This window comes from Rhinatrema bivittatum, chromosome 3 (assembly GCF_901001135.1).
Source record: "Rhinatrema bivittatum chromosome 3, aRhiBiv1.1, whole genome shotgun sequence".
NCBI classification, from domain to species: domain Eukaryota; kingdom Metazoa; phylum Chordata; class Amphibia; order Gymnophiona; family Rhinatrematidae; genus Rhinatrema; species Rhinatrema bivittatum.
The window spans coordinates 441,330,106-441,443,072 of NC_042617.1; the positions used below are offsets into that span (position 1 = coordinate 441,330,106).

The 112,967-nt window shown below is 43.6% G+C and overlaps 1 protein-coding gene across 1 annotated transcript; it reads right to left on the minus strand.

The window, feature by feature from the left end:
* Positions 1–49,842: 49,842 nt before the first annotated feature.
* On the minus strand, positions 49,843–98,377 carry CMPK2 (cytidine/uridine monophosphate kinase 2). The gene is made up of 5 exons (XM_029595817.1): positions 97,562–98,377; positions 95,762–95,876; positions 82,860–83,061; positions 72,117–72,350; positions 49,843–51,066 (listed from the first exon to the last, which is right to left on the minus strand). The coding sequence occupies exons 1-5, from the start codon at positions 98,198–98,200 to the stop codon at positions 50,946–50,948; spliced, it is 1,311 nt and encodes a 436-aa protein (XP_029451677.1). The 5' UTR covers positions 98,201–98,377; the 3' UTR covers positions 49,843–50,945.
* Between the last annotated feature and the right edge of the window lie 14,590 nt (positions 98,378–112,967).

The window sequence follows — 112,967 nt, forward strand, 5'->3', positions numbered from 1 at the left end:
GCAGGGCAGGAGGTGGCCGAGGAGGAGCCTAGACACAGCGGCATGACTGCCACAAAGGACGAAGCGCCCATGGCCTGACTGGCCGCGGCAGGTAAGGGGCCTGCCCGCGCTCATCGCGAGTAGGTTCACAACAAAAGGTCATCAAATCTTCGCAAGAGTGCACTGTTCTGTTCGTGCGTCGCACTCTGAATGTCAAAGTGGCCCCTAACTCCTACACTAATACCTAAACCTCATTTCGAGTAGTTAGATGGGCCTCATATAGAGGTATAAATTCCTACCTAGTATGAGGGCCTTATAGTTAGTCTCTCTATCTCTATCTCTCTCTCCCTCCCCTGGGGTTGTAGGTAGTAATTACAACAATTCTGGCACTTACTGCAAAGTGTGAAAAAGTTATTGCAGTTTGCGGTAATACCTATGCAAAGCGCTAAGAACACTTTGTGATAAACAGCCTATTATCATAAAACACACCCCTTTTCCTATCGCATGCAATATTTAGTGCATTTTGATAAATCCAGGCCTAAGTTAGCCAAATAAGTAGCTCCATCTCGGAACTCCCTCATCCTGCCTCTCACCTCTCCATTTGTTTAGTGGAATAAACAGTTGGCAAAGCAGTGGCTGCTCAGTGCAGTTAAATATTCATACAGTGCTGCTTAGCCAGTTAAGGCCTGGATTTTCTAAGGTCGCAGACCTTAGAAAATCTGGCGGTAATGGGGAGTGGGGGGGTGAAGCAGGGGGCGGGCCTGCGAAAGCCAGCAGCCATCGCACCACTGCGGTGCGCTGGCTGCCGGCTTTCGCGCCGAATAACTGCACCATAAAAGGTGTAGTTATTCGGTTTGAAACTGGCGGCGATAAGGGGCCTTACTTTTCGCCGCCAGCGATGTCTCCGCAAAGTTGGCCCCGGTGCTGCCCCAACTCCTCCTCTTCCATGGCCGACTCTGCCCCGACTCCACTCCCATTTAGTGATTGCATGCAAAAATAGACTTTTTGTGTGCGATCGCTTTTGAAAATGACCCCCTAAGTCATAAAACGGGCTAAGTGGTATTGAATATCAATCTCATGGCCTCCTACATTTGGCTGAAAATATATGCTTAAATTAGGCACCTAGCTTAAGTGCCAAAATTTAGGGGATCAGTTTTTTTAATATAGGCCTTTCTATAGCTTCACGTCTTTATGCCACTGTTAATACTGCCATGCAATGGGACCCAGCTTCTGGGCCAGGTCTGGGTCCAGGCATCGGGGCCTGGCCTCCATATTAGGTCCCAGCATTGAGTCTGGGTACAGGTTGAGGCCTTGCAATCAGGACCTGGTCTCTGGTCCGAGCTCCCAGTGTGCCTTGCTTGAGTCCCAGGCATCAGGACCCAGCTTCAAGGTCAGGCCCCAGCATCGGGCCCTTGGTCTAGGTCAAGACTCAGTCATTAGAGCCCGGTCTCCAGACCAGGCCCTGATATTGGACCTAGGCCTCGAAGCTTGGGCCTTATGTAGGGCCTAGGCCGATGTCACGGCAGCCTACCTTGACTAAGGCATACGAAAGGCTTTAGCTTCAGCCTGGGCTTTGGCCTCAGCATCCATTCCCCCCAGACTAGGTAACTTGGGGCCAGGGAGGATCCTGGCTCCTGCCTTTTTCAGGTGGGAGGAATGAATATCGGGGATGGAAGGCCTCGACTGTGCCCATTTCTTTATTTTTTCCATTTTGGGGGAGGGGAGGTTATGTTTATTTAATATTTTTTTTAACTAAATAAACAAAATAAATATTTAACAAAATGAAGTTCATGGGAAAATGCCCCCCAAAATGAAAGAAAAACAAAACAAAAGTTTTACTTCTTCCCACCCATACCATTTATGCTACTGATGGTTCTGCTTTGTTCCTTTTTTAATGCCTTCCGTTGTTCATGCCATTGTTGTTGGTGCCCTTTATGTCTTTATTGGTGCCCTGGTGATCTTGTCACTGTTGGTGTCTCTTTGTTCCTCTTACGGTACCTTGGTCTGTTTTTGACACTGTTCATTTTTCTTTGCCCCTGTGATGGTACCTTAGGCTATTGATGTCCCTCTTGGTTCCACTTTACCTCACTCTTGGTGATTTGCAGTGCTGTTCCCATGTTGCTGATTCCTACCAACAAATGTCATTAAATTTGGAAAGAAAAACCCAATGTTAAAGCCCAAAATAGGATGAATTGCTTCCCTCAATAACTTTAATGTGAAATGAATGAAGACATGAACAAATAAATGAAAACAAAATTCTTTTGAAATGAGCAAAATGAATCATGGAGTTCAACAAAATGAAATGATAAACCAAACTGAACATTTTTCCTTGGCCATCCTTACAAAGCAGTTTACAACAAAAAACAAAAAACTAAATTATTTTGTATTATATGATCATATATTTATTTATTTATTGTATATAATTATTTATTTGTGCTGTTATTGTATATTGTCATTTTTTTATTTGTTCGAAACCACCCTGAGTTATCCATTTGTAAACTAAAAGGATGAGGTATAAGTTGAAAACTAAACTAAACAATATTATAAATACATTAAGAAATAAACACTCCTTAATATATTGAAACTATAATATAGTACATTCATATTTTAAATATACATTTTTATTGTTAAAAATAGTTTTTTTTCCTAGGAACAAACATCCTTTTTATCATACATTAGAAATATTTTGCATTCATGGGTAAAGCACAAAATTAAGGGCCGTATTCACTAAGGAGGCAATTTTCAATTAGCCTGTGCACTCATTAACTTTAAACTATATGGCATCTGAAACTTGCATATTTTATGCTAATTTTCAAAGTAAAATATGTGCATACATTTAAGGTATGAATGCTAAAGACCTTATACCTGCACCTGCTATTTAGTGTGAAGGCATGAGAGGGAGGGGGGGGGAGGCTAAGGGATTGGTTTTAAAGGGTCGGGGTGAGTTTAGGGGTTGTTTTGGTGTGCCGGTTTTCCCGCCCTCCCCCCAAATAATTCCCGTGTCCGATTTAACGATTTTTGACGATAAATCGGGGGAATTTGCATTGTATCGCACACTCTAATGATTTTTGACGATTTAAAAAATATCGACGATTTTTTTAAATCATCAAAAAACGATTCACATCCCTACACAGAAGTGGCAAGTTGGGGTACATACAAAAACCCACTTCTGGATAACTCTTCCGTAGAAGAACTGGAAGAGAGATGGTGGCAGCACCAGCAATTCAAACAGGCTGGTGGCTAGAGATATCCTCTTCGGAACTATAAATGCTGTAATCCTTCAGACATGACTTCTGAGTGAAATAAGCAAGCAGATATCTCTAAGTACAGTCCATGAAGACAGTAAGGATGTAGAGCACCATCTAGCTATGGCGAACATAGCAACCACTATGAATATCAGTCCATGAAGACGGTAAAGATGTAGAGCACCATCTAGCTGTGGCGAACGTAGCAACAGCTATGTATAACAGCAGCCAAAAGTAGAATGGCTGTGGACGTCATTAAGATTCTCAAGAGAAGTGGCGATGTAAAAGAACGTCCAAAGCCCACTTCAAGTTGTGATGCAATAATGAATCTTCCAATTTGACGAAGGGACTCCTCAGGTCTTCCACAAGACGTTTGGGAATAAGGTTGTCTCCTGCCCCTGAGTCCAACAGGGCAGGGGTCCGAACCATAGCTGGCTCTGAGGTCACCGAGACTGAACGAGAGAACGGAGGAGATAACGCCGAATGGCCCAAGAACAGTCCTCCCGCGGGACTTAGGCCCATCCGTTTCCTGGACGAATGGGGCATGCAGAGACATCATGGCCGGGCTGACCACAGTACATGCACAGGCCGCGTTTCTTCCGAATTCTTCTCTCCTTTGAGGTCAAGTGACCACGACTAAGTTGCATCGGTTCAGCTCCTCGAGGGCCTAACCATTTCCAGCTACTGAGCTTCTTAAGACCTTATGTGAGTTTTGTCATCCAGTTCTGGCTATGTACACAGCATACCCTGTCTACTCACTATCTATAGTTTTCTCTACAGCTCAGCAACCCTGGGAACACTGTTCCAGTTCCTGAAGGACTTCAGCCCTGCCGGGCATACCATCTCACTACTGCCACTTCTGGTGGTTCTACTACCTGTCTAATAAAAGTATTGTCTGTGTCTGTCTCCATACCCAAGCCTAGCTGGTGGTCCCTCTCAGGATATCCTCCTGGGGGCGCTGTCATCTGCCATCGGCCCAGGGATCCATTTATCTACATTTCTATACAGTCGAGTGCCCTCTCTAAGTACTCCACTGGTACAGATTCCTAACTCCTCCTACCACGGGAGCCGAAGCATTACAGATTGCTAACTCCTCCCTCTACAGGAGCTAGTTCATAACAAGATTGCTAACTCCTCACGGAGTCTCTAACAAGATTGCTAATTACTCCTTCCACAGGAGCAGAACTACTATAAGATTGCTAACTCCTAATGAGGAGGAGGAATAGCCTAGTGGTTAGAGCAGTGGAATATGAACCAGGAGACCAGGGTTTGAGTCCTGCTGTTGCTCCTTGTGACCTTGGACAAGTCACTTTACTCTTCATTGCCTCAGGTACAAAAACTTAGATTGTAAGAAATACCTCCAGTACCTGAATGTAAACCAGTGTGTTATCTCAATTGAGAAGCTAAGGCAGAGAAACAAAGTTAGGGCCTCATTTTCCAATATCGCATGCAATACCAAAAAGGGGTGTTACCTTTTGCTAATAAGCATGTGTATTGCAAATTGCGATAACAGCTATGCAACACACTCTTAGCGCAAATCACACTATTAACCCAATTTGAGCTACATTGCCAGTATATATCACGGTTCACGATGTTTCCAGACAGCCTGTTTCAGTATGCTGCAGGCTAGGGGGGGGGAGGGAGGGAGGGAGAGAGAGAGAGCACCTTACTATAGTGTCTCCTCCCTAGACAGGTATTTGTATCCCTATGGGAGGCCCACCTAGTAACTCGAGGTGAGGATTAGGTATTAGTGTAGGGGGTTGGGGGCCACTTTCACATTCAACATGAGACGTACGAACAGAACAGTGGTCTCTTGTGAAGATTTGATGGCCTTCGGAGTGAGGAAACTCACTCCAAGATGAGATTTGGACAATGTTCTCTCCACCTAGCTTGTTGTTGCCCAGGTAGAGTGTCCATCAAACTAGGTGGAGAGAACATTGCCCAAATCTCATCTTGGAGTGAGTTTCCTCACTCCGAAGGCCATCAAATCTTCACAAGAGACCACTGTTCTGTTCGTACGTCTCATGTTGAATGTGAAAGTGGCCCCCAACCCCCTACACTAATACCTAATCCCCACCTCGAGTTACTAGGTGGGCCTCCCATAGGGATACAAATACCTGTCTAGGGAGGAGACACTATAGCAAGTCTCTCTCTCTCTCTCTCTCTCTCTCTCTCTCTCTCTCTCTCTCTCTCTCTCTCTCTCTCTCTCTCTCTCTCTCTCTCTCTCTCTCTCTCTCTCTAATGACCCCCTTAGTTAGTTACTACTGATTTTCAGCACTAGTTACCTATAAGTCCCTTAGGATAAGGGGGTCATTTTGCAAAGTGATCACACTCAAAAAGGGTAAGAACCTATTTCATGCCCAATAGCACCACCTTTTATGATGGCGCTGCTGGCTTTCGCAGGCTCACCCCCTGCTTTGCCCCCGCCCCCCTGTACATGCGATTCACGATGCCGCAGTGTCTTAGAAAATCTAGGCCTAAGTATATTTATGTGAATTTTCAGCTGAAAACTTAACCTCCTAAGTTAGGTTGAAAATATGCACTACTACTTCTTCTACTTATCATTTCTATAGTGCTACTCAATCTATGAAGGGCTGTACACAAAAACATATAAGAGACAGTCCTTGATCAGTAGAATTTACAATCCAATCAAGACAAACATACAAGGCAAATGATATTTGTAGAATTTCATTAGAAGATCAATAAGTCTGTAAGTGGGGTAAGAGGTAAGGCAGCAAGAGCAGTGACATCAAAATCCAAAGGCATAGAGTGAGGGATAAGGCAGAAAACAGAGTTCATAAAAACCACAAGGTAAAGAGTAAGGGTAAAGCAGCAAGCATAATGGCCTCAAAACCCCAAGCCATAGCATAATGGGTAAAGCAGCAAGCACAGAGGCATGGATATCCTGTGGTGCTATATTCCTCCTTCTCCCCCTAGCATCAGGTACAGCAAGTGTGCAAAGAAAAGATCCATGCATAGACCCTTCTTCCACTGCTCTTTATATGTTAGCACCACTGTTTGTAAAAAGAAAATCAGGAACAATAATCCTGTCTCTCTAGTCTAGCTGCCAGCCAGTCATCATCTTCTTTGTTACTCCTAAAACAGTGACAAAGGTTTGGCTGATATCTATCACCTGACTGTTCAGCTCAGCTTACCTGTAACTTCTTTCCTTGCCTCTGCTAGTGATGCTATCTACCCCTGCCTTGACCAGCAGCCACTACTCTTCCATCAAGAGAGGTATGTGTGTCACTGGGGAAATGGATGCTACCCCTCTCCACCTTGTCTAGCTGCACCTCCATGGGAGCATGGCACTGAAGGTACAGGATGGGGACACCCTGACTACTGAATGTTGTTCAGGAGAGCACTTTGAAAATGGGGGTTAAGAGGTGCAGCAGCCACTTAAATCACATGTTTCTCCACAATTTGCAGGGGCTGGTCATCCAGGGTAATCATTTCCCTGAGTATCATGTCACTACCTTTGATGCTGCCTGCTTCCTACTACAAGGCAGTGATGTAGTAAAACATCTGCTCCATGATGCTTGCTGCTGTAGACAGGTAATGGCTGCTTACTATTGTCTGTCACCTCACTAGAGAATGAGGCTGAGGAGTCAGCTTGGGAGGTTGATTGCTCCCTTTTTTCTGGCTTTCCTGTTGTCCCAGACTAGTACCTATGGCATCACTGAAACCAATGCTAATGAGTGTTCTTTTTGTAAATTATTTTGCATGCCACTATTTGTAAGATACCAAGAAACTCATACCTTCCTATGTCCCAACAATTATTTTTCTTATTTTCTATTTTTTTTTAATTGATTATAATCTTAAGTTTTCTTATGAACCTTTTTTTGGAAAGCTTTTTGTGTGAAATATGATTTTTTTATTATTATATAAAAAACTGTTTAAGCAGAGGGTTGTTGGTTTCATATATAGTCAATTACCACCCGGTAATGAACTTCATAATATCTTTATAATCATTAACCACCAACCTCCTTCCAATTGAACTGATGTTACCAATTATTAAAAAGTGATTTATTTTATTGAAAATAATTTTGTGAAGCACTTAAAAACTGTGCATATACCATTCACTATTAAAAAATCATTTTACTGCCCTCAGTAAGCTTTTTTGTTATATTTTTCCTGGTGTGTCGTGTTTTGCAGTAACAACTGTTGAAAAATATGGACTGTCTTGTTTTTTAGAAAATATGGACTGTCATGATTTTTTAGAAAATATGGACTGTCTTGTTGACATTGTTAGGATATTAAGGATATGGAAAAGATTTTTTAATAGTGAACGTTATATGCACAGTTTTTACATGCTTCACAAAATTAATTTCAATAAAATAAATCACTTTTGAATAATAGGTAACAGTTCAATTGGAATTAGGTTGGTGGTTAATAATTATAAAGATATTATAATGTTCATTACCAGGTGGTAATTGAGTATATATGAAACCAACAACCCTCTCCATAAACGGTTTTTTATATAATAATAAAAAAAAATGTGTCACACAAAAAGCTTTCCAAAAAAAGGGTTCATAAGAAAACTTAAGATTATAATCAATAATAACAAAAATAGAAAATAAGAAAAAAATTGTTGGGAGATAGGAAGATGCAAGTTTCTTTGGTATTACCAATAGGTATCATTTTCATGTAGCAAAGTTGTGTTTAACTGTTTGTAAGATATCCTCCCTCCAATGATGGCCTTACAGCAATGAATGCATTTCTCAAAATGGATCTCCATAAATATGAAGTGCCTTTGATGTCCTGTGTGTTCTCTTCCTCTATGGTTACTTGGTTGCTGCTGCTGAGGATGAGGATGAGGGCATACTGGGAGGGAAAAGGTGAGGGGCATCTTTCACACTCTCTATCATCTCCTCTTCCTGGGGGGTACTCTTAGCCCTAGCATCTTCACATTCTGCCTCCTAGGGCTGCTCACTAAAGGATAGTAGGCTAGTCATCAGACTCCCCAAACCAGGACTGAACTCCTTGATGACAGCGGCACGGGAATGTAGAACCGAGGTCATTTAGTAATGTCAAATTATGTGTTTTTACAGAAGTTCTTGGGGATGGGAAGATCTGATTATGATAATCAAAATCTTGAGGGGAGGGAAAAGGAGGGCTTATGGGCCCATGCCACATATCTTATAGGCATCTAGCAATACCTCTGAGTAGAGGGTAGCCAATATAACACCCATTTTTAAAAGAGTTCCAGGGATAATCCAGAAATCTGCAGATGACTGAGAGTAGTGAGCTTGGTGTCGAACCAGGCAAAATAGTAGAAGCTATTCTGAAGAAAAAAATTACTAGCTATCTGGATAGACATTAATGAAGCTCCATGAAGTTAGCATGGGGCACATTTAAAACTAATCATAGAAAGTTCTTTTTTACTCAACGCATAATTAAACTCTGGAATTTGTTGCCAGAGGATGTGGTTAGTGCAGTTAGTATAGCGGTGTTTAAAAAAGGATTGGATAAGTTCTTTGAGGAGAAGTCCATTACTTGCTATTAAGTTCACTTAGGGGTAGATTTTCAGACCGCGCGAATAGGCGTATTTTTGCTGGCGCATCAGGCGCAAGCAAAAGTACGCGGGATTTTAGTAGATACGCGCGTAGCCGCGCGTATCCGCTAAAATCCTGGATCGGCGCGCGCAAGGCTATCAATTCCGTATAGCCGGCGCGCGCCGAGCCGCGCAGCCTACCCCCGTTCCCTCCGAGGCCGCTCCGAAATCGGAGCGGCCTCGGAGGGAACTTTCTTTTGCCCTCCTCTCACCTTCCCCTCCCTTCCCCTACCTAACCCACCCGCCCAGCCCTGTCTAAACCCCCCCCTTACCTTTGTCGGGGGATTTACGCCTCCCGGAGGGAGACGTATATCCCCGCGCGCCAGCGGGCCACTAGCGCGCCGGGACGTGACCTGGGGGCGGGTCCGGAGGGCGCGGCCACGCCCACGGACCGCCCTGGACCGTAGCCACGCCCCCCGGGCCCGCCCCCGGAACGCTCCCGACACGCCCCAAAACGCTGCGCGCTTCGGGCCCGCCCCCAACACGCCCCCCGCAGAAAACCCCGGGACTTACACGAGTCCCGGGGCTCTGCGCGCGCCGGTAGGCCTATGTAAAATAGGCTCACCGGCGCGCAGGGCCCTGCTCGCCTAAATCCACCCAGATTTGGGCGGATTTAGGCGAGCAGGGCTCTTAAAATCCGCCCCTTAGAGAATAGCCACTGCCATTAGCAATGGTAACATGGAATAGACTTAGTTTTTGGGTACTTGCCAGGTTCTTATGGCCTGGATTGGCCACTGTTGTAAACAGGATGCTGGGCTTGATGGACCCTTGGTCTGACCCAGTATGGCATTTTCTTATGTTCTTATGTTCTTAAGCAGAGCCAAAATGGATTTTACAAAAGGAAGTATTGTTTTACAAATCTGTTAGATTATTTGAAGGAGATAATAAACATGTGGACAAGGATGAGTGAGTTAGTATAGTGTGTTTGGATTTTCAAAAAGCATTTGACTAAGTCAGGAAATTAAAAAGTCATGGGAAAGAAGGCAATGTCCTATTGTGGATTGGTAACTTGCTAAAAGATAGGAAACAGAGAGTAGGACTAAATTGTAATTTCTCTAAATGGAAAAAGGTAAATAATGTAGTGTCCAGGGACCTGTACTGGGACTGTGGCTTTTTAATATATTTATAAATGAAAAGGGACTGATAAGTAAGATGATCAAATTTTCAGATTTTGAAGTTGTTAAACTACAAGCCAATTGAGGAACTGCAAAAGGACCTTGTCAGCTGGGGAATTTGGTATCTAAATGGCATATGAAATTTAATGTGGACAAGGGCAAAGAGATGCTTTTAGGGAAGAATAGTCCAACTGTTGTGCTGGAGGTGGAACTTTGGTCTGGTGCAGGATTGGTACGGCCCTCTGTTCGGACCCAGAGAGCGCCTGCCACCAAGAGGCAGAGCACACAAGGAGACAGAGGCTAACTGGAGCTTCACCAATAACAGTCTGGGGTTTCCGCAGGTTGAGCCCTTGGGTACCCAGACAGCCTGGATTTAGGTGGGCCTCTGGTGGTCTCCCGGAGAGGTAGCAGAGGGTTATGTCCACCACGAGCAAGGGTGCGCGACTGATGCAGAGTGGATGGACCAGACCCAAACTGGAAGCTCCGGAGACCTCAGGGAGGCAACAGTTCAGGAAGGTCCTCCGGGCAAGACAGGCAGCGCCTGCGGGTCTAGTCAAGTGGAAGCCACAGTTAAGTTCCAAGCAGATGGTCTGATGGTCACAGTAGGCCAGAAGAGAGTGTCCGAGTGACGCACAAGGGTCAGAGCCAGAGTATCAGTCCAGGAAAAGTCAGCCAAAGCAGGGGTCAATATCAGAGTCAGTACGAGCGTAGTCAAGGCAAGCGAGGGTCGGTTACAGGCAGCAGACAAGAGAATGGTCAGGCAGGCACTGATCAGTTCCAGCTGGCAGGCAAGAGAATGGTCAGGCAGGCAGTGGTCAGTTCCAAGCAGCAGGCAAGAGAATGGTCAAGCAGGTAGTGGTCAGTTCCAGGTGGCAGGCAACAGAATGGTCAGGCAGGCAGAGGTCAGTACCAGAGGTCAGTCCGAACATGTACTACCTGAGAAGGGTACAGGAACACACGGAGCCACTGGGAACCGGGAGACACTGGAACAAGGAGAATCTGGAACAACGAGACGCTGGAACAGGAGTCACTGGAACAGGAAACACTGGAACAGGATGAGGCAAACTAGCACACCAACGGTGTCAACCCGATTGCCTAGGCAGGGATCAGGAGACTGAGCCCTGCCTTATATACAGGGCTCTGATGATGTCATCTGAACGCGCCTCGCTCGGGTTTCCCGTACTTGTCTCTTTAAAAGAATGGACGTCGGCCACGCGCATGCCTAGGGGCGGGGTCGAGATGGCCGAAGACGCGGAGCCCCGTTGGGAGCTCCGCTGCAAGGCCTGCAGGGATGAGGACGAAGAGGAAGGCTGTGGTGAGTGATTGGGATGTGGGGGTTAGCAGCAGCAGCCAGCCCAGCGCTTGTGGAGGGCAGTGCGAGGTGAGCAGGCCCTGTTGAGGCACCCATGCGGCCGGGACGCACAACACCAACTACAGTTACATGATGCTGGGTTCTGTATTAGGCATCACCAGCTAGGAAAAGAATCTTGGAGTTACTGGACACAATACTTTGAAATCCTCGGCAGTGTGCAGCAGCATTCACAAAGGCAAATAGAAAGTTAGATATTATAAGGAAAGAAATGGAAAATAAAATGGAAGATATTATAATGCTTTTGTATCTGTCCATGGTGCCAGTGCTCACTGAGTATTGTGTTCAGTTCTTTTTGCCCCCATCTCAGAAAAGATATTGTGGAACTAGAAAAGGTATAGACAAGAGTAACCAAAATAACAAAGGATATGGAACAGCTCCCCTATGAGGAAAGAGTAAACAAGTTAGGGCTGGTCAGCACGGAGAAGAGATAATTAAGAGGAGATATGATAGAAGACTAAAAATCTTGAGTATGGAGAAACAGGTGCATAAGAAATGGTTATTTAACCTTTCCAATAGTTCTAGACTAGGCACGCTCCAGGATGCTAACAAATCAGGGAAAATAATTTTTCACTGAGTGTCCAATATAACTGTGGAATTTTTGGCCAAAGGGTGTGGTGAAAACAGTTAGCAGTTAGGTTTTAAAAGGGTCATAAGAACATAAGAACATAAGAAATTGCCATGCTGGGACAGACCAAGGGTCCATCAAGCCCAGCATCCTGTTTCCAACAGAGGCCAAAAACCAGGCCATAAGAACCTGGCAATTACACAAACACTAAGAAGAACCCATGCTACTGATGCAATTAATAGCAGTGGCTATTCCCTAAGTATAATTGATTAATAGCCATTAATGGACCTCCTCCAAGAACTTATCCAAACCTTTTTTGAACCCAGCTACACTAACTGCACTAACTACCTTCTCTGGCAACAAATTCCAGAGCTTTATTGTGCGTTGAGTGAAAAAGAATTTTCTCCGATTAGTCTTAAATGTGTTACTTGCTAACTTCATGGAATGCCCCCTAGTCCTTCTATTATTCGAAAGTGTAAATAACCGAGTCACATCTACTCGTTCAAGACCTCTCATGATCTTAAAGACCTCTATCATATCCCCCCTCAGCCGTCTCTTCTCCAAGCTGAACAGCCCTAACCTCTTCAGCCTATCCTCATAGGGGAGCTGTTCCATCCCCTTTATCATTTTGGTTGCCCTTCTCTGTACCTTCTCCATCGCAACTATATCTTTTTTGAGATGCGGCGACCAGAATTGTACACAGTATTCAAGGTGCGGTCTCACCATGGAGCGATACAGAGGCATTATGACATTTTCCATTCTATTAACCATTCCCTTCCTAATAATTCCTAACATTCTATTTGCTTTTTTGACTGCTGCAGCACACTGAGTCCATAAAAGATTATTTCCAATGCAAAAGACACTGCTTATCCTTGGTTATGAGCAAGAAGGCCTGGGCCTATTCTTTGGGATCCTACTTGTGACCTGGATTGACCATTGTTGGAGACAGGATGCTGGGCTTGATGGACCTTTGGCCCGACCCAATATGTCATTTCTTATGTTCTTATCTACTTAATAGATAATTGCAATTCGGGAATATCTTATGCTGTTTGCCAAAAGGATTAATCAACTCTCAGGTGGAATTGTAGTGTAATAAGTGAAAGATAATCCTAATTGTAAAGATGATTTTACTTTGAAAAATGTTACCAAATTCCCTCTACCCTTCTTCTCATACCAAGCCCACCTCAGTTCTGTACCTGTTTAGCACTATGCAAATGTTGATCCAACTTAATGCCAATATTTTCTCTGCTTAACTTTAAGCTGGTTGAGACAGGCTTACAATGTTGTTTTCTGTTTTTTCTTTCTGAACACTTGATGACTGTCTATTCCATACTGGGTACATCAATTTGCTACGTCTCATATTATTTTGGACACATTCAACATGTTCAGGAGGCGTCATTAGGAAACGGAGTCACCTCCTCTGACGATGTGTTGCTTGTCGGTTCTATGTAAAAGCTAAGTTTAATGTTCTTAATATTTATTGTTGGTTGATTATAACTACTGGAATAACAATAACCTGCCAGTTAATCACTGCAAGATCGTTCTCCTGTTGTGCAGGACATCCAGGTGCAACTGGAATGTCTATCATCTCTTCTTGGCAAACAGATGACACGAAGGCTCGTGAGAGCACCTCTAGCAAGCTGCATTGAAAATAATTCTCTCATCCATAGGCTGCATTGATGTACATTGTGATAGGGATACTGAGGTTGAATTTTTAACCACTTTAATCAGTGCATTATGCCACACTGATATAATACATATTGAAAACTGTAAGAACAGAATTGTTTGACTCTTACCATAATACGATTAGAGGTGACATTTCTTTAAATGGAAATAGTTTTATATGTTGCAGACTCTGCAGTATCATGTCCTCCTGGAATATCCTCAGTCAAGGTGGGCAAACTTGCTCCACAGCTGATAAAATGATTGCACTGTGTAAATGCTTTAATTGGCCCCTTAGTGAGCTAACTTCAAGAAATAAGCATAGATATGCAATAGCTAGCCTCCAATGGGCAACACAATAAATCATTAAATTCAAGTTAATATAGCGCATGTATAAGAGTGTTATCAAGCACATACTTTGTATCTGTAGTAACATTTTTATTTGTGAGCTGTCTTCTCTTATATTGTGCTGTCTTCTATTCAGATTCTAATCTGGAACTCCTCTTAGTGGGTAAATAAGTGAAAGAACCTTATAAGCTTAACATAAGAACATAAGATTTGCCATACTGGGTCAGACCAAAAGTCCATCCAGCCCAATATCCTGTTTCCCACAACAGTGGTCAATTCAGATCACATGTACCTGGCAGGATCCCATAAGGTCAGTAGATTCCATGCTGCTTATCCCAGGTATAAGCAGTAGATTTCCCCAAGCCCACCTTTATAATTGTTTATGGACTTTTCGTCCAGGAACTTGTCCAAACTATTTGTAAATCCATACACTAATGGCTTTTACCATAACCTCCGGCAATGAATTCCAGAGTTTAATTAATAATTATGCATTGAGTAAAAACATATTTTTTCCTATTTCTATTAAAAATATTACCTAGTAACTTCATTGTGTGCCCCCTAGTTTTTGTACTTTTGTACTCTCTATATATATATATGTAGCAGCACCTCATTCCTTGTGACCAGTTTCATTTCCCAAACCATTCCCAACAGGCAAGCAATACCATTATTTACTCTGCTGTATAAATTATCTGGACAAAGGAGCAAATGAAGTGATCAGATTTGGAGATGACACAAAAATATTCAAGGCAGATAAACACAGACTGTGAGGAACTGCAGAAAGACCTTACAAAACTAGAGAACTGGGCATGCAAATGGCAGATGAAATTTAATGTGGGCAAGTGGAAAGTGATGCATATGGGGAAAATAGCCCCAATTTTACATACCTATTGCTGGCTTCCATATTAGGAACAACCAGCCAGGACAAGGATCATGGAGTCATTCTGTACAGAACATTGAAATCCTCGGGTCAGTATGTGGCAGTAGTCAAAAAAGCAAACAATGCTAGGAATTATTCGGCAAGGAATAGCGAGTAAAACTGAAAACAATTTAATGCCTCTGTATATGTTACAGTCGTGGACCCTTGGGCCGGCTGAGGCGGTGGATGGTATGCTGTGGAGGACCACAGTGAGCGTCACAGCCAGGAGGTGGCACAGAAGAGACTCGGATGAGGCTTCACCACTGGAAGTCCGAGGTCCCTCCAGGAGGAGCCCGTAGGGACCCGGACTTAGGTGGGATCTTATGCGACCAAGGATCCGGGCTGCGGTTGGTGAGATGGATGAGGACGGCTGGGCCCAGGTGGCTAAGAGTCTTCACCCTCAGAAGCCCGCGGCTCCCCCGGGAGGAGCCCGTGAGAGCCCAAGCCGCTGGGACTTAGGAGAATCCTCTGGGCCAGCAAGTACCGGATACCTGAAGTGATGAAGAAGCCGAAGTCGGAGTCCAAGGGCGAAGCCAGGTCAGAAGCCAGGAGTCAGAGATCCAAACCAAAGCCAGGGATGAAAGCAGAAGACGGAGTCGTGGGACGGAGCTGGATCGGAAGCCAGAGGTCAGAAGACAATAACAAGCCAGGAACAGAAGCTGGAGACAAAGTCGTGGGACGGAGCCGGGTCAGAAGCCAGAAGTCAGACGTCAATACCAAAACCAAGGGGCAGAAGCTGAAGACAAGTCAGAAAGCAAAGCCGGGTCAGAATCCAGAAGACAGAGGCAATCCAGTGATACAGCAGCAACTTGAGACTCAGACAACTGAGGAACCTCGTTGCAAGGCCCTGTCCTGTTCAAGCTGCAGGGTTTAAATATCCTGCAGTGTCTGACATCATCTGGGGTGTCCCATTTGAATTTCCCGCGCTGTTCCCTTTAAAGCCTCAGCCCCCAGGTGCGCACATCTAGGGGGCGGGGGCAAGAGCGTCGAGTCAGCAGCATCTCCCTCGAGCAGGGAGAGCTGTGGTAGGCCGGGGATCGGGCCTCCGCAGCTGAGGAGAGCTCCATGTGGGCCGGGCTGGCCCCGAGATAGGAGGAGGACCGGGGCACGGCCCGGTCCTGTAACAGTATAGGCCTATGGTGCAAGCACATCTTAAGTATTGTATGAAGTTCTGCTCACCCCATCTCAAAAAAGATATTACAGAATTAGAAAATGTAGAGAAGAGCAACAAAAATGGTGACATGGATGGAATGGTTCCCTTTTGAGGAAAGGCTATCAGGCTAGAGCTCTTCAGCTTGGACAAGAGATAATTGAGAGGAAATATGATAGTATATAAAATCATGAGTATGGAATAAAAGATAAATAGGGAACAGTTATTTACTAGAGATGTGCATCGGGTGCCCGATCGTTTCCGCTTTTGGGTTCGTGTGGCCGCGGGAAAATCTCGTATTCCTGCAGATCGGCATTTTTTTTTTCGTGAAAAATTGTTTTTCGGCTTAGTGCGTGCTAACTATTTTGTCCAGTTTGGTATGATGAAGACTACTGCATAGCCTAATTAGTTGTTCAGTTGCTTAGCTTTCACTAAGCCAACCACAAACCAAGATAACAACAGCTTACTCCTCCACTTGTCTCTCAGTAAGCTGGAGTTGTCCCAGCCACACCCATACTCCCAAGCTATAGTAGCAGCATCAGCAGCACCAATCTCATCTGGAACTTGCCATCTGGAACTGCTGCTCAAATCATCTGGTGGCACTCCAAAGCTGCACAGGCTTGTCCCGCCCTGCCTCTACTGACATCATCAAGAGGTGTTGGTTTAAGGGGCTGAACGCAACGCTGAGGAACTCTTTCACTTTGTTCCTACCTACTCCCTTACCTGCCAGCTCCCAAGCTTTCATTGTGGGAGCACAGCCTGCTAACTTGCCATCTGGAACTGCTGCTTGTACCATCTGACAGCACGACATAGCCATACAGGCTTGTCCCGCCCCGCCTCTACTGACATCATCAAAAGGCATCGGCTTAAGGGGTTGAACATGATGCCAGAGGCACCATGTGCCAATGTGTCATGTGCTGGAGTGCAACAAACAGGCACTCCCTTTTGTGCGCCCCTTCATGCAACTCTTTGTGCAATCCTTTTTATCTGTTACACTTCTTCTGCTAAGCGTTCATATGGACTTCTCTTATTCACCCTATCCTCCAGGTTACATTTGTATACTTCTTTACTTATTTGTTCTCTTGCATCTACATTTTTCTTTTCCCAAACTGTTACCAACTATTAACATGGAAATTACTACTGTTACTGGAAATGGTCACTATGGTAATCATAGCCTATGTCATAGTAAATCTCCTCCTCGCCTTTCCTCCTTAATCACTATCATACCCTCTGTTAAAATTCACATCCATTTCAATTTTACTGTTCAATGCCCAATCAATTACAAAGAAAATTCCTATCATTCATGACCTTATATCCACTCACTCACCCGACATTGTCTTAATTTGAGAAACCTGGTTATATGATCATGATACCATAATTCTAAATAATCTTTACCCTGAAGGATACACCTACTTCTCCCAACCCCGCACTAATCGTTGTGGAGAAGGTTTACTTACAATTGCTAAGACTTCCCTACAACCTAATAGGAAAGTCTTATCTCTCTTTGACAACTTTGAAATGATGCTTATCACTACCACTATCATAAATTTTTGCATTGTTTACTGCCCCCCTGGTTCTCTTAACCATGATTTATCCCCTTTTCCTGAGTGTTTATCTACTTTGCCTATTGACTTCTCTAATACAACTATGGCTGGTAATTGTATCCTTCATTTCAAATTCTAATCCCCTTCCTCCTATAGCCTCTCATTTATCTGAGACTTTAGCAGGTCTAGGATGGTCCCAATTAATTTCTGAGCCCACATATAGACTCGACCAAACCCTAGATTTGGTATTTTATAATCTTATGATTAGAAACCTAACAGCTATCACCCAACCTGTACCTTGGGTCTGATCATTTTGTCATCCAAATATCTGGAAAACTCAAACCCTAGTCAGTTTAGGATTACATTTTGAGATTTATGCTGATGATATTCCGTTCGCCATTCCTTATACTTCATCTTGGCCAAACACACTATTTTTAATAAACCCTATATTTAAAAACCACAAATACATGGCTTTCTTATAACCATCTGAAACTAAACACTGGAAAAACCGAAATAATTTACCTATCCATTATTCCCCACTCTACTTGTCGTCCCCCAGCTGAATTTGTCTTTGAAAATTGTACAATTCCCATAGTTAACTGTACTCATAATTTAGGAGTCATTCTCAATTTATCAATGTCCACAAATATTTCTGCAGTAATGAAAAAATAATTCTACAAAATGTATCTGTTAAAAAGATTACAACCCTTACTTTATCCCTCTGATTTCCACATGGCCCTAAAAGCTCTCATCTTGACCAGCCTCGACTATTGTAATTCCCTTTATCTCAGCCTCCCAGATATTGCTCTGTGTCCACTTCAATTAATCCAAAATACTTCTGCTAGTCTTATCTCTCTCATCCTGTAGAGACCACATTACCCAGTATTTAAAACTCTCCATTGGCTCCCAATTTGCCAACATATTCAATACAAAGTCCTGACAATAATTCACAACCTAATTTACAATCCGCCCACAGTGAGGCTTTGTTCCTCATTAAGACTATGGATCTACACTATACAGGCCAGCAAATATTTATCCCAGCTCACTAATTTATATCAAAGCAATAAATCACTTTCTTAAGTGAAAAAGATTTCTTTATTAAATTACAATCCCATATATAAATGTTGTCCTATGAAACTTCCAAATGGAAATATATTATTTTTCTTTTTCAACCAACCAATCAATAGCATATCCCAATTCATCATTCACACCAATCTACCCCATACAACTCTCTCATACATACCTTTACCCCATTCATACATCCCATTAAAAACATGTACCACCACTACCCCAACTCCCTTATAAACATCAACATTAAACAATATGTTAATTTTTCATCCTTAAAAACATGTATCACCGCTACCCCAACTCCCAAGCTCTTCTGTACACATCAAAGTTGAACAATATGTTAATTTTACACCAGAGGTAAATTAACATATTGTTCAACTTTGATGTGGACTTTGATGTGGACTACAAATACCTGTCTAGGGAGGAGGCACTATAGCAAGGCTCTCTTTCTCTTTCTCTCTCTCTCTCTCTCATACTCTGTCTGGAAACATCGTGAACCGCGATAAACCTTTACCGGCTGTAGCGCACAACGTAACGCAAATGAAAGAGGTGTAGTTATTGGCCGTGTTAGGAGCTGCGCTAACGGTGCGGCTGTTTCGCGGCACATGATAAATCCTCCCTACTTTACATTTACTCCGCCCCAACTCCGCCCCTGAATACAAAATTAAAAATTTGCATTCGCAAATCGCGTTAACTGCTGTTAGCGCGATTTGCGGAATTATCACATGTGGTAACTCCTTGGAAAATGAGGCCCTTAGCCAGACAAATAGCAGGATTTAAAAATCCTGTTTTGCTGACTGCCTTTGATTTATCTAGGTAAATGTTTAGATGGATAAAATTTACTCATATAAATAAGAGGTGTTTCAAGGGCATTTTATCTAGGTAACTTACAGGTTCATTCTTTAATCTGTGCAGTGCCGTTATTGCGTACGGCATGTGAGAAGGCCCTAACGCACACGATACTGGCCCCATCAAGGCAGTTCAATTGAAACCAGGGGAAGGGGAGGAGTATGGGTGGGGTTTGGGAGGGGTTATGGCCCAGCCGCGCTGCAGGCAATAATGTTTTCCACATTATCACCTCGGGAAATAACAACACCTTTTCCCGTGACGCTATGGGGTTAAAAGTGTGTGGCCCGGTCGCAACCGTGGCAGGCAGAAATGCACCGCCACGATGTGGCTGGCTGCATACTTTTGCCTCCCGCCCCTTTTTTCCCTGTGGGCCATCAATCTGCTATATTTATAGTGGAATGATGAATCCCGGGGTTAGGCTAATAACACCAATTTTCAGTAGTATCCAGTCAAGTTATCTGGATAACTATAGCCATGCCAAAATGCTGTCCTAAAGCGAGCCATCTAACCTTAGCCAGCTAACTTTGGATTTAACCAGGTATATTCAGCAGTGGGTTTAGCAGCTGAATGTCAGGTTTAAGTTACCAGGTAAGTTTGTCCAGTTAACTTACTGGTTGGCCCTAAATTATATTTTGCTGAAGATTTTTAACAACTCGGTGTACGTTTATGCTAGCATGTGGATCTTCCGCATGTCAGTTATTTTTCAGTTGTAATGGCAATGAACCCTCTCAGACCTACAAGGATTCCTACAGTCCCTACAATATTTTATATTTTCACATGTCTTGTAATACGCTGTACTGCAAGGAAGCATTCCCTTCCAGATCACAGCAGAAAAGTAGAATTGCCAATCCAGTGGTCATGCGAAGATTCGTCCACAATGGGATGGAGGGGGCGTTGCCTCAGCTAATACAGCAATTGGATAGACTAAACATTCCCCCCCCTCCCCCACCAAGCATAAAAGTAATACGTTTTACACTGAAGCACAGACATATACAACTGATCACAAAAATCAATCATGGTATTTGTTTTTTGTTATGTTTTTATTAGCAGATCTTGACTACAGCCCCTAGGGTATGTCTGTTTCCTTTATTAAAAAATATTTTCTGGAATGCAAAAACTGTATAGAATGTACTTTACTGCTTCACAAGGACTGACTGAATTGCATTTACCTTTGTAAGCTATTTAAAATAATTATATTTCTCAATAAATATATTTTTTTCATTCATTAATAAAGCAAGCACAGAAAGATAGCATGTGCAAGAAAACTGTGTTTAGCTCGAGGTCCAATACATATATATATATCATCCATACTATTATTAAAGTTCTCTTGTTTAGTGGGAGATCAAACTAGTCCAAATTAATCATAAAATAACTCCACATCTTAAAAATATGAGCTTGACTTAAGATCTTATAATCATGCAATGTCTGAATTTTTATTACACAACTTATGAAAATGCAGGAAACTGCAGCTAATTGTCTTGGCAAAAGTGATCTCCAACAGCTAGAAATGTGTTATTTTTAGCACTTTTACTCCCTCTAGTGACATTACTGTTTATTGATTTGACTATCCATCAGCATTTCCCCCACCTAAGCTCTGTTTTTATGCCCACAGATGAGATCAGATTGTAGTTTGCTGCAGATATTTTGCAGAGAACACAGTCAGTTGTATATTTGATTAAGATAAATGATCTTTAGGGCCTGCATGGTACGAGTGCATGCACATTGGCCAAGACATAAGTCCAAAAGTGATGCAACCAGAATCAGGTACTGAATTTTGATCCTCATAATGTAAAGCTAAAGTCTGAACAACCTAACAAGAAGCATATCATGAGGTAAGGACTTCTAACACAGTTAATCTCCCCACTCTGGAACCGCAACTGAAAAATGAAGCTAATTTATGACAAAACATGCAACTAGACAGCAATAACATTATTATGAATGTGATTAATTTAACTAGTTTCAGGCCGATACAGTACAGTGCGCTCCGGCGGAGCGTACTGTTAACCCGCATTTGGACACGCGTTTTCGATGCGCTAGCTTTACCTCTTATTCAGTAAGGGGTAAAGCCACACATTTTACTTTCAGAAATTAGCGCCTACCCAAAGGTAGGCATTAATTTCTGCCGGCACTGAGAAAGTGCACAGAAAAGCAGTAAAATCTGCTTTTCTGTACACCCTCCGACTTAATATCATGGCGATATTAAGTCGGAGGTCCCAAAGTAAAAAATAATTAAAAATAAAAAAAATAAAAATTTAAAATGGGCCCGCAGCTCACGGGTTGAAAACCAGATGCTCAATTTTGCCGGCGTCCGGTTTCCAAACCCATGGCTGTCAGCGGGTTTGAGAACCGACACCAGCAAAATTGAGCGTCGGCTGTCAAACTCACTGATAACCGCCGCTCCTGTCAAAAAAGAGGCACTAGGGACACGCTAGTGTCCCTAGCGCCTCTTTTTACCGCGGGCCCTAATTTGAATATTTTGTTTTAGTGAATTGCGCATCCAGGAGAGTGGCCTGTGTGCGCGCCGGGAGAGCGGGCGCTCTCCCGCTCTCCTGCGAACTTTACTGTATCGGCTTGTTTGTTTGTTAAATTCTGCTTAAATTAAAATAAAGGAATTAAATGTGTTGCTCTATGAGAAAAAATGTAACCCTCTGGCAAATGTATTTGTGTGTGTGTTTTGCCTTTAGATTGCCTTTTGCCAAACTCTTTGCCCTGTGTTTCTTATTCTCCTGCCCAAGCTCATGCTCCCCCATGTATTTCTTTCTCTATCTATTTTCAATCCCTCTCTTGTTTTTTTCCCCTCTTCCCCATCTGCTTCGCATACTCTGTAATTCCTCTCAAATTCCCTACCACCCTTTTCCTCGCCCCATTAAGACCCTCTCTTTCTTCACTGTCCATCTGTCTCTCTTCCTGCTGTTGCCACAGCAGTAGCTCTTTCACTTTTGTTCAGAGTATAGGCAGAGGAAAAAGGGACATAGTTAGTAGAGCTGAGAAGGGCATTTATTTATTTGTTTATTACTTGGATTTATTACCCATCTTTTTGAATATGAGATTCACCCTAAGCAGGTTATAGAATATTAGAAATAGAAGTGTACGGAGGTTGTTTGCAGCTTCAAATATTTTATTTATTTATTTTTATTTAACAGTTTTCTATACCGACATTAAAATACACATCATATCGGTTTACATTATAACAGCAGGTAGAAAGTACATCGAACGGGGAGATGGGGAACCAGCAGGAACAAGAGTTAGAGGGGCTCTAACAGGGAGCCCGAGGCAATAGTTAAAATAGAAAAGGGGGAGGGGGGAGGAAAATGGGAGCTATTTACATAGGGAGGGTTGGAAGGGTGAAAAATTAGGGGGCTTAAATACAAGGATGGGGTGGAAAGGAGGGAGGGCAGATATTTACAGGGACTCAAAAGGAGTAATTCAAGACTTGAATATAAGGTCAACCTTTAGAACTAACTAAACTCTACCAGCAATGCAGCAGACGTACTAATGACATGCAACAATAATTAACAGTATAGTAACATAGATGTCTATACTCAGCCGCTATGCAGCTGTGCTAGTTAGCCGGTTATACATAACCGGCTAACTAGCAGGGTATATTCAGTGACATGGTCACATCACTGAATATAACCAGCTATCTTAATGTTACCCAACTAGAATTTAGCCAGATAAGAGCTGAACATAGCTGAGTAAACCCTTTAGACAGATATCTATTACTTTATCCATCTACATGGCTTTTGAATATTGACATTCTAGTAAATGACAGCAGAAAAAAGACCCAATGGTCTATTCAGTCTGTCCTGCAAGCTTTTTTTTCCCTTCTTTTTCTTTCAGGGTAGTAACTGCAACTCTATACAGGTTACCTGAGTTATCATAGCAAATCATTTTTTGTATCAGTATGTGTAAGGCATTTCAGGTGATGCTAGCAGTTTCCCATAGTCAATTTTGCAACTTTTGAGTTTTGGGTTTGATATTAAAGGTTTGTCAGAAGAGCCAGTCTGTATTTGCTTCTTGAAACTTCAGTAGTCATATATCTGAAAGAGTTCTTTTGGGAAGGGGAGTTCCAGAGGACAGGTGCTGTTTCTGTGAATGATCTTTTACAGGTGACTGTTCTTTTGATTTCTTTTGATGACAAAATTGACACTGATGATCTGATTGAGGATCTTATTGGTTTGGAGAGTATCTAAAAGGATAGCTCAGGGGTAGGCAATGTCAGTCCTGGAGTACCATAACCATATATACAATGGAAGCAGTGCATGCAAATATACCTCATGCATATTCATTATGGAATTCCTGAAAACTAGACCTATTTGTGGCACTCCGGGACAAGAGTTGCCTATTCCTGGGATAGCCTTTTGCTCAAGAGCCTAGAGCTCTAGAGCCTTGAACATCAGAGTTAAAATTCTGAATTTTGTTCTCTATATTGGTAACTAGTTTATAGTGTAATTTTCCAATGTGCAATAGCCCATTATCGTGTGCATTATGGCATTATAGCATGCGATAATGCCCTAATGCACACAATAATGAGCTTATCGCGGAAGTAAAATTAAAATTAGGGGAAGGGGTGGAGTTAGGGAGAAGTTTGAGAGGAGTTTAGGAAATGAGGTGGTGGCACTGCTGCCGGCGATAATGTTTTGGACATTATCACTGGCAGTAGCACCAACTTTTAGCGTGGCGCTATGGGGGCAATAGTGTGCGGCATGACTGCACAGCGGCAGGTGAAACTGCACCACTGTGATGCAGCCAGCTGCACACTAGTGCCCCTGCTCCTTTTTTCACCCCTCATCCCCTTTACCATGGCAGCTTATCGTTCTGCAGGAATGATGAATCTAGCCCTTAGTTTCCTTAGGATGGGTATGAAATTGTCACATGTTCTCCATCCTTCTATCAGCCATGCAACAGAGTTTTGTATTATCTGGAGTTTGTGGAGGGCCTTGTATGGTCCATTGCAGTAATCCACCCATGAGGTTACTGTGGCATGGACAACTATGAGCAAATTTGTCTTCTCAATGACTGGGCACAGTGTTCATAAATTTAGTAAATGAAAAAGGCAGCTCTTTCCAGTTGCCTGGATTTATTTATTTATTTATTTAACAGTTTTTTTATACCGCAGTTCAGGTAACAAAGTTACTAATCACTTCGGTTCACATTTCAACAATTACAATGACAATATAGAGAATAATGTCTTACATAGAATAGGGTGAGTGAAACTTGGATAATAACTTACAATGAACAGGGAGAATACAATTTATATACAAAGAACTTGGAGGAACAGTTTGTGAAGTCACTGGGACTGTCTTGGCGAGGCCTAAAGTCAACTGTCATGACGTTCAAAGGGAGAGAGCTAATACAAATGGGTCTTCCGTAGGGATCTGTAATAGGATAATTGAGTTAGGAGAATGCTTGGTTGAACAACCAGGTCTTAAGTCTCTTTTTGAAGGTGGGTGTCGATTGTTCGAGCCTGAGGTCTGGTGGGAGTGAATTCCAATGTATAGGGCCAGCGGTGGAAAGAGCTCTTCTACTTAGTGTTGTTTTGACGGGATGGGCCTGTAGAGTGCCTCTCTGGCCTAGTCTCATCGGTCGGGAGGTAGTGTGAGGCTGCAATGGGATCGTGAGCTCAATTGGGGTGGTGTTGTGGATGACTTTGTGGATGATTGAGAGGGTCTTGTAAAGGATTCTATATTTGATTTGGAGCCAGTGAAGGTTCTTTAGGATGGGTGTTATGATGCAGGATTATGGTTAATTCAGAATCCAGTAGAACTCCAAGGCTCTTAACCTGTGTGTTTAGCAGGAGTTCATAGATTGCAAATGGGATTTTCAGGTCAGGAAATTATCTATGCATATTTTGTACCCAGAGAATCTCCATTTTGTTGGGGTTCAGATGTAGTTGGTTGTTTTTTCTTCATTTTTAGATGGCTGTAATACAAATACTTAGCTTATTTATAGATGTTGATGGGTCCAAGTCCATTGGCAGCACATTGGAGATCATCCACATATATGTATGCCTTAATATCAAAGATTCAAATCAGCTGCGCCAATAGTTTGAGCTACTATATACATTAAAGAGTACTAGAGACAGTATGGACATTAGGGTAACCTACAATTTAAGATCCATAGATCTTAGCGGAGATCCAAGATGGCATTTGCAGTTGGCAGTGTGATCTCCGTCTCTTACCTGTGATTTATTTCTTTTCCAATGCCACTTACTGGGAGGAAATGGAGGGTTAAAGAGAGGTTTTGCCATGCAGCATTAGTTGACGCCTCTGTTAAGGGCCTGATGGATGACAAAATTGTTTGTGGGGATTGGTCAGATGTGCGGCCCTTGGAAGGAGGTCAGACAGGAAGAGCATGTCTCACCTCGCTGGCAGTAGTATCTCGCTTTCCCCAATCATAAGAACACTGCCAGCGAATCCTGCTGCCGCCAGAGACCTAGATGCCTAATGAGGGGGATGTGAGTCGATGACACTAGAGCCCTGTGACCCCCATCTATGGTCAGTGCCTCTTGGGGAAGTCAGTGCAGATGCTGGTGAAGACTCCGCAATAGATTCTATTGGCTCATCAACGGAAGGCATATTTCAACTTTATACAAAGAAGATCTGCTCACCATTTGCAGAGTCACAACAATCAATACCTCAATTTCCATTGGTAATTTAACTTTGGAAACTATATTGGAGGCAGTTGAATCCTTGAGGGCCTCAGTTACTCTACAATTAAAACCCCTGGTTGAGAAAGTTAACGAAACTGAAAGCAGAATAACATCTTTGGAAGCTTCCAATTTGACTTATACAAATTATCAATGCTATAAAATTAGAAATCCAAGGTTTGAAAGATACCCAAGAACTTTTGATGAAATAAAATCAGAGTTTGCAGAATAAACTGGAAAATCTGGAAAATGTCTTCTATGGGAAAAATCTATGATTTTATTAACTTTCCTAAATTACAATTTTCAGCCAAGGATATGTTTAAAAAATATCTAGCTGATATACTTGCGGTCAAGAACAAGCAGCCCCTCCTATATCAAAATCTTATCACCTACTTCCTATTAAAAAGGGTACAGAAATTCGGGAGACCAAGATGGCCGCTGAGAGGTGAGGTCGTGAGGGTAGCGCTCCCGGCTGAAAGTTTTCAAATGAGCGATTTCTATATCATTTTTCTTTCTTGAAAGCATAATGCCTCACTCTAAAAGGAAAGCTCGCATTCGTGAGATTACCTCCACACCCGATTACTTCTTTCAACCGAGGATAGATGAAGCCTTTATGAGGACGCCAACATCAAACCCGGAAGTGCAGGTCGCTGGGGCAGACAGAGAGCAGCTGCCGAGCCCCTTGACCTTAGAGATCTCGCTTAGCCCGGGGCTTCCAACGTTGCCGGAGCCACCAGGGAAACGACCCGTGAGTGCCGAGGCATTCGGGCAGTTCTCAGAGATGGCGAGTGGTAACCAGAGAGGGGTGGAAGGAACCCCCTCGGAGGACCTGAACTTGACAGGTTCCAGGGACCACTCGGAGCAGGCACAACAACGCCCGGAACATCAGAAAATTGGCGAAGGACTCCTGGAGGTAGGAAACAAGATGGACATTCTAACCCCACTAACCACCTCAGCTTTGGTCCCCTCGTTGGAGGAAATTAAAAATATTTTAATTACTGTGCAGAAATCAATAATTGCTTTAACATCAACTGTGCAAGAAGCAATGCTTAAGACACAGAAAGTGGAGGATTCGCTGGCTTCAGCTGAAGAGAAAATAAATACTTTAGAAGGGAAAGTTAAGAAAATTGATGAGGTCCAACTAAATCTCATAAAATCTGAAAAGATGGTGGAAAACAAAATAGAATTTTTTGAAAATCAAGTTAAAAGAGCGAACTTAAGGTTCCTTAACTTTCCAAAAACGAAACTACAGTCTCCTGTAGACTTATTGAAAAGTTATTTCACAAACATTTTAAAGTATCCTACAGAAAAGATTCCAGCTATATTATCCACTTATTATTTAACTCAGAGAAAATCTACTGGGAACAGTAACAACTATAAAGGGAAAGGAAAGAAGAATCGTTAGATTTGACGGATTTTCTGGAAAAATTTTTCGAAATGGAGATAAACCTGAGGGAAACGTTGTTGGTGCAGTTTGCCTCAAAAATGGATAGAGATGAAGTATTAAAACATTACTTCAGGTTTCAAAAACTAAAATTCTTTGAACAGTGTTAACAGATCTTCCCGGACATTGCTAGATTGTCCCAGTTGAAGCGTAAAAAATTTCTGGAAATGAGGGGGGAGGTGGTGGGAAGGGGGGCACGTTTTATGTTGCGGTTCCCTTGTCGTTGCTTTATATATTATGGTAATGTAAAATATATTTTCACAGAGCCAACACAGCTACGTAGCTATTTAGATAGACCATCAAGTACCTAAGTGAATCTACGAGTAGTTGGATAAGAGAATTATGGGTATTGGCTAACCTCTAATCTCAGTACTTTATCTTCATTATTTAGATTACTTATGATCTGCTTAAAATAATTTTGGTCTTCCCCGATTTCCAAAATATATTGCAATGTGTGCCAGACCAGGATTTAATATTTCCTTTGTTGTAAGATGGAGTATATCTATATTTGTATTGTTTTGTTTTTTTTCTTCTTTCTGGAATATGGATAACGCATTGAAATATTTTCTTGTAACTGAAATTAAAAAATTAATAAAGTATAAATTAAAAAAAAAAAAAAAGGGTACAGAAATTCCAGTAGGTTCTCAAAAAATGGATCCTTTGATTCCATTGAACATAGATATTTTGCAATTGCTGGAAATATCAGATTCTGCACTAACCGAAGCTACAATGCTGCTAGTTTCATTTGTCTTGGAGCCTGATCGAGACTGGGTGTTACATTTATATTTCACACATCAGAATATTTTTCCATCTCAATGTCAGGGTATTTCTGGATGTCTTCAGACAAACCCAGAAGAAAAGAAAGCTGTTCCTACTGATGAGACCCAGAGTTCTACTGATAGGTCTCTCTTTTTTCTAAAATTTCTGTATAATTGTCTTATTAAATTCAAAGGCCTCTCATATGTTTTTATTTTCCCTTCTCAATTTCTTAGTGATAAAGTGACTTGACAATCTATGGTGGTGGGTCCTTCTCTTTCTGATTCTCCTTAGTTGTGTGAGCGTCCTTATTAGAATATTCTCCATTTATTTTCACTACTTTTGTCTTTGGTAAAATTTGTCTTTGAATTGTGTTAAGGGATGCTCTTTGAGGACTAATGGAATTGTAAGAATCAAGGTTATTTCCTATTGTATACAATTTGTAATTTTAATTTATTATACTTCTTTCCATTTACTATACAAGATTTTTCTTGTATTATAATGAAATATGCATAAAGAAAAAGGTAAAAAGAAAAAAGATCCACAGAGCTGACATGGTATCAGCAAAATGTGCAGATTGTTGCCTCTCTGACAGAAAGGAACTGAACCAGGTTAGGACCTTATCCTTTAGGCTAGCTTCTCCTAGTTGTGATAACATGATATTGTGATATATGATGTCAAAGGCAGCAAAAAATCCAATAGCACTAGAACTGCTGCCTGGCTTCTACCTTTTTATCACAGGAGACCATCCAACAGGACTAGGATACTTTCAATTCCATGGCCTTTTCTGAATCCTGATTGATCTGGGTTCTTCCAGTTTCTTCCTACTAGCCAGTCATTCATTTGAGCTCTTACAAATTGTTCAATTAGTTTCCATAGGAAGGGGATATTTGACAGGTTTGTCTGGATCTAGGTTTATTTGTTTTTTATTAGTGACCACACTACAGCTTTGTTTTAGTTCTATAGGAGCAGGCCTTCAGAGAGTGAGAAATTAATAATTGTGGATGGCATGGATCAAAGGTGCAAGCTGTTGGATACAGAGCAGCCAGAGTCTTTCAGAGACCTTCTTCCATGATTGCGGGAAATGATTCCAATACCTCTGGTGTATTTGGTGGGGTCAAGCTTATCTTTGTCCCTGTGTGTGAGATATCTTGATGGTGTTGACAGAGATTTTGTTCACAAAGAAGAAACATTTGTCTGCTGTTAGTTTAGAATTAAAGATAAGATTTTGTTATGGTGGTGGTTTTGGCAGGCCATTTACTATTTCAAGTTGTTTCTTGTTTGGATTTTGGGTTTGTACAATACAATGGAAGAAATATGCTTTTTTGGCCATTGTTATGGCCTTATCAAGGGTTGTCATTTATAATTTGCATTGCAATCTATCCTGTTTCAAGGAGTGATTTACACCGATTTCTAGTTCTTCCACTTGACATTTTATGGCTCAAAGTTCTTGAGAGTACAAAAGTGAGCATAACACTTTATTGTGTCTAAGGATTTTGCTAGATTTTCATTCCAAACCTTTATTTGGGGGGAATTCTAGGACATTTAGCAGGTTTTGTGGCATCTGAGATTTCTTGTTTTGGGTCACATTCCAGTTGTGTCTGCCTGTTTAAAGTCACTGCAAAGGAACAACTTGATTACTGAGGGATCAGTCCATGATAGGAGTGTTATCTTATTGCCATCAGCATAATGTTCTGGATTTTCCATTACAATGTGAAAAATCAGGTCTAGTATGTATAGGAGATTTAACTGCCTGAGAGAGACCTAGAACCAAAATGGTGGCAAGAAATTTGGCTGTGTGGGATTACAGGTTTCCTATGTGATTAAAATATTGGTGATCAGTACTAACAGTTCTTGAATGGATATGATGTTGTCTTGAGGAGGTCAGTAGACTACTAGGAGCCCTATTGTATTCTCACTGCTTAGCTGGGCTAGTAGGCATTCTGATTCTGAAACCTATAGGAGTGGGATTTTGCACAAGGAGGGGCAGTGGAGAAACAAAAATTTCAAGGATTATAGAAATTGGGGAAGCTAGTGTTGTGGAGTGCTAGGAGAGCGATCCCACTTCCTGAGAGAGGTGTGTCCTTGGGCCGCAGCTCGACCCCAGAGGATTCCGAAGAGGGCCGCGGGAGGCGTGGCATGCCCGAGCATGGGTAGGACGGAAGCAAGGCTGGAGTGATGACCAGGCGACAGGCCCTCCTCCGGACCTGCATGCTTCGGAAGACCCAACAACGCAATGTTGGTCTTGTGAACAGTCCTCCGACCGTTCCCAGCCCTTTCGGACCTGCCGCAGGGTACGGCACGAAGCGGCAGGCCGGACAGAGGCCAGGACAGCGAAGACTGGAACATAGATTCAGACGAGACTCAGGAACAGGGTACTGGAAGTGCAGACGTAGACTCAGAAGCAGTGTACAGGGAGTGCAGACGTAGACTCAGAAGCAAGGTACTGGGCGTGCTGACGTAGACTCAGAAGCAAGATACTGGAAGTGCAGACGAAGACTCAGAGACAAGATACTGGGCGTGCTGACGTAGACTCAGAAGCAAGGTACTGAAGGTGCAGAGGTCGATTCAAAGGCGAGGTACTGAAGATGCAGGGGTAGATTCAGAAGTGAGGTACTGAAGGTGCAGATGTAGACTCAGGAACAAGGATTGAAGGAAGACGGGAGCACAGTCCCTCAGGGCACCCTGCTCAGACCACTCCTGGGACTGAGTCAAGGGCCACCCTGTCCCACGCGCCCCCAACACTGCCTTGGAGGGCAGGTCACGGACCACGCTGAGAACAGGAGAATGCAGGAGAGAACCAGGCGAAGCGAACTCCAATGCTGGGATACTGACATCCGAAGCCCCGTCGGCTGGCAGGAAGGGAAGCTCCAAAGCGCAGGGACGAATCCCACCTGTTGGCCACTCCTGGGCCCAACAGGCCAGAAGGCTCAGGGGCCAGACAAGGACGAAGGGCAGAACATATAGGACTGGATCAGGAACTGGATCTGGCACTGACATCAAGGTAACAGGGAAGAAGCTGGTTGCTGCACACCGGCAGCCAAGGCAGGTAACAGGATCAGGAACAAGGACTTCTCAGAGACTTAGAAACGAGGTACATGGCTTGCATCACAGATGGCCCTAATCAGCCCGCCCCGAGGGCTGGTCACGGACCACGGCGTGACTTGCCGCGAGGTACCAGGACATTGGAAGACACAGGATCAAGGTGCTAGCTTTCAGGAGATTCAAGGCAAGGTACTTAGCTTTCAGGCGAGTTTCAGGATCAAGGTACAAGGCTTGTAACATCTGGACTGGATCATGGATACCGGATAAGAATCAGACCTCAAGGCAGGAACAGGAACAAGCGAACATCAGGACTGGAACAACTGAAGACATCAGGACTGGAACAACTGAAGACATCAGGACTGGAACAACTGGACAAGAAGCTTCAATGGAAAACATGGAACATTGGACCTTGCAGAAGGCTGGAACACAAGGCAGCTCCTGGAACGAGGATCTCAGGAGTGACCAACTCCTTGCGAAGGCAAAGACAGACTGAACGTTGAATCCCTTTGTAGAGCTGAGGTGGACAACGCCCAGGGAGGAGCCAGCAGGGGCCACACCTGGCTGGCCCTTGAAGAACAGACGAGAGGCGCGTGCTCGCGCCCTAGGAAACTGGAGAGATGAGCTGGAAGCTGGTGGCGTCCTCAGCCACGTGGAAAACCCAGGGAAGCAGCGGAGCAGCCCTGGGCTAGAGCTGGGTGAAGGCAGGTTGCTGGAGCGGCTCCCAGCCGCCAGGACTGAAGCAGAGACAGAGAAGTGCTGGCTGCAGGAAGCAGGAAGCTGTAGCAGGCTGCAGGAGGAGAGGTAAGGCTGGCTGCAGGGAGCTGTGGGAAACTACAGGCACCAGCAGGGACGGCTACCTGCCGGTCGAGGACTCGGGCAGAAGCAGGCACCAGCAGGGACGGCTTCCCTGCTGGCTGAAAAGCCCCGGGATCGGCAGAGACGCGTCGGGGAGACACAGGGGCTGACACAGCTGACTCAGCCACATGGGAAGGCTCCCGGTGGGCAGACCCTGCAGTGCAGGGCTGGAGGCAGCCGGGGAGGAGCCCGGACACTGCAGCAGAGCTGCCACGGAGGCAGCAGCGTCAGCGGCCCGACTGGCCTGCTGGAGGTGAGGGCCTGCCCGCGCTCCTCGTGGGCAGGATCGTAACAGCTAGTGAAAGAAGAGCGGCTGAAATGCTGAAGAATGCACCTTCAATAAAGCTAGGAGAGGAGGAGGAAGGAAGGTAAGGTAAAATTGGGTGATTTGGGTAATAATATTATAGGGATTTGTTTTGCTGGACAAAATAATTAAGAGAAAGAAGATATGACAGAAACCAACTTTAAAAGGACATGTATTTAGGTTTATGTGTTGTGGATGACAGATGTTTCATAATTGCTGGTCTGTCCAGCATCATACAATTATTTACTGTATATAGTTGGATCACTGTACACATCATGTTACAAAATCGTTCACACCGTCAAAATGTCCTTGTAGCAAGAAACAGTTAATCTAAGGTGTCTATTTACAAAAGCTCACTAGTGTTGTTAATGAAAGGGGTAATGCATGTCAATGCCTTTTAGTTAAGGCAAACTAATGCAGACACCAAATGCAAGTCAAAGTAGTGTTAATGTACTTGCATTACTTTTAACATACATTAAGAGACACAAATTATTCAATCATTTCATTATCTATTAATATAGAGAAACCAGAAGCAAGTTAAACATCTCAAAATTTAATGCAGATGTGTTAACACAAAAGCCTTAACTACATCTCCAGGGGTATAGTTTACTTTTCGTGTTAATGCTGAAAGACACAAACAGCAATAGACAACCACACCTCCCCTGGGGTCTCTCTATAAAAATAACCAAAGCCATGTATTATGGATGTCATACAGAATGTTTGGTTAGCAGCCTTACATACTGCTCCCACATCATAGGCACCAGAAAAGGGTAACACTTGAGTTCCCAAAAAAACATTCTGGAGGTAATGTTGGGAATATGAAAAGAGGGTGTCTGGGCTTCTTGAAATATAAGGAGCATAGTACCCATAGCTGCCAACTCTGTAGGTATAGGGCACCCCTAATATTCAGAGAGATCCTCAGTTCTCTCCCTTCCTCCCAGCCTCTCTTTCACTTTTCTCTCTCCAGTACTCTGTCGCCCCTTCTTCCTCCAACTGGAGCCAACAAGGAACAATAGGAGAGAAAGAGGAAATAGGCAGGAGTGGACTGAGAGAAGAGATGGAGGGGGAAGGCTGGGATGGGTGGGAGAATGAGAGAGTCAATAGGCATTGGGGTTGATGAGAAATAATGTCCTCAGCACCAGGGATTTATCTGAATGCATGACAGAAGGCATATAAAATTGGCTAGGATGGAGGAGAGGTGAAACTTGTTTGATGGGGGGTATGATAGGAGGTTACAGTTAGGCAACCCTAATCTTTCAAAAAATATGGTCCTTGAGGTGGTAGTGGCTGTGCAACAGTACTGCATCTTGCAGTTGTCTAAGGGCCCTGCTATCTGGCCTGCTGACAAACATCCATAATTGCCAGTATGTAGGAAAGTGGATGCATGTGTGATATATAAGGTTTATTTCCAACAACCCATACTAGGAAGTCAGCAGGGATCAGTGCCGGCGCCATTTCTATTAACGCACCCGTGGCCCGAGAGTGGAAGATCACACCGGGGATCCCCCACTGGACCCCAGGTAATTTAAGACATTTGGGGGGGGGGGGGGTTCTGGAGGATGGGGGATTTATTTTAAAGGGTCGGATGGGTTTTAGGGTTGTTTTAGTGTGCCGGTTTTCCCGCCCTCCCCCGATTTACGATTTACACGATTTAAAAAAAAAAAAAAAACAAAACCGCGACGATCCGATTCCCTCCCCCACCAGCCAAAATCGATCCGATTCCCTCCCCCACCAGCCAAAATCGATCGTTAAGACGATCGATCTCACGATTCACATCTCTAGTAGATAGTCTCTCTCTCTCTCACCCACCCACCCATTTTTCCCTGCATGTCTGATAGTCAGACAGTTATAAAGTTTGAGTTATTAGCAGAATGCCTTTTGTTTTAATTCCACCGTAATGTTCTATGTAAAATTGAATGAGTTTGGTGTCTTTCATTAAAGAAGATAGCAAAATATAATTATATGCTTTGGGAGGAAGGAAGCTTGCATCTTCACATATTCAGGTGGATTTCAAAAAGGCTGCCCATGTAAAATCAGCCTTTATGCGCGTGGCCGGGCCTAGTGCACGCCAAGCCTATTTTCAAAAAGGCCAAGCCACATGCATAAAGGCCGATACGCACATAAGTGCAGGCCTTCCTGAAAGGGGCAGACCGAGGGGTGTTTTCTGGGCGGGGATGGGCGGGCCAGCCCAGCGCCATTGTTCTCTGTCCCGAAGACCCGGCTCCTGGCAAGCGCAACTTACTTCAGCAAGGTAAAAACAAACAAAAAGCTAGCATTTGGGGGTGGGAAGAAGAGGGAAAGGGTAGGGAAGGTGAGGTAGGGGGGAAGGGAAGTTCCTTCCCAATCCACTCCACATGGATTAGCAATTTTATATCATGCGCGGGCAAGGGGGGGGGGGGCACAGTTTATCAAAATTCGCTCAGCGACACATCGTCAGCCTTCCCCAGTTCCCTCCCAATCCGCTACCAGTTGCTAATCCATGTGTATGTGCCGGGTACCGCGCGCACATGGACGCACGAGTGTATTTTTTAAAAATCTCCCCCATTGAGTGCAACAGAGATAAGTTCATTTTTGGGACGTGCTCAAAATGCAATAGAGATAAGTACTCTTTTGGAATATTCTCAAAGACACTGTTAATATTGTATTATTTTAATTGTATCAAAAAAGAAACGAAAAATAAATTTATTGGTATAAGACCTATGATCAGATATAAGGCTGAGATCACATTAATGTGAATAACATTTATTGATGATGGCCTATTGTGATGGTATCTTAATTTATTTCTATGTGTGGACCTTAAGAGGTAAGGAAGATCAGCATCGGCATAGGATCTATGTCCATGTTATTAATGGGATCTGTTATAGATAGCATGTCATAGAGATTTCTGCAGGGATCTACTTTGCTGGTATAGTTTCTCTTGTTATATGCTTTAGCTATGGCCTGTGTCAGAAGAGACAGTTCAATTCAGGACCCCGCTGGACCACCAGGGACTTTTGGCAAGTCTTGGGGGAGTCAGGTGGGTGGGGGTTTATTCGTTAGTGATACGTTGTATTCGTGGGGGTTCGCCATATGTTTCGAGACCCCCATGAATACAACGAATATGGCATATACGTTGCGGATTGCCAATACGTTGCAAACAAATACACTCCCCTGTCAGACGCAAATCCACATCTATCTCTGTTTCCAGAGACAAAACATGAAGGGATGTCTACTGCACCATTAAACTCTGCAGCATCAGATTGCTGGAATTCCATCAGGTGCCAGCATCTTGAATCAGATGCATATAAGGCATCCCAAATTTGTCCTGCTTCTTTTGGAGAAAACTCTCACCCTTCGTACTTCAATAAAATTCCCACACTAATTTCCTGCATCTCTCTATCAGGTGTTTCAGGACTGGAATCCTGTGTTTCTTGGGCCCTGGCTACAGGGCATCCTTTATTGCCGTGTGTAGGATGTTTGCAAAGCAGTAGATCCCTTGCAAGCCCCTATCTTCCATTGCTCTTATCATATTTCCATCACTGTCTGTCACAAAGAAACCTGCATGACGACTCCTACCTATCCAGTCTAGCTGCCAATTCTCCAGCATCTTTCTTATGGATGATGGGAAAATTGTACAAGATATGAGGACTATCTATTACATGGGTGTACAGCACAGTCCACCTGCACTCTGATGCTTGATCCCTTCAAGAGCTGCTGTCTGTCCCTGTCTTGGTCAGCTCCCACCAGTGTGCCATCAGGGAGAGGCAAGCATGTGTAGGCTTTACGCTGATCCGGATATCACTAGTAAAATGCATGCTACTCACCTTTGCCTTAGCCCTTTTGCAACTATGGCACAGGCTGTGTAGGGTAGGGATAACCTGCCTACTAAACATAGTCCTGAATGGAACTTTCTATGAGGGCTAACAGGTGCTGCAGACATTTAAAGCCTGGGTTCTCCACTATCTGCATAGGCTGTTCATCTAGGGCAATGCTTTCTCTGATTCACCTCCTTACTATTTAATATGCTGCTTGCCTTTTGCCCCAGGACAGTAATACAGAACACCATCCCATTTCCTTTATGATGGGTTGCTACTGCAGACACATGGCAGGGGGCTGCTGGCCTGCCACCTGATTGTTGGAGGGCCCTTTACTATAGCTTTTGCTTTGAGTGATAGAGGGGACCCCAGTTAGTACTGCCACACTCCCCTGGTACCAATATTAGTGGGTGCTGCTTCTGCAGGCGATACTGCATATTAGGATTTGTCAGATGCCCCAATATATTCCCTCAATTAATGGCCTTACTGCAGTGAATACACTGAGCAAAACATAGGTCCTCCCTCACTTTAAGGTGACTCCAGACCAAGGATGTCTTGCATGATCTCTTCTTTAGCATCCTTGTGGGCTGATGCTGGCACTGGATTTGAGGTTGAAGATAGACTGTGAGGAAGCAGCCAGGGGCTTTACTTATGTAATCTATCTGCACTACCTGCTCTTCCTGGAGGCTGCTTTTAACATTGTCAGTACCATCTATCACCTCAGTGGAAGCTAAGACATTACTGACTAGGGCTTCCAAATTGTATTCAGCTACTAGCTCTTCAATATCTTCTAATTCAAGGAAACCCAGGCAAGATTCTTCCTCAGAATTAATCTCCATTACCTCAGAATCAGTAATCATGGAATAGTGCACTGCTGGCTTTGGGTATTGCACTTCATCTGTTCTTATTCTGATGTCAGTCTTGGATGGCTATCCTATCTCATGCCCTTGCTCCAAAACAAGAGGGAGAGGACAGGTGGTGGTGGTGGTACATGCTCTCCTCATTTCATATTCTTATGGCTTCAGCTGGCTTCTACTACTGACTTTCAGCAGCTAAAAAAGTCTCATTCAAGTTTAGTGGTAGGACTCCTTTTTTTCTCACTGCTACTAGTACAACTTATTTATTTATTTATTTAGCGTATTTATATACCGTTTTACCAATATAACATTGACCAAAGCAGTTTACAGCAACATACTTATAATCAAACCAACATATAATGTATAAGCCATTACAATAATCTATGCCCGAAAAAATTAACGCCTGCAACACTGATCGGTAATCATGGGAGAACAATAAAGGACAAAGTTGTTTCAATACATGCTTCTTTTGAAGAACAAGCTTTTTACTATTTTAGAGATATGCTGGGATAAAGATAAATTAGAATCAATCCAGACTCCTAAATTACGTGCTAATTTGGTTATTTGTATAACCTTATTACCTAAGATTATGTTCGCAGGGGGGGCATTGCTGGCATTAGATAGAAAACTAACTTATATTTATACTTCTCATAGGCATGGCTAGGTCTACAACAAATCCTCCGCTCCTGCCATTTTGCCCTTTCCTTGCAGTGGCATGATGGAATTTGAAGTGCCTCCTAGGGTTTTGATATCACAATAGAATTTATTGATACTTTTCCAGCACTCACATTACACTCTAGAATCAAATGAATGTGTCTGTCACACACTCAATCAAGTTCAAAGATTAGGTTCATGTCTGTGCTTAGCAGGCACAGAGCCAACTTGCCAAGCAGAGTTAGCAAAAGCTTTCTAGTGGTGACATAAGCCCATTTTCTGTCTTTCTAGAGCTATCCCTGTTATACACATACACACACATACACACACACACGTATATAGTTGAACTGTATGGACTGTTAACTGATTCCTTTTACAAAAACAAAAAATCTGTTAGAAACAGAACCAAGAAGGCTGGCAAGACTGTGCTTCTCTTGACTTCAGTCTGTGTGTAGATAACCTCACTGCATTGCATATTGTGTTGTATCAGACAGAGAGACAAAAATAACTGGCACTGCTTTAATCTCTACTCATACCCTGCCCACAGAGAACACAGAAAGCAGTGTTATTGCCTCTCTGTCACAATGAGGTGAATTGCTGCAACAGAAAAGATCAGAAAAATCATTTTGCCAATGCAAGTGTCTACTTTATTAAAGCTTTTCTTTAGACTCAGAGAGCTTCTGAAAAGAGAACCTTCTCTGAAAAATCCAACAGAGCAAATGGAATTTCTTTGCCCATATTCAGATCTTTCGGTCAGAGGCCTTCAGCATCACTTTATCCATATGGCAGCTATAGGCTAGTTAAATAAATGTTTTATCATGATTTGTACTCCAACCGATCTCGTTGCCAATTCTCCCACCTCAGCTATGTCACACGGATGAGAGTTGGTTGCTAAAGTTACCAGTTAGTTCCTTTCTGCATCAGTACAACCATAGATTTTAATGTGCCATAGACTTGAATAGAAAACATAAACATGTGAAATTAAAATTTTCTTTTAAAATGATGAGTAGCCTCCTTTCATTTTGGGGGTCCACAAATGAAACAAAAAAATGGTCTCATTCACTGCATTTTACCCTTTAAATTCAAACAAACGCACATCCCTTGCGTGGGTGCACTGCTGGAAGGTTAGATAAATAGATGAAGGTCTGGATCAACTAATGAAGGTCTCAGTGAACTGGTGCTTGTAATTCCACAATCAAGTATTTTCAGAAGTGAGATGCATACATACAACAGTCAACTTTACGTGACCAACCCTACTGTTGGTCACTAGTTGGCCTTAGGTCCCTTACAGCTGGACTAGTAACAGCGTAGGATTTTCCATTCTCTTTCAGTCTCTTCTCTGAGCTTACTGGATTGGCTATCTCAAGTGCATAAGGCAGAGTTAGAGGAGTACAGAGTGTGGTCATTTTGAGTTAGAGGTTGAGGAGTAAGAAGTTGCTTTTGTTTTCTCCCTGCTGAGCTGGGCTGACTAACCCAGCTTGGTGTTTTCTTGAATTTAGAGGCGATCCCTTCTCAGTACACTCCATGTCTGAGAGGGTCTGCCTCCCTTTTGTAGAGTTAAGGTGTTTTGTACATTTTGGTCCAGTTTTGATAAGTTTTTTCTCATTCTGGGGAACACTCTGTGCCTTAGGAAAGGAGCAACCCCCTCTAATCCTGAGAGCAGAGGCTGGAGACCTGTGAGCAACCCCCTCTACTCCCTAGAGGAAGCAAGACCAATAACAACACTACCTAGCATGTGAGTTTTAGATGGAGACTTTTGGATTTTTTCCCCCTTTTTGTTCATGTGAAGGTTTTTATCCCATCCCTCTGCACAACCTGATAAAGGAGATAGAGAGCTATAAGCTGAACTGAAACACTTGGCCTCTCTCCCTGAGGGATCCTTCAAGGTTATACCATCAAGCCTTGGGAGACTCCCAATCAGATCTCCACCCCAAAGGGATTGGGACACAGGCTGTGGACATCAGACTGAACTTTGAACTCAGTGAGGATCTTTTTGTGGCATAGGGCTTCTCCATAGGATTCTCCCTCTACCGAGCTGTTGCGTGGATGAGTAGGCAGTGGCAAGCTCCCTCCTAGGATCTGGAAAGATGGACACCAGCACCCCAGCAGAGATACCAGGTAAATAGTTCAACTGTATAGTTTCAGTTGTTGAATGTTTGTGGGACAATTATTGACCTTTTGGAAATGATCAGTAAATATGATTTGAACACCCAGTGTGAGTCCAGCCTGTCTATCCTTGAGCAGAACACCACACCAGAAAGAAACACACACTATAGAAGAGACTCTCTATTATCTGGGCTACAGAGATTCTCTTCTCCCCCCCCTCCCCCACAGAAAGAGTTCACACCCTGGGAAGGAGGGGAATGATGGTAAGAGCAGTCCTGACTTATAAATACTTTTATGTCCCAAGGGGAACCACCAACACCTCAACAAAGGTTTACATATAATGGTACACAGGTGAAGTTGTGCAACAGTGTGTCCCTGATATGGAAAGGGAAGATATGCGACCATATTGTGAAAAAAATGATGTATCAGAAAAAAACATGAAACTCACCAAAATGGCAATTGTTCCATACTTGGAGGTTGACGGGAAGAGGAACATGACAAGAGAGAAACTGAATGTGTCGTATGCATCTAATATCACTTGCAGCATATACAGTATGCAACCAACAGAACAGTACAAAAGTGACGGCCCACTCATTACGGGGCGGGGGAAGGGTCAGGCTCACGGCACAGCGGACATATTTGTGCTTTTCCATGGATTGCACGCCAGCAGTTGGCCAGCGCATGCAACTTGCGCCTGCCCAGAGGCAGGTGCAAAAGATAAAATAACTGTCAGAGGGGGGTAGAGTAGGGCTGGAGGGGAAGGTTAGGGGAAAAAGTGGGAAGGTCAGGCTAGGGAGAAGGGAAGTTCCCTCTTGGCCTGGGAAGGAAGGCAGTGTGACTCGGCGCATACAAGGTGCACAATTGGGCACCCCCTTGCATGCACTGACCCCGGATTCTATAACATGCACGCGCCTGGGCGCACATGTTATAAAATTGGGCGTACATGTGTATGCGCCAGGTAGAGGGCGCACATGTAGGCCGCGCACACTTCTTTTAAAATCTAACCCTATGTTTAGAGGACCTAAAACGTTCCAAGAGCTCTACTGGATGGCAATGGAATTACCTACAGTAGCATCTAGCTCTGGCATTTCTTCTGGCGCGGGATCTACACCTCTGAATGGATCTCCCTGCAAAGCAAGATGAGGAAAACCATTAGGGGTGTGCATTCGTTTTGAACTTAAATGTAAAACGCTACTTATTTTTTTTTTTAACTTAAAAAAGTGATGAGGCGAAAACGATCGGATTTCCAACTTATTCAACATAGCTATGTTGAATATGTTGGAAATCGCGATTGTTGATCCAAAATAAAAATTTAAACCCCTCACCTTCCTTAATCCCCCCCCAAAGACTTACCACAACTCCCTGGTGGTCCAGCGAGGAGTCAGGACGCCATTTCTGCCATTTCTGAACTCCTTTGCGAGGAGCACGTGACGTCGGCGCCAACACCCCCAAGCTGGCCAAAAGTTCCTTTTGGGTCGAACGAGGGTCCCGGAGCGAACCCGCGGGGAATCACGTGACGCCGCGTCACTCCGACGTGGCGCCGACGTCACGTGCTCCTTGCAAAGGAGGTCAGAAATGGCATCCTGACCCCGCTGGACCACCAGGGAGTTTTGGTAAGTCTTGGGGGGGGGGGATTAAGGAGGGTGAGGGGTTTAAATTTTTATTTGCACATATGGACATAGACTCAACTTATGGAATTCTCCATATGTCCATATTGACCGCAAATGGGACCCCCTTTCGACTTATGGACTTATGAACATAAACGTTTGCTCTGCACATCCCCAAAAACCATGCTCCATGTCCAATGAAAAATCAAGGGACACTGAGTTCACCAGAGAAGACCTGCTTGACCAGCCTTTACCTAAGGGAGTGAGAGATTAATCCTGGGTGGTTCCCAGCCAGTTGAGTGATTTAACTCCCTACACTGAGTTTCTCATGAACAGAGAATTGTATACAAGAAAGTGCAGGGGATATTTGGATTACAATATCCATATGTGCCTGTGCATATAATTAATTTTATGGAGGAAAACAGAGATGCCTGATTAGCTGAACATGTTGATCGAACCATAATTAAAGATTCTACCAACCCACAAGGAGTAAGGGAGCACCCTTCTTTACAGACGAGCTATTGACCAAAAAGTGGCAGAAATGAGACTGGTGGAACATTTATTAAAATGCTGTGGTCTACCAGTTGAGATCAAGAGACTGCCAAACCCATGCTATCAACTGCTTGTTATCCAACAGAAGAACAATAAAAAAAGCCCAGCCCTGACCAATATGATCCAGCCAAAAAGATCAAGACCAAGGAAGAGGAAATTGAAGAGTTAATCTCCCTGTGAGGTGGTGTGAAGAAAAATATTCTTGATACCTCAGAAGGGACTTAAAAATGTCTCTGTATGTTGTTCATTTGTACTTTGTTGTAGCTTGTTCTGTTTGGCCTGTGGAGGCTCCAGTTACAAAAGAACTGTAAGCTTTACCCTCTGTTTCCTAGTGAGAATTCTTCCATCAACCAGATGACCTGGCCTGGACCAGAGGCCAAGAAAATCAGAAGAACCTACTAGTTAAAAATTGGACATTCATTTTTCCCTGAAAGGAAGGGACTGATTTATTTAATTTTTTTGAGTAAAGAAGAAATTATATTTAATAGGTGTGAATAATAAAATTTGTATTTACAGTTGGTCAAAAGAAAATTCAGAAAATCATAAAAATATATAAAATGTTCAAAAAATGCATAAAAAAGTGGTGGCAGGAAATTCGAATCAAACAATTACCAATAAGGGCCCTGAACTTGGTGGTCAGTGAAACAGATAAGTATAGGAAAATAAGTGTGGGAGCTTGCTGGGCAGACTAGATGGGCCGTTTGGTCTTTTTTTGCCATCATTTCTATGTATGTATTTTTTACCAGGATTAAGTGTATAACATTTCCCACTATATTTTGTATTTCACCTTCTAATCTATTTTCTTTGTAGGTTAACATCTTTGGCATGATCCTTTGTCCTGGTTCCTTTACATCTAATGATTTTTCCTTTCACAGGCCATGTGTAAGGAGCAGATAAGAGGCAGTTGCAAAGATCTTCCCCCTGGAGATCAGAAGAAGGTGTATTGTGATTAAGTAGTACCTCCACAGGGTACATGGTAGAGGTTAAGCTAAAGTTTAAGGAGTGTGGGTGATGACTCACTGGGTATAGTTCCTCCCTCTAGGGAGCAGGTAATTACATCTAGTAAAGGGTTCTCCCCTCAGGAGAACTGGAGAAGGCGATGGAGCAGAGGATTCTCCCTCCAGGAGAATGAAGAGGAAGTTGTAAATGCAATGTGTTGCATTTGTAATGTGTGTCTAAGTAAGGTTCTGAGCCTTTTGCCTATGCTGGATGTAGGTTTCACTTGGATTGTGAGGCCAGGTATTGCAACATCTACCATGTCTTGTTACTTATTTCAATTTTTATGTTCAGTGCCATGGAAAAATTGTATTCGAGCAAGTGTCCCTGTCTCTCACAGAATTTTTATGATGGGGAGGGAGGAGTGTGACCAACCCTTCGGTTCGTCACTAGATGGCCCTAGGTCCCTTACCATCTGGACTAGTAATAGTCGGGGGCGGAGTCGGGGCGGCAAGAAAGTGGACGCAGTGGTATCTTCGGTGGCGGCGATAAGGTAAGTTACATTATCGTCACCAGTAGCGCACCCAAAAGCACCACCTTTGACAGTGGTTCTATTGGGTGCGAAAGCCGGCAGCGATAACACCGCGGTGGTGCGATCGCTGCCGGCTTTCACAGGCCCGCTCTCCCCTTCGCCCCCCCCCCCCGCCCCCCATTACCGCAGAATTCACCATTCTCTGCGAGAATGGAAAATCCAGGCCTAAGTTGGCTTTTGAAAATTATTACAATATTTGCCATTGAATTATGAATAGGTTTTACCCATTTTAAGTGCACTTAACGTGGATAAATGACTTTTGAAAATTGCTATATGTATGCTATAGTATACATGCGTAACTCCATTGAAAATTCACCTGTAAATGTGTACATTTGGGGCAGTGATACATGATATTTTATAAGCCATGCAGCTCCCATTGCACAGTTAATAACATACAAGCATAACCTTAGGCACACCTATTTACGCATGTATGTGCTAAGTTATGCCCACTATTGAAAATTACTGACTTACAGGTGACTTTTCAAAGAATCATGTGGGCTTTGTGCACATAAAAATAGTATGCTGCTAGTGCATATACATGCACTAGCAGCATACATGTGCATATATGATATTTTATAAACTTTGCGAGTACACACATATTTGCAGTACTGTTCATTCATTTTAATGGGGGAAAAAGAAGTGATCTAATGGCATTCCAGGGCAGAGTTCAGAAGTAAGCACACAAATTGCTATTTTGCAAGAGGTATATGCACATACATTAGGAAACTTATCTAAACACTTTTATGTCTACTAATTTACTCATGCAACTGAAATTGGATTAGTTTGATGTCTGCAGGTTTTGGGTAAGAGGACTGTGTGAACTGCTGAGTGTTCAGGATTAAGGGCTAACAGTAAACTGGTGAAGGTCTGGATTAACTAGTGAAAGTAATATCAAACAGATAAGTCTGAGTACACAAACAAAACTATTTACAGAGCGGTGTTGTGCATACTTTAAAATACCTCTGCCTTAGCATTTAGTTTGGGGTATTACACATAAATTTTGCAATTCTTTTTACATGTATAATATAGATTATATTTTTCAAATGGGAGAGAAAGTATAGGTGCTCCTGCATTAAAACTTAAGAACATGAGACTTGCCACACTGGTTCGGAGCAAGGGTCCATCAAGCCCAGTATCCTGTTTCCAACAGTGGCCAATCTAAGTCACAAGTACCTGGCAAGTATCTAAACATTAAATAAATCTCAAGCTAATATTGCTTATTAATTAATAGCAGTTTATGGATTTTTCCTCTAGGAACTTATCCAAACCTTTTTTAAACCCAGTTACACTGTAACCACATTCTCTGGTTACAGTGGATGTGGTTACATCCACTGTAACCCGTCCTTCTATTATCTGAGAGAGTAAATGTTATGGTTTGTGGGTAGGTGGACCCTTGGCCCAAGATTAGAGTTGTTACCACCTTTGGGGAGGAGCCCCACATGTCCACACCGTCAGGAGGCGAGGTCAGGCACAGCTGGGAGCTCTGGGTGAGGTTGTGGAGAGATCCCAAGGAGCCCTGAAGAATCCCCCAGTAGGTAGAACAGCTGGAGATAATACCTGGGCAGAGATTCCTGAGGGGGAAGGTGCTAGGCAGGCCGTAGAGAGGGAGGCCGAGACTGGCCATGCAGGAGGAATTCCAGAGAGGCAACCCCGAGGGGCGGATCTGCACAGCGAAGGAGATGCTGATGTAATGACGTAGGACAACCCCCAGAGCAGGGAAGCCCGAGTCAGGTCTCCAAAGACGACGTATGCTCAACCCCGAAGAGCAGGAAGCACAGACAGTCTTTGTATAGCACAGAAGCACTGGCCCGAGGAGATGAGGCAAGACTTCCCTTGGGTAAATCCATGCTGGCTGTGTCCCATTAAATCATGTTTATCTAAATCTTTTGTGATTTTATTCTTTATTAGTTTCCAGAATTTTTCCCAGCACTGAAGTCAGGCTCACCGGTCTATAGCTTCCTGGAGCCCTTTTTAAATATTGGGGTTACATTGCCCACCTTCCAATCTTGTACTTGCAGAAAGAGAAATTGCTTACCTGAAACAGGTGCTCTCCAAGGACACTGAAATGTAACAGCTGCTTAACTTTTGAGTTCAACTGTTTCAAGACTCACCCTGTCCAAATTCATTTATCTACAGCAGCAGCTGAAAGTGTTTAAAAACAAGTGATTTTCTTATACAGTAACTAGGCAAACATGAGCTGCCAGCAGACAAATATGTAAAATAAAGCCTCTCGAATTTCTAAAGCTTGAAATGTTCACAGTGCTATCAAACCTTTTTTTTTCTAAGTTGGTACACACAGTAAAATAAAAATGATATGTCAGCCTCTGTTTGAGGTTTAGGCACAAACTATCACAGATGTAAAAGCTTGATGCGCCTCATTTGCTAAAAAGATAGTGCCGGTGGCTGAATGATCAATCAGCAGAGCTGCTCCTCTTTGACATTTTCAATCATACAACTTCTTCCCCTTGACTGACTATATTCTTCAGCAAGGTCTGAACATGGAAAAATGGTTGTCCAGATGGCTGCCTACACTAGTGAGGTGTGTTTTACATTTTGTTCATGGTACAGTCAAGATAAATGTGCATGATCTATATCTCCTTAGTAAAATTAAGGCAGAAGGTGACCTTACTTTTAAAAGAAACATTCATTTTATTTTATTTTATGTCATTCAAAGTAAAATTTAAAGCAGGGATTTTCAACTAAGGGTCTACAAAAGGCTTTCTAGGGGTCCAACAAGTCTAACAAAAACTCATGAAAAACTACAATAACACCGAAATATACATATTTAATTGATTAGTTAAAATACTTGTGTCATGGTATTCGGGGGGGGGGGGGGGGGGGTTTAGAAACCAAAAGGTTGAGAACCTCCAGTTTAAAAGATCAAAATAGATGTGAATCCCTCTAACTCAAGCTTACAATGTCCTGCTTCCCTAAAAATCAGGATACTACAGCTCACAAGAGAGGGAGCTTAGACTTCAGAGCACTGATAAAAACAAATGACTTCTGCTCATCTCTCTTTCTTCCCCTATACCATAACTACATTTCTTAGGCTCTCATTATGAGGTTATTATATGCAATGTCCAACTTCATAATTGGAAAAATGACAAATATCTATAGATGCTGGGGTACATTTTAAATGAGAGCGCACGCGCGTTCTTTTGTTCGCCCATCAGGTGCGAACAAAAGTACGCTGGATTTTATAAGATACGCGCTTGGCCGCGCGTATCTTATAATATCCGAGGTCGGCGCACGCAAGGGGGTGCACATTTGTGCAACGCGCGCGCGCCGAGCCCAGCGTGCGCTGCCCGTTCCCTCCGAGGCCGCTCCAAAATCGGAGGGCCTCGGAGGGAACTTTCCTTCCACCCCCCCGCACCTTCCCCTCCCTTCCCCTACCTAACCCACCCTCCTGGCCCAAGCTAGACCCCCCCCCCCCGCACCTTTATCAGAAAACTTAGGGGCGGATTTTCAGAGCCCTGCTCGCCTAAATCCGCCCAAATCCGGGCGGATTTAGGCGAGCAGGGCCCTGCGCGCCGGTGAGCCTATTTTACATAGGCCTACCGGCGTGCGCAGAGCCCCGGGACTCGCGTAAGTCCCGGGGTTTTCGGAGGGGGCGTGTCGGGGGGCGGGCCCGAACCGTGCGGCGTTTTCGGGGCGTGTCGGGAGCGTTCCGGGGGCAGGCCCGGGGGCGTGGCTTCAGCCCGGGGTGGCCCGGGGGCGTGGCCGCGCCCTCCGGACCCGCCCCCAGATCGCGTCTCGGCGCGCTAGTGGCCCGCTGGCGCGCGGGGATTTACTTCTCCCTCCGGGAGGCGTAAATCCCCCAACAAAGGTAAGGGGGGGGTTTAGACAGGGCTGGGCGGGTGGGTTAGGTAGGGGAAGGGAGGAGAAGGTGAGGGGAGGGCAAAAGAAAGTTCCCTCCGAGGCTGCTCCGATTTCGGAGCTGCCTCGGAGGGAACGGGGGTAGGCTGCGCGGCTCGGTGCACGCCGGCTATACGAAATCGATAGCCTTGCGCGCGCCGATCCCGGATTTCAGCGGATACGTGCGGCTACGCGCGTATCTACTGAAATCCAGCGTACTTTTGTTGGCGCCTGGAGCGCCAACAAAAGTACGCCTATTCGCGGTTTTTGAAAATCTACCCCTTACTACTGCCTCCGGGCAGTAGTAACTTACGTGAGCCGGTACAGCAGGCCCTGACACAGGCCGCTGTGTCAGGGCACTCGGCCATGCCCCTGGACCGCCCACACGCCCCCCGAACACACCCCCGATCCAAAACCGCGCCCCTGGCCACGCCCCCAACCGCCCCTTTTTGCAAGCCCCGGGACTTACGTGCATCCCGGGGCTTGCGTGCGCTGCCGAGCCTATGCAAAATAGGCTCGGCGCGCACAGGGTTTTTTTAAAAGGATTACGCGTGTACCTTATGCGCGTAACCCTTTTAAATACGGCCCTTAGTGTTCAAATATGAAAAACAAATGCATTTTTATATTTCAGGTGAAGTTTTATTATAATTAAGATCTCCAATTTGCCACAATTCCAAGACTACAACACCTGCCACAGATTTTGCCTTTTGCTGTGGAAGCATGGCACTATTTCCAACACACTCCCCAATGCTGCTACAGATGCTCCCAGTCATCAGCACCATTCATGCACCCCATCCACTGCCACTTGCTCCTCCTGTGGCTATTGCTGCCCTTATGCAACTCTTCCCTCATTGTTCCCCTGCAACCCCAATTTTCTGTCAACTGCCACATTCTACTTATTTGGATAAATAGTGGAATAGTAGCACTGTATTCTTGTATCTTAGTATGAGGGCAATTACTGACTCCACTGCATGATTCAAAATAGGATATACAAATCTGTTTACAAATAGTTCTCTAAACAATGTGATTAACCCACACAAACCCCCATACATAGGTTGTCAAATTGGTTTACACACATTTTTCAAGGAGGTAGGCCAGTTCATAACTGTGAAATTGGTCCACAAACTTATACGGTCATTCATCAAAATGCACTATGGCATTAACACATGCAATAATGCCATAAGGCATGCGATAAGAACAGTAAAGCACAGCGTGAATGCAAATTTTTGGGAGGGGCGAGATCAGGGAGGAGTTTAGTGGAATTTAGGAAAATGAGGGGCAATATTGCACTGTGCAATAGCATAATGCATGCTATCACACAGTTTTAATGCTGGAAATAACTACACTATTTTCGTGGTGTTAGATTGTGCAATATGCCTGACATGGCCATAATGCAATTTGTAATACATTTTTAGAATTGCATTTTGGTCATGCAGGGGAGGGAGAGAGAATCTCTAGAGAAGGCCTCACAGTGTGCAACTATTTATATCTCAATAGGAGGACCATCTAATAGCTCAAGGTGAGGTGTTGGTGGTGCTTCAGGGTTTAGGGGCCAGTTTCTCTTGTAGAGTGAGATGTACAAACAGCACAGTACACCTCGGTGAAGATTTGACATCATTTGGAGTGAGGAAAGTCTCACAAAGATGCCATTTCTACTATGTTCTCTCACCCTAGCTTGTTGGACTCTATGGGTACCATCAAGCTCTCTCTCTCTCTCTCTCTCTCTCTCTCTCTCTCTCTCTCTCTCTCTCTCTCTCTCTCTCTCAAAAATAGGAATTATTGCAGGATGCAATAAGTTTACTGCACTATGCAAAGAGGTAAGTCACCACATGGTGTGGTAATTCTAAACACATCCCTTTTTCTTAACACGGGCATTATCAATCTGTTAATGCATGTTGATGAATCTAGGGGGTTATACTGAAATAGCTAGGTCACTTGTTGCAAAATCTGCTGTGGATACTCAGAAATCCTGCTTGAAGTCAAACAAATCTACTTTTGATTTAAGCAGCTCAGTGGATCTTATTCCAATTCTGTTGACATCTGCAGGAAAAATCTAACAGAATTTTCCCATGGATCTCAGAGAAATACACAAATTTTGTTAAACCCAAACCAGGCTGTAATTTACTAGTCAAGGTCGATTCAAACTAGTTTGTGCATCCCTGGTAAAATAGAGTCAGAACAGGTTCATTCATAAAGGGGTGGGGGCTAGGAAGAGAGCAATGAATAAAACACTGAGGGGAAAGGAGTTGGGGGACAAGAAATTGGAAGGAAGGAAGGAAGGAAGGAGAGGGAAAAGACAAACAATGGAGACAGAAATGGGAGAGGGCACAGAAAGGGCAAGACAAGTAAACAGAAAAGAGAAAGGCAAAATTAATTAATTTAAAAAAGCAAAACATTTAGACACAACAAAAAAATTTAGAAGACTATTTATTTGTCAAAGGAACATATGGAAAACTTCCAAAATGTTGTTACATTTCTAGTATGACTGTATTAGTTCTGCTTATGATACATACATAATAATCTGCATTGTGACACAAAATTTGTATTCTGCAAAACTTTCTGTTTTCTTTCTTATCGATGAACTAATTCATCAATTGAGATATATATATATATATATATATATATATATATATATATATAAAACCAAGAGAGCTACCGTGAATCTTACATAAACATTAGTAGTTACCAAACTATTTTTATTATATATTTTATACAATGTATAATTTTATTTTTTATACAGTTGCATAAATTACATATATATGTAATTTGTGTATCTAAAAATACAGTTTATGTCAAACATATTTAATGTACATGGGAAGCTTTCACCTGAAATCCCATTTTCGATTTGAAAGTGTTCATAATGCCATGACATTTCTGTAGAAGCACATTTGCAGCTCAAAAGTCAGCAGCTTTGCAAAATCACACCTGGACAACAATGAATTATGTTGCAGATAGTACTGCTGCAGCTTTTTAACTCTTCACACCAGTTAGGTTCATGAATATTTTAATGAGCTGACTGCTGTTTTCTTAGGGTAGCAGGAAAGACCTGTATGGAGACCTTAAGAATGTCAGGGCTCTGCTGAGAGACTTTGAATTGCAAAATACAATTCCTACAACCAATAAACCCCTTTTCTTTTTTTTTTAATACTTTTTTGGCATTTGTGTGCTGACTCTCACACCTTCAAGTGCCAAAGATATTATTATTCAAATATTTTGGGTGAAAAAGTGATATTGTGGCACTAGTATGCCCATCTGCTCACACACGTAAGTCAACTCAGCAGACTAGGTGGTTATTTTGGTCTTATTTGCCATAATTTGTTTTGTTACTATTTTATTATGTAACGCATTAACTTCCTGCAACTTCTGGAAAGATCAGGAAAAAAATCTGACAGTAAGCTTTTGCACAAATGTTCTTTTCTGTCAAATTCATTCCAAGTGTGTTTATTATTTTTTATTTGTAACCCACCTTTCAAGGGCATGACAAGTTCTAACTGCTTTGGTGGCCCTGCTCAGAAATGTGCTGTTATTCCATGCAGTTTTTACACACAAATCTGATTACATACGAAAAGCCACTAGATTAAGCAATGATTTTTAATTAAGTGTAAAACATTCCTGATAACTTCTTCTCTTGAAGGGCTGGCATCAACTGCTATGCATCCAGGATTCTCCATTCTTTTGTATAACTCTTCAACTCTTTAAAATAAAAAATAAATAAAAATATATATATATATATAATTGTCAATAATGCAGTGTAACTAGAAACTATGTACTACTATATATATTAATGTAGCCAATAACGGGAATGACATAGAAAAACTAAATGTAACTCCTGGGTGAAACGGATCCTTTTACTTGGCACCCATGGGCACATAGAAAGAAAATGTAGAGACGGACCTTTTCTGCAACTCCTCTCAGTCTCTATTCAACTGAGGCCACGAGTTCCAAATATATGGGGATGAACAATAGCTCTTATACCCAGATCCTTTTTGCAATTATGCCCTGTTTCCATTCTTAGTGCACAGCATCAATAATTATTTTATTTATCTATTTATTTAAAATATTTCTATTACATCACTCCACAAATTTTGGTGGTTTACAATTAGACATACATAAGCAAATTAGACCAAACTTATGACAAACAAATATGCAATAATAAAACAAAAGCAAAGTAAACAATAACAAAATTATACAGTCTCAGCATCCAAATAACACACAGCAGAGGATAGGTGGTTTCCAGCTTCTTCTCTGATAATTTGTTCAAATTAGTTAATAATATTTACACTTCTCTCATTCGCTTGACAGCAACAATAAATAATAAACTGTAGACAGACAAAATAAACTTCTGACTCTACTTCTTGATAAAGTCTATTCTAGTGGAAGCTCTGTATTTACATAGAATTCCTCCTTGTATCCAATTCTTTAAACTCCTCCAATCACACAGATTAAAGCTGGCTTTAATCTTCTGTTATTTCCCAATTTACTTCTATTTGACTCTCCCCAATGGAGGTGGTTAGAATATATACACAGTCCCAATATTGAATTAGAACTCAGTCCTAGATTTAATACTTTTTCCAGAAATCCTTTTTAAATACTTTACTTCTTATGCAGCATCTGAAGGATACTGTACCCTTTTTTTTATTGATTCTTTAACTCCATTGTCAGTGACTGCTAGGCACCTCTCACCCTTTTATATTGTGTCATGCATTTCTCCACTCCTTAGGCTGAACTGGGTGGACTCTATTCATACCTTTAAATGACTTTCCTAATAGCAACAAAGTTCTTGATACCTTTATTTTGTATCTTCTTTGTTTCTCTAACAGTGTACTTTACTGGGATCTCTTTCTTTAGATGGCATTTGCAACTCTTTGAATCTTTCTGGATGAAAGACTTCCCTCTTCCAAAGATTGGTATGCTGACTCCCAAGTACCTTGGATTATCAGCTCCAGGAAGATAAACATATTAGTTGAAACCCAAAAGGAGAAAAATTTAGCAAGAAGCAGGAAGGGTGGAAAAACTTCCATGTTCCCAATAGAGGAGATGAAGTTAATGCAAACATATTCTTCCTCTGCAGCACGTCACTGTCACTGTGTATGCTCGTTAGGAGACATATCAAAAGCAGGTCTTCCTTACCCCACATCCATCCTTAAATATAGGGATGCCCTAATCCACTGCAACAAGGGAGATGGGCTCTCCCCGGGAATCCTCATAATTTGGGTTAAAAGAGGCCAAAATAGGTTTAAAACCAGGTAGATGAGTCAACTAGTGGCTGACCCCTAAATGGGAATTTCCTTGCTCTTTTCCTATAACTTAGGAGAAAAATGAGAAGACACAAAGCAGAGAGCTCCTGCTTTCTAGAATGCTGAACTAAACATCCATGAGAATAGCAGGTGCTTTGGGCAAATAAACAACAAGCACACCATTTGCATGTTCCCACATGGGGGAGCAAATTCCAAACCTCTCATACTTATTTAGGCACAGAACCTCCCCAGAAATTTAGTATGCTCCTTTTAGTTAGAGAAACCAAGGGTTCCCTACATAAATATTAGACATGAAAAGGGGATTCATTCTTAGAAACCATTAGGGAGATTTACTAAGCCATGATATGGCAATATTGCACATTAAATGCTGTTTATCACAGACATATCAAATGGTATTTTCAATAAATTTCTCCCTCTATAGAAAAAACCTGCTTTGCATGCATTTGCATGCATAAAAATGCCTAATGCATGCAAAGCAACGTATGCATAGGCATTTTGATATTAATAAAATAACATGACTGACTTAGAAAAAAAGTCAGCCTCGTTATTTTTCACATTAAAAAGGACTGCTAGTGTAGGTCCCCAATGTTCCCATAGAAAATTTAAAGGTCAAGTGCCTGAAACACCCCCAAACCTCTCAAATCACACCCAAGGTTCTGTAGAGACACACACCGCCTGTAGAGGTAGTTGTGATTCCCAGCAGAAAAATAAGATTTGTTTAAATCATTCAGTAATGGCCCACCCCCTTACCTAACCCCTCTCCTGATATCACTAAAGTACCCCCCAATGATGTCAACTCTCCCTGTAAAAGACCCCTCCCAGAAGCCTCTGTCCCCTCCTCCAGATCTGAATAGTCAAACATCCCTGGGGTCTAGTGACCACCCAAGCCCCTCCCTCACCCATACAAAAAGCACCTGTGATCTAGGGGCACTCCAACCCCCAACTCACAACATCCCCCTATCTTTCTAAAAGATCAGTGGTAGCTAGTTGACCCCCTTGTTCTGGGCCAGGCTTACACATGCAGGGTTCTCCACAGAATCCCAGATATGAATTGAAGTGTTTTGGGGGGAGTCTTCTTAGGCCCTTGGACCTTTTATTGTAATTGTGGCCATGGCCGATGTAGGCTGTCATCACGTGAAAAGGCCCTATTTCAGTACATTATTATTTTGTAATGCATTCATCTCATGATAATAAATCACGCCCCATGAATGCCACTTTATTTTTGGGGGAGGGACAAACTATCATGGAACCGTTTTGCCATGATAATTTGTGCCTATGCGATAACATATTGCAGCTTAATAAATCTCCCTACATGGGTGATACAAGTAAAGTTCTTTCAACAAAATTTAACCAGGCAAAGGGAAGCATTCCCGAGGCATGTTAAACTTTTGTCCAGCCATGATGCAATCAAATTTGACTGTCACTGGAGGGAAGACATTAAGTAAAACTACTACAGTAGCATATAATTTTTAAAAGGGAAACAATGATAAAATAAGGAAATTAGTTAGCTAACAACTAAAAGGAGTGGTTCCAAGGGTTAAAAGTTTACAAAAAGTGTGGATATTGATTAAAATTAACATTTTGGAAGCCCAGATAAAATGTATTCCAGACATTAAAAATGGTCGAAGGAAGACCAAACAACTGCCAGCATAGTATAATGGCAAGGTAAAGGAGGCAGTTAATGCTTAAAGGGCATTGTTCAAAAAAAAAAATGGAAAGCCAACCCAAATGAAGAAAATAAGCAAGAGCATAAAAACTGACAAGTTAGATGTAAAACAGTAGTTTAGACTGGCCAAGAGATACTTTGAGAAAAAGCTTGCCAATGAGACAAAAACTAATAATAACAACTTTTCAAGAACATTCAAAGCAAAAAGCCTGAGAGGGAGTCAACTGGGCTGCTAGATGACTGAGAGACAAAAGAGGTGCTGAGGCATGAAAAGGAAAAGCAGAAACACTGAATAAATGCTTTGCCTCAATCTTTATGGAAGAGGATGTTGGGAACATACCCACACCTGAAACATTTTTTAATGATGGAGATGCTGAGCAACTAAATCAAATATCTGAGACAATGGAGGAACTAATGGATCAGATTGACAAACTAAAGAGACCTTCTGATACCTTTTACCTTTTAAAACAAATGAGAAAGACCTGTCTATGTCCCTGTCTTTTTCTCAATTTTCTTTCAAGTAAAATTAGCTAGCCTGTGGAATCCCACTTCCACATTCAGAATCCCTTGTGGTACTGTATGCTTGCTTGCTTACCTGAAGCTTGGAAGAATGATGTGTCTTATCGTATTCTTTCAGACTACAAAGTATATTTATACATTTATCAGGTATGTAGTTTTGTTTTAATCCCTTTGCAGTCTCTTCTTGATGAGGGTGTAAAAGTAAACAAGATCAACCAGAAATTATTACCACAAAGATCAAATATGATGCTATCAATCAAGCTCACATGAAATTTACTTAATTTATTCTATTTGCAGAAGAAACAAAATGACTTATATCACTTGCTATCTGTCCTCTTCCGAGTAGAAGGTAGCACTTTTCTCTAACTGATAATTAGTAATTTATTCCAATCTATGATCTAAATCTGTTTACCTATAATAGCTAATAGACCTACTAGTTCTTACAATTTTGAATAGAATTAATTTCATATTTATTTATTTTAAGGACACCAATAGGTACAGTTATACAACATTTCCCCCAAATCCCTTTTTAGTTTATTAAATGTGTTATTATATCTATTAAGCATGTATCCTATAAAGAATTCTGTTGTGTTTGCTACCTCTCTAGGAGTCCCTCCGAGGCCCAACTAAGCCCAGGTGGTCCGGGAATCCAAGGGCTCAACCCAAGGAGCCCCCGGACTGTTAAGGAGCGGACTGGGTGGGAACTTCCCTACCCCCTACCTAACCTTCCTTCCCCTTCTAATCTCCTTCCCACCCCCCAAACCCTACTTTTTTTTTTCTTTGTTTCACAACTTATTTCAGTTCCAGAGCTGAAGTAAGTTGCATGCGCCAGCAGCCGGGTCTTCTGAACAGTGATCAATGGTGCTGTCCCTGCCCATCCCCTGCCCTACCCCTACCCCTCCCCACACAGAACATGCCCCCCGGCCAACCCCTTTGAAGAAACCTTGTTGCGCCGGAGGTGGACCCTTGGGCCAGGGTGGGGTGGGCTAAAGGATGGAGGCCGGATGGCACTTCAACAATACCAGCCCTCATTCCCCGCGGGTTGAGCCTTTGGGTACCGGGGCTGGCTGGACTTAGGTGGGCCTCCATATGTTGATGTCAGTGGAAGGATGGAGAGGTCAGCCCAGCGGCGGCAACAGTAGAATGGAGAAGTCTGTACCGGACGAGGCAAAGTCCCGGAGACCCGGGCACCAATAGAACCAAAGTCAGACAGGGGGTGCCCGAGCAAGAACAGCCGAAGCCTGATTAGGCCAAGTCCAGGACATAGACTGAAGAAGTATCGTAGGGCAAGCTGAAGTCAGGACCAGCAGCAATCAGGAAGCAGTGGCAAGGTAAATCTGAGGTCTGGACGAAGAGAGAGACAATGGCATACTCAGGCAATGCAGAAGTCCGGGCTTGGAGAGAGTCAATAGCATAGTCAAGCAATGCAGAGGTCCGGGCTTGGAGAGAATCAATAGAGTAGTCAAGCAATGCAGAGGTCCAGGCTTGGAGAGAGTCAATAGCATAGTCAGGCAATGCAGAGGTTGTGTCCGAGAAGGCAATCCAAGTGTAGGTTAGGAATCAGGAACACAGGAACGAGGAAACCAGGAACAGGAGTCAGCAAAGATCAGGAACCAGGAACGAAGGAGAATCACCAGGAGACAACGAGTACACGACCAGCGTGGAGACCTGTTGCAAAGGCAATCCTTAGGAGCGGAGCCCGGTTTTAAGTACCAGGATTCCACTGACATCAACATCCAGGGCCGCGGCCAAGTTCCGCCGCGGGTCCTCCATAAGACTCAATGGCGCACGCGCCTAGGGAAGGGCGTAGCGCTGGATGGCGCCATCTCTCCACAAGCCAAGCAGAGAGGCCTGTTGCTGAGCACAGGGATCTGCAACTGAGACAGAGGCACCGGGGACGGCCCGAGGACAGAGCCAGTGGCTCACCGCCACCAGGGATGAGGAACCAGGCACTAGATTCATCTGAGAGAGGTGAGGGGGCAGGGCTGCGGGTCTGCCGCAGCTGGAATGCATAACAGTACTCCCCCTTATGTCCCCCCCTTGGATGTATGGGTTTGTCCAGATGGGCACGATGAAATGGATGTTACAAGCTGGTTCCCACGAATTCTCCTCGGGGCTGTAACCCTCCCAGGAGAAGAGGTATTCCCACCAGCGACCCCTACGGCGAACATCAAGGACTTTGTGAACCTTGTAGGTAGTGTCGGTCTCTGCAACCAACAGAGATAGTTCAGGAGCTTTTCGTGAAGGCTAGGATAGGACTACTGGCTTCAGAAGTTATGGATTCCCAATGTGGGTGGCAACCGAACCTGGTATGTAACTGGTCCAACACGACAAATGATTGGAAAAGGTCCAATGTACCTTGGTGAAAACCTTTGGGAAGGTATCTTAAGCCGAATATACCGAGTGCTCAACCAGACTTTCTGGCCAGGGAAGAACTCAGGGGCTGAGCGTCGATGGCTGACCGCAGACTTCTTGGCCCAGGATGCGGCTTAGCATAAGCAAAGATTTGTCTGATTCCAGAGTGCCTTGAGGACATCAGCAGTAGCTTGCAGAGCAGGAGAGGGCACTGATAACGGGATGGGTAGTGGTGGTCGAGGTTGCTTCCTATAAACGTTAGAAAAAGGCGACGTACCTGTAGCAGCGGCAATATGGGAGTTGTGGGAAAACTCCGCCCAAGGAAGGAGTTCAGACCAGTTGTCTTGACGGTCATTTATATAGGTGTGGAGGAATGATTTTAAGAAGTGGTTCATACGCTCAGCTTGTCCATTGGCTTGTGGATGTTACGATGTTGTTAAACTGATGTTGATGCCAAATTTATTACAGAGGGCACGCCAGTATCGGGCAATGAATTATGGGCCCCTGTCAGAGACAATGTTTTTGAGCAAGCCATGTAGTCGAAATATATGGATAAAAAACAGGCGTGCCAGTTCGGGAGCAGATGGTAGGTCCGGTAGCAGAACAAAATGGGCCATTTTAGAAAATCTATCTATGGTAACCCATATGACCGTGTGAGCCTTGGATCGTGGTAAGTCCACGATGAAATCCATGGAGAGATATGTCCACGGTTCTTCGGTAGCTGGAAGTGGCTGGAGCAAACCCCATGGTCGACCGACCGAGGGTTTCTGTTGAGTGCAAATATTGTAGGAATCAACGTACGCTTTAGCATCAGAGACCATAGTGGGCCACCAGAAGAACCGCTGGAGTACAGCTAGAGTTCGCGCTCGCCCTGGGTGACCGGCGAACTTAGAGTCATGTGCCCACCGGAGGACTCTTTCACAGAGTCGACGGGGCACAACAGTCTTCCCAGTTGGAACTGGGTGAGTCGTAGACAAACAAATACAAGATGGGTCAATAATGTGACCGGGTTCCTCAGGAGTATCTTCTGGTTCAAAGGAACATGAAAGGGCGCCTGCCCGAAGATTTTTTGCAGCTGGACGATAGCAAAGTTCGAAGTTGAACCTAGAAAAAAAACAGGGCCCATCAAGCTTGACGGGCATTGAGACACTGGGCATGGCTCAAGTGTTCCAGATTCTTGTGAACTGTGAATACAGTGAATTTATGTTGGACGAACTCTAGCCACAGGTGCCATTCTTGTAGAGCCAATTTAATGGCGAGTAATTCGCGATCTCCAATGCTGTAGTTTTGTTCTGCTGAAGAAAACTTACGAGAGTAGAATGAACACGGGACTAGGGATCCGGAAGCAGAACGTTGGCTCAAGACCGCCCCAGCCCCGATAGCAGAGGCATTCACCTCGACCTGGAAGGGACGGTTTGGGTCTGGGTGGTGAAGGCAAAATCTAGCTAGGAAGGCCTCTTTGAGGTGGCAAAAGGCTGTGATGGCTTCCAGGGTCCATTTCCGGGTATCTTGGCCCTTACAGGTCAATGCGGTAAGAGGAGCCGCCAGTGTTGAGTAATGGGGAATGAAATGGCGGTAATTTTATTTATTTTTTATTTATTTAATGGTTTCTTATATACCGAGGCACGTTTGCAAAACATCACCTCGGTTCACAATGTAACATAACTTAGCAACAAGCTTTACAATAATAATAATAATAATAATAATAATAATAACTTAGGAACAAGCTTTACAATAATAACATTAACAGGTAGCGGTTAATAGGGCAGGGGTAATAATTTGTGAATCCTAGAAATCGTTGTAGGGCTTTAAGCCCCACGGTCTGCAGCCAATCTTGGATTCCTTTGAGTTTTTCAGGGTCCATAGAGGATCCTCATTGTGAAATTATATTCTGGATGTGATTTGGCCAAACCTTTTGGACCTTTTTGGCTGAATATAATCCTGCCATTGGAAATTTTGTTTTCCTACAGATCGGGCAGATTTTATTTCGTCTGCCCCTAAAACCTACCTCAAACCTTCAGATTTAATGAATTCCAATGGGGGGGTTGTAAAAAAAAAAACCTCAAACCCACCCCAACTCTTCAAATTTAATTAATTGCAACCCCCCACCCTCCCAATCTCCCCCCCCCCAAGACTTGCCTGACCCCCCCCCCCCAAGACTTAACGAAAGTCCCTGGTGGTCCAGTGGGGTCCCGGGAGCGAACTCCCCCTCTCGAGTCATTGGCTGCAACTAATCAAAATGGCACCGATGACCCTTTGCCCTTACCGTGTGACAGGGGCTATTGGTGCCATTAGCCGGCCTCTGTCATATGGTAGGAGCAATGGTCAGCCAGCGCCATCTTAAAACTTTTGTGGGTTTTCTTATGGTTTTGTCACCCCCCGAAACGCAACAAAATAGGAAATATTGTCTCTATTTCCTATTTTGTTGCAAATGAATGCACATCCCTAAATTATATACCCGAGAAAGGGCAGACTGGACTTTTCAAACTGGCACTTTTCCAATTTCACGAATAGATGGTTTTCACGGAGACGTTGAAGAACTGTGCGGACATCGGTGCGGTGAGTAGTCAGATCCTTGGAGAAGACGAGGATTTCATCAAGATATGCCACCACCTTAGCATATGATAGATCTCTGAAGATTTCATTAATCATTTGTTGAAATACTGTGGGAGCGTTACAGAGGCCATAGAGCATCACCAGATATTTGTAATGCCCGTCTCTGGTGTTGAAAGCTGCTTTTCAGATGTCATTGGGGAGGATATGCACCAAGTTGTGAGCTCCATGTAGATCCAGTTTGATGAATATAGAGGCTCCATGTAGTCAATCAAATAACTCAGAGATCAAGGGCAATGGGTATTTATCTTTGCGGGTGATGGCATTAAAGCCATGGTAATCGATACACGGCCTTAGAGATCCGTCTTTCTTCGTAACAAAGAAGAATTCTGCACTAATAGGGGATATTGAGGGATGAATGAACCCTTTCACAAGGTTCTCTTGGATGTACTCCATCATAGCCTTGGTCTCAGGAAGGAACAGAGGATAGGTGTGTCCTCGGGAAGACGTGGTCCCAGGCAGAAGTTTGATAGGGCAGTCAAACCTCCAAAGAGGTGGTAGAAGGTCTGCCTTTTGCTTTGAAAAAAAATCCTCAAAGCCTGCATATGGAGCTGGTATGCCTGAGGAGATGGTCACCAAAGAAATCACAGAGGGTGGCACCACTCTTTGTAGACAAGTCTGATGGCAGGTAGAATCCCATTCCACCAGCTGGAGCAACCCCCAATAAAATTGGGGGGAGTGATATTGGAGCCAGGGTAAGTCCTAAGACTACTGGGTGGATAGATTTCTCTAAAACCAATAGTTTGATTTCTTCACTATGAAGGGCGCCAGTAAGGAGTTGAACTGGTTCGGTGGTCAGGGAAATTCGACCAGGTAATGGTTCCCTCCGTGGGCCCTTCATAAGACTCAATGGTGCGCGCGCACACATGCCAAGGAAGGGGTACAACCCTGGACGGCGGCGTCTCTCCGCGGGCCACGCAGAGAGGCCTGATGCGGAGCACAGGGATCTGCAACTGAAACTGAGGAACCGGGGGCTGCCCGAGGACGGAGCTGGCTGCCCACCACCGCCAGGGATGAGGAACCAGGCAATGGATTTGTCTGAGAAAGGTGAGGGGGCTGGGACGCGGGTCTGTCGTGGCTGGCACGCATAACAAGCCTGGTACTTGTGTGCATTCCAGGCTTTATGCACGTGGCCGGGCCCCTTCGAAAATTCGCTCAGTATACGCAAGGCCTGGCCACATGCATAAAGCCCAGATTTTACGCATGTAGGGCTTTTAAAATCCGGGCACTAGGTCACAGAACCTAATTAATTGTTAATTTCCTTCTGGTTAGGGAACTCCTTGGCAACATGGAATCTATACCAGGGATCTGTGGTGGCGGGGTAGCCAGTTCCGACAGCTGTAAATCTATTGTTAAGCCAATTACAGGTTTTGGCTGCCTCGGATGTGACATTCTACATTGACTGATAATACACCCAGAACAGATTTGCTACATCTGAAACACTGTTTACCACTTCAATGGCAGCAACTCATAGTTGTTAGTGGATCCCAGTGGCAGATAGTCTTTTATGGAACTGTATCTATTAATGACCTTGTGCAAACTAAGTGCAAATTAAAACCTAATCAAAATTAAAAGAAATACTAGGTGCATTAGAGATATTAATTAAATAGATTAGACTCATAGATTAGGGTACATTACTAGTCAACCATTTGGAAGGGCAAGGCTTACAGAGCCCTTCAATTGTGACATTTACGCTCCACAAGGAGCAAGGGGGTCAAGGTGGATTGGTCCACAAAAGACCACCAGGTATTTGGTAATAGTGGAGGAATGGGAGGAGACAAGTCACTTTGCCAGTAGAAGCAATTCAGGCCACAAATCTGACCATATGTTAAAGCGGCCTACTTTCTGAACCAAACAAAGATAGAAGAGGAGCAAATAATTCTTGATATTCTACTCTATGTTTAAATACTGAGAAATAATAGTATTGCAAAAGCTGCCTAAGTTATATACCTTCTTTTGGTAATATTATCAGACAGTCTACCTTTGGCCTTTTCTAAAACAAAGAGCTCGGACACTGTACACTGCTAACTTTTCAACACTCCCAATATATGCAAACACCTCTACGTAAAGCTGAATTCTTCATTTTTATAAAAGAGTCTTCCAATCAAAGGGTCCCTGGCACTCATCCATATACATTAATTTTGCTAATCTACTAGATAAGCAAGGGTAGACAAAGGAGCCAACAGCCTGCCACCACCAATGGCTGTTGAAAACCTGAGGGCTAGCATTGACAGTGCTGAGATTTCTGCACAGAGACTGCTTTCTCTCTGTCCAATCTCCTGCAACCAGGCTACAGACGCTGACCTGACATCCCAGTGGTAAGACAAGATTTTTCTGTGTTCCTGAACAGACTACTTGTGCACATCGTTTCAATGCTGATTATCAGCATGGTGAGAGGAAAAAGTCATTAACCACTAATTATATTAAAGTCAGAGAGCTGATCCTAAGAAATCAGGGGTTAGTTAGCCTATACATTAATATCTGTGAATTAAAAAATGTATGTTAACTTTTAATCAATGATCTGTTGTGCCAATTTAAAACAGTGAAAAGTGTCAGTCTTGAATCACTAAGACAATATATAAAATAGCCTCTTTCACCTTCCCAGTAAGAGAAGAGAAGAGAAGTTGCAACCCAGCTGAACCATTCCAAAAGCCAACAACACCAGAAACTGCTGCTATGGCCAGTGGGATAAACTTTAGTAGTTCCTGAATAGAAAGATACTTCCAGCTGGAGGAGAGTCTTGCAGGCATGCTAGCACCAGCATGCAGCAGAGTGATGGCGTAATGATGCCACACTCAATGCTCCTCCTCTTTCCTTATGTACTTCCTGGTTCTGAAAGGAAGCTTATAGGTGAAGATGGGTGGTCACAAACCCATAAGCACACACTCATTACATCTCCATGCTACTGTCCTGTTGCAGATTGAACTGAGAAAGGGAGAGGGACAGAAAGATGGAAGAGCAGTGGGGAGCACTGCGAGAGAGTGGTATGGAGGATGAAACAGGAGGGGGTACAGAACAACAAGGCAGAGGGAAAGAGGAAGAGAGGAATGTGGAGGAAAATTTAGGGGAGAAAATGAGGAAACAATGTGATGCAGAGAAAGACATGGAGATAGGAAAGGTAGGTACAATGAGAAACACGGAGTAGGGAGACAGGTATTGGAAGGAAAAAGGAAGCAGGAAAGGAAAAGGATGAGAGGGGGCTGGTGCAGTCAAAAGGCAGCCATCCTAAATTCCACTAATTCACTAAATTACACTTTTTAGGAGTATGCTCTTGCCTATAATCATGTGACTCTGAAAGCCAAGCAGCAGTCTTATATTCTCTTATGCTGCCAGCAGAGGTCAGCAGTAGAATGAAAGAGTGGCAGTCTGGCAGTCTCCAAGTAGGGAAGTGTTTCAAAGGCTTGTAGGAATTGTATTGTACTGTATTCAGGAACTAACGAGAGAGGGAGCAATTATAGATCTAATTCTCAGTGAAGCGCAAGATTTGGTGAGTGAGGTAATGGTGGTGGGGTCGCTTGGCAATTTGATCATAATATGATCAAATTTGAATCAATGACTGGATGAAGGATAGTAAGTAAATTAACGACTCTAGAACCAAATGTTCAAAAGGGAAACTTAGATAAAATGAGAAAAATCATTTTAAAAAAACCTGAAAGGTGCAACTACAAAGGTAAAAAGTGTGCAACAAGCATGGACATTGTTAAAAAAAAATGCCATCCTAGAAGCACAGTCCAGATGTATTCCACACATTAAGAAAAGTGGAAGATCAAACAATTGCCAGCATAGCTAAAAAGTGAGGTGAAAGACACTATTTTAGCCAAAAGATCATCATTCAAAAACTGAAAGAAGGATTCATCAGAAGAAAATAGGAGAAAGCATAAGTATTGGCAAGTTAAATGTAAGACATTGATAAGACAAGCTAAGAGAAAATCTGAAAAAATGTTGGCCATAGAGGCAAAAACTCACAATAAAAACTTTTTAAATATATCCAAAGCAGAAAGCCTGCAAGGAAGTCGGTTGGACCATTAGATGTTCGAGAGATATTAGGGGCACTTATGGAGGATAAGGCCATCGTGGAAAGATTAAACAATTTCTTTGCTTCGGTGTTTTCTAAAGGGGATGTTGGGAAGATACCCATTCTGGAGATGGTTTTCAAGGGTGATGATTCAGATGAACTGAACCTGGAAGATGTGGTAGGCCAGAATTACAAACTGAAGAGTAGTAAATCACCTGGACCGGATGGTATACACCCAAGGGTTCTGAAAGACCTAAAAAATGAAATTTAAGACCTATTTCAATTAATTTGTAAATATCATTAAAATAATCCATTGTTCCTGAAGATTGGAAGATGGCCAATGTAACCCTGATATTTAAAAAGGGCTCCAGGGGTGATCCAGGAAACTATAGACTGGTGAGCCTCACTTCAGTGCTGGGAAAAATTGTGGAAACTGTTATAAAGAATAAAATCACAAAACATTTAGATACACATGGTTTAATGGGACACAGCCAGAATGGATTTACCCAAGGAAAGTCTTGCCTCACAAATCTCCTATATTTTTTTGAAAGCATGAATAAACATGTGGACAAAGGTGAACCGATAGATGTGGTGTATTTGGATTTTGAGAAGGTGTTTGACAAAGTCCCAATTGAGAGGCTTCTAAGAAAACTAAAAAGTCATTGAATAGGAGGCAATGTCATTTTGTGGATAGAAAGCTAGATAAAAGACAGGAAACAGAGAGTAGGATTAAATGGTCTGTTTTCACAGAGGAAAAAGATAAAACAGTGGAGTGCCTCAGGGATCTGTACTTGGACTGTTGCTTTTTATTATATTTATAAATGATCTGGAAAGGTGTATGATGAGTAAGGTGATCAAATTTGCGAATAACACAAAATTATGCAGAGTAGTTAAATCTCAAACAGTTTGTGATAAATTGCAGGAGGACCTTGTGAGACTAGAAGATTAGGCTTCTAAATGGCAGATTAAATTTAATGTAGACAAGTGCAAAGTGATACATATATGGAAAAATAACCCTTGCTGTAGTCACACAATGTTAGGTTCTATCTTAGGGGTTACCACCCAGGAAAAAGATCTAAGTGTCATAGTGGATATTACATTGAAATTGTCAGCTCAGTGTGCTGTGGCAATCAAAAAAGCAAACAAACAGAATGTTTGGAATTATTAGGAAGAGAATGGCAAATAAAACAATGGATGTCATAATGCCTCTCTATTGCCCCATGGTGAGATCACAACTTGAATATTGTGTGCAATTCTGATCACTGCATCTCAAAAAAGATATAGTTGTACTGGAGAAACTGGAGAGAAGGGCGACCAAAATGATAAGGGACATGGAAAGGCTGCCCTATAAGGAAAGTCTAAGGAAGCCATGGCTGTTCAGTTTGGAGAAGAGACGTTGAGGGGGAATATGATAGAGGTCTACAAAATCCTGAAAGGACTTGAACAACTTAATATAAATTGGTTATTTACTCTCTCAGATAATAGAAGGACTAGGGCGCACTCCATGAAGTTAGCAAGTAGCTCATTTAAAACAAATTGAAGAAATTTCTTTTTCGCTCAGCACATAGTTAAGCTTTGAAATTCATTGCCAGAGGATGAGGTTACAGTAGTTAGTGTAACTGGGTTTAAAAAAAGGTTTGGAAACATTCCTAGAAGACAAATCCATAAACTGCTATTAATTAATAAGCAATAGTAGCTTGAGATTTATTTAATGTTTGGGTACTTGCCAGGTACTTGTGACTTGGACTGGCTACTGTTGGAAACAGCAGACTGGGCTTGATGGACCCTTGGTCTGATCCAGTATGGCATATCTTATGTTCTTATATTAAACTTAGGGAGGAAATGGACAGGCTGAGAGAGGAGCAGATTCAATAGAGAATGTGACACCATATTGAGGTACAAAAGCAGGAGAGACCAGTATAGTGTCTTAGCAGATAAAGAAAATAGTGTGAAAGGGAGCTTTGGAAAGAGTCTGGGGGTAATTGTGGGATTAAGACAGTAAAATAGGTTACTGGGCATGGGTATTGGGACAGGCTGGCAGAGCAATATTGGAGGACTTAGAAATGTTCTGGAAACGCAGAATCATGAGATGCAGTCTTACAATCTCTGCATTCCCTTCTTTCACAGACAAAGTCTCCTCACCATGTTTTTCTACACTGGCTTTTTTCTCCTCTTTTTTGCCTGTTTCTCTCTTTTTTTTTAAATTTATTTTTATTGAATTTAAAAAATATAAAACAAGAATATCTTGCTACAGAAAAAGAATTTCATGATGAATCAAGTAAATAGGGGGAAAAAAATAACAAAAGAGCAAAACCAAATATAAAATGAATCCTTTAGGGAACCAAAATCTTCCGAGTTCAAACAAAATAAAGAAATAAGGTAAAAGGAAATCAAGTAAAAGGGAGGAAGCAGCATTACCTTACAGAAATAGGAAGAATAATGTTGATTAGGGTTCCCGATGAGCCTTGAAGTGTTAGAAAAATCACAATTGAGAAGGCTCAAAGAAAATATATTTAATATTGTTCAACTGTAAAATATATTTACAAAGAAATCGAATTATGAAGGAAGTGCCAAGGGCCAAAAGCTCTGAACGCATAGGGGTAGATTTTAAAAGGAGCGCGCGCGGCGTACATATAAGCGCACTACCCGGTGTGCACACATGTAAGCACGATTTTATAACTTGCACACACAAGCGCGCGCAAGTTATAAAATCAGGGGTCGGCGCGCAAGGGGGTGGACAATTGGGCACCTTGTGTGCGCCGAGCCCGGCTGCCTTCCTCCGTTCCCTCCCCCCTAACCTAACCTTCCCACTCCTTCCCCTAACCTTTCACCCCCTAGCCATACTCTAACCCCCCCAAATGTTTATCTTACCTTTTGTGCCTGACACAGCGGCAAATGGCTGCTGTGTCAGGGGCCTCTGGACCCGCCCATGCCCCACCCCTGGGCAGCCCCTTTAGTAAAGCCCCAGGACTTACATGCGTCCCGGGGCTTTACGCGCATCGCTGGACCTTTTTAAAATAGGCTCGGTGCGTGTAAATCCAGAGGATTTACGTGCATAACCTTTTGAAAATCTGGCCAATAGCAAGAAAATTTTTCCTACCAGTCTAAGTCGCTCTGGAAAGATCGGGAAAAAGACAAATTTTCTTACCATAAAATAAAGCTGTTCTGTTCCTAAAGAAAAGCTTCATTATTGAATCTCTGCCTTGGGAGAAGTCAAAAGTAATAATAAAGGTTCCTCTATATAACACTTCTGCATCAGTAGAACTTTCCAAAACATCTGTAAGATTCAGAGTCGATGCTTGACCATCTTCATCTTTAGGGGTAATACCTCAAAAACGTTTCAGCTCGTTTTCATTTTCGGTCCAGGAGTGGGCCATTTTGAGTTCACATTGGGATCATTGTTTTTTTCTTTCATTGGTAATTTTGATTTAAAAAAAAAAAAACAAAACCCTGCTCCAACCCTTCCCATTTACTAAAATATGGAACCCCCCCCACCAGCAGAGCCCCTTCCCAACCTCCTCAGGACTCACCAAAAATCCCAGGTAGTCTAAGGGGGGGCCTGGAAGCTCTGGCCAGCAGCAGCCATCAGTCAAAATGGCGCTGGCAGCCCTTTACTCCTACCATTTGACAGGGGCTGCTCAATGGCACCGGTAGCCTCTGTCACATGGTAGGGGCAAAGGGCAGCCATCACAAGTCTGACTAATGGTAGTCGGCAGTCCAAGAATGGGAGGCTGCTCCATGGGCCCTCCGCTAGACTACTAGGGATTTTTGGCAAGTCCTGGAGGGGGGGTCAGCGGGGTCAGGAGAGAGCTCTGCTGGTGCGAGCTCCTTATTATCAGAAATGGGAAGGATTGGAGTGAGTTTGGGGTTTTGGGAGGTTTTTTAAGGTACATTTTTTAAAGCCCCCCCCCCTCCAAAGGAAAAAAAACTAGGACAAACCACACATAATTTTGTGATTTTTCCTATCTTTTTTTTTAAATTTCCAAAATGGAATGAAATAGGAAATGTCAACTTTATTTTCTATTTTGTTGCAGAAGAATTCCTACACCTTTTCTTCATGCCCTTCTTCCACAAAAGATGGTAAAAAAAAAAAAAAAGGCTTTGGAAATAGGAAGATGTGAATCTGAGGGTAACTGGAAAATCTTCACTAGGGATACTCAGGGGTAACTTCAGAAAATTCAAAGATCTTATACTAAATATTGTGAGAAATTTGCTGAATTCTCAGTCCTCCTTAAGGCCAAATAATATGATTGCGAAATCTCAGTTTGTTTAGTAGCAACCCAATCCGTGCACTTCTCCAAACGCCCAACTCTCTACAACTGTGTGCTCAAAGAAAGTTCATTGGAGTGAAATTTCTTATATATTTCAACAGTCAAAATGGCCATAGAAGAAACTGCTCCACAGGGACTCCATGTTGCTAGTGGCAGGCATCTCGGGCAAAAGTCTATTCAAAAAGCCAATGAGCACAGATAAAAAACATCCCCAGACGGGGAACTCATGCCAACAGCACCATCAGCTACACCCAGAGCTATTCCTGCACCTTCAAACCTCTTCCCCCACAGAAGCTATCAACACGGTGAGACCCTGGAGTGGATTCCTTCAGCGGTCGCTCCACTCTGTGCATCTTGGCACGTCACTGCCAACGACAATGTTTCTCCTCCAAAATCATCAGGAAACAGACGAGCAGGGGCCGCTGCAGAGCCCGGACTCAGTGTGGTTTCAAGATCTGACTGGAGGGTAAGCTCATTCTATATCATTCAAGGACTCCATACCGGGTATGACTGAAGCTGCTCGCACCAGGAATCCTCCTATGGTCTACCATACAGGAATTATCCAAGGGGGAGACTGAAGGACTAGCCCAGAAATTCCCTCTCCTCTTCACCATTTCTCAGAATGAGGAAGAAAATTACAACAAGAAAAGAATAAGGCAGAAAAGAGCTCCTGATGCGTCCTCCCTTCATTCCACAATCTTGGTTCCTTCTACTTTCTCTCAGTTTTTTCAAGATATTCTTCTTCTGTCTTCTTCTTTCTGAGATCCCTGCTATCATTCTGAATGCTAATTTTTTTAACCATATCTTTTCAATTACTTCTTTTGAAAACCAGATTAGTCTGTTTTTCTTACTGTTTGCATTTATATTCTTAACATAAATATTTGTTGCCCCTCTAATGGTTGCTTTCAGTTTATCCCACTGTTCTTCCTCTTCACAAGACTCCTCCAACTCTGCCAGTGACTCCTAAGATATTACCTATCTTTATAAAGCTTGCATTTTTAAAAGTCCAAGGCCCTGATCTGTGTGTGATACATCTCTGCTTTTGAAAGAGACAAATTAGGAAAAAGGATAGAATAAAAAAAACAATTATCTTGGAGCCAGAGACAATGGTTAGAGAAGAAATTTTCAGAAAAAGAATATATCATCACTGTTTACATCTAAACATGATATAGGATACGAGTGCTAAACAGTCTTTGAAAAGATATCTATGAAAAGTCAGCATTGCAAATAGTGCAGCTGACCCTGGAACAATAATACATCTCCTGTGGGGAAGTGTAAATTGGAAAATATAGCAAACTGGACGGCTTCTGATCCCTACAAAGAACCTAAACCCCAGAATACCTCACCTTGATTACACAAGTGAAACTCAGGTAGATCTTCACCAAATGCAGATTGAAAAGTCAGTGTGTTAATGCTTTCGCAACTATCAACATGTTTCCTTCTTCCCCATTTGTATTACCATGCAAAGAGTTTGTGCTTTGTTTAATTGAAATGCATAATAAACATAAAATTTAAAAAGCAATAACTCCCATAATCTAATTAATGCACATTCTCAGTAATTTAATGTACATAAATTAGCTTGCTAAAAATGATAATGCAAAAATGTGATAATGGGGTAATGAGATGGAAATCTATACAAAACAGTTCATTACCCATCAGTGCAGTGAAAAAGTAGGCAAGCTAATTCCTTTGCAGATGCATTAATGCAAAAAGCATAACTACACTTAAGGGAGATGAAATAAGTTTTTGCAATAACATCCATAGGTAAAGTGTGTGTGTAGTTTAATGTTTGTCTCATTTGCACGTTATTAGTATTAATCATTAGTACAAAAATTAATGACAGATGTTACAATTGTTAGTACACTAGCACCTAACAAGTAAATTTTTAAAAAAGGAGCACACGTACCGGCACGGAAACAGAGATAGGTTTAATTTTAAATCATGTGTACATATCATTTAAAATATCCCTGCTGCATGTATGTAGTCTTTATGTGCATATTTTAATAACATGTTCACACAATTGACCAAGTGGAGAGAGAGAGAGAGAGCGAGCAAGTGAACCTCTGTTAGAGAGACAATATGACACTCTATATATCTCCCACTATAACCACTGTAAGAGGGGCACTTTCAATTCAGGGTGGGTTTGGAGGGGGGCAGTGTTATGTTGGTCTGCCGAGGGTGCAAAGTTCTGTAGACTCTTGTAACACTGACTCCAAAAATCCACCCTGAATTAAAGTGCCCCTCTTACAGTGTGAGATATATAGAGTGTCATATGGTCTCTCTAACAGAGGCTCACTCTCCTCCCCCCCCCCCCCCACCCATGTTCAGGACCTCTCTGGTTCCTTGATCCATAAGCCCACACATAAATCCAAACCTTGTTCCTCATCTAGACCAGCAGTACACAGGTAACATGCCAACATGCACCTTTGCCAACATGCAGCCTTTGCAAAATTCAAGTTTACACACATAAGTCTTGGCACCACCCCTTTTCCTCCTTCTTATTCTTGATACACCACAGGTATGTACATGCGTATTTCACGGCTTCTTAAAATTTACGTTGCTTGCATGCGGCCCACATACGTATGTATGGGGCTGCTTTTGTGCGAGCAATGCTTTTATAATCTACCTTTAAGTGAGCAGAAATTAGAAACGGAAATATGCCGACAAAAAAATGAAATGGAAACCCCCATGAGGTCAGACTCTGCATGTGATGCCATAGTGGAAAAACAGAACTAGATTAGCTGAAGAAAGGTAGTTTTACCAAAAAATATGTACAAGAAACAGCCAAAAAACAAATGCCTTCCCACTATTGTATTTAACATGCTGTATTGACATTAATTCTAGATTACATTACACTACGTACAATCTAGAATTAATGTCAATATAGGTTTGGCCACTAAGATTAAATTCAAAGAAGTGCAGAGGCATTCATTTAAGGAACAAAAATCAAAAGGAACATTACATGATGGGTGCGAGAGACTGATGTATACAGGCCAGTAGAGAAACCTCAGGATAACATGATACAAAAGTTTAAATACATGAAAGGTATTAATAATGGAGAAGAACAAATCTTTTCAGTGGAGAGGAAGCTGGACAACTATCAGTAAAAGATATGATGCTCCAAGGGGTAGACCCAGGAACATCAGGAAATATGTTTTTACAGAAAGGGTGGTGGAAGCTTGGAATGCCCTCCCATAAGAGATGGTGAAGAATGGCAATGGAATCCAGAAGGGCATGGGATAAACATGAAGGATTCCTAGTGGCTAGATCATGGAAACGAAGAACCAAGATAACAGGAGGTAACTTTCGGTGTAACATATGCTGGGCAGACTGGACAGACTATTTTGGTCTTTATCTGTGGTCTTTATCTGCCTTCATTTACTATGTTACTATGTACTGCCCTTTTCTCAAGAAGGGACCCAGAGCAATTTACATCATAAAATACCAAAATGGTTTATATAACAAAGCAATAAGATTCATCAAATACAATGTCCTTGTATATGCTTTTCTTTCCCATCAGTGATATATATTAGAGATGTGCTTCGGGTAAAAATTTTGTGTCGGGCCCCCCCACCGTGGGAATTTCGTTTTTCCTGCGGTGCAGGGTTTTCTTTTTCGGGGGCCCCGATTTTCGGGCAGTGTGCACTAACCTGGCAGAGTTAGTGTGCACTATCGGGAGTTAGTGCGCACTAACGGGAGTTAGCACGCACTAACTCCCGTTAGCGCGCACTAACTCAAAAATGAATTTTTCCCGAAATTTCGGAAAAAATTCAATCGTTTTTTGGTTCTCCCAAACCATTTCGAATTAGGCAATTTCATTGACATTTTACATGTAAAACTACTATAAACCACTCCCCTTCTTCAATGGATCAATCTACTGATGCTAAGTAATTCAAAGTATACCAAATTGTTAATTTGTAAAACTATTTACACAATATGGCTCAGCATGTTTGCATAACTATAGCTGTGTCCCTTAAATATCAATAGCTGCCAACTTGAGAAGCATTAATTACTATATATTAAGCATGCAGATTTTTTAGACATACTTTTTGCGAAACAGAATATTACTTTCCAGCTCGACTTCCTCTTTAGTTTTTTCTGTCCCTCGTCCCTGCAGTCGATGAGCCCTCTCTTCAGGGCTGAGGGTCAGTAATACTACAAGATCAGGCTTGAGCAGATCTTCAGGCCACTGATACACTTCATGGTGATGCCCAGGCAGGTTATGCAGCCCTCCACTAACTTCCGTGGCAAGTGCATAGGCAGCAGTACTGTGCCAGTACCTACCAGACAAACAGTAAATTAGCACAGAAAAAGATACATGAACAGACAACTTATAAGCAAACTGTGCAGTCCAAGTAATCTTATGTGTTCAGAATGAGTTTCCACCATTTCTTAAAGCTTCCGAAGGTACACATGTGTAGTGCACTACTTCAAACGATGACCACACCGAGGCAACTGAAGGGGCAAATGTCAAAACAGACAGCAAGGTTGCTAAGCCCACAGGGAGTTTTACCTGCAGACTTTGCACTGTTCCCAAAGGAAAGCGCAAGCATACTTTCTCTTTGAAAACTGCCTAGGGAAAAAAGTATGTACACAGGTTTGCACTCATTTTTTCTGCAGGTACGTTTTCGCTTCGAAATAACCCGCATACATTTGAAAACTGTTCATTTCATGCATGCATACAATAAATCAAGACAGCAATATTATATACGTCCTTCCCTCCTCCGACATAATCTCATTTTTGACCCTGCCTGTTTTTTCTATTTGTAAAGGTTTATGGCTTGTTGATCCCCGGGCATACTTTTACCCATAGAAAAAGTGGGCTGTTTTCAGACAAGCAATTAAACTAGGAAAACGACTTTTGAAAACTGTGCTCTACAGAAGTGTTTTCCAACCCTCTTCTGGAGGCACACCTAACCAGTTGGGTATTCAAGATATCCAATGTATACAAATATTTCTTATGCATATTCATTGAGGCAATCTGAAAATCCAACTGGCTAGGGATGCCTCCAGGAGAGGGTTGAAAAACAATACTCTATAGTATACTTCATTCCCACAATTAGTGACAGTAATTAAATATCAGGTACCAGGACAGAGGGCAACAGAGCACACTGAATAATACAAGGATAGGATAGGTAAGTTTAAGGAGAACAAGTTATTCTGGGCTTAGCACCATGCTGCTAGGAGGAAGGGGAGAAAATCCTGGGCTTTTTTCCTCATGTTCCTGCTGTCCGGACTTTAATCCCTCCCACCCTATCCCTCACCAACACACCCTAGAGCCTGCCTTTCTTAAATACTCTTCCAAGGGCATAACTCAAACTATCACTCAATTAAATTAATTGGTGAAAAAAGGAATCCTTTAGAGTCATTAAATATAACATAGTTGTTCCAAGAAGGCACACCCCCGTCCACCCTAAGGGGGAAAAAAATTTACCTGCTAACTCATTGTCTCCCTTTGACCCTGAGAAAAAAAAATGAAAGGCCATAATATATCAGCACTATGCGCTTTAGTGAAACCACTCTACCTATACAGGTGATTTGGGGTAGATGAAATCCATTACCATCAAAGCCAAACTATACAAGGTATCTTATCACTATCTCCCTGCAAACCAACAGGTCATTTATCAAAATGCATTAGGGCGTTATTGCACGGTAGAGCCCTAACGCCCGCGATAACACCATAACGCACATGACAAATACCGCATCGTGAAATGCGTATCAAAAATTTAAAATTAGTATTTGAGTGGGAGGAGTTTGGGTGGAGTAAATGGAAATGAGGGTTGGTTAATGTGGCATGCGATTAAAGTAACACACGCTATTGCAGGATTTAACTGCACCTTTTTTCTGTGTATTATGCATGCATTAGCCATGCGTTACTGGCCTAAACATTACAAATGCCAGTTCAGGAGGTGAGGGGGAGAGGGAGGAGAGAGAGCGCCTCTGTGGAGGCTCATTTTTATTCAAACTTTTTATACCACTGTAAAAGGGGGCATTATAAACTCAGGGTGAGGTTTGAGGGACAGTCTTACATGCACAGTCATACGAACGAACAGTACAGTTACAATCAGTGAAGATTTAATATGATTTGGAGTTATGAAAGGTGAAAGAAGAGTAGATATCTACCATGTTTTCTCTACCTAGCTTGATGCACTCTCAACCTAGCTGCAATCAAGCTAGATAGAGAGTATGTTGTACAAATCTTATGTTATTTCACCTTTCATCACTCCAAATCACATTAAATCTTCACTGATGGTAACTGTGCTGTTTGTACGTATGACTGTGCATGGAAAACTGGCTCCAAAAACCCAGTGTGCAATGTGAAAATTACATGCGGTGTGATAATGGTATCGTGTGTTGAAGTAAATACCTATGCATAAGAAATTGACATACTGGGTCAGACCAAGGGTCCATCAAGTCCAGCATCCTGGTTCCAACAATGGCCAATCCAGGCTGCAAGTACCTGGCAAGTACCCCAAAACTAAGTAGATCCCATGCTTATGATGCCAGCTGTTCCCTAATTCAACTTGATTAATAACAGTTAATGGACTTCTCATCCAAGAACTTATCTAAACCTTTTTCAAACCCAGCTACACAAACTGCACTAACCATATCCTCTGGCAACAAATTATACAGCTTAATTGTGCATTGAGTGAAAAAAATGTTCTTTGACTAATTTTAAATGTGCCAGATGCTAACTTCATGGAGTGCCTCCTAGTCCTTCTATTATCTGAAAGAGTAAAATAACCGATTCACATTTAAAGGTTCTAGACCTCTCATGATTTTAAAGACCTCTATCATATCCCCTTTCAGCTTTCTCTTTTCCAAACTCAACAGCCCTAACCTGTTTAGACTTTCCTCATTGGGGTGCTGTTGCATTCTCTTTATCATTTTGGTCGCCCTTCTCTGTACCTTCTCCATCGCAATTATATATTTTTTGGGATGTGGCGACCAGAATTGTACACAGTACTCAAAGTGCAGTCTCACCTTGAAGCGATACAGAGACATTATGACATTTTCCATTTTATTTACTAATCCTTTCCTAATCATTCCTAATATTCTGTTTGCTTTTTTTCCCTGCCACAGCACACTGAGCCAACAATTTCAATGTATTATCAACTATGATGCCTAGATCTTTTTCCTGGGTGGTAGCTCCTAATATGGAAACTAACACCATGCAACTATAGCATGGGTTATTTTTCCCTATATGCAACACCTTGCACTTGTCCACATTAAATTTCACGTGTCATTTGGATGCCCAATCATAATCTTGCAAGGTCCTCCTGCAATTTATCACAATCCGCTTGTGATTTAACTATACTGAATAATTTTGTATCATCTGCAGATTTGATTACCTCATTCGTTGCATTCCTTTCCAGATCATTTATAAATATATTGAAAAGCACCAGTCCAAGTACAGATCCTGAGGAACTCCACCGTTTACACTTTTCTACTGAGAAAATTGACCATTTAATCCTACTCTCTTTTTCCTGTCTTTTAACCAGTTTCTAATCCATGAAAGTACATTGTTACGCTTGGGCTGTGTTCTGGTGCTGTGAATACCACCCAGAAGGGTGGCTCCAGGTGGAGAGAGACAGGGATGGCTGGAAACAGTGTCTGGGTCCAGGCTGGGTCAGGGCAGGCGGCAAGTAGCAGTGTCAAAGTCCAGGCTGGGTCAGGGCAGGCGGCAGATAACAGTGTCTGGATCCAGGCTGGGTCAGGGCAGGCGGCAAGTAGCAGTGTCAGAGTCCAGGCTGGGTCAGGGCAGGCGGCAGATAACAGTGTCAGAGTCCAGGCTGGGTCAGGGCACCTAGTAGTAAGACAAAGAGCACGAAGGCCACACACACACATACGGCAGAGCAGAGAGCCCGAAGCCCACACACACACACGCACGGCAGGGCAGAGGGCCCGTAGGCCACACACGGACACAGGGCAGAGAGCCCGAAGGCCTCACACACACACACACACGGCAGGGCCGAGGGCCCGTAGGCCACACACAGACACAGGGCAGAGGGTCTGAAGGCCACACACGGACACACGGCAGAGCAGAGGGCCCATAGGCCACACACGGACACAGGGCAGAGAGCCTGAAGGCCTCACACACACACACACGGCAGGGCAGAGCGGAAGGCCCGAAGACCATACACAGCACAAGGTAAGGTAAAGCAGGGTAGAAGGCCCGAAGGCACACACAGCGCAAGGCAAGGCAAAGCAAGGTAGAAGGCCCGAAGGCCGCGCAAGGCAAGGCAAGGCAAGGCAAAGCAAGAAAGAAGGCCCGAAGGCCGCGCAAGGCAAGGCAAGGCAAGGCAAAGCAAGAAAGAAGGCCCGAAGGCTGCGCAAGGCTAGGCAAAGCAAGGTCCAAGGACCACACGCACAGCAAGCAAGGAAGGCTAGAGCAGGGAGCCCAGGCGAGCTCGATGCCGAAGCCCCGAGGGAACTGTCAGGCAGGGTTATAAAGGAAAGCCCAGAACATAGAGTGAACAAGGGAGATGGACTGGGCTTTTCAGGAGAGCCAGCTCTAGAGGGACCCCTGGTGGTGAGGCAGTTGCACAGCAGCCATAGCCGTAACATACATTGCTTCCTATACTATGACTTTTTAGTTTTCTTAGAAGCCTCTCATGAGGAACTTTGTCCAATTCCTTCTGAAAATCCAAATACACTACATCTACCAGTCCACCTTTATCCACATGTTTATTAACCCCTTCAAAAAAAATGAAGCAGATTTGTGAGACAAGTCTTCCCTTCGGTAAATCAATGTGATTGTGTTCCATTAAACCATGTCTTTCTATAAGCTTTGTGATTTTGATCTTTAGAATCATTTCCACTATTTTTCCCAGCACTGAAGTCAAGCTAACTGGTCTATAGTTTCCTGGATCACTCCTGGAGCCCTTTTAAAATATTGGGGTTACATTAGCCATCCTCCAGTCCTCAGGTACAATGGAAGATTTTAATGAAAGATTAGTGCATACCATCTGATCTGGTTGATTTGCAACATCTTCCAAGTTTACAGTGATTTGGTTCTGTTCATCTGACTCATCTCCCTTGAAAACCATCTCCATGACCAGTATCTCCCCAACATCCTCTTTACTACAGAGGCAAAGAATGAATTTAGTCTTTCCGCAATGGCCTTATCTTCCCTAAGAGCACCTTTAAACCCTTGATTATCTAATGGTCCAACCGAGTCCCTCGCAGGTTTCCTGCTTTGGATATATTTTTTAAAGTTTATTATAAGTTTTTGCTTCTTCTATGGTGAACTTCATTTCAAATTCTCTCTTAGCCTGTCTTATCTAGTTTTACACTTAACTTGACATTGCTTATACTTTTTCCTATTTTCTTCAGATGGATCCAATTTTTGAAGGATGTGTTTAGGATAAAATAGTAGGGATGTGCATTCATTTGCAACGAAATAGGAAATAAAGACGATATTCCCTGTTTTGTTGCGTTTCAGGGGGCCGACAAAACGATAGGAAAACCCACCTATTTGCTGATGACTTCCAACTCTGCATCAAAATGGGATCTGAAAAAACTTCATCCATTACTAATTTCAATAACTGTCTTACAGAGGTAGCCCAATGGCTTAGTAAATGCAAACTCCTGTTGCTCAGCCACCAAGGTCAACCCCTATACTAGCAAGTACCACTTTACATCCTAAGAAATCAGTACAAAGTATAGGGGTTCAACTCAACAAAAATCTCACAATGGAATCCAAAATTTCAAAAGTATTTGGGTCCTCCTTCATGTATCTAGGTCAGATTCACCAACTATGTAGTTTCCTTGATAAATACAAACTTGTTATATCACTCCATGTGTTAATTACCAGCCATATCGATTACTGCAGTTTCTTCTAGGGATGTGAATCATTTTTATAACAAATTGAAATATCATACGATATTTCTAAATTCGTTATATATCGGGTAAAAAAAGAAACGATCACTTTTCCCCCCGAATTTTCGTAAAAATCGTTTTTTGGGTTAGTGCGCACAAAAAAACATTTAGTTTTGTTATTTTTTGTTACTTTTTTGCTATTTAGTTTTGCTATTTTTTGTTAGTGCGCACTAACCCGAAAACCGATTTTTCATGAAAAAAAACCAACAGCGATCCGTGGGAAAACGAGATTTTCCCGCGGCCAGACGAACCCGAAAGCGGGAACGATCAGGCACTCGATTCACATCCCTAGTTTCTTCTTTAATGACATCTCACAATACAGTCTGAAGTGCCTCTAGCTCCTTCAAAGTACTGCCATGAGAATTTTGGTAGGTGCAAAGCACATGATCATATCAAGCTATTCTACATCATCTTCAATGGCTCCCAGTAGAAAGCAAGATAAAATGTAAAACTCTTTGCTTTGAATTCAAATGCTTGAATAAACAGGCCCCTGAATATCTCTCTCAACTTCTCTCCCCTTACATGCCCTCAAAGTAACTCTGGTCCAGCGAAATGGCTCTTCATTCTTCTCCTCCCCTGATGCTGTCAGACTTTCCTGCTGTTATGCAAAAATTTGGAACAAAGTACAATTAACCATGCACCTGGAGCCATGCTTATGTTAAGTTCATGGAAAATCTAAAGCATGGCTTTTCACTCAGGCCTTCCCCTAGGACCCACATCTTTGACTTTGAACCCTCTACGAAGGACTGTGTTATACGCAACAGGGACACAACTTGGTCTTGAAACTATCCACAATTGGGATTTCCTATACTGGATCTCAATTCTTCATTAATTGCAAATTCTGATTTGACTGTAAGCTATTCTACTTTACTTTAATTTAAATTTATTGTGATCTACCTTGAGATTAACTTTGGGAAAAGGCAGAATATCAAATGTTTATAAATCAATAAATCAACAATAAATATTTACATCACAAACACATGAATATGTGTCTTGACTTGCAATATTTTCCATATATTTTATTCTAAATATAAAAGTTTATTTTATCTATAATGGCATATGATTTATTATACAAAAAGTCTACAATGCTGAAATCATAAATGGATGATCTGGTCAAGAGAAGATTTGGAATTGTTCTTGTACCTTTCCATATTGCACTGGAATGATGGAAGATTCAGAAGATGGAGGGTTTATCTCAGCTGGAATAACCATTTCAAAATCTGAATTCCTTCTTCCTCCAAGTCTCAATGACAAGGCATATACAGATTCAGTTTTAACTAAAGCAAAGGCCTAGATTAATCTCTACCTAGCTGCAATCAAGCTAGATAGAGAGCAAATGCTACAAATCTATTCTTCTTTTACCCTTCATCACTCCAAATCACATTAAATCCTCACTGATGGTAACCTTGCTGTTCGCACGTATGACTGTGCATGTAAAACTACCCCCTGAAACCTCACCCCGAGATACTAGTGCCCCCCTCTTACAGTGGTATAAATAGTAAACTTTTTTGTGAGTCTTTCTCTCCCCCATCGGATAAAAACCTTTGAACTCCCGGTATATAAAAATCCATAAATAAATAAATAAATAGTAACGCTTACCGATGCGGTATCAGGAAAATTAGCCTAACCGCACCCTTTTTTTTTTTTTATCGCGAGTACTATTTTTGTAGCAAAATGATGAATCTAGGTCTAAGTTTGTACCTGAGGAAACAGAGGGTGATGGGAGCAAGGTCACAAGGAGCAGCAGTGAGATGTGAACCCTGGTTCATAGGCCCCTGCTCTAACCACTAGCCTACTTACAGGCTCAGGGAAGGGCTGAACCCTGGGTGTGAGTGCTTGGGAGGGGCTTAGGACAGAACAAGAACAGGTTTGGGAATCCAACAGGTTGCAAGCAGGAATAGCAACTGGCAGCAGGCTGGAGTAGCAAGCCAGGACAGGAGTAAGGAACAAGTTGCACACCGAAGCAGCCTACGTAGTCAAGTTGGAACTGTGGGCTGGGAGCTGTGGCCAGGAACAAGTTGCACACTAAAGCAGGCTTTGATAATAAACTGGACTTGCAAGCCAGCAAATGGAGTCAAGAACAAGTTGCACACTAAAGCAGGATGGAATAGTAAGTTGCAGGCTAAAAGTCAGGAATAGGTCATAAATTTGTGATAAGAAGTTCAGTAGAAAGCAGTAGAAAAGCTTTTGGATTGCTGTCAACAGCTTCCTGCTTTTCAGCAACCCCTTTTAGCTGAGCCTCAGCGAATCCCTACTGCCCAGAGCTGTGGCCTAAAGGTCTCTCTGAACGAGTCTTCCTTCCTATTGTGTCTGCTTACAATCAGGGTCCCAGCTGGTCTAAAGCTTAGGACTCCTCTTTTCAGCTCTGACACTAGTTCAAGCCCCTGTGAAGGTCTTGCCCAAACAGCAGGACAGGAATAAATAGGGATCACTGCTACTCCACTCACACTTCTGGACCCCAATGAAGGGGTAAGAGAATGTTCAAACTCTGTCAAAATTAAACTTTGGTTTTGTTTGTTAAGACTGTAAATAAAATAAATAATAGTTCTGTTTTCATGTCTACCATTGTAACACTTCCATTTATTAAGAATGTTTGTCCACCTTGTGACACTCGTTACAATTATGAATGCTTTACCTGTAAACCATTATGAACTAGTGATTGTCTCAAGGAATGACGGCATATAAAACATTTAAATAAATAAATAGATAGATAAATAAATAAATAAAAGCAATGAAACAAAAACACATTTTTAATAATACTATATTGTATCATTTTAATGACATTTACTTTCAGGGAACACTCCCCTTTACAAAAAGATTCTGATGAAAAATACTGTTAGAGATTAGCATATCTAATATTTTATATTCAAGTGAAAATTTTAGTAGGATGTGAGTCCAGAAATATAAAAGTTTGTTATCAGTTTGTAGTCAATAACCAAGTACATAAAATTTTGTATCTCTAGAACACCTTTCCAATTTTAGCTCAAGGTGGTTTGCAATATTTTTTCAGGTACAATAAGTACCTGCCCCTCAGCAGTTTACAATCTAAGGGCCTCATTTTCCAATATTGCATGGTATCACATGAAATACCAAAAAGGGGTGTTACCTTATGAAAATAAGCATGTGTATTGCAAAAACAGCTATGCAACATGCTCTTAGTGCAAATTGCACTATTAACCCAATGTGAGCTACATTGCCAGTATATATCACAGTTCATGATGTTTCCAGACAGCCTGTTTCAGTATCCTGCAGGCTGAGAGAGAGTGAGAGAACAAGAGAGTGAGAGAGCACCTTGCCATAGTGTCTCCTCCCTAGACAGGTATTTCTATCCCTATGGTAGGCCCACCTAGTAACTCGAGGTGGGGTTTAGGTATTAGTGTAGGGGGTTGGGGGCCACTTTCACATTCAACATGAGACGTACGAACAGAACAGTGGTCTCTTGTGAAGATTTGCTGGCCTTTGGAGTGAGGAAACTCACTCCAAGATGAGATTTGGACAATGTTCTCTCCACCTAGCTTGTTGTTGCCCAAGTAGAGTGTCCATCAAGCTAGGTGGAGAGAACATTGCCCAAATCTCATCTTGGAGTGAGTTTCCTCACTCCGAAGGCCATCAAATCTTCACAAGAGACCACTGTTCTGTTTGTACGTCTCATGTTGAATGTGAAAGTGGCCCCCAACCCCCTACACTAATACCTAAACCCCACCTCGAGTTACTAGGTGGGCCTACCATAGGGATACAAATACCTGTCTAGGGAAGAGACACTATAGCAAGGTGCTCTCTCTCTCACTCTCTCACTCTCTCTCAGCCTGCAGGATACTGAAACAGGCTGTCCAGAAATTTGTATTCACAAATCATGTTAATGGCTGTTAGTGTGATTTGTGGAATTATCTCCTGCAGTAACTCCTTGGAAAATGACCCCCTAAGGCCTTGATTTATCAAAATGCACTAAATATCACATACAATAGGAAAAGGGGTGTGTTTTATGGTAATAGGCAGTTTATCACAATTTGCACTAATACCTATGCAAAGTGCAATAACTTTTTCACACTTTGCAATAAGGGCCAGAATTGTTGTATTTCCTATATACAACCACTGGGGGGGGACCATGTTTAGTAGTTTTAAGCCCCTGGAGAGCCAGCCTAGCTATCAGGCCCCTTCTATAACCACAGTGTGGGGAGGGAGAGAGAGAGAGAAAGAGAAGCTAAAAGGCCCGCCTAGTAGTTAGGTATTTATACCTCTATAGGAGGCCCACCTAGTTATTCAAGGTGAGGTTTAGGTATTAGTGTAGGGGTTAGGGGCCACTTTGACATTCAGAGTGAGATGTATGAACAGAACAGTTCACTCTTGTGAAGATTTGATGTCCTTTGGAGTGAAGAAACTCAACCAAAGATGAGATTTGTACAATGTTCTCTCAACCTAGCTTGATGTTACCCAGGTAGAGAGTCCATCAAGCTAGGGCCCTGACAGCTAGGCTGGCTCTCCAGGAGCTTAAAACAGCATTCCGCATGTGTTAAAGGTGCTTAACGAATGTGAAAACGTCATATAGCACTTTGATAAATGACTCCCTAAGTGGGTACAGGAGGTAAAGGACTCGCTGAAGGTCACAAGGAATGTCAATAAGAGACGTAGGATTTGGATACACTTCCCTGTTTCACAGCATATTCCTCCAACCATATAACTACTTGCTTTGATATTTTTCATTCGCTTCCCCTAATCCTCCCAGCAGTGAACAATCAAGAGTAAAACACTTGCACAGAAATCCACATACCTGGCACTACTCTGAACTGAACCTTATGAACAAAAAAAATAACAGAAGTAATAGATTTTTTTTTTAAGAATCTTTATATTTCAAATTGCTGCTCAGCTTCATGGCAAGACTTTTATTTTATTTTATTTTTTTTACGAACCTGTCTACAATCACTGGAGACTTTGTAGATTCCATGGCTATTTCAGAAGCAACAATGTAGTTGCCCAAAGCATAAAATGCCCTCCTGATGAGTGCTGGTTCATCATCAAAGATTTTCCTCCACTGGCTAATGCAAGCTGGAGGTGATTTTAGTAGTATGGCTCTCAGGGAATCCTTAAGGGACTGGGTCAGAGTGGTTTTCCCTGCATTTCAAATAAGAAAAAAAAAGGAACATTCTTTAATTGTATATTAAAACATGGCCTACTAAACCTACTTCTTATCAATACAAAACAGACAATTTTTCTGCTGAACATGAATTAATAATTTAGCTAATGTTTTCTGATTTTTGCAAATGGCATATTAAGCTGCAAGGCTGCTGAAAATTAAGACTTTTGCCTTTCACCATAAAGTGACAGATGCCTATAAAATAATGAGCAGAATGGAACAGGTGAATGCAAGTCAGTTGTTTACACTTTCAAAATGTACAAAATCAAAGGTCCATAAAGCCTAGTATCCTTTTTCCAACAATGGCCAATTCAGGTCACAAGTACCTGGCAGGATCCCAAAAGGTTAATAGATTCCATGCGGTTTATCCCAGGCAAATAAATGAATTTCTGCAACTCCACCTTAAAAATAGTTTTCCTGCAGTAACTTGTCTATACATTTTTTAAACCCAGCTACACTAACAGCTCTCACCACATCCTCTGCGTTACATAAAAACATATTTTATTCTATTTATCTTAAATATATCAGCCAGTAACTTCATTGAATATCCCCTAGTGTTTGTACTTTTTGAAAGAGTAAACAATAATTTCTTAGCATTTAGATAACTGAATCCAGAACAAGTGATTTATGCACCTCTACCAGCAGATGGATATGGAGCAAAGCTGAAATCACAGTATATATATTCTTGCAGTGACATCAGCCCGCCAGTATTCCCCATCTCCAACAGATAAGAACATAAGAAATTGCCATGCTGGGTCAGACCAAGGGTCCATCAAGCCCAGCATCCTGTTTCCAACAGAGGCCTAACCAGGCCACAAGAACCTGGCAAGTACCCAAACACCAAGAAGATCCCATGTTACTGATGTAATTAATAGCAATGGCTATTCCCTAAGTAAACTTGTTTAATAGCAGTTAATGGACTTCTCCTCCAAGAACTTATCCCAACCTTTTTTGAACCCAGCTACACTACCTGAACTAACCACATCCTCTGGCAATAAATTCCAGAGCTTAATTGTGCGTTGAGTGAAAAATAAATTTCTTCGATTAGTCTTAAATGTGTTACTTGCTAACTTCATGGAATGCCCCCTAGTCCTTCTATTATCCGAAAGTGTAAATAACCGATGGAATGCACCCTAGTCCTTCTATTGTCCGAAAGTGTAAATAACTGATTCACATCTACTCGTTCAAGACCTCTCATGATCTTAAAGACCTCTATCATATCTCCCCCTCAGCCATCTCTTCTCCAAGCTGAACAGCCCTAACCTCGTCAGCCTTTCCTCATAGGGGAGCTGTTCCATCCCCTTTATCATTTTGGTTGCCCTTTTCTGTACCTTCTGCATCGCAACTATATCTTTTTTGAGATACAGCGACCAGAACTGTACACAGTATTCAAGGTGCGGTCTCACCATGGAGCATATAGAGGCATTATGACATTTTCTGTTTTATTAACTATTCCCTTCCTAATAATTCCTAACATTCTGTTTGCTTTTCTGACTGCTGCAGCACACTGAGCTGACGATTTCCAAGTATTATCCACTATGATGCCTAGATCTTTTTCCTGGGTGGTAGTGATCTGGGTTACTATAGACCAGTGAGTCTGACTTCAGTGCTGGGAAAAATAGTGGAAACTATTCTAAAGATCAAAATCGTAGAGCATATAGAAAGACATGGTTTAATGGAACACAGTCAACATGGCTTTACCCAAGGGAAGTCTTGCCTAACAAATCTGCTTCATTTTTTTGAAGGGGTTAATAAACATGTGGATAAAGGTGAACCGGTAGATGTAGTGTATTTGGATTTTCAGAAGGCGTTTGATAAAGTTCCTCATGAGAGGCTTCTAAGAAAACTAAAAGGTCATGGGATAGGAGGCAATGTCCTTTCATGGATTACAAACTGGTTAAAAGACAAGAAACAGAGAGTAAGATTAAATGGCCAATTTTCTCAGTGGAAAAAGGTAAACAGTGGAGTGCCTCAGGGATCTGTACTTGGACCAGTGCGCTTCTCTCTCTCTCTCTCTCTCTCTCTCTCTCTCTCTCTCTCTCTCTCTCTCTCTTTCTCTCTCTCTCTCTATATATATATATATATATATATATATATATATATATATATATATAAATGATCTGGAAAGGAATACAATGAGTGAGGTTATCAAATTTGCGGACGATACAAAATTATTCAGAGTAGTTAAATCACAAGCAGATTGTGATACATTACAGGAGGACCTTGCAAGACTGGAAGATTGGGCATCCAAATGGCAGATGAAATTTAATGTGAACAAGTGCAAGGTGTTGCATATAGGGAAAAATAAGGGAGCTCAGTTTTTGGGCGCTCATCGAGGCACAGGGCTGTATGCTTAAATTTTGGACACCTAATATTTTGCACCACAAATATAGCTGGATGCATCCTTTCCAGTTGCTTTTTAAAGTGTACTGACAGACTGTTGGTGCCTATAGCTCAGAAACCTAAGTGCCTTACCCTCGGTGTGGCTTGTCATGTTCGGGCATCTCAGCCTGGCATTCCCTGTAACTTGTGTCAGCGCTGTTTGGAGGCTCATGGGGAATTGACTTTGTCTGATTTTACTAAGCCCGGTTCTTCCCAGCCTGATGCGGGCCTGGGTATAGATGTGTCAGAAGGGGCTCCTAACTTTGAAACTTCCCCTAACTGGTTCGTCAGCAGGGGAAGGTAGTTCAATGGGCACAGGACAGGTTTTGGCATGGATTCTTCTGCCTATTCTTTGGTGCAATTATTTCAAGGATTGCAGTTCTTTCTTCAGGCGCAGTCCTTGATCCCAACCAATCTTGCCAGGCCAGAGTCGCAGGTGGTGAACTCCTGCACACCTGGTGCTGCAGTTAAGCATTGAAGTACACATAGATCGGTGACCAGTCTTCACGATAGGGACCCAGATGGCATGGATGATGAAGCCGATCAGTACTCCCTGGAGGATGGGGAAATTCCTCCGGGATTGGAACCATATAGGACTATGTTGCAGTTCTTTTGTAGAGATGAGTTACTAGCTCTGATTTGCCAGACATTAAAGATGCTGGGAGTCCCTGGAGCTGAATCCTTGTCTCAGCCAAAGAAAGATCCCATTTTGATTTCTTTGAGTAAAGCCTCTTGTTTTTTCCCTACTATGGAGGTCATTCAAGAATTAATTGATAGAGATGTGAATCAGAACCGGAATCGGTTCGGTTCCGGTTCCAAGTCAAATCGTGCATTTTTTTTCATCCGGCCCGATCGTTTTTTTTTTTATCGGCTGCGCCCGATCCGATAAACAAAAAACCCACCCCGACCCTTTAAAACCGCTCCCTTAGCCTCCACCACCATCCCGACCCCTCAAAAAACATTTTAAAATTACCTGGTGGTCCAGTGGGCCCAGGGAGCGATCTCCCGTTCTCGGGCCGTTGGCTGCCACTAATAAAAATGGTGCCGATGGCCCTTTGCCCTTACCATGTGACAGGGTAACCGTGCCATTGGCCGGCCCCTGTCACATGGTAGGAGCACTGGACGGCCGGCGCCATCTTTAAAAATGGCACCGGCCTTTCAGTGCTCCTACCATGTGACAGGGGCCGGCCAATGGCACGGTTACCCTGTCACATGTTAAGGGCAAAGGGCCATCGGCGCCATTTTTATTAGTGGCAACCGACGGCCCGAGAGCGGGAGATCGCTCCCGGGGCCCACTGGACCACCAGGTAATTTTAAAATGTTTTTTTGGGGGGGTCGGGAGGGTGGTGGAGGCTAAGGAAGCGGTTTTAAAGGGTCGGGGTGGGTGTTTAGGTTGTGTCCTAACTCCCGTTAGTGTGCACTAACCTGATTAATGATTTTTTCACGATAAATCGGTGGAATTTCTATTGTATCGCACTCTTTAACGATTAATGACGATTTAAAAAATATCGGACGATATTTTAAATCGTCAAAAAATGATTCACATCCCTATTAATTGATCTTGAGTGGGGCACTCCAGAAGCTAATTTCAAAGAGGGATGAGTCTTGGAAGGAAGTGTACCCCCTGGATCCAGCTGCAAGAGAGAAATTATGCTTTCTGAAAGTGGATGCTCTTATGTGTGCCATCACCAAGTAGACGACTATTCCTGCAGAGGGAGGAGCAGCCTTGAAGGATGTGCACAATAGGAGAATTGAGGCCATCCTTAAGCAAGCATTTGAAGCAGTGGCAATGACTTTGCAGATTGCTTCTTTTTGTTGCCTGGTGGCTTGCTCCTGTTTACTTCTCTCTCAGGAGGTCAATGAATCTGGTGTGAATTCCAGGGCAGTGATGGAGCCAGCAGCTGCAGATGTGGGCTGTGATTTGGACCACACCTCAGCTAGAGGGGTGGTTTCGGTAATAGCGGCCAGGCATCAGTTATGACTGAGAAATTGGTTGACCGATATAACCTCCAAGTCTAACCTTACAAAGTTATGCTTTAAAAGCTCGCCCTTAAGCAATTTGGAGAAAATGGCCAATAAGTGGGGCAGGTCCCTGGTTCCTCGATTACCGGAGGATAAGAGGCAGTCACCATGCTCCTTTAGCATGAGAGGTCATGCTAGGGGATCTAAACGTTTTCGGCCCTACAGAGGGTTCAATCTTTGGATAGGTCTCAGTCCTTTCATCCCAGGCAGTCTGGACAGAGCGCAGGCTTAGGTAGTGAAGTCCCCCAAGCCTCCCACTGAAGGTGTGCTAACCCACCCCCGGGAATAGGAGATAGGGGGTCACCTCTCTCTCTTTTTTTCAGAGGTAGGTCAAAATCACATCAGACTAGTGGGTCCTGGAGGTGATACAAGATGGATATGTGTTGGAATTCTGCATTGTTCTTCGGGACGTGTTCATGGTGTCTCCCTGCCACTCCCCACAGAAGAGGCAGGCAGTGGAGTGTACACTGACAAGGCTCCTGAGGGCTGTGGTTCCAGTGCCCATGACACAAGAAAATATAGGCCAATATTCAATATATTTTGTTGTGCCCAAGAAGAAGGATTCTTTTCGTCCCATCCTGGATCTCAAAGGGGTCAGTCATCATTTGCGGGTGACTCATTTTCGCATGGACGTGCAGTCAGTGGAGTTTCTGACATCTTTGGATCTATCCAAGGCGTACCTGCATATTCCCATCAAGCTAGAGCATCAACATTTTCTGTGATTCATGGTTTTGGGCTATGGTGGTGGTGGTGGCAGAGTTGGTCCACCCGTACTTGGATGACTGCCTGATTTAGGCCAAGATTCTCGAAGAGAGCCTCGTGTTGTCATACAAGGTGATCTCCTTGTTGCAGGAGCTCGGTTGGGTGGTGAACCTGGTCAATTGCATTCTTCAGCCATCTCAATTGCTAGAGCATCTTGGTGTTTAGTTCAACATGAAGCAGGGTAGGATGTTCCTGCCAGAGGGTTGTATTCAGAAGTGTTGCAGAGGTGGACCCAAGGCCCGAGTTGGAGTTGACGCTATCCATAGGGAAATCCCCACGGGTCCCCACCATCGGGAGTCGGAGCGGACCGGGAAGCGGAGGCCGACTGGAGCTTCACCAATACCAGCCCTCATTCCCCGCAGGTTGAGCTCTTGAGTACCGGGGCCAGCTGGTCTTAGGCAGGCCTCCGCGTGGTTGATCCTGATAAAGATGTTCAGAATAGCGAGCCAGGAAGCAGTTGAGATGCAGGGTCTGAAGGAGCTGGGTTCAAGACGAGGCCCGGACAGGCTGAGGCAGGCTAGAGAACAGGAACAAGTTACGCCCAGGCTTGTAAATAGGCAGAAACCTAAAAGTGGCCAAGTCCACGTGATCTGATGGAGACAGAGTCAGGTCCAAGCTGGAGTCAGGACAGGCAGCTGGAGACAAAGTTGAGTACAGGCTGAAGTTAGGGCAGGCAGCTGGAGACAAGGTCAAAGTACGAGTACAGGTCAGAGCCAGGAATCTGTCTAAAAGCATAGTCTGGAGTAGCAAGGGTCAAAGCCAGGAATCCGTCCAAAAGCGTAGTCAGAAGAAGCTAGGGTTGAAGCAAGGAATCCATCCAAAAGCGTAGTCAGGAGAAGCAAGTGTCAGAGCCAGGAATCCATTCAAGGTAATTAGGAACAGGTAACAGATACTGGAACTCAGAAACTGGAAACAGGAATGCAGGACTGGAACAAGCGAGCACAGGAGCAGGAACAGGAACGAAGGAGTAGCAGCTAAACACATGACAAACATGGAGACCTGTTGCCAAGGTGAAGACCAAGTGGCAGGGCCTGCCTTAAATAGTAGGGCCGCGGAAAGGTTTCCCGCCATGGCCTCTTTAAAGTCAAGAGAGGCACACGCATAACTAAGGCAAATGGCTGGGATTACAAAGTTGCGGCATCTCCCCTACGCACACATGGGGAGACCCGACTGGGACCAGAGGAGGCCGCAGAGCAGCCGGAAGAACCTGGGGACATGGTAGGAGCGCGGGCGTGTAGACAGCTGCCTACCACTGCTAGAGAGAAAGGGCCAGGTCCGGGACCCAGACGCCGGGGTGAGTAGGCCACGGCCAGGACATGCAACAAGAAGCTGATGGTGCACGTGCAACTATTGATGAACACAATATGCCCAATAGTATGGTCCTTTCTACAGGTGCTTGAATTGATGGCGGTGACCCTGGAAGTGGTGCTGTGGGCGAGGGCGCATATGCGTCCTCTTCAGCGCACCCTGCTATCTCGTTGGAGCCCACAGTCTCAGGACTATTTAATTCAGCTTCATCTGCCAATGGAAGTCTGCACTCATCTGCGATGGTGGTTAAAGGTGGATCATCTGAGAAATTGGGTTTCCCTAAGCTCACTGGACTGACTGGTTTTTCACGACAGATGCGAGCCTCCAGGGTTGGGGACTCACTGTCAGAACTAATGTAGCAAGGACGCTGAAAGTCCAGAAAAGTCTCTCTGGAGTATGAATTGGCTGAAAGCCCGTGTGGTTTGGTTGGCATGCTTGAAGTTCGGCGACCGATTATAGGGTTGAGTGGTCTGAATAATGTCAGACAATGCAACGACAGTGGCTTACATCAATTGGCAGGGAGGAACCAAGAGCCAGTAAGCATTGCAGGAAATAGCCTATCTTATAGAATGGGCAGAAGGGCATCTTCAGGAGATCTCAGTCTCACACATTGCAGGAAAAGACAATGTAAGAGCAGACTTTCTCAGCAGACAGAGTTTAGATCTAGGAGAATAGGAATTGTCAAACGAAGAATTTCAGCTGATAGTGGATCGCTGAGGCTTCTGTTTCTGGACCTACTAGTGACTTCTCGCACTGCAAAAGTTCCTTGTTTCTTCAGTTGCAGGAGAGACCCAAAGTCCTTGGGAATCAATGTCCTTGTGCAGGAGAGGCCAGAGGGTAAGCTGCTCTATGCCATTTCCCATGGCCCATGTTGGGCAGAGTGATCCGGAAGATAGAGTCACAGGGGGATTGTGCATCTGGTGGCATCAGATTGGCCCAGAAGACCACGGCATACAGATATGAAAAGGTTCCTGGTAGACTCTCCCTTCTGGCTTCTGGCGTACAGGGATCTGCTGCAGCAGGGGCCGGCTTTTATCAAAGATCTTATTCAATTTTGTCTCACAGCATGGCCCTTGAGAGGGCTTGTCTGCTGAAGCATGGATATTCTACTGGGTGATTGCCACCTTGCTGCGAGCAAGAAAGTTTTCCACTTCCTTAGCTTACATGCAGGTTTGGCAAGTGTTTGAGGCTTGGTATGAAGATCGAGGGATTCTTCCTCGTTTGGTTAAGATCCCACTCATTTTGGAATTTTTGCAGGATGGATTGAGTAAAGGGCTGGGAATAATTCCTTAAAGGTACAGGTAGTGGCTCTTGCCTGTTTCAGGGGTCAGGTAAATGGTGGACCCTTGTCGGCTCATCCAGATGTGGCCCGTTTCTTCAAAGGAGTGAAACATTTTTGTCCTCCCTTAATCTGGTTTTGGATTTTTTGGCGGATCCCACTTTTCAACCAATGCATAACTTTTCCTTGCAGTACTGACCTTGAAAACTCCGTTTCTTGTGACAATTTGTTTTGCGCATAGAACATCCGAGCTACAAGCCTTGTCTTGCCAGGAGCTGTTCCTTCGAGTGAATATAGGGACAATACAGCCAAGTACTGTTCCTTCCTTTTTGCCAAAAGTGGTTTCAGATTTTCACTTGAATCACTCCATTCAGGGCTCATTTCCCTAGGGCTCAGGTAGTATCTTGGGCGGAGGTTAGATTGTCGTCTCCCGCTATCATTTGCCGAGCTGCTTTGTGGTCCTCCTTGCACGTCTTTTCCAGGTATTATCTAATGGATGTGCAAGTCCGGGAGGATGCAGCCTTTGCATGTGTGGTTTTAAATGGACTGCAGGCAGCCTCCCACCAGGTTTGGAAGTTGCTTTGGTACATCTCACTTGTTATGGATCCACCTATCTAAACGCTAAGAAATAAAAAATTACTACCTACTTGATAATTTCCTTTTCTTTAGTATATGTGACTGCATGTACCAGGGGTTACTGGTAAGTGTTAATCCAGTCCCTGGACTAGTGTTAATAAATTCTTTGTCTGAGGTCAGTATTTACCTGTTGCTGAGTGCCAGAATGGTTATCTGTTATTCATCGAGTTTTTGCTAGTTTGTCCACAGTTAGCTTTTGCAGAGAATACTGGCGGGCTGATGTCACTGCAGGAGTATATATACTGTATTGTCAGTTTTGCTCCGTCTCTATCTGCTGTTAGAAGTGCATAATTCACTTGGTCTGGATCCACCTGTCTATACTAAAGAAAAGGAAATTATCAGGTAAGTTGTAATGTCTCAGTTCACTTTTACCTGTTCCATGCCACTCATTTTATAGACCTCTATCATGTCTCCTCTCAGACACCTCTTCTCCAAACTGAAGAGCCCTAACCTATTTAGCTTTTCCTCACAGGGGAATCGTTCCATCCCCTTTACTATTTTGGTTACCCTTCCCTTCTCTGTACCTTTTCTAATTCTGCTATGTCTTTTTTGAGATGAGATGTCCAGAACTGAACATGATATTCAAGATAAGGTCACACCATTGTAGGGAGATAGCCCATCTTTTACCACTGAAAGCACCAAATATGAATCATAATAACCAAAGAAGTATGCAGACAAGGCCCCAAGAACACTGTCTCAGTGGAAAACAAAAGACCTTGCCCTGATGAGAACTTACCGAAGGATACTTTATCTAGATTTGACTGTTCACAAGAACCTGTGTAAATAGGACTAAGGCAGAAGGACAGTACAACAGCTAAGCCCTAAGCAGAAGTCATGGATCAGCCAACAGAGTCCAGAGATCAGAAAGATCTCCTCCCTTGGAAGAAGGGGGGGGGGGCAGTCTGAGACAGGGAACAACACTGACTCTGGCATAACAGCCATAACTAACAACCACACCACACTCCTCCCCATCAACTCCACACCTAACTTCATTGGGACCCAACTTACACACGTTGCAAAAAACCTTGGAGTAACAATTGACAACGAACTAAATCTCAAGCACTACATCTCCACAGTGATCAAGGATGGATTATTTAAACTTCAAACCCTGAAAAAGCTCAAACCCCTCCTTCACACCCAAGACTACCGAACCGTCCTCCAAACAATACTCTTTTCCAGGCTCGACTACTGCAACACACTCCTCCTTGGCCTTCCCGCCTCCACCCTCAGACCATTGCAGGTACTACAAAACGCCACCGCCAAATCCATCACAAACATCAAAAAATGCGACCACATCACCCCCACCCTCAAAAACCTGCACTGGCTACCCATCAGCCACAGAATCCAATACAAAACTATAACCCTCATACATAAAAAAATTGATCAACAATAAGATGGTCTGGTTAAACTCAACCCTACTCCCATAAACCCCATACAGAAACCTCAGATCCACTGACTCAGGGCTCCTCACCGTCCCCACCTCCAATGCAGCACACCTTTCCTCTACCCGAAAATGTGACATATCAGTAGCCGGCCCCACAGTATGGAACTCCCTCCCACCCCATCTCAGAATGGAACCCTCGACTCAAACCTTTAAGAAACACCTCAAAACATGGCTATTCCTGAAAGCCTTCCCACCAGAAATTTAGCTCTCCTCGCCCAAGCCCCCTCCCACTGCATGTAAGTACCGTAAATCCTTTCCCCTTCATGACTGCACCCGTGTTGAATGTTCCACCTAAACCTTGAATTCATCATGCAAGCTACTTCTCTCTCCCCTGGCACAAGTGTATCAGCCAGCTCCCTGTTAATCTTCCCACCCTCTCCAATACCCTTTACCCCATAAAACCACATCATATCATAAAATGCTAACCACCCAAAGTCACTCTATTACCATCTTGCAAGCCACCCTTCTCCCCTGACACACCTGTAATATTCAGTCCCCAACCATCTGTCCTAGATGTTCCCAATTGTAAATAGTCACTGCAAATAGTTGAATGTTTCCCAAATGTTTCCAAATCACATTTCAAAATGTTAACACTTCAAAGTTACTCTGTAATTTAACATTTCCAAGTTATTCTGTAAGTTAACCTTTCTAAGTTATTCTGTAATTTCTAAGTTATTCTATAAATTACACTGTAAAAATAAGCAGCCTATGCCTTATTTACTGTTCAGTTACATGTGAACCGATGTGATATCTTGATCGAATGTCAGTATACAAAAACAAATAAATAAATAACAGCTTGGCATACAGACCTGCAATGTGGCAGGCCCTCACCCAAGGAAATGGGGAGGGGAAAAAAAGTGGCAAAAGACCCTCCACCCACCACGTGATTATGCATGAGTTTATGCATATTTATCAGCTGGAAAGTATAAGACAGGGGGCAAATAAGGAGGAAAAAAGGAGGAAAAAAGGACCCTGGGAGTGAGACTCTGAAATGGGAGCGAGACCCTGAAAGAGCAAACCCTGACAGCGACCCTGAAAGAAAAGCAACCAGAAGAGTGAAAGACCAGCACCCCCTGCTATGAAGGAGGGAGAAGACTAGGTGTGGCCATGAGACCGGGGCAGGAGATCAGAGAGAGGAGACGCCCTGCTCAGGTGCGGAGAGTGAAATGGAGTCTGAGATGGTGAGGGGCAAGAGCAAACCCCAAACAGCCTGGTAAATACCAGAGGCAGAAGCCAGTCTCCTTCCTGAATCACCACCAGCTCTGCCAGTACCAAACCCAGGAAGCAAGTCCTTCCCTGCACACATTCTTCAGACCTCCAGCCGCGTCTGCTTCAGAGGTGAACAGAGGGGTATCGCCTGAAGTTAGGATGAGGGGTAAGTAACTTAGCCGTATTAACATATTAAGCAGGCTAAGGTTTATGGCATGTTTGTTACCACCCATGGTACAGAACTTTCTTTAGGGAAAACTGGTGCTTCGGGGTCAAGATGTTATAGACAGGAATCGTTATTTTCTAATTGCCTGATACATTAAATTAAAACAAATGCTATATCCTACCAAATCTGACAAATAAATGTCTTTTTCTGAGAAGAGCATGTTGTCTTTTTCCTGACTTAGGATCGTGAAGTAAGGTGGGAGGGCAATTGATAGTGTTCCTGCACCCCTAAACTTGCTTCCACCATGGAGTGATAAAGAGGCATTAAAATAATCTCTGTTTATTCCTCATTCCTTTCCTAATAATTCCTAATATTCTATTTGCTTTCTTGGCTGCCACCGCAGAATAAGCAGAGGATTTCAACTTACAGCATTATTAACGATGACACCTAGATCCTTTTCCTGGGTGGTACCTCCCAAAGTGAATCTTACAATATGTAGCTATAATTTGGATTGCTCTTCCCTACATGCATCACTGCACTTGTCCACATTAAATATCTTCTGCTATTTGGATTCCCAGTCTCTCAGTCTTGCAATGTCCTCTTGCAATTTTTACACAATCCTCTTGTGATTTAACAACTTTGAAAAATTTTGTATCGTCAGCAAATCTGATCACCTCACTAATCGTTCCTATATCTAGGTCATTTATAAATATGTTAAAAAGCAGAGGTCCCAGTACAGATCCCTGGAGCACTCTACTATTCACCCTTCTCCATTGAGAAAATTGACCATTTAGCCCTACTCTCCGTTTTCAATCTTTTAACCAGTTCTCAATTCACAACAGAACATTGCCTCTTATCCCATGAATTTTTAATACCCTCAAGAGACTCTCACAAGGTATTGCTTTGAGCCTTGGCCTGTGCCCTAAGAGGGGCCGCGGCCTCAGGTCAAGGCATAGGCCTGATACATTAATTTAAAACAAATGCAATGAATAAGATTTGTTTCATTCAGGAGGCCCCTGATTCATTTCGGGGGCCCCCCCCAAAAAAAAAACACAAACTATCCTTATTTGTTATGTTTTGCACATTTGTTTTAAAATCCTCTTACTGCAGTGCATCTCAAGTCAAAAGGAGCAATGAGAAGCACAGCGCCACAGCAAAAGAGTGGCATCACTCTGATGGAAGAGCACACCTTTCTACGCCAGAGGAAGAACTGCAGGAGGACATAAAGTGCATGAAGAGAAAAGAGACAAAGAGAAGGAGTGAGAGAATTATGTATATTTAAGAAATTGCAATTATGTACAGGAATACAGCACACATCGCCTAGATAAATTTGTACTGAGTGTAATAGGATCAACTGCAAGATCCCAATATTCTGCCATACAGTTGAATCAAACTGTATAATGACAAATCCAGCAAAAAGCTGGAAATCATTATAACAGGTGAACAATTGTGCCATTAAAATACACCTACCTGTGGCATCTAGACCCTCAACAACTATGACTGGAAAGTTTCCTTTCTGGGGATATTTTGGACACTTTTCCCATACTTCAAGCACTTCTTTGACTTCAGGAATAAATGGTATACACTGTAAAAACAGCATCTATCAATCAACACTTAACACATTATGCAAATCTTATGTAAAGTAGCCTAAATACAAATACTTTGTGATCAAAATTGATAGAATATCTCCCATATTATTGGTGTTTGCTTTATTGTATGTTCGCAAACCATGCTTAAAAGCAATGAGTACTTTATCCTTTGTAAGTAACATCAACCAATTTATCTTAAGGTTGATATTATTCCAGGAAGTTATAGACTGAGACTAACAGACAGGAAAGAATCTCTTCAGGCAATGTCAACTTGTTAACATTTTCATTTATCTTTCACTTCACTCTATTCCTCCTAATATAAAATATATAGATACAAAGGTGATATATGCAGCATAGACAGATACATGTACATCTATACATATTACAAGTATATCTATATAGATTTATATCTATAGATTTGGATTAGAGATGTGCTGCAATTTGTTTTGTTTCATTCAGTGTGCATTAAATGGTTTATCATGTGCTAAAACTATTTTAGTTTGTCTTGTAATATGTCATTTCTCACTAAAATGGTTTTAATGTGCATTAAAAAGAAACTGAGCAGTGCGTTTTAAAATAAAATGGCATAAAAGGAAAAAAAACTTAGAAGAATTTATAAAACATAAATGACATGAAAATGTGTTATAGGATATACCTATATGTATATATTTCTAGTCTACCAGTCCATTGCCACTGAGGCCGTGCCTCACCCTATTCCGAACTGAATTGTGCCCTGTAGAAGAATGGAAGTGTGGCCGCCCGCACCCTCTGCGCCTCCTCCTTACCTCCTGCAGCACTCGCTGCGCCTCCTCCTTACCTCCTGCAGCACTCGCAGCGCCCCCTCCTTACCACCTGCAGCACTCGCTGTGCCCCCTCCTTACCTCCTGCAGCTCTCGCAGCGCCCCCTCCTTACCACCTGCAGCACTCGCTGCGCCCCCTCCTTACCTCCTGCAGCACTCGCAGCGCCCCCTCCTTACCACCTGCAGCACTCGCTGCGCCTCCTCCTTACCTCCTGCAGCACTCGCAGCGCCCCCTCCTTACCACCTGCAGCACTCGCTGCGCCTCCTCCTTACCTCCTGCAGCACTCGCTGCCCCTCCTCCTTACCACCTGCAGCACTCGCTGCGCCTCCTCCTTACCTCCTGCAGCACTCGCTGCCCCTCCTCCTTACCACCTGCAGCACTCGCTGCGCCCCCTCCTTACCTCCTGCAGCTCTCGCAGCGCCCCCTCCTTACCACCTGCAGCACTCGCTGCGCCCCCTCCTTACCTCCTGCAGCACTCGCAGCGCCCCCTCCTTACCACCTGCAGCACTCGCTGCCACTCCTCCTTACCTCCTGCAGCACTCGCGGCACCCCCTCCTTACCACCTGCAGCACTTGCTGCGCCTCCTCCTTACCTCCTGCAGCACTCGCTGCCCCTCCTCCTTACCACCTGCAGCACTCGCTGCGCCTCCTCCTTACCTCCTGCAGCACTCGCAGCGCCCCCTCCTTACCACCTGCAGCACTCGCTGCGCCCCCTCCTTACCTCCTGCAGCACTCGCAGCGCCCCCTCCTTACCACCTGCAGCACTCGCTGCGCCTCCTCCTTACCTCCTGCAGCACTCGCTGCGCCCCCTCCTTACCACCTGCAGCACTCGCTGCGCCTCCTCCTTACCTCCTGCAGCACTCGCTGCGCCCCCTCCTTACCTCCTGCAGCACTCGCTGCGCCTCCTGCCAGCAGCCGAAGAGCGCCGCCCGCCTGAGCGAGGGCACCGCGGGGTGAACCTCGGGCCCCGGCGCCGCCGCCTCCACCACCCGCCGGGCTCTGCCCGGCTCCCAGGGGCACTGCCACACCCTTCCGCGGCTGTCCAGCTCGTAGGCGCAGACCCGAAGGCGCGGGAGGTGCGGGGCGAGCAGCCGCGGCAGCCCGCGCTGGCCGGCGGCGGGGGCGCCGCGCGGCTCCAGCAGCAGGAAACCTCTCCGCAGCGAGCCCGCCAAGTCCGCGGGCCGGAAGGCGAGCAGATCCAGCACCCGGCGGCTGCCCCCGCCGTCTCCCGCCAGCGCCCGCCTCAGCTCTGCGTGCAGCCGAGCGGCCGGCACCCGCTGCTCGCCCGGAGCGCACACGGCGAGGGAGAGAGCGCGGCCGCCCCCCGCCAGCAGCGGCTGCAGAAGCGGCGGGGGCCGGGGGCAGGGGCCGGCGGGGGGATCGCCCCCGCCGGTAAGGGAGAAGTAAAGCAAATCCCCGCCGCCGGCATCCACCGCCAGCATGGACCGCGAAGGGCCCGGAGCGGGCAGGCGGCTGCAGGAGGCGGCCATCCGCACCCAGGCTCCCGGCCCGATCTGCATCGGCACCCGGCGGAGAGCAATGGGAGGGCTACGGGCGGGTGCCGCCGCCGCTCCAGAACCGAAACCGATACTCTGACAGCCGAGGGACAACAGAATCGAAAGGGAAAAGGCAAAAGAGGGGGCCCGGGCTGCTGAACTTGGAGAAAACGAAACTGATCTTGGGGATTTCTTTTTCCTCACCCCTCCCTAACAACTTTCGGCTCATCAAACATCTATAGTGTTAAGAGGCAAAAAGTGGATCATAGCTGAAGTCCCATCTCTTGGAAACAAGAGACAGAGGTACACTCTCTCGGTTGTGTGTTGCGACCAGTGGCGTAGCCAGAATTTATTTTTTGGGTGGGCACAAGGTTAACATAGGTGGGCACAAGGCATGCAGGTCTACTAGTTGTTTTCTTACTGATAAATAATGCCATATACTGCACCCTAAAATGGCTTTCTAAGTAGTTTGCAACAGCCATTATGTGTCATGTATGAAACTTTAAAATAATTTACTTCAATTATTTCAAGTATAGAAAACAATAAAATCCAATCATATAATAAAATAAAAATTAATGTATTCTTTCATGAACCATCTTTGCAGAAACCCAGAAATCTTCATAAATACAATAAAATATAATTAATCATCAGAACAGGTGCAGCGCAAAGCTGCGGCAATTCACATTACAAGTAACATGAAAAAAAAATTCAAATTCTGGTGTAATCTCAGCAAAAAATAACCCTCCACTGCTATTTTGTGAAGTAACAAACTCTTGCAAAGAAAGAGGCATCTGGAACCTTGCCAAACAATCACAGCACTGACTCTCAGGATTCAAACAGCAACCTTATGAAAAAGCAGCAATGCAAATACTACACCAGGCCCTAGAACATTAATACATCACCTACGGGAATAACAGAACAGGCTGGACTACTACTACAGAGAAACTATATGCTAGAAATACTCATTTCTGTCACAAACAGGCAAAACTGAGACCGACCCTTACCTAATATAGAAATAAGAGACTATAAATTAGAAACAGAAACATGTAGATAAAGCCAAAATAGAAAGCCTGAGAAACTAAAATGTCTTAACAGTGGAATACTTAAGAAAGAGCAAAATACAAAAATATAAGAATGCACATTCCCAAAGATGACATATTTAAATTGCTAATATATATATAAGCTACAATCCCAGAAAGTAAAAACTATATAGTGGTGTGGGTACACGAAGTAATCTCATTCCATGGCAGACCTCATACGGGGCATACGTATCTAATGCCAATTCGCAGTAGTACAGCAGCAATATAATCATTGGTCTATTGCCCGATGTATATTTTTTTTAAAAAGTTTTTCTCATGCGTGAGTGAACAGTAGAATAGCCCATTGGCATATCACAAGATGTATGGCAAGTAAACAGTAGAGTAGCCCATTGGCATATCACAAGGTATATAGCATCGCAACTTTTTGCACTTATCTTTTCTGAAGCTTTGCCGGTTTTTTTTCAAGAAGTTAGCAGAGACATGGGCGTGAGGACATGCGCGGAGTCAGGCCCGACACGGACCGCGTTTCGGCTAAAAGTCTTCTTCAAGGGCCAACAATATCTGAAAGAAACATCTTAAATGAACCAACCATTCAACGTAACTTGGAGCTATATTTATAAACAATTTGTTAAGCAGCAGTGGTACGAACGTGAAATGAAGAGTAACAGCAGCATCGTTGTCGATAGTCTTTTTTCTCTGCTAGAGGGGACGTTAGCGCGCCATTTTTTTAAATAATAATTAGCCAATCAGAATGCATGCTCCGCCCAGGAAATGACGGGCACGAAGCTGAAAAAATCATACCAGGGAATACCATTCGATGGCTGCATTGAGGCCGTCAGGATCTGTACACCGTAGTTGAAATATCCAGCGTTGTTCTCGTTGATTGAGAAGTTTCTGAAGGTCTCCCCCTCTCATAGTAGGAAAAATGCGGTCAATGACCCGCCATTTGAGATCCATAAACTGATGTTGATTGTCAAGGCAATGTTGTACAATAGGCGCATGCCATGGAATGAGATTACTTCGTGTACCCACACCACTATATAGTTTTTACTTTCTGGGATTGTAGCTTATATATATATTAGTTTTTGGTTAGCTTCTCCCTTTTCAAAATCTGGTGCTTGAGTGCAGTTGTGGTCATATTTAAATTGCTAACATCTCTCTCTCTCTCTCTATATATATATATTTTTTTTTTACCTTTGTTGTCTGATCTTTGTATTTTTCTAATCAGTTGGTCCTGGTCTCTCCCATTTTTTCCCTTGTCGCTCATTTCCTAATTCCTCTTCAGTGTCTTTTCTACTACTGTCTTCTTCCCTCCCACACACACACACACATATATACATAAATGCTTTCTCTCACAGACTCCCTCACACACTCAGGCTCTCACTCTCATATACTCTCCCCCCCCCCCCAGCTCACATTCTCTGCAGACACACATTCAAGCTCTCACTTTCTCACCCCCTCCCCAGGCTTATATTCTTATGCACACACAGACGCACATCCAGGCACCCATTCTCATCCACACCCAAACCCATTCTCCCATTCTCACCCACACATACACACATTTAAGGTCCCATTCTCACCCACACATACACACTTTCAAGCACCCATTCTTACCCACATATTCAAGCTTCCATTCTCACCCACACACACAAACCCAGGCTCCCATTCTCACCCATATATATATACACATTCAAGCTTCCATTCTCACCCACACACACAAACCCAGGCTCCCATTCTCACCCATATATACACACATTCAAGCTTCCAACCTCACCCACATATTCAAGCTTCCATTATCACCCACACACATTCAAGACTCCATTCTCACTCCCATACACACCCAGGGTCCGATTTTCACCCACACACGGCTGTCCCATTCTCATCCTCACATACACATTCAAGCCTGTGCACAGTTTCCGCTTCCTCCCCCCAGAGCAGGAAGATCAGCTGGCCTCTCCTGCTGCCACTGGCCTCCTGCTATCTTCGGGCCGTATGGCCGACCGATCTTCCTGTTTGGGGGGGGGAGGAGAGCGGAAGCGCCGCACAGTTTCCGCTTCCTCCCCCCAGAGCAGGAAGATCCGCTGCCTCTCCTGGTGCCATTGGCCTACTGCTATCTTCGAGCCATACGGCCGACCGATCTTCCTGCTGGGGGGGGGGAGCGGAAGCTGTGCGCGGCGCTTCCGCTCTTCTCCCCCCCCCCCCCCAACAGGAAGATCGGTCGGCTGTACGCAGGAGGCCAGTGGCAGCAGGAGAGGCAGCTGATCTTCCTGCTCTGGGGGGAGGAAGCGGAAACTGCGCGGCGCTTCCGCTCTCCTCCCCCCCCCAAACAGGAAGATCGGTCGGCCATACGGCCCGAAGATAGCAGGAGAGGCCAGCTGATCTTCCTGCTTTGGGGGGAGGAAGTGGAAGCTGTGCACGGCGCTTCCGCTCCTCCCCCCGCAAACAGGAAGATCGGTCGGCCATATGGTTGTAGGACCGCTTCCCCACGTGTGCCGTGATGGCGCGCCAAGCATGGGTTCTCCTCTTCACTGTCGCGGGGATGGGATCCCGCGACAGCCTTGCAGTTCTGGTGTCAGTTGGGTGGGCCTGGGTCTAAATTGGGTGGGCAGCTGCCCACCCAGGCCCACCCGTGGCTACGCCACTGGTTGCGACCCGTGATAATATACCATGTGTTTTTATGATATTTATCTATGCGGTAACTCTACAATTTGCCTTGGAAACACGGGGAGGGGTCTCTGGTCTGGGGACTGCGGGTGGGAAGATCGCCAGTTCAAGAGTTCCAGGTCAGAGGCTGATTTGTAACTGGATTTTTAACATAAGCAGTTAACATCCCCTCTCACCGCCATGTGAAAAATCCAACATTAAAATCAGTTATTTATGGCTAAGCTTTTAGCACACCTTTTTACATAGATTTATTATTTATTCATTTACAAAATCTTTATACTCTGCTCTCATTACCAATTACTATTATGTGCCCCATATTAAAAAATGGATGAGCACCTGAATTGACTGTTGCCAACTTCCACTTGAAGAAAGTCACTAGATTAAAAAAATGCATTCCTCCACTTCTTGGTAAATCAATTAGCTGAATGCAGGAGTAAACAACCGGGCCTTACAGAATTTACAAAAGCTCAAATAATCTTCAATGTAGTAGAATTCTTTAGGTAATGAATTAGATTAATTTAGTTTAATGATTGTATTATACATCCTTTAAAGCAGTAAATCAAAGTTGTTTACAAATAAAAACAATTGCATATCTCAAAATACTTAATAAATCATAAAAACAAATCTCACAATACATAAAAAGCATAAAGAAATAATACATCAAAATCTCACTGTATGTTCATGTCTAACAACTGACATATATAATAGACCTTTTTGCAGGGAAATTCCTCACTCCCGCAGTAAAGAGTTAAATGTTTTCAGAGTGCTGGCAAGCACCCAAGGTTATTCCTTGTCAACAAACACAGCATGTCAGTGGTCAGAAAAGACAAAATCCAAAAGGAAATACAGGCAGAGAAAGTGTTCAATATATAGAATGAAAAAATAACTCCACTGGTGAATTAAAGAAATCCACTGGTGAATTAAAGAAATCTCCTGCAAGAGACTCCATGCTTTCAGCTGTTATGTACAAAATTTGGAACAATGATCACTAGCCCTCTGCTTGGAACCAAGCTACCTTAAGTTCAGGAATAGAGCTAAGGCATGGCTTTTCAGCCAGGCCTTCCTCTAAGACCTGCAAATTCGGTTCAACTTTCTGAAATCCTGATGAGGAACTGTGTTATGCACAAAAGAGACACAATTAGGTCTTGAAACTAGTCACAAATTACGTTTCCTATGCTGGATCCCAATGCTACCTTAAGTACAAATTCTAATTTCATTCTAAAGCTTCAGTTAATTTAAATTTATTGTAATCTGCCTTGAGACCGACTCTGAGAAAACATGGAATATCAAATATTCATAAATAAATAAATAATGATAAATATATATCCAGTTGCTGTAAAAGAAGGAAAAAGACTTCAGAATGCCATCAATGAATAATAGTTCACCTTACAAGCTTCAAATAATTATGGCCTCAAAATTTAAAGGTAGCCATTTATGTAAGTTAGCCGAACAAGACTTATCCGGCTAACTTACAGTGGATATTTAGCAGCACGGCTGTGCTACTTATACTACTTAGCCAGATAAGTTATAGCTAAGTTAGTCCTGCTCTATGGCAGGTCTACCTTATCCGATTAACGTAACAAGACAAGTATAATTAATTAATTATTGCCACTTACCCATAAAGCTAGCTGGATAAGTAGCCTTGCCCCAACCCACCCAAATCTTGTTTACTGCCTGCCCATAATTTATCCAGCTATCTACTTAGCCAGATAAATGAACATAGCCAGATATTCAGCCGCTGCTACTTACCCGGATAAGCTCAACTTATTTGCCTAAGTAGCATTTCAATATCTGGCTCTCTGAGTGTAAAACACCTCCTAATGTGGCTAGGTATTTCTTGATGAAAAAAAGTTCTGTGAAAAATTTATCTTAGGGGAAAGTCAAGTTGGCGTTTTAGAGGCAGGACGTGATAATGGCTCCAGGCTCATGGGGAAGAAAAGGAAAGGGGGAGTTCCTCTCTCCAACTTTACCTTCGTCGGCTTCTTTACAACAATCTATTCTGCCCTTTTTTGCCTCAGAGTTTTCTGCCTCCTCTCCAAGGCTGGTGCTTCTTGCTACTGGGGTTGAGAAAGAAGCCTCTCCCTGATCTGAAGTCGAGGTATCCTGCAGCCCGGCATAGCGATCAATTCCCCCACGGCCAGGGCTGTTGGCTCTTGCTGGAGCAGATTCCCCCATCAATGCGGTTAACCCTGCTTGTTGGACTTCCACTAGGGGGCGCATCAGTAGGTTTGGACACTGGACGTGTCGGACCCGACAGTCATTACCTCCTCGGATGGTTTGGGGCATGAGGGGCAGATTCTGGCGTCGGCTGCAGTACCTGGTGCTCCTGAATTCCTTGGAGACTCTGGGTCTGTGGAGATTTTTCCAACTGTCCCTTTGCCCTCGACCCTGTGAAGAGAGAAGAATGAATGAGGGGTAGAAAGTGAGGTCACCTTAGAGTATATTTGATCATCTTTAAGTAGTCTCAATACTAACATTTCTAAACGACTCGATGGCACCAAGATTCTTTTTTTTTTTTTTTTTTAGTTGTAATATTTTTATTGTGCTGAATAAAATAAACAAGCGTATATACATCCATAGAAGTGTCAACAATTACAAACCAAAGGTATAACAGCTGAATCCTGTTACAACAATAAAAAAAGAACAACAGTACATTAACCCATAACCAGTAGGGTATGAGGACACTGTATAAACCAGAGAACAGTAGAGAGTAAAATGAGGGGAAGAAGGGAAACAAAAGATAGAGCAATCGATCAAAGTTATCCAATATGACATTGCAATGAAGACATGTTCTGCAATACAATTAGGGGATGTAGTTGTCAAGGGGTTTCCACATTAGATCCCATTTAGCCATTCTATTATATTTGATAGCCATGGCTCTTTCATATTTACTGTATAAACAGACTGTGTTCCACCACAAAGGCTCTGAGAGGAAGTCACTCCGTTTCCAATTTGAGGTAATATTGTGCAAGGCGACAAGGAGAAGAAAGTCTAATAACCTGCGCTGCGGGAGAGATAGATCAAGGTCTGGGTGAGCCCCTTTCAAAATTATGATAGCATACGAAATCGGCAGAGATATGGGGAGGATAGCTTGGATCCTGGCCCATATATATTGCCAAAAGGTAGCGACCATAGGGCAGGTGAAAAGCATGTGTTCCAGGTTAGCCACTGGGTCCTTGCATGACCAACATGCGTGGGTGGGGAGGAGATGGGCACGGTATAGTTTCCAAGGAGTCCAGAGGGCCCTGTGAAGAATGAAAAAGGATGTCTGCGACAAACTAGTGGATAAGGAGATTCGTATTGAAGTAGACCAAATATGATGCCAAACTCTATCATGGGGCTGTATGTGCAAGTCAAGGGACCAGACGTGCTGCAGAGCAGAAATCGAGGAGTCCGTAGAGAACCCTCTAATCAACTTATAAAGTTTAGAGGCTATGTGGCCATGGGTTCCAATTTCCTCAAAGATGGAAAGGAGATGCGCGGGTTGATCAAGGTACAGAGATTGAAGGTTTAAAACCTTAAGCGCATCTCGTAGCTGCAGCCACGCATAGAATTGTGTGGACGGAAGTTGGAAAGTGGAACATAGAGAGGAGAAGGGAAGTAGGTTACCATTGGAGATAATGTTAGAGAGAAACCAAATTCCTTTAGCCTGCCATATGGGCCAGTGTATGGGGGAGCCGGCAATACGGATTTTGTTGGTGTTCCATATGGGAAAAGAGCTGGAATTTACCCAGCCGGGTTTGTCCTTAGGACATAAGGCAGCAAATTTGTTCACCGCTTTATGCAAAGAGAACAGAATTCTGTTCCGGGTATGGAAGGAAGGGAATAGCATACCAGGAAATGCAAGCTTAGGGAAGGGACTTATAAGGAACAGTTCGATGGGTAGCCAGCTGGGAGAATCAGTAACACTGTGTTCCGGACCAAGTAAGTGGTAGCCTTGTTGTATTATAAATGCCAGGTGATATGAGTGAAAGTCAGGGAAATTAACACCGCCCTTATCTTTTGTGGCTTTCAGTTTACGCAGAGCGATCCGAGGGACTTTATGATTCCAAAGAAATCTGGTCAGGATACGATCAATTTGACTGTAAAACTCATTCGAGAAAAAAATGGGGAGCATAGACAGAATGAAGGTAACTTTAGGGGCAAGAGTCATCTTGATTGTATCTAGTCTACCCCACCACGTAAGATGGAGCGGAGACCATTTAAGAACAACATCCTTAAGACGCTGTATTGTGGATTTTGCACACTCATCAACAGTCAGTTGGGGGTCTGTGAAGAATCTGATGCCTAGGTATTTTAAGCCTGATTTTGCCTTCAGAATTGGGAAGGAAGAGAGATCCAGTGTAGAAGATAGATTATTTAGAGAAAGATATTCGGTTTTACTCCAGTTTACCTTATATCCAGATAAAGCTGAGTAAGAATCAATAAGTGAAAAAAGATGGGTCAAGGAGTGATCAGGGTGGGTCAGGAATAGCAAAACGTCATCTGCATAGGCAGAAAGCTTATACTCTTTTTTACCCATGTGAACACCCTTGATATCATGAGACTTGCGGATAGCTATCAGTAATGGTTCCAGAGCCAGGTCAAACAATAGGGGGGAAATGGGACATCCTTGCCTAGTTCCTCTGTGTAAGGAGAAGGGCGGAGACACCTGGGAATTGACATATATAGATGCCATGGGTGAAGCATATATTAACTTAATCCAATGAGTAAAAGTAGATCCAAGGCCAAATCTAGTCATGGTGTCAAATAAAAAAGGCCATTCTATGCGATCAAAAGCTTTTTCCGCATCAAGGGAAACAGCTATGGCGGGCTCCAAAGTGGGAAAAAGAAATTCCTGTATATGGAGGAACATACGAGTATTGTTTGCAATGAGCCTGTTTTTAATGAATCCAGATTGGTCAGTATGGATAATAGTGCCTAAGTGTCTGGATAGGCGAGTGGCAAGAATTTTAGTAAAGATTTTATAATCCACATTGAGGAGTGAGATAGGTCTGTAATTGGCAGTCAAAGTAGGGTCTCGACCTGGCTTTGGGATCACCACTATTCGAGCATCCGTGAAGTTTGAGGATACGGAGCTAGAAGAGGAAAAAGAGGTATATAGGTTAAACAAATAAGGCGTTAGTAATTGCTTAAAGGCATGATAGAAGTCCGTGCTAAATCCGTCCGGACCTGGAGCTTTGTTTGGAGGTAGCGACATGATGGCCGAGGATATTTTGTCCATGGATAAAGGAGCATCCAGCTGTATGCGTTGTGCATCAGTCAACTGTGGAAGGTCCAACTTAGCAAAAAAAGAATCATAGTCTATTGACGTTGGATGTACTTCGGATTGGTATAACTGAGCGTAGAAGTCCCGAAAAGATTGAAGTATGTCTCTATCCAAGGTGGCAACGGTACCATTGGGGGCAACCAGTTTAGTGACACGTGATCGGTCGTTCTTCTTTTTAAGGTAGGAGGCCAATAGTCTGCCACATTTGTTACTTTCTGCATAGTATTGCGTTTTAGAGTGAAACAGGTGTAGCTGCACTTGTGCACTTAGTTGTCGGTTATACTCATATCGTGCTTTTTGTAGTTGGATGAGAGTCAGAGCTGTAGGGGAGAGCAAGTGTGAACGTTCCAAATTTTCAATGCAGTCTTGCAGACGCTGAAGAGCTTGTCTTTGAAGGCGTCGTCTGTGAGCAGAATAACTAATGATCTCTCCTCTAATGGTCGCTTTATAGGCTTCCCATAGGATTTCGTGGGAAGGAGTGGCATTGGAGTTGTCAAGATAATATTCAGATGTTTTCTTAGTAAGAAAGGTGTGAAAATCAGGCTCCGACAGCAAGGAGGCATTAAATCGCCATTGTCTATCTATACGTATAGGAGAGATGAGTTTTAGATGAAAAAGTACTGCTGCATGGTCAGATACCAGGATGGAGCAGATTTTGGTGGCACCAATTTGGGGCATCAAGGTATTGGAAACTAAAAAATAGTCAATTCTAGAGTGAGATGCATGAGGTGCAGAGTAGTAGGAAAAATCTTTCTCCGTAGGATGTTCTATGCGCCAGGGATCTAGGAGGCCAAGGTGAGAAATAAGGTGATTCAAGGTTCGAGTGGCCTTCGAGGTTGTATAGCGTAGTACTGTTGATTTATCAAGGAGAGAATCCAGTGGCTGGTTGAAGTCTCCACCAATAATGTATTCCGAAGGGGTCAGAGAAAGCAGTCGAGAAAAAACTTCCTGAAAAAATAGAGGATCATCCGCATTGGGCGCATACAAGTTAAGAATGGTGTAAGAGCCATCCTGTAGAGTAAATTGTAAGAGATTCCAGCGGCCATCAATGTCCATCTCTTGGTGGGATACAGAGACGTCTAGGCGCTTATGTATTAAGATTGCTGTACCACGCTTCTTCTTGTAAGCTGGGCTAAAGTAAACTTGGCCGACCCACTGCTGTCTGAGTTTGAGGGACTCGGCGGCGGTTAAGTGAGTCTCTTGCAATAGGGCGACGTCCGCATGCAACGTTTGAAGATAGGTCAAGATTTTTTTCCTTTTTATCGGATGTGTGAACCCGTTGACGTTGAGCGATACGATAGTGATTGAATCTATGGTGGACGCCATCGGAGAGGTAGTAATAAAGCACACATTTTGCTGGAAATTACAGTGTCAATTGGATATCTCATTAGGAAGAAACTAAGATGCTGCCAAGAGTATACAGTGAAGTATGCAGCAGGAGCAGGAGAACCAGAGGGAAAGGAGAATATCATCAGAGTCCAGATACTAGCAAAAACCTTGCCAGGGAGAGGTGTAGAAAAAAAAGGGCAATCAGCAAACACTAAAACCAAGTGCTCGCCACCCATATCGTAGAATGGGCCTCAAGGGGGCCATGGCCGCCTGAAAGGCTCATGGGAGTTAAAGAACTGTGATACTAGCCACGGGAATATAAAATTTGCAGGGAGTTAGCGGACAAACTCATGTAATCATTTCTTCTTGAAGGCGGCTATTAGACCGCAGAAATTCTTCCAGCTCCTCCGGTGTTTGAAAAAGCTGCGTGCGATTGCGATAGGTGACCCGCATCATGGCGGGATATAGCAGGCCAAACTTGGCTCCAAGAGCATGGAGGCGAGGCCGCATATTCAAAAAGGTCTTGCGTTTGGCAGCGGTGGTTTTCGCCAGATCCGGTACGAATAGAATATTAGACCCCTGAAACTGAAGAGGCGATTTTGTTTTAGCCACAGAGAATATTTGTAAAACTTGCTGGTACCGCAGGAGTTTAAAGATGATAGGCCTTGGAAAAGGCGAAGACCGGAGGGGACGCGACGGTACGTGGTGCGCCCTTTCTATCTCCAGTGGTGGGGAAAAAGTAAGTTGCAGGGTCTCTGGGATTAGACCTATAAGAAAAGTATGAATGTCTGTACCTTCCGATCCCTCGGGGATACCAAGTAGCCGGATATTATTGCGCCGGTTACGATTAGACAGGTCTTCCAAGTCCCTGCGTAGTGCCTCAATTTCTTTGTTCATAGGCGGGAGTGACGCAGTTGCAACCAAGAGAGACGAAATCTGAACTTCGGCGTCATCCAATCTATGCGCAAGATGATCAAACCGGGATGAAAGGGTTTGCAAGTCCGACCGGATCGCAACGGTATTGTCGGTGTTTGCCTGTAACATGTCCTTTAAGGTTTTAAGTTCAGCCAGAACCAAATCTGCAGACGCCATTTGTTTAGCTGCGACGGCCTTGTCCGGAGTGGGTGGATCTGGTTTTGAACGTTTTGTTCCCGATGTAGCCGCAAAGGCTGCTTCAATTTTCCCCGTCTTGGTAGCAGACATCCTAAGAAAGGTGGCTATTGAATAAGCGCTTGAAAAAGGATGTAAAAAATCGCAGAATTCCCTATAATAATATGCGAGATCTCCCGGAGCTGAGCTTTAGGCGGCCATCTTGGTCTCCGCGCTAGAGCGCCCCCCCGGCACCAAGATTCTTATGAAAGTTAATAAGGTTAAAATTAGGGATGTGCATTCATTTGCGACGAAATAGGAAATAGAAATGATATTTCCTATTTCGTCGCGATTCGGGAGGGTGACGAAATGATAAGAAAACCCACAAAATTTTGTGTGGTTTTTTTTATCGTATTTCGGGGGGGGGGGGGGGGAGAATGGGCACATTAAAAAAAAAAACACTAAACCCACCCCAACCCTTCAAATTTAATTAATTACAACCCCCCCACCCTCCCATCCCCCGAAGAATTGCCTGACACCCCCCCCCCACCAAGACTTACTGAAAGTCCCTGGTGGTCCAGTAGGGTCCCAGAAGCAATCTCCCCCTCTTGGGCCATCGGCTCCCACTAATCAAAATTGTGCCGATGGCCCTTTGCCCTTACCGTGTGACGGGATATCGGTGCCATTGGTCGGCCCCTGTCACATGGTAGGAGCAATGGATGGCCCACGCCATTTTTTAAGATGGCGCCGGCTGCCCATTGCTCCTACCATGTGACAGAGGCTGGCCAATGGCACCGATAGCCCCTGTCACACGGTAAGGGCAAAGGGCCATCGGCGCGGGGTCAGGGCAGGTTCAGAGGCTCCAGGCACAGCAGCCATTTGCTGCTGTGCCAGGGATCGTGCGCCGACATTCAGCCAGCGCGCACAACTTACTTCAGCCCCAATGGCAAGAGGAAATGTGGAAAAGAGGATTTGCATTCAGGCAGCAACTAACAAGGTAGCACAGTCTGGGTAAACAAATAAGTGTGGGAGTAGCTTGCTTGTTGTGGCGGTTACTACCCCAAACCAATTAAGCCTGATACTTCACTTTCAATGCATATCCAGCGAAAATCTCTGCTTCAACATTATCTCTGCTTCAACGGCAGGGGGGAATGAAGATAAGAGGATTTACATTCAGACAACAACCAACAAGGACTGAATTGCACAGTCTGAGTAAACAAATAAGCGTGGGAGTAGCTTGCTTGTTGTGGCGGTTACTACCCCAAACCAATTAAGCCTGTTACTTCATTTGGAAAGCATATCCAGCGCAGCTCACTGCTTCAATGTCTGAGGGAATGAAGAAAAGAGGATTTATATTCAGACAACAACCAACAAAGACTGAATTGCACAGTCTGGGTAAACAAATAAGCATGGGAGTAGCTTGCTTATTGCGGCAGTTACTACCCCTAACAAATTAAGCCTGATACTTCACTTTGAATGCATATCCAGCACAGCTCACTGCTTCAACGGCAGGGGGAATGAAGAAATAGGATTTACATCCAGCCAACATCTACCAAGGCATTGATCTGAGCAGTTTGAGTATACAAACATCGGGATAACTTGTTCGATACGACGGTTACTACCCTCAAACATTAAGCCTTATACTTCACTTTGATACAGCTCCAACAGTGTTCTCTGCATCAATGGTGGGGGTGGAAGGAAATTAGAATCAAAAAGCTATCTATATGGGCCCTGAACTCAGCGGTCGGAGTAACAGATAAGTATCAGAAAATAAGTGTGAAAGCTTGCTGGGCAGACTGGATTGGCCTATTGGTCATCTTCTGCCGTCATTTCTATGTTTCTATGTTTCATTTCTGTTTCTATGTATCCAATCACTGTACAAACTCTACAGTCTAGAGGTAGGGTAGGCGCTGGAGACAAGACAGGCACAGGTGATGAGAAAAGAACTGGAAACAAAGCTGGAACTGGATGCAGGGGCTGGAATTGGAGGCACAGGTGGGAAATGAAGGCAGGCAGGAGCTGGAAATAGAACTGGAACAGGAGGCAAGGCCTGGAACTGGAGGCTCATAGGGAATAGGGGCCACAGGAAGGACTGGGCAGATTAAGTCAAGGACTCACAGGACAAGACTAGGACTGGACAGGACAACGAGAACATGGCAAAGGATGTACAATGCAAGCTAACAGGAAATTATCATAAAGCAAAGAACATATAAAACAAGACGTGTCTAACGAGTGGAAAAACTAATAGTGCTCATCACATGCATATGCATGTTGATGAGCAATCATCAACATATGCATCATCAACATATGCATGTTGATGAGGCTATTATTTACTCACCTGAAATGCAAAAAAAGAAAAAATTTGCATCCAAAATGCACAGTTTTGTGCTCAGTAATTAACACCTGCCAAGAGCAGGTGTTAATTTCTGAGCATTCCCAAAAGTTGTACAGAAAAGCAGAAAATGCTACTTTTCTGTACATCCTCCTACTTAAAATTGTTGTGATATTAAGTAGGAGTAACTAAAGATTTAAAAAAAAGTTTTTAAAAAAGTGCGGGCGGTCAGATTTGGGAAACAGACACTCAGTTAACCAGCGTCCTTTTCCCGAACCCGTGGCTGTGCACCGATTAGATAAACAGACACCGATAAATTCAGTGTCCATTTTCTTAACCGGCGGGCATCCACTGACAGTCGACCGCTCGCAGGCTCCTGCTGTCAAGGAAGTGCTAAGGGTGTGCAGTCGACCCGAGCGCCTCCTTGACAACGCAACCCCTAATTAAAATATTGCATGGCATCCCCAGGAGAGGGGCCTGGGGGTGCGCTAGGAAAGCAGGTGCTGAATACTCAGCGCCTGCTTTCAGCGTTCTTTTTTTTTTTTGCATCGGCCCCCAGTGTGTGAGAAGGCTGAAGGCGGCCCCTAGGTGCTGGAGACCTGGGTTCTCCCATCATGGCTGATGGGTCTTGAGCACGCACAGTGAGGATTCCTGCTGGTGCAAGAGAGCGGTACTGAGAGTGGGGACTCAGAGGAGACTTCCCTTTCATCTCTCCATCAGTGGGGAGGGAGAGAGAAAAGAAAACCACCAGCAATAAGTGGGAGCCATTGTAGCCTCTTTTTGAGATATAGGGGCGGATTTTAAACCCCCTGCTCGCGTAAATCCGGCCGGATTTACGTGAGCAGGGCCCTCCCGCGCCAGCGCGCCTATTTTGCATAGGCCGCCGGCGCGCGCAGAGCCCCGGGACTCGCGTAAGTCCCGGGGGTTTTGAAAAGGGGCGTGTCGGGGGCGGGGCCTAATGGTGCGACATTTTGGGGCCGGGGGCATGGCGCCGGCCCGGTGGCGTGGTCGAGGCCTCCGGACCAGCCCCCAGGTCGGATGACGGCGCGCCAGCAGTCCGCTGGCGTG

Coding starts and splice junctions, on each gene's coding strand:
- CMPK2 (XM_029595817.1), bottom strand. CDS start 98,200: ATGCAGATCGGGCCGGGAGCCTGGGTGCGGATGGCCGCCTCCTGCAGC. Junction 95,877..97,561: donor CGCAGCGAGTGCTGCAGGAG/GTAAGGAGGGGG, acceptor CTGTTTTTACAG/TGTATACCATTTATTCCTGA. Junction 72,351..82,859: donor TCTCCAGTGATTGTAGACAG/GTTCGTAAAAAA, acceptor TTTGTCTGGTAG/GTACTGGCACAGTACTGCTG.